We start from the raw sequence: 143,779 nt of genomic DNA, 5'->3' as shown, positions 1-143,779 counted from the left end.
TCAGTCAGGTCTTAAAACTTGCCTGCTATTTTTATGTAATTTTGTTTGTTTGGTAGCTAATATCAGGTCTTAGTATCAGAGTTGGTTCCCTATCTGCTTGTTGTTTAAATTGCATTCGACTCAAATATCTGTCATTTCTAGCTCCGCTGTATCTCAGAAGTAAAGATTTTGAGCTGGAGAACGAGTATTTCAGGATGAATCTGCCTCTTCCAACACAAAACCCTCTCACACAAAGTTATTTCTTAATTTCCAACAATTCAAGAATATTTATTTGATAAATATACTGTTTTCCTGGACACATCTAAATAGCTGCATTTGCAAATTATGAACAGTCTCACATAAGTGAGCAAGTGCTTATTCTTTGATTGATGCTGTCTCTCTTTGATTAAAGTAAAAGTCAGGTTTTTAAATCAAACTATTCTATTAACTAGCAAGAAAATTTAGCATGAACAAGCATTGGGACAAAAAGGATTAATACAGTTAAATTTTGCCTGTACCACTTTAACCATAAAAGAATTAATGCTGAAAGAACCCTAATGACCTCAGAGTTCAAGGACATTTTGTTTCCAGAGCATAATTATTGTAGCGATGCCAGTCATGGTAATGGATCACTTAGCATTGTATAATTTTTCTTTGAACTACATCCCTCATGTAACGTAAAACAGCGGAAGAGAAAAAGCGTTACCCAGGCTTGCGCTAATGCCTGCTGAACTTGTAGGCTTTGGCAATTAGGACAGATGCGGATGCTTTGTAGAATGCCGAGAAACCGTACAGGACTCAATGCAGAGTAAATAACACCAGCAACAAATAAATAAAAAGACAGGTAGTCACCTAGAGAAAACCAAACCAAACCAAACCAACACCCAACCACACAGAAGAAACAAATGGCACATCTTAAAGTGCAATGGGAAGAAAATTATGACTGGGACAAAGTCCATGCTGTAATGCAGAGGTGCAACTTCTACCTTCTTTGTGGGGAGGCCGGATGCCAACTCTGAATTCTGCTGATGGAAGTAATTATGCCCAGATTATTTTTGTTTGGCCATAATTCTTTATTTACATCTAAGAACAGGTATGACATTTGGCTTTAAATGGGAATAAATGCCTTTTACTAGCAATCCAGCTTTCTGCATTTGAAGCATCTCCCAAGTATATGCAGAAATACAAAGTCTTAGGAAAAAAAATTAGGTATGTTGAATATCTGCATTAATTTTTCCACGCCAGGGAACCGGTATGGAAATCCTGGTCCATGGCACGCTAGTGGCTAGACTGAAAAACACCTGAATCCCACGACAGTACAGTGACAACTAAGCAAGTCTCACACCTCTTCCACATTACAGTTTCATAGCTTGGTTACACTTGCTGGCACAATAGTTCTCAGGGCTGCATTTTCCTTATGTATTTCACTCATGAAAACTCATGAAGCACATAGATTTTTATTTCCAAACTGACGGTATTTGCTATGGAAACAGTAAGATGCAGTAAGCCAGTTACCTGCTTAATGATGTTTTTATGTACTTGCTATTCAGATTTGAGTGAAATATAAGGATCAGCTTAAAACTTAGCGTGCTTGCTCTCAAAGCTTCCTTTTTCCATGCAAAATCAAAACAGAGAAACTTATTTTTACAGTTTATGTACAGCTTAACTATGACTCTACAGAAATGAAAGTCGGGGAAGCACAAGCAACACCCTGAAAGAGCAGATGCCCTGAAGAGAGGTGGATCATTGCCTTCAGTGCAAGAAAAGCACAGCAATATCGATTACTCTGTTACTACTTATTGACACTGTTTCAGCTCAGAAGTAATAACAAAAAGAACTGATACCTCTTAAAATATTATTTGAAATAATTGAATATTAAAATATAATTTGATTTTAATGTGCTATTACAGTGGAAACATGAAGCAAAATAATTGTGGACTTCAATTACAATGCGTAAGAGGGCTGCAAGTACAGGCAGTAGAGCAACAACCAGGAGGTAACAAAGGCTTTGAGAATTTTCAGTATTTTTATTGAAAAAGTGGTACCTGAAAGTCACGCAGTGTTTGTTATGCTACGTGACAACGAACATTAATTTACAAACCATACTCATAAATGCATGCTGCGGAATAAAGTTTAATCCTGCATTAACATTATAGTCCTTCTTTAAAGCTCTCAGAAAACCAAACCGATTTTCGGTGTCACACTGTCACTAGCAGCTGGTTATCTTCGGAAAGCTAAAGATGTAGTTAACAGGGTGGATGCCTTCCGATCCGCTGGTGAACGGCACCCCCAGGTGGATGTTCGCCCGCGCCCTTGGGGCACCCGTGGCTCTGCTGACTTGTCCCCACCCGAGCAGCAGGAAAACTGGAAATCTCACAAGTACGTCGCCTGAAGCCCTTCGAAATACTCAAGTAAAAGACAAACGCGAGATATTATTCTGGAGGGAAACTGCTGACAGCTTGGAAATCGTGCGTTACTCGCAAGGGAGGGCCGTCTAAGCATCCCATTCCCCGCTTTTACACAGCCCCGGCCAGCACCGGGCCGAAGCCAGGCGCGCAGCCGCCCGGCGGAGCGGCCGGCCCTGCCCGCGGCGGCCGCTCTCCACCTCTGCGGAGGCCGCGGGTGCTCAGAAACGCCTGCCGCGGAGGCGAGCGGCTCCCCCTTCGCAGGCAGCGACCGGAGGCCGGGGGGCAGGAGGCGGACGGGGACAGCGGTACATGCGGAGGGGACAGCGGTACATGCGGACGGGGACAGCGGTACATGCGGAGGGTCCCCCTCACGCTCCCCGGACCCTCCCCGTCCCCCCCGAGACCCCGCCCCGCCTAGCGGCAGACGGCGGCCGCGCTCGCGCATGCTCAGAAGCGACGCCGTCACCACCACCCCACCACACCCCCCCCCCGCCTCCCCCCCTCCCCTCTCCGCGCCTCCGGCGCACGGAGCGAGGCTGCGCGTGGCGCCGGGACCCGGAAGCGGCGGAAGCGGTCGCGGTGAGGGGTGCAGCGGCGTTTAGCGGCCGAGCGGGCCCGGGGAGCGCCCGGCGCCGCGCAGGTGCGTGGGGCCGCCCCGCCGGCGCAGCGGGTGGGGACGGGCCTTGGAGGGAGGGGGGGGAACACGCGGCCATTTTATGTCCCGCTTGGCAAGGGCGGGGGGACTCTGGCGGGCGGCCCGGGCGGGGGGCAGGTGCGGGGCCCCCGCTTTGCCCCCGAGCTCGGTGCCGCAGGGCCCCCTCGGTCCGGTCCCCGGGTCCGCGGCGGACCGGCTGGCGCAGGGACAAAGGCACCGCCCGCGGGCTGGGCCGAGGGCAGCGGGGAGCCCGGCCGCGGACTTGACAGCTGGCGGTGACAGGCGCGGGGAGAGGCCGCGCAGGGCGGCCCGGGCGGCCCCGGCAGGCGCGGGCGGGTCTCCGAGCTGGCCCGAGGGCTCGGGCGCCCGGCGGGAAAAGCTGAAGGGTTGGCTCGGCTTTCCGCGTTGGGGTTGAGCGGAAAGGGAGTGCACTGCGGGGTAGTAACGGCAGTGTGTGCCCGTCCCGGGGTGTTCCACGGGCTGTGCGCGTCTGGGAGACGAGCGAAACCAGCCCCCTTTTTAGATCTAATACTAGACAGCGTCGGCTCACTTGCCTAGGGTAGTTATGCCATCGTCTGGAATGGGAAGTGGTGAGATTTTAGTAATTTAATAAGAGGCATGCAGGGTAGATAAAACTACGTGAAGTATGGAAAGCATTAATAAAGAAGGAAGTTATCGTGAAGTGTTAATTTTTATCATAACTCTATTGCAGATTATGAAATTACTGTTACGTATTTTCTCAAGGTCTGGAGCAGAATCAAGTCTTCGGAAGAATTTTTTGCCCGTCACCTATGAAGCTCCTGATTTTGAAGTTGCACTTCTGCAATGAAGAAAAGGAGACGGCTCGCTGCAAGTCTAAACGAAAAGGTTCGTCTTGGCCATGAGAAAGACTCTTCAGAACAGATTCTAGTGGTAGACTGTGCACAAGAAACTGCCCCAAAGTCTGCAGAAGAAGCTCCTGCAGATCAGCTTGAATCTTCCCAAGAACTTTCACCATCATCAGAACAAAGAAAGCTCCTAAGCTCATTGCAGTATAACAAAAATCTACTTAAATACTTAAATGATGATAGACAGAAACATCCATCATTTTGTGATTTACTCATAATTGTAGAAGGAAAAGAATTTAGTGCTCACAAAGTTGTAGTGGCTGTTGGGAGTAGTTATTTTCATGCCTGTTTGAGCAAAAATCCAAGCACCGATGTTGTCACGTTAGATCATGTAACTCATTCTGTCTTTCAGCATTTGCTTGAGTTTCTCTACACCTCTGAGTTTTTTGTATATAAAAATGAAATTCCATTAGTGCTGGAGGCAGCAAAATTTTTAGATATCATCGATGCCGTGAAGTTACTAAATAATGAAAGTGTATCTAACACACAGACTGATGTGACAAGTGATGCACCTACACCAGTAGAAACACTCAGTGAACTGACAGGTAAACTATTAAATAGTCATCAGTGCACTTTTTGTGGTCGAAGCTTCTGTTACAAGAAGTCCTTAGAAAATCATTTGGCTAAAGCCCACAGATCCCTTTCACTGGAAAGAAAACATGGGTTAAAAATGGTTGAGAAGGCCAGCTTTTCCACTAGACGTTCTACAAGAAACCGTAAATGTCCAGCTAAATTTGATAACAGTGACAATGAAAGTGGTGATGCCTCTGACAGCAATTTGGAAAAAGTCAGTTCTGACAAGGAAACATCTGATAGAAGCGAATTTGAAGACAGTGAAAGTGAATGCAATGCTGATGAAGAGGGACAGGAAGAGGAAATGTCAGGTGAAGATTCAGAGTCTGAAGAACAAAGTGAAAAAGAACAGAATGATACTGAAGAGGGTTCTGAGGCAGTTGATTCAGTGGGAAATATTCCTGAAGGCTTAGCTCCAGTCGTCATTCAAAGCAGTAGCAAAAAACTACTGCAGTGTCCCAAGTGTGACAAAAAATTTGATCGAATAGGTAAGAGCAAGTTAGGTTGATCTCTTTCGCTTTTACCATATGGTGGTGCTATCTGTATGGGAAATAAACTGAGCTTTTTCTCTTGTCCTGGAGAGTGAAGATCAGCATTTCTGGATCATCTCACTGATCCAGTATGCTGCTAATGTTTCTAAGTGTATTAAGTTGTTCTGTCTGTGGTGCTAAACAGTTTCAATAAATGAATTGAGTGCATTATTTGAAAAATCTGCAAATACGACATTTATTTCCCTTTCACTGCTCTGGATTCTGGTTGTTAGCATAATCTGTAAAAGCAGCCTTGAAAAAGGAGGGAAATAGAGCAAGATATTAAACGATAAATTGTGCAAAGTCTGAGACTGTACTGTATTTTCTGACAAAATAATTTTAAGTAAAGAAGCTGTCATTGCTGTAGTAAAACAGCACAATTGTCAAAGAGCCTGAAATTCTTCTGTTCTACATGATGCGTAGATGTTAGGACCTAGTCACTCTGACTTCTACCTTGATTTTTCTGCTCTGGAGTTAGCACCGAGTCATACTGTGTCAGCTTAATCTGTTCTGTTAGGATTGTTCATGTTGCAGCCAAATCCAGGAATATAGTTACCTGGGATATCAGAAGAGCAAAAATTCCAGTCCTGGCCCGTGCAATGCTTTCCTGTCCTCCTTTCCCACGTTAAAAGTTAACTACTACTGTACTCCAGAATTTTTGTGTTCTTTCAACTGGAATAAATGTTTAATTATGGTCACGTAAGGTATTGACTTCTTTCAATCATGGGAATTAGGAAAGAAACAGTTTCTCATAGTGCTAGGCTCTTTTTGGTGTTCTTATAATAGATACATTGTGGTTTTCATAATTTTGAAATTTTAGGAGTTTGTGAAAATGGGGTGGGACTGGTGTGTGTGTTAATTCCTACTCACACACGGCATGTTTAACTTGCTGAGGTGAAATGAGTTTTCCGAGGTCACGAATTATGTTGTAGAAGCTATTTAACATTAAAAGTGTGGGACTTACCTGTACTTCTAATGCTGTATCTTAAAGTTAATGTAGGAAATTTTCTGAATTTGAGAGCTTTGTTAATTAATACTGAAAGGCTACTGTGCAGAAATAAATGGCTTGTTAGTATTTGGGGTTGTAATGGTACATTTCAATTTTGCAGACATTGGAATACATTTCTCTTTGCACTTTCATAACTTAGAATTCTAGTTTTGTGCTCAAAAATGCACAGGAAATAGCATTAAAACAAGTGATACATAAAGTATTTATAAGGTTGCATTATAGTAGACAATTGACTTGTTTAAATTTATAAGCTATAGTACTTTTTTTTTCTTTATCTAACTCCTAGAAGTATGATGCATATTCTACAGGGAAGAAGGTTACCTAGTACAAAGTAAAGAGCCTGCTGTTAGCTTGAGGTAGGTAGATCCTAGTGTAGGACGGTATTTTGTCCTTAGAAAAAAACTGGCAAACAGAAGAGGGAATCCGAGCAGTGTGAAAGGAATGAGAGTAGTATTTTTGTTTATGGTAATATCTTGGATCCTGAATATAGATCATTTGCAAGGGTCTGTATTATTAATTTGGTGTGTTGTTATTTGAAAGTACCTTAAAACTACTGGTTTGTTGCAAGGCTGTTCCCCGTTCTGAAGAGGTCCTTGGCAATCAGTGTAATGAAAGAGCAGTGTAACTTTCAGTACTTACGAACAGAGTATGCTGTGGGGTTGAACAAGAGGAACTCGTAACCCTCACACAGATATAACAGTAATACAGACCACTCTAATTATTACTCTTAAAAACAGTTAAGATGCAAGTATATGGAGGAACCTTGGATAAAACACGTGTGTGGCCGCTGTGCAGTTTTCAGTGGCGTAAACCAGCAGAATGACATGTGTGGAAGGTACTTAGATCTTGACCGCATTTGGGAGAGATACTCTAGAACAAAGCCCAAATGGGTATGTTCTGTTACAGTTTATGCTAACAGATTTTTTGTTGTTGTTGTACAGGCAAATATGAAAGCCATACACGTGTACACACGGGTGAGAAGCCTTTCGAGTGCGATATATGTCATCAGCGCTATTCAACCAAGTCCAACCTGACAGTGCACAGAAAGAAACACTCTAGTGACACTGACTTTCATAAAAAGGAACACAAATGTCCTTACTGCAATAAGCTGCATGCAAGCAAAAAGACTTTAGCGAAACACGTGAAGAGGCAAGTATGAGCAAATTTATCTCTCGTTTCTGAAGAATTGGGTTTTTTTCAGTTCAAAAGTGAAGATAAATGTATGCACATAGCGTATTCTGCATTATTTCTATAACTGTTTTTTCAAAGGACATGGGGATTAGCAGTATCAACTAACCTGCCATAAGGAGTGCATAGGGACTGGTTAAATAGCAGTAGCGGTTCAGTGGGAGTTCTGCCATTTTTACTGTAAGTTTTAGAATGCTCAGATTAGCTAGCACACTCAGTCAGAGGGCAACAGTCTTAATAATTACCTGTGTTGCTTTTAATTTGGAGGAAGAATAAAATATCTTCTTTGATTTTGGATGTTGATAATAATAGGTGGATAAACCATTTCCATGCAGATTCTTTTAGGCGAATAATTTGTTTATGACAGGTCTAATTAGACATACCACCTTTTTTCTCTTTCTTTATAAGTATCCATAAAGCATTGTAATTGAAACTGTCCTCTGTCTTACCAGTTGTCATCTGAGATTCTACAGGAGTCTATAGTCAACAGTGCTTTCCAGTTACTTGTGCCTTCAGATTTGTTTAGTTGTCAGTATTCTGCTCTGCTGATTTGGTGGTCAACTTCCGTGACACACAGAGTTTAGAAATGAATATTCAGTATTTGAGTGATCTTCGTCTGAGAAACTTCTTTAAGCTTCTGTTTTTCTCCTAGGTTTCATCCAGAGAATGTACAAGAATTTCTTTCTATCAAGAAGACAAAGAGTGAAGGTTGGAAATGTGATGTAAGTAGTTGTTTGGGTTTTTTTTAATATAGACACTACGTTTTGTGACTTGAATACATGAGTGAAAATATAGTATGTGTTTCTGTGAAATCTCAGTAAGCTTTGTAAGTCGTGGTATAAATTTCCTCTTTATGTGCTGATTTAAAGACTTCATCTGTATGTACAGCTTGTGACTGGGTAGATGATACCAAATACAATTCTAAAATAGTTGAAGACAATATTTTTTAATATGATCAGTTATTACCGTTGTTAAAATACATTAATTTGCAGATGATTAAGCTTGAATATTTGCAGATGATTAAGCTTGAATATTATGAATACTTTAAAAACAGAGTATTTGCTTTGTCATTAATTATGCACGTCAAACACTGACCATAAAGTATACTTTTTTTGGAAGGCTCTCTTAATAGCAAGGAAAATATATGTTAAATATGACACACTTTCTTATCTGCATATGCACATCAACAGAGTTGTTAATTTATACTAAATTTACCTCTAGTTGTAAAATTGTGGAATCCTTTCCTTGATTTTCCCCAGGAGAGGTGCATGTGTGAAACTAGATCTACTGTAAAAAGGAGTTTGTAGAACTTCCATTCTCCCTCTGCCTGCTGCCAAATAACCTTTTAAGGTTTCAGATGTGGGGTTTTGTTGTTTTTTTGAGGGAATCGGTTTGCTTTTTTTTTCAGGCCAGCTGTTTTGTTTGTGCAAACTGCTATATGCCCCTGTATATCTCTAGTATTAGGTGCCATAACATGATTATTAACCTTGCTTTGTTTGTGAGCTTTCACTTACAAACATGTAGTAGAATGTTGGGAGATACCAGCTGTAGGAATTTGTGGTGTTCATTCTGCTGGGGGTGGTATCATGGTTGGAGGTATTACGTGGTTGACCAAAGAGTGTTGCCTTCCAGGTGAAGTTATGTTGTGTGTGTGAACGTACTGCAGATTCTGTTTGTTACTAGATAGGAAACATTTTAATAGTGGGAATCAATCGTGCAACATTGTTGATGCTCATTTCTCAGAAAGTGCTCTTACCAGATGCAGGATTTGATAAACTCCACTTATGGTTTGGTTTGGTTTTGTTTTCTTTTCTTTGAAAATTCTAAGCTGATGTTAAGTAGAAATTTTTAAAAAGTGAGCTGCTACTCTTGTACTCCTCATGCGCATTGAAAATGGACTTGAATGGAAAGCAAGGGTAGAATTTTAGCTTTTATAGCAGTTGGAGAATGAACAGAACCCTTAGGAGCTGTGACTGTTTTCAGGTTGGTTAGTATGTTCTGAGGGCTGAGGTGCCACCGATGTAAGCTGCAGGAGTTCTTCAGGTTGTTGGTTTATGCTGTAGTCCGTGTGTGAACACCAGGATTTGGTGACCATACTTTAATCCTTGAGGAATATAAGCAAATGCACAGAAACAGTAGAGTATTAATAGTAGAGAAAATCAAGAAGGATGTTATACTTTTTACAGGTATGGGATTTTCTTACACTTATATTTAGCATTAACGAGTTTTTAAACTAATAAAGCTGTTGCTTCTGATTTTCTGAGGCTAAGAGAGTGTTATTCAGGTGTGCTCTGAGAAACCGATTGCACAATTTAATGTATGGGGTTAGGTAGTACTAAATTCAGGTATTATAAACAACAGCAACAGTTTTGCAGCGAAATAAGTGAGCACCGTGCTGATTTATGTTAAAGCATGGGACCCTGCTGTTAAATTGCTTAAATGCTTAGTTTAAATGCCTAAATTTGAGCTGTGGCTTCAATTCCATGATTGAATTGAATGTTTACTTAATGACTGACTACTAATAATTTTTGTACGGTTAGATTTTGATTATCTGAAAACAGTGCTAAAAAGCTCTCATAATTTTAACATTGCAGAAGTTCTGTATCTCTAAAATATATTTTGAGTTGTGTTTCTTTGTTGGTATTGGCAATTTCTCTTTAATACATGCTGTCAGAGAATTTCCCAGAGGAAATAAAGGAATGGGTATGACTAGTTCTCCAGTAGCTTATACTATAACAGCTTTTACCACAATTCAACTGAGCTGTTTCAGCATCCAGAACCCAGCCAAAGCTATTTGCTTTTTTCTCTGTTGGGTTATTTTGTGCTGAGTTACTGTGTTGAAACATCCTGGGAAAGGTGTCTGGTAAGTGCTGGAGTCAGTAGAAGTAAGGGAGAGTGGAACATGCAACTGTTTGCAGGAGTGGCTGGTAGTTTGGTTTAGGCTGCCGTGGATCGGCATCCTGATTCATAAGGTGCAATCCACTAGGGTTTATGTAGAACATGGATTTTTTGATGTTGACTGCAAGGCTGTACAGGCTGGGATAGAGTATGCGTTTGAAGAATACATGTTTAATCTTACATTGCTGCAGACAGCATATGAACTAAACTACTAGAGTTTATGAATAGGAAAAAAACCTGGTTATAACTGATGTATCTTTGACAAAGTGCATTATCATTTTAGATTTGCAAGAAATCTTTCACACGAAGACCTCATTTGGAAGAGCATATGATTCTTCACTCTCAGGATAAACCCTTTAAGTGTACCTACTGCGAAGAGCACTTTAAATCCCGATTTGCAAGGCTGAAGCATCAAGAAAAATTCCATCTCGGTATAGAAACCTCCTTCTGACATGTAAACAATAGATTTAAAGTAAAACCTTCCTCCACCATTGTATGTCCTGATCAGTCTGGTTTCCACCCCACCTCCTTTTCCAGTTCTCTTTTCCAGTTTTGTGGGGGATTTTTTTGTTGTTGGTGGTGGTGGTTGGTTTTTTACTTTTCTGTCAGCTGTCTTTTGGAGGCATTGTATTATGCAAAATTGGGGGGGGGGGTTAAGAAGAATTAAGGTTAGTTTGGGTTTAAAACTTCTTTAGTGAAATTGGTTCTCAACTATGTAGTCAGATTCTTCTTGAAGTTTTCCAAAGGCCTTTTTCTTTCCTCCTGAAGTATTCCAAAGACTTTTTTGTTACTGTCAATTGTATTTGCCAGATAGGAACCAGATTAGTGATAGTAATGGGAGTTTGGTTTTTCAAACAGTCTAAATGGGCTTAATTACTTTTGACTGTTAATTCTAAATTTTTGCTTTACAATCATGAAAGTTGCCAAAATACCAAGTGTTAGAAATAACTTATTGGAGCAGAAAGTGCACAAAGTCTAGTTAAAGTATGCCGACTGTACTAAACATTAATCATTTGTTAGACAAAACTAGGATCAGGGTTTTCACAAGTAACCAAGTCTGTGCGTTTTGTTTGGTTTAACTGGCAGTTAATTATACTATGTGTGGCTGTCTCCTTGTAGGGCCTTTTCCTTGTGATATTTGTGGCCGCCAGTTTAATGATACAGGAAATCTGAAACGCCATATAGAATGTACTCATGGAGGAAAGAGAAAATGGACATGTTTCATCTGTGGAAAATCTGTTAGGGAACGGTAAGGAGTTGCGTGACTACTTGAACTTCAGCAGAACAGAAGAACATGTAGCGTGCTTTGTTGGATTCTGAATATGTTTTAGCTTTGAGTTTTTAACCTAAATGAGACCGTTTCAGAGGGCTAGTGTATTAAAAGGAAGCGTCAGAGCCACAGGCAGCATGACGACCTTTTCTGATGACCTCTAAGATTAAGGGTGACAACTGTAGGTAATTAGTTATGAGGCAGAACTAAGTCTTACCTCTAATTCATTTCACTTAGGGTTTCTGTCTTGTGCAAGAACATCTTGCATTTTTTTGGGTAGGTGTTTTCTGCCATAGATATTTTGGTAAATATACTGGTGAGGACAGGAAGATCAGGAACACTGGTGCAAATGACTAGGAAGAAATTGGACTTCTACAAACATGGTTTCATGGAACATGGAATAATACTGTACAACTTTGCTGCTGTTAATTTAGTGCTTTGAAAAGTGGAAGCTGTAGAAGCTGGCTCATAAATTCTAGTATATAGAAAAAGAACATAGAAAAGCTGTAGAAATAAGATTTCCCCTCCCTCCCCATTTCTGTTCTACACATGAGGGGAAAAAAAATGTGAATTTTAGATGGTTGTTAACATAGTTTCAGTGCAGTTGTCTTGCACTGCTCTATAATGCAGATCTTTTAAGTTTTTCACGTGCTGATTTATGTTTGTTTGCTGAAACAATAAGCCTTATAATTTTTTTTTAGTTTGACAGAATACAGCTTCATCTCAATAACCGTGACTAAGATTCTAGTTACGTTCTATAGGGAATATGAAAAGACCTGAGTTTGTGTACTCTAGTATGTTTTTTTGATTTTTAATTTTTTTTCCAATGACTGGCAAAGACCCCTGGAAGTATTGTAAGAGGAAGATTTGTCCCTAGTGGGTTTTGTTGGTGGTATGTACTTTCTAATATTTTGGTCAATGGGGTATGCATGTGTTAAAAGAAAACGTACTAATACAATAATGAAGTAGTAAACAAGCTATAAGGCACAGATAGTCTTTCAATTTTATGAAGCTGAGTTTGAACTGCAAAAAGAATTTCTGTTTAAAAAAAAGCCAATATGTTTACACATGTGTTGTGGTTTAATCCAGCAGGCAACTAAACACCACAGAGCCACTTGCTTATTCCACACCCCGCAGTGGGATGGGGGAGAGAATTGGGGGAAAAAAAAAAAAAAAAGTTAAAATTCGTGGGTTGAGATAAAGACAGTTGAATAGGACAGAAAAGGAAGGGGAAATGGTAATAATAATAAAATAATTACAATGTACAAAACAAGTAATGCACAATGCAATTGCTCACCACCTGCTGACTGATGCCCGGGCAGTTCCCGAGCAGTGGCCCCTGGCCAGCTTTCCCCCTAGTTTATATACGGAGCATGACGCCGTATGGTCTGGGATATCCCTTTGGCCAGTTTGAGTCACCTGTCCTGGCTGTGTCTCCCTCCCAGCTTCTTGTGCCCCCAGCCTACTCACTGGTGGGGTGCTGTGAGAAGCTGAAAAGTCCTTGACTTAATATAAACACTGCTTAGCAACAACTAAAGCATCAGTGTGTTACCAACATTATTCTCACACTAAATACAAAACACAGCACTGTACCAGCAGCTAGGAAGAAAATGAACTCCATCCCAGCTGAAACCAGGACAACACTTCAGTTTTCCTTTACATTATGTAAGGCAGTTGAATATTTAAATGTCATTGCTGTCGTTAGAAAAGATGAAATTTTTGCGTAAAGCATAAAAAATAACTTTGAAAAATAACATTTATAATAAGTAGTGGAAGCAGATTTTCTCTTTTGTTTAGTTCACACTTACCAGCTGTGTATACAGTAAATATTATTTTCAGATTCCTTTGCTTGAGAGGAATTTTCACCTGCGTGCACTTTTGTTTTCACATGGGAAAGGCAATAGTTAAAGTAGGCCTACACATGTGTACGTATGTACGTACGTGTGTATAAATATATATATATTTAAATGAGCTCTGTGGTGAGTTGAGTTAAATTAACATCCATGATGTAGATTTCCTTCAAGTCTGACTTTAAAGCTTTGGCTTAGAGATACATTAGTAGCGAAGAAATTATTACATAGAAAATAGTATCGAAATTGATGTGTTTTCTTGAATGTATGTTGTCCAGACATATGTTGGGATGCTGTTTTGTTTCTTTGCTTATATTCTTTATAGACCCATCTGGTTCAGTAAATAGTAGGTTGCCATACTGCCTTTGAATGTGTGTGTATGTGTTTGTATCTGAATAAATTGATGCAGTTACTTGCATATATTGTGATCCATCAGAATTAAAGCAATTGAGAAACTGATAGTCTGTTTCACTTTGAAGTGGTAGTGACATTGCTTAAAATTAAATTTTCCTGGTTTTCTTAAACAGAACAACTTTGAAAGAACATCTGAGAATTCACAGTGGAGAGAAGCCTCATCTTTGCAGTATTTGTGGGCAGAGTTTTCGTCATGGAAGCTCTTACAGGTACAGATTTTTATTAAATAAGCTGCTGAACTGTTTTGCTTATTTGGTGATACATATACATTCATCTTATCAGCCTAATTCTTTGTAATGTATGTGATTTGATTTATTCCAACTCTGAGAGCATTAATGAATGCTTTAAACATGCTTAAATATTGAAAATATATTAATAATCTGTGAGAAGTAATTTAATTTTTCATACATTAGCAGTTTAAACACAGACAAAATCCCATACAAAGCTTGTATCAAAGTTGACTTTCTTGCACATCTAAAACTTTGGCTTCTTTGTTATTCAAACAGAAAATAAGAGGAGCAAAATATCCTACTAAGTTAACGTCAGATATGAGAGTTTAGCTCTGTTCTCTCTTGCTTTCTAAGAGCTGTTTAAACATACCTAAACTGAAAGTTATTTCCTGATACTTGTGTGAAGCATTAAAGACTGTCTTTTCTGGTATTTTGCATTGAATTAGCAGTACAGATTATATTAAAAAAATCATGGTTTATGGTTATATTTATGACTAAAAATATGCAGGCTTCATCTAAGAGTCCACCATGATGACAAGAGGTACGAATGTGAAGAATGTGGGAAGACATTTATTCGGCATGACCATCTGACAAAACACAAAAAAATACACTCAGGTAGGCATTTTCTTTGAAAATTGACTTCAAAATTACTATCAAAGATCAAATAAAAAATTAATTACAGATTTATTTTTTTTTTCAGTACATGCAATATTTTAGGCCTCATAAAGGTTCCTCGCTGGTTTTGGGGTCTGCTGAAGTAGGGCTAATCTTACATGTTTTCAAGGTTTAAAGGCCAAGTGTTTCCTCCATGTTAACATAGAAAGCCAAGGGACAGTCAAAAACATGTAACAGTGAATTGCTTTAAAAATAATAATTAAAAAAAAAGCAAAAGTTAAAAAGGAGGATTTTTTAATGAGTTCAGATTTCTTTTTTTTAATAGCAATTGTATGAAACATTATTACCACAACACAGAAGAAGCTGTCACAGTCTCTGTCAAAGTTTGTACACTGATCACTTTAATGTAAGAACATCAAAGAGGTGTTTCTGAAGTCTATGCTATGGGGAAGAGGGGAGGAAGGAATGAAGGTGGTGGGAGTCAAACCTGAGAACAGCCGGATGGGGATGATCAGGAGGAAGAAAAAAAAGTATGTTGCACTGAGAGCAGAAAGGTTACCAAATATATAGGGAGACTGAAGATTCACTGGGGACTTTTCCATTTTCAGAACATGAACCAAAGGGAATGTGGCCTTCTAGGAGGCGAAATACTTTCTAGGCAGCATGAAAATACGAAAGTGATCAGAGTCTAAACTTCCTGAGCCTTTGTTTGAAGGACAGCTTCTTTTTTCGTGTTTGAAATCATAATGTCTGCTATAAAATAAAGAAATCTTTTAAAACTCAAGTACAAAAAAGAAAAAAATCCTCTTTTCTACTTTATTTGCTTTTCCCCCTCTAGAAAGTTACATTCTTTGACTGTCCACACTCCTCCTACTTACATGAGAAGAAATATTCTGCCACTTTGTAGAAGATCTCAAGATGACTAAAAAGAATCAAGATACTTTTAAACAGCAGCATAAAAGAAAAAGGTAACTATGTAAATCAGGATAATTAAAAAGATAAATACTGTGTTGTAAATTTAAGTTCTAAAAATTAGTAGCTGAAAATAATTGGTATTTTTAAATAAGCTTCTCTTTTAAAGCCCCTGAATTATTGAAGATACCACATTTCGGGTCATAAAGAGTAGAGTAGCTTCCTAGTCATTCACTTGTACCTCTCATGCAGTGGGTGTTTGGGGAAGTGCCTCTTAACTCATGAACATGAGTGTCTTTGTAGAAGTGACAAATGGTCGGTAATAGTCATATATAACAAGTGGTAAAAATCCTTACTCTGGTAGAACCAACCTGCTTCCTGAATTTTGCTCATTGATAACAGAGAATCCTTCTCTGAGTAAGGTATGGAGGAGCTTGATTGGCTGGACTTTGTGAACATGGATCTACTGCATGTTTTACGGTTACAGCTCTTCGATGCTTAGTAAGTTCCAGAAGGTTTAACCGGAATTTATTGAATTTTGCCCTTGTAGGTGAAAAAGCACATCAGTGTGAGGAATGTGGGAAATGTTTTGGCCGCAGAGATCACCTTACTGTTCATTATAAAAGTGTTCATCTAGGAGAAAAGGTTTGGCAGAAGTAAGTGTGGGGGGTTTGCAGCTGCGTAAATACTTCTGAACTGTAACTGATTTTCTTGGGACTTGCATGTTTGTGCAGAGTTCTAGTAGTCTGTGTGTTCGTCATGCCTGCTGCCTTAGTCTTGAGATATCTTTATTATGGTTTGAAGTGGATGTTGGAAAATTGCCTTCACAATTTAAGCAAGGTGTTTTCTTTGTAGCATAATTAAGTAAATAAAATAATAACATAAAGAAGGGGCAAATTTTAACCTGTGAATTACCTATGTCAGCGTTGTTCTAAATTGATGGTTTGCTGTAATACTGTCTACTAATTGCAGACTAGTTAAGACTGAATTATTAGACTTCGTTTAGGCACTGTGAAAACTGTCCCACACAGGTATTTTAGAAGCCGGTAGCAGATTAGTGGCTCTGAAAGTAGGTAAAAACTTTGAAATCTGAGTTATTTCTATAACTTGAAAATGCAGTAGGGTTTTTAAATTCTTGAACTCCAAAAATGAGCCTTTCAGAGATTTCAAATAAACTGAGACCTAGTTGTTTTTTCAAATGATGTGTTTTAACCGCTTGTACTTACTAGCATTGTGTAGAAGCCATTACAGTGTGTCTGGGTTGAAAGTATAATATATTGTCTGCTTATTCTGTTTGATTTTTCTTAGTAGCCGTTAGTCTAAGCCGTTCCTAGTACTGTATTTATGCCATAATTCTGCCAAAGTTAAACCCTCTTGTGGATGTTGGGCAAAAACTATTTCTTAAGGATATTTTGGGGGTCAGAAAAGAAGTTTTAGTGGCTTTTGCTTTTTGAATGCTAAGTGCCAATCCCAGCAGAGAATAAGGTTGATTACTGAAAAGAATCTAATTGACCTTATTGGTATGCAGATGCCAGGAATTATGAACATAAGTGAGGAAATTTGGAAACTTTGCTACTCAGCTGTTTCTCAGTTAAAGATTTCAGAAAGAACTGTGCACATAGCTTTATTGTTAGTTGGTTAAAAAAAAAAAAGGATCTAACATGAAATGTCTTTTCTTCTTTAAAGATATAAAGCAACATTTCACCAGTGTGAAGTCTGTAAGAAAGTTTTTAAAGGGAAATCAAGTTTGGAAATGCATTTTAGGACACATTCAGGTAAAAATAAAATAAACCCCAACAAAGCTGCAAAACATGTAGGAATGTATTTTTATGCATCAGCATTGATGGAATTATTTAATTCATTGTGGTTGTTGAGCATTCAGGGCAAGAGTAGCAGGAAGCATCAAGACTTTTATTCTTTCTCCTACGTTGGTCATTCCTGAATACTACCTTCTGAATGTATCAGCTGAAATATCGATAATCCTCAACACCGGCTTGTGGTATGCTCTCTACACCTCTTCCTTTAGTTTACTGGTGTATGCTCTTGCCAATTTTACCCAGGCCTTCTGATCATTTTTGTGGTCCAGAGAATACTACTTTTCAAGTGGTAATCTAAACAAGGATTTGAAATCCCTTTGGAAAGGTTTCTGTCCTTATCTGTTTGACTTGTTTTTCCTACCTGGCGTTTAGGAACATCATTCACCTTTCAAAATGTGTGGAAGTACAAATTGAGCTCACTTAATACCAGTATCATAACAGTTTTAAGATTGTTCCTTTTTAATTGGTTTTATTCTGATTATCTTTGTGTGTACCTGACAGAAATCCCGATTATTGAGAATGGTGTGTAAGGAGAAGGGTATGCTAATATAACTTCTGAAGAAACCTCTAATGGCACCTTTGATTCCAAAATTGATGCTAAACTTATGCTCTTTGTTTTCAGTAAAATTGTTTTATACTAGGTCTGTATGCCACAATCCATGTAGGTATTTGTGTATTTATGTGTGACGTGGTGTTACTCAGAATAACTAATCCTCACTCCTCTGTCTTTACAGGTGAGAAACCCTACAAATGTCAAATCTGTAATCAGTCTTTTAGAATTAAGAAGACATTAACAAAGCACATGGTCATTCATTCAGATGCTCGACCTTTTAATTGCCAGCACTGCAATGCAACATTTAAACGAAAAGACAAGCTGAAATACCATATTGATCACGTTCACGGTTCAAAGGCTGCAGAAGAGGCATTGACATCTTCTTCAGAGGAAAAGCTGGTCTCCTTACCGGTGCAGTACACCTCTGATGACAAAGTTTACCAAACTGAGGCTAAACAGTATGTGGAGCAGTCCAAAGCGTATCAATCGGAAGCCAAAACTTTGCTACAGAATGTATCTACAGAAGTATGTGTGCCTGTGACTCTGGTACCAGTTCAGATGTCTGATCCCCAGGCTGATCTAGTACAGCATACTGCTCAGTCACACGGCGTTCTTCCTCCACAGCCTGAGCAGACGGATTATCAGCGAGCAACGGATCTGTCGTTTCTAGAGAAATACACTCTCACTCCACAACCTGCAAATATTGTTCATCCTGTAAGGCCTGAGCAAATGTTGGATCCTAGAGACCAGTCATATCTCGGAACTTTACTGGGGCTAGATACAGCTCCTCCTGTACAGAACATTTCAAACAATGAACATTCATGATCAGACCATAACATTCCACCTATTTTACTAAGCCATTAGCCAACGGAAGGCTGATATGGCAATTGAGATTTATATTTTATATTTTATTTGGACTCATGAGTCTTCTGCATAGTTTTGGAAAAACAGGTTTGTTTACATAATATTTGAACATTTAGGCACATTTTGATGCATACTGAAAGAGTGTTTCTTGTGATTTTAAGAGTTTTTAAAAATCTTATAGATGGTCTTTTAAAAATTATGCTCTGAAATGTCTTTTAAGGATAGTGGCTGAAAAATGTAATACATATCTGGCTATTAACTTAAAAAAATATTTGCCTTTCTGCATCTCACTTTGAGTTAATGTTTTAAGTGTAGTAGAAAGAGTAAGGACTATGTCAAATTCATTAGAAGTTGTAAGGGCAGGCAGGGACATAAAACACAAACTTTGAATTATGTTTCACATAGAAATTAAAATATGATTTTATTTGAACCCTCAGGCATTTGTGGAGGGTTTTAAAGTCTGCTGGACTCTGGAGCCTAGCCAATGGACACAGGAACTAGATTGTTCTGAAAAGTGATTCAGATATGTGATGGAGACACTAAAGAGGGTGTTTGGTGATCCCCCTGAGTATAATTAGGCTGCCTAAATTTGGCCTCTTAATTCTTCCTTGATCTCTAATGTTGAATTATGTGGGAAGATCTAGACAATGTTACTGTCTAATTTTCTACAGTTAGTCCCATATAATTTTAATATATATTTTTTCATGCTTTTTCAATCTTGTTTATCTTCTAAAGTGTGCCCCACACTCTGAGAGAAATGGGAGTATTTGCGAGGTCATTTTAATCTATGAATCTATGGTTTATCCTTGTGAAAGCGTAAGTTATACCAGGGTCCCACATAAACATGCCCATTTGCAGGTTATCTGTGATAGAGGAGAAATTTAAAGGCTATTATTTCCAGAACAGTGCTCAACTTCCATTTAAAAACCCACATAATTAGTAATTATAAATCTCTTGTGAGTTGCTAACGAAATCATTTTGTTTCTCACTTTCCTGTACTGTGTTTATAAAACAAAGTCAAACTCTTGAGAGTATTTTATGTCTTTAATTATTTTTAACTTTTTCTTTACTAGACATAAGGGTTTTTTCCAAAAGAACCGTTTTGAACTACAAGTCTCGTGTAATTCACCATGAAATCTAGTGTAATTTAACCTCATCAAGCTTTCTATTTTAAGCCTACTTTAAAAGTAATTATTCTGTGTTTGTTTGGTGAATGTTATGCCAAAGAAAGTATCTGAAGTAATCTTAGAATCTTCATTATTCCTTACAAGAATTATATATTAAAGCAAAATTTTCGCCAGTTTTCCCTATTCTTAAATTATTACCTTAAAGAAACTTTAAAATGGGAAGCTGGACGTGTGTGTATTATTGTAACTGTTAAATTTATCCAATGACCTGAGCACAAACGATCTGTGGTGAAAAGCTGTTCTGTCATCGCATTGTTATAATCTCTTTAAGTGGCATAGATCATTTTAGACCCTATTCAAATACTTCAGTGTTAGATTCTGTTAATCCCCATCTACTTCAGTGTTGAGCAGTTTGCAGGAGAGGGGCCAGAGCTGCCTGAATGTTCATATTTTGAAGCTTGTACCCTAATGGATTCTTAACCTAAACACACCAAAGATTGCTGTTAGCTGTTAAATAGTGGCAAAGTTATAGAATTTTAAGTGTTATCGATATTTAAATAGGACTTAGCCAAAGAAGCACAATAGAAGTCCTAAACTTTAAAAGTTCAGTTTCTAAAACAGGACTACATATGTTTAACTGTTCTATGTTTGTATCTTTAAAGTAAAATTTAGAGCTGTGCTCTGGGAATGTTCAGACTGACATGCTGTGTAAATATACCTGGTAAGAAGCTGAATACTAGCAAACATACAGCAATAACGAGGCCATTGAATGCCACCTTCTGAAAGGACACTATCAAGTACTACCCTTCCTGCTTTCTAACTCTGCCTTCATCTCCTTTCAAAGTAAAACTGTTTCTGTCATCTTTACACTCTGTGGCTTGAAAATGGCTGGTTTATGTGTAGCTTTCAAGTCGACATGTACGTATCCTATCCATATTACCGCGTGTGGACATGGAACATGATTTCCAGCATTTGTAATTGTACTGTTAAAAACAACCCAGCATCAATTGTGTCAGTGCAGTTCTCAGACTAAAAAGCCTAACTCTTTGTTACTTCTCGTCTTTTCTGTCCTACAGCAGAAAAAAGTATTGCAGGATTTTGACAAAACAGTGGCTTAAAAATAGTTGCTAACTAATTTTTTCTTTCAAAATCCAGTATGTTCGGAAGGCACTCTAGGAAAATATTACAATGGAATTTGGAGCATATTTACTTGATAATGTCCTTTTAAAAATTCTTTCATGACTGTGCCTTTTATATACATTCTGAATAATGGCTTTTTCTGTGGTTCAGTTGATTATTCAGAAAACATTAAGGTCAACATCTTCCAAAGGGCTTCATGTTTTTGGGTGCCCAACAAGACATGGTCTATAAAAGGACTCGTTTTTGAGAAAAACAAGCACTATCTTTGCTGTTTGGGTGACCAGAATTACTAGTCATTCCTGGAAAAACTGACCTACTAGTGCTTTGGCGTTCTTTTGTTTGCAGATAATCCTACTAGTTAGCGGTTTTACCTGCTGGTCAGGCTGGATCATTGCCAGTTGACAGTGAGAGAAAATAGGAAAGCTTATGTGCTAGATACATAGTTTTTATTTTTTTAATATCACGAGCTGTAATTCTTATGGCTTTACATCTATTTAAAATTCATATATGAGCAAAGTAAATTTTCATGGACTGGTACTTCATTTGATAGGTGGAAGTAGCTGATCTCTGCTTGATGGAGGACAGTTCTTCTTGAGGGAGGACAGTTCTTCTTGAGGGAGGACAGTTCTTCTTGAGGGAGGACAGTTCTTGAGAGGACTGGAGCTGAAGGGCAGAGATCTGCGCCTCACAGCTGCGTGGATCGAAACTCCTGGGGTGTCTGGTACCTCCACTTTAATATATATGTGTACTCATCCAAGAGTGTGGGTCCTGTTGATCTGGAGGGCGCTTTTACAACAAAGCCGACGTGTTATCTGGCAGCCATTAACTCAGCTGACCATTTATTGCCAAAGAAGGAAGAAGCAGGTGTCTCTTTAAAATATCTCTAAAGAATGATCGGTGGCACATTGCAAAAAAGTTGGTCTTTTCCGCATGCTGACCTTTGGGGAGAAGAGTGGAGTCCATGTTGGTACTCTAAACGGCTGTGTGGTTCTGAGAACTTACTGCACTCATTCTGTTCAAACATTGGATTCTGTTTTTTTTGCTAAACAAATTTCTGGTTGTTGACTGGGTTACTGTGCTTAATTCTTTAAGTGGATTTTATGTTCAGTTTATTTATTTGTATTGGAATTTCTTCTTTGAGCACTGACACTTTTCCTGCAGAGATATGACTCTTATGGGTTCTTTTTATGGTGAACATCAGTAATTGTGATGGTGATGATACATCTTCTGTAAGACTGTGGTTTCCTTAAAAATATAGCACTGCTTTAGTCTGGATGATAATTTGGGTAGTTATTTTTAAAGATGGGGCATGCCAGAACATAATGGCAAAAGGTTTATTTGGTATCACCAAAGAGCTAAGCCTATTTCCCTAGTAACGAATGTGATGGAGCATCCAGAACTCTGAAGAATGCTTGAAAGGAGTCGCCTCGTAATGTGCTTGATCGAACATAAAATGTGTTGCGGAGTGCTAAGGAATAAATGACCCTCAGGTTTTTAAATTTAAAATAATTCCTGTGTAGAAGTTCATGAATGTAGAATTACAACTGAATTCTGAGAAGGCTGTTGTAGATGAACTGGATTTTCCCCTGAAAACAATAAAAAAGATGTGATATTTTTCTGCCTTAAGCATACATGTGTAAGGGATCCAGATTGCATGTTCTTCATACGACTGAAGCTGAAGGGAAGTAGAGGGCGCTTTTCTGCAGGTCCTGGTGCCCGCTGTCACATGTGATCTTTTGTCATCTCACAGCAGTTTGGTTGTTTCATCGTATGCATTGAAGAATGACAGTGGCAGAACACAACGCAGGGCAGTCACTTTGCTTAAGCCCATGAGGATCTTTTTCATGGTTCATAAGAAATGTTTTTGTTTAAAAGGATTTGATGGATTAAAGGTAACAATGGCAAAGTTTTTTGAATCCCCCATAACTATTTTGATCATGTTTAAATGTTGGCTCTTTTATATGGAAGAATAAGGTGAAATAAACGCAGTATTTTGTCACTGGTATATGAGATAACGTGTTTTAAATGTGATCTGTATAGGTTGATATTTTAGATGGAAGTCTTTAAGTAAAGTTGTCTTTTTAGGGGAAATTCTTTGCTGTAAGGAAAAGTTAGGAAGTGTACTGTAAATGTAGACGTACTCAGTCCTATGTGTAATTTTATTTGTTATGGAAAAGTAAAGTTCTTTTGTCTTAACATTGCTTGCTTCACAGGATTTCTTGCAGGGATGCTTGCGTGAAGTTTTGATTTCTGCCCCCCGCTTTTTTTTTTTTTTTTTAAACAGGGTGGAAACCCAGTAGTCTGTCTGTCTTTCAGTTTTAAAGCTCGTGAAAGATAAACAGATGAGGCAAATTTTTTCACCAAATGTGTGTGTGTGTTATTCTACTTTTTATTTTAAAAAATTTTGTAAATTAAATTTACTTAGAAAAATACTTGGCTCCGCTTGGTTTTGTGGGGGGTTTTTGGGTTGTGGGTTTTTTTTTTTTTTTGATTTTTTGTTTTGTTTTTAAATATGGGAAGAGCTTTTAGCACAGGGGGTTGCAGAAGCCGGGGGGTGTTTTTAGTTCTGAAGCGTAACCGCAGCTCTCCATCCGAGGCTGAGGCTGAGCCTGAGGCCGGGTCCCACGGCCGGGTCCGCGCCGGGAAGCCTCGGCCGCAGCTTCCCGCCACCGCGCGGCGGCGCCTGGGCCTGCCCCGGCGAGGTCGGGCCGTTTAAACAAAACGCCCGGCGCTAATTGGCGGAGGGGCGGCGTGGGGCGGGGCCGCGCGGGATTGGTGGCGGCGCCGGGTTTGAACGGGCGGGCGGCGGCGCGGCGGTTGGCTCGGCGGCGCGGCGAGCTGCGAGCCGGTCTCGCTCCGGGCTTCTGCCCCGGGCATGGCCGCGGGTTTCTTCCCCGCAGCGGCGGTGTGGGAGCCGGGCGCCGCCGCCGCCAGCCCCAGGCGGCGGCGCTGGGCCGTGCGAGGGGGCGAGGAGGAGGCCGCGGCGGTGGCGGCCGAGGCCCCCGCTGTGCTGGTTTTGAGCCACTTCTCCCGTCCGCCGTTCCTCAGCTTCGGCAGCCTGCGCGTCGGCGCCTCCCGGACGCGCCTCCTGGGCATCGACAACCCTAACGCAGAGGACACCGAGGTGGTCGTCGACCGCTTCCCGGCTTCTGCCAGGGGCTTCAGCATTGAGCACCGCCGCTTTTCCGTGCAGGTACGGGGCGAGGTGGGGGGTGCGGGGCCCGCGAAACTGCGGCAGGGGAGCGGGGGTGGGTACGAGCGTGTGACCGGCGGGGGGACCCCGGAACGGGCCGCTCCCGCCCGAGCCGCTCGCTCTGCGGCGGCAGAGGAAGCCCCTGCGCCGGTGCGAGGGGTGTTACCGGTTCGCGGCGGGATCCCGCCCCGCGAGACGTCCCGCGTCACCCGGCCGCGCGTCGCTGCGGTGCTGGGGGGCCGGTACCCCGGCAGCTGCGCCCCGCTGTGGGGGGCGGCCCTGGGTGCTGGGTTCGTGCCTGGCGGTTCGCGTTAAGGGGGCAGGGCTGGAGCTTTAGGGGGCCGGATTAGATCTCTCGGGGCCTGGGGGCTGTCGCTGGCCACGACGGCAGCAAATCCTGGCTCAACAGAGTGTGTTTTTGCATTAAGGTGCAAAAAAAAAAGGGTAATTAATTGCTCTCTGGGAATGCGGTTTTAAAGACTGAGGCAGAAGAATAAGAAGTGTTTAAAAGCGGCCTCAAAAAGTTGGAGGCCGCTCTGTTTAGTTAAGGAAAAAGGCTGAGGGAGCTTGTTGCAGAGAGGATACTAATTCGCTGTTCCACCTGTTAACTAATAATACACCAGAGAGTAAAGCAGGCTTAATCGAGGAATAAATCTTTACGATTCCGAAGGAAATTAACTGTGGTTAATCCCATCAGTGCCGATTTTTAAAGTGACAATTTAGACGAACACGTATCTATGGTCATCTAGCTTCTCCAGGGCCATTGTGAGAAGAAGAAACTCACTAGAGATCTCTTGCAACAGCATGCTTATAAAAGCAGGCTGGAGTCTCACTGTGAAGTATTTGAATTAACAAGCTGCTGTAGTAATTAGTGAACACTAACCATTGTTGAGTGGCTTTACTGTATCTGTATAAGCACGTATTGAATTTGTATGTTTTCATTAAATGGGTCTGCCTGAGGAGGTGGAACTCCTAATTCAAACGCTCAAGAGTTTGGTCATTTTCGCACTCTCTTTGGTTTTGTCTGAGGTACAACAGTCTTTGGTCTGTGTTGATATCAGCAGAGCACCGAAATGATTCAGTAGAGGTCACTGCACATGAAGAAGCTTTACGTAGGTCATGCACAGCTTCACGCCTTCCTTGTGCGTTTGTAGTGTCTTTGTTTTTATTCAATGAACTTCTGTGTCAGATCTTATCTTTGCAGGTCATTTAACTAAAAATAGGCAACATTTTTGATAGAGGTTGCTTAAATTTACATGTCAGAGGGGAAAATCAACATTTAAACATTTAACAACTCTTTATCATGTCATGTTGTCATGTCATGAATATTTCTGTATACCGCTTCTCATTCAGTTTGATTACTTTATCTCTGATGTTACATAAGTGTACTTGAGCGCTAGATACTAAACATTGCTTTTTCTCCAATAGTCAGGACAAAGAATCTTTGTTGCTGTAACATGGACACCAGTAGAAGAGGGAAAAGTCAGAGAACTGGTAACATTTATTATTAATGGCATTGTAAAGCATCAAGCTGTGCTCCTGGGTGTTGCTGAGCAGCCTCTGAAGAAAAAGGTAAGTGTGTGTTCATTATGTGTCTTCTATTATTTTGGCATAGCTGACACAGATACTGATTTTTATCAGTAGGGAATTCAGTGAAGGACAATTAAAAATGGATAATTGATGCTGTCTGTGGGAATTCCCAGATACTGGTGCATTATAGCTTGGAGAATAAAACTGAAACGTGACCAAAAAAGCTGTTTTCAAGCCTGAAAATAACTTATGGTGAATTTTGGACTAAGTATTCTTTTTATAGTATTTTTAGACTTTGAATGAATACACTATAATGTTCACTTTTACACATAGTCAGCATACTAACTTTTATTTATGGTTCCTTTTCAGAAGAGTCTTTGGAATACTATAAAAAAGAAAAACTCTTCAGAAACATCTGCTTCAATAAAAGTTAAAAAAAGTACCTTGAAAGTTAAAAATGTTAATAAAACCTTTCAAGTTTCCCAGAAGGTGGATAGACTTAGAAGCCCACTTCAGCCATGTGAGAATCAGAACGCGATGCAAAATAGTGCGTCCCCAGGAAATGACTCTCTTGTTGGCTCAGAAAATAAATTACCAATATCTCCTATTGCACCAGTGCTGGAGGAACTTCGTAATACCCCACTTGCAATGAGAAGATCTACTACGTTCTCAGATATTGCTGTTGCTGCCACTGTAAATGAATTACTGCCTGAAATAGACAGCTGTAGTGTCAAGACGTTTGTTAGCAAGCACAATGACTTAAAATCTGAAAGTGCATACAGTTCTACTGGGTTATCAGAACTGCCAGTTTCAAACAATGAAGTAGTTCTTAATTGTACACTCTCACCAGTTTGCACTCCAGAACACTCAGCACCTGTGCCTGTTTTAAGTACAAGGAGGATTTTAAGTCCAGATTCTTTTGTAAATGACAGTTATCAAGTGGATATAGAGGAAACAGAGCAGTTTGTTCCAATCCTGTCACCTGATCAGTTTGTGAAAGACAGCTTGGCGGATAAGCAAGCAAAGACTCCTAAACTTGAGGCTGCTTTAATATCTGCTGCAGAGACTTATGTTGTAAAGAAATTCCTGCCCTCAAAATGGAAAAAAAATGGAGATGTAGAGACAAAAACACATGTTCGTATAGAACACAGCTTAAATGAAGTCTTTGAGATGCATAATGTAGAATCACAGGTGCTTCATTATGACAAACCTGAAGAAAATCACTTCCCATTTCCTTCTACAGAGGAACTTCAGACTTGCAATTCTTCTTGGAGAGAGCAACCAAAAAAGCGTCCAGTTCTTTCTGCCACTGTCATCAAAAATAAGCCTGCTGCTACTGAAGAAAAAAGAATGGAAACCCTCCAGCCAAAATCTAAAAAATGCCTTAGTAAAGCGATAGTGGAATGTGCTAATGTGATGCCTGTAGATACAAAAGCAGAAATATCTAAACACCTTCCAGTTATAGGTCCCATTTCAGCTGAAAATAAGCATCACGACAGAGTAAATTCATCTTCTACTGAATCAACTTCTTTATGTCGTAAAAGGAAGAGTGAAATATATATAGAAGACAGTAAAGTTACAGCTCCAGTGCACGTGGAAGAAGTGGAAAGAAAAAGAGCTCTTACATCTACTGTGGACAATAAAACGCATACTAGTATGAGACCATCAGCCTTCAAGCCCACAAACCGAGAGAGAGCAGGGCAGAGAAGGAAAGCTGGTGAGCAGTATTTCCTTCTTTACCACTTTCTGAGAGATGCCTTTGATGATGAAATTTGTACAGCAAACTGAACTGTCAGGAATATTCCATATCTCTGAAATGTGGGCTTTTGCCATTTGTTAGATATCATCTGCTTTTTAAAAATTTGAAAACTAGGTCAGAGTTTCATTTGTGTAATTGGCTTCAAATTTACTTTGTTCTTTTTGTAAACCTTGTTAATGACAGCAACAGGAAAAGTATCTGGCAGTTCTTGAGCAGAGCCCTAGTTGTGTAATTAAAATTTACTAGAAACTTGCTGCACGAGATTTCTGTCATACATACACTTACCATTGTGAATATGTGAGTCCATTGCTGTTGTCATGTGTTTTAAAATATGTAGTTCCCAAGTCTCATTCATGCTGCCTGCTTTTTAATCTTTGTAATTAGCTTGTTGTCAGCCTTCTGTTGATCTTTATGTCTTTATAAATGCTTGAAGATCAAGAGAAGTTGGCTTCTTGTATTTCAATGTATTTTGGGTTTTCTAAATGTTCTGTTCCCAAATACACTTTGGAATAGAGAAAGAATGAAGGTCTGTAACTGAAAGAAGCACTTGATTTGCAGAATCTTCATGCAGTCCCTGCAATAATAATAATTCCCTCCAAAACCAGGAAAAGCTCATCATGGCTTTCAGATCAAAATAACCTACTGTTTTCTTCAGTTCAGATGATCTGGTCTGTGATCTAGATTTGATTTGGGGCTTTCAGTAATGCACTTTGATTTCAGGCTTTTTAGGATAGTTACATAAAAACATAACACACTAACACTGTTACTGTGCAGCAGGAAAAGCTTTGTTATCTACCAGGTTAATTCTATTCATCCATTATTATTTCATTCATCTATACAGAGAGATGGTCTGGGCAAGGAAGCATTCTGTGAGCCCAAAATGATTTGCATTGTCTTAATCCTAGTTGTGAAATACAAAAACGATGACAGCTTTGAGTTATGTTTTTCTTGAAAATTTTTCTTGAGAAATATAGCCTAATTGCATAGGCATTGTCGCTAGGATTCACAAAGATATTTTACTACTAAAAGTTACCCTTGAAATGCCCAGCATTACTTTAATCCACTAAAGATCCAACTTTATTAAAAATTATCAGAAAGTAATTAAAATTTATTAAAGTTCACGAGAGGTTCGAATTACTTCTTCACTTCTCTAGAGGAGAATGTTCCATGAAAAACACTACTTCAGCTAAGCAGGAGGCTGAAACCTGTAATTTATGATCACTATCTTTTTTGTTTCTGAAGTACCACCTTGTCAGGGGGGTATCAGGCAGCAGCTATAGTCCATCTACAAGAGCATACTTTTTTAATCCTTCATTTTGTATCAATGTAACAAAAGGATTATGCTAAAAGTGTGTGTCTTTATATGTTCAGAGTTCAGAAAGCCTAGATCTGCATTTTTTTACTTGTGTTTTATTTAAGTCCTGCTGCTGCTACGTGGTGGATAATACTAGCTAGTGCCTTGATGCCTAAACAGAAGTCAGGCTGCTCTGAAATGACTATCAGTGTAGTCTGCCATCTAGCTGTGGGAAGAGGTGAGTCAGGCCCTAAAAAGTCATACCTCTTACCCTGGGTGCTCATAGAACACACAACTTTCACGTGTTCTAACGAATGGTTTTACCACTTAGCTTAGTGTTTCTAGCCATATGATGATGAATGCAAACAGTACTTTTCCTTGCTATATGGAAGAACTGTGAAATATGGTAGCTCCTACTTACTTTTAACTACTTTTCCCTTATGATTGTAGTCAAACTGCTTTGCTTAACTTTTTCCATGAACAGGAGATTACTAATATTTTGGATGGATTCATGAGGAATTATTCCAGTTCCATGCTTTATAAGTGATATGAATCTTGAGACGTTAACTTTCACTGATGTATTTGTTGTTGATATTTGTGTGTTAATGCTTGTAGGTTCTTCAGTTCAGAAAGCGTCTAGAACTACCAACAGAATTAGTAAACCCATCCCTGGATTGGCTCAGTCTCACCTGACTTTTGTGAAGCCCCTGAAAACAGGTAGGCAAACTTCTGGTATTTAGTAAAGAGTATATGCTGAACTGAATGTCCTGATTGCTGTACTGCTGGTGATTGGTAAGGCTCAACTGGTTAGAGCTGAGTGAAATAGAAGATTGTACCTACAAAGAATCAATATCTAATAGAAAAATGTGTGTAACCTTTCATGATCCATTTTGACTAATCGTAAGAAAATTGATTGCAACACATCACCATTGGAAAGTGAATGTTGCTTCTCTCCAGTTTTGCCTCTACGTGTAAAAGCTATATTACACGCTTTTGGTGTGTTCCCAGCTGACTGATGATTATCAGTGAAATGCCTCTTCCCTATCTGATAACATTTAACGTCAACAACAGAATACCTAAGAAGAGAAAACTTCATACCAAAAGGATACTGATTTTGCAGAGCTGATAATACTAAGTTGATATAATCAGAAAAATGCATCTATAAAATGGTTCTTTTCGGATGTAATCGTAGAATAGTTAATCCAGCTCAACTTCGTTTTGCCCGTTGCAAATGGCCTGGGTTCTAGAAATCTTGTCTTTGTTCTAGTGCTTTAATAACTTAATCCCTGTTTTGTGGCCGAAATTTATTTAATGGTGGCTGATCTGCAAGTCACTGGAGATTCTAACAATCTGCTTTTTTCTGCTACAGTGCTAAATAGAGTGTCAAACATTAATCCTTTCTGATTGCTTATCAAACATTTCAAGAACGGGAGATGCTTACTTTTTTATTGTTATTATTAAGTCATCCCTAGGCACCCAATGCCTTTTGCTGCTAAAAACATGTTTTATGATGAGCGTTGGAAGGAGAAGCAGCAACGAGGTTTCACCTGGTGGTTAAATTTTGTACTGACCCCTGATGACTTTAGTGTGAAAACAAACACTTTGCAAGGTAAGAGTACAAGAATTTTCACTTTGTCTTTTAATATTCTTAAGCACTATATAATGTGCTTTATTAATATTAATAAATAGTGGTACTAGCTTAACACTAACTAGTTCCCACTTGTCACTTTAGTTTGTGTAACGTTGAGCTGTTAAGTAAGAGTAGATTTTTGGGGTTTAAATTTTATGTATCACCTATGTTTCCCTTTTCAGCCTTTGACTTAATGTTGTGATAATCACGAACCAAATACTTGGTAATGTGTTTCAGTGGCGGTTATTCTAGAAAACTTGGAATATGCTAAACCTAAAGCAGTTCTCACATTGGAGACAGTGCTGTCCACCCCAGCAGAATTTTATAGCTATCTAACCCTTTTCAGAGTCATATTCTCCCCTTGTGACAAGTGTGGGTGACACACTTGCCCAGGCCAAACACAGCGTACCACACACCTGGATGGGCAGTATGCTCTGCAACAGGAATTACAGGCTGGAACGTGTGGCTGTGGCACTCCTCTGTGGGTGCTGAGTGGGGAATCCCCACCTGCTGAAAAGTATTACAGCTGTCACTGTGCTAAAGTGATGGTACTTTTTCCTCTATCTTTAGCTTCTATCTAAAAAATTGAAGATGGTACAATCAATCTTAAAACTGAATTCCTAGCACTGCTTGCCTATGAAATAAGCATTGTTATATTAAACATTTGACAAGTATACATGTACTTGACAATATATGTTCAGTGCAACAGCTGATCAGCTTCCTGAGGGATAAAATCATTAGTCAGAAGGAAAATAACAAAATGTGAATTCAGAGAGGGGGAAAAGAAATAAATGAAGTGGGCAAAGCTACCTTTATTTGAGATGTAAATGCATACTTTTTGTGTGCATTTAAACAGTAAATGCAGCTGCTCTTATCTTGGGAGAAGAGAACCATCGTAAACCCAGTGTTCCTAAAGCACCAACGAAAGATGAAGCCTCTCTAAAAGCTTATACGGCTCATCGTAAGCTGAATAAGTTACGACGTGATGCTTGCCGTTTGTTTACCTCTGAAAAAATGGTTAAAGCTATTAGGAAGCTGGAAGTTGAGATTGAAACTAGACGTTTGCTTGTTCGCAGAGACAGACACCTCTGGAAAGATGTAGGTAAGAATACCAAATATTTGCATCCTCCTTTTTCTTGTAAGTAGATAAAGGATCATTCACACACAAGAAAAGTTGATTTAATCTAAAATTGCTTGATAGAAATTTTTGCTATAATATGAAGTGTTTGCTGGTTGTAATGTTTCAAGGTGCTCTCTTGCAGGAGAGAGGCAGAAAGTCCTTAACTGGCTTTTATCTTACAACCCTTTGTGGCTACGTATAGGTCTGGAGGTAAGTGCAGAATTTATGGTTTATAATCAAAGTTTAAAGGACATCTACCAATTCTTTTTTTAGTAAGGGATGGTTCAGGTTTCTTTGTAATTTCTGTTTTAATAATCCAGGTAGGTGCAATTCATTTATAGCTTGTTTATATCTCTTTTAAAGTATTACAACAGACTTGTCTTAAAAAAGCCCTTACCTTATTAAAAAAGGAAAATATTTAATCAAGGAAAGCAGGAGTTAACTCCCTGCCCATAACACAAAAGCAGTTTCCTATAACTTTCACTCTTTACTAAACTGGAGAAAAATGCAGTTAAGGAAGTTCCTGGTTGATTCTTCAGATGCAGATGATCATACATGTTTTGAAATGAGACTGGATATTCTGAAATTTCCTTTGATTTTATGCTTCAGTGACTGATTTGAAGAACTGATGGATTTTTAGAGACTAATTGCCCTTTACTACTTCAAAATTTCAGTAATGTATGTTATTAAAAAATAGTCCTTATAATATTTGAGATAAAATTTAACAATTCTGCTTTTTTTCCTCCTCCTTTCATATTAGACTGTTTATGGAGAACTGATAGCTTTGGAGAGTAATAGCGATGTTATGGGTTTAGCAATATTTATCCTTAATCGCTTGCTTTGGAACCCTGACGTTGCAGCTGAATACAGACATCCCACTGTGCCTCACCTTTACCGAGAAGGTAACTACCACTTCAAAAAATAGCTTGTTTTTGGCACTTAATTTTTGAACTAGCACTTACTGGGTTCTATCTTCTCAGGTCATGAAGAAGCTTTGTCAAAATTCACACTGAAAAAATTGCTGTTGTTGGTTTGCTTTCTGGATTGTGCGAAACAGTCCAGAATGATTGACCATGACCCTTGCCTCTTTTGTAGGGATGCAGAGTTCAAGGTAAGAGAGTTGTGATTTGATGTCTCCCTCCCATATGATTCTAAGATTCAATGTAGGATTTTTGAATTTTTTTTTATCTGACGATGTACTTTTCTTTAACAAGTCTTTGCTGTTCAGCCTTTTGCGTGAACGTTCTCAACACATCATCTGAGTCATGTAAAGGAATTCCCAAGAAAATTTTGAGGTGTTGGTCTTGCAGGAAGGACTCTCGTTATCTTGTTATCTGGCTTCCCTCTCTAAATCTAAGCTTCTGCACTATTAAATATCACTCTAGCATACTGTAGCTGATCATTAACTGCAAGCCAGTTTGGGCTTTTCTGTTTGTGTTGTGGTTTTTGGTTTTTTTTTCCTGTTACTTTGCTGTGGTAAGAAAGACTATGTAAATTCTGTCCTACAAAGGCTTTGATTAACAAATCCGTTATGTTCAAATAAAATCACCTTTTCTTGGGTTTGTACTATGTAAGCAGACAGACAGAGAAAAAAAGTGTTCCTGAATTTGATGATGCTTTCAGTGACATGGGTAGCAAGGTACAATGAAAATTTAAGCTGTGTGAACTGGCTAAAAATGAATTTTTAAAAAAAAATAAAAAAATTATAGTTTTAAGTATTAGGTAAGGAAATATGGAATGAAATTGGGGGACAAGTGATGAAGATTGTATCTGCTTGGTAAATATTGCAGTGTTAAGGTTATCTTCCTTCTTTTTGTTTTTGTTTGTTTGTTGTGTGGGTTTTTTAGGTTTGGGTTTTTTTTTTGATTTCTTTCAGGCTAGCAAAGACCTTCTACTTGCATTTTCTCGGGACTTCCTGAGTGGCGAAGGTGACCTCTCCCGCCATCTTGGTTTCTTAGGACTACCTGTCAGTCATATTCAAACTCCACTTGATGAATTTGATTTTGCTGTAACCAATCTGGCTGTGGACTTACAATGTGGCATTCGTCTTGTGTACGTTGATACGGAATTATTTTGAATTATGTATTTTGTTTGGGTTTTTTTATATAATACTTAATATGAGCTCAGCTAAGGCATTAAACTGTGAAATTCCCTTTGTTAGGAGAACAATGGAACTTCTCACCAAAAACTGGAATCTCTCAAAACAACTGAGAGTTCCTGCAATAAGTCGTCTACAGAAGATGCATAATGTTGACATTGTTCTTAATGTCCTTAAAGAGCGAGGAATTCACTTGAAAGATGAAAGTGGTAAGGCCTAGAAATAGAGGTTTATTCTAAATGCATCAGAGGACTAGTGCACACCTTAATTCCTTGTTTTATTTGATAGGTGCTTCAATTGACTCCAGGGATATTGTGGATAGACACAGAGAACGAACGTTAGCGCTCCTGTGGAAAATTGTCTTTGCATTTCAGGTATTATTCGATTCCTTGGGTTTTTTGTTACTAATTACAAATGAGAGATAATGAAAACACCGATCTTTCAGAAATATTTTTTTTGTCTGTGAAAGCCTCTACCAATTGAATTTTAGATTATGAAATGATCCGCTTTATATCTTCAGTGCCATGCAAACTTTACGTAAATTTGCTAACTGTTCCCTAACAATACAGTTTAGATAATATTAACTGTGCTTTTTCTTGTATAGATTCATACGATTTTTTTTTTAAATTAACTTTTGAGTTTATGCTGTATGCAAATGGAATTGATAATTAAAAGTAAATAATGTTGGTCTCTATGATGGTAAGATCTTCCTGAAAAGGACATTTTGATGTTACACTGATAGACAGTTACAGAGTAAGCTCTGAAGCTATACTCTTCTGCTTTCTTCTGTTTGTCTGAAACATCCAATTTGAAGAAACATCCTTGAAATAAGAATGAAGATTTCTTAGGCATTATTGCAATGGCATTTCAAAGCCACTGGGAAAAAATGATAAAGGAAGCAAAAATAGTTTTCTTAAGACTATTTTAAGAGTTAAATTGAGTTGGATAGTCTTTTGAAAATAAGTATCCAGCTGACAAATCCATTTAGAAGCAACATAAAGAATGAAAGGTAAAATAAGATACAAGTTGCGGTGGAATTTCACTTCTAAGTAGTTCAGGAATATAAGTACAATTGACTATACCTAAAGCAAGAATTTCAAAAACAATAGCCACAGAACTATCAGAGAGCCAAAAGAACATAATAAAAATAAAAGTATTTTCTTAGGTGACTACTGTTACAGTGGTTACCTTCCTCCAGTTAGTTCTTCTGTATGCATATGTCACAGCTGCATTGCTTTTCATTAAAGAAATAATTTCAGTGAGCAGTTGCTTTACCCAAGCTGTGTGGATATACTACTTGTTCTCCAAATCTTACTACACCATCACAACACCAGCTCAAGTCCTCTTGGAATCCCCTAAATGAGGAAGAGTGGTACATGGGACTCGGTAGAAATCATAGAATCATAGAATTGTTTGGGTTGGAAGAGACCTTTAACGGCCTTCTAGTCCAATCGCCCTGCAGCGAGCAGGGACACCTTTAGCTGGATCAGGTTGCTCAGAGTCCTGTTCGACCTGACCTTGAGTGCTTCCAGGGATGGGGCTCTCTGGGCAGCCTGTTCCAGTGTTTCACCATCCTCACTGTAAAAAAAAAAAAATAATTCTTCCTTAGATCTAGCCTAAATCTGACCTCTTAGTTTAAAACCGTTACTCCTTGTGTTATAGCAACAGGCCCTGCTAAGAAAATTGTCCTCATCTTTCTTATAGGCCTCCTTTAAGTACTGTAAGGCTACAGTAAGGTTTGCCTGGAGCCTTCTCTTCACCAGGCTGAACAACCCCAACTCTCTCAGCCTGTCCTCATAGAGGAGGTACACCAGCCCACTCCAGGTGGGTTCTCCGCCAGAGCAGAGTAGAGGGGAAGAATCGCCTGCCTTGACCTGCTGGCCACACTTCTCTTGATGCAGCCCAGGATGCAGTTGGCTTTCTGGGCTGTGAGCGCACATTGTTGGCTCATGTCCAGTTTTTCACCCACCAGCACCCCCAAGTCCTTCTCTGCAGGGCTGCTCTCAATCCACTCATCCCGCAGCCTGTATTGATACTGGGGATTGCCCTGACCCAGGTGCAGGACCTTGCACTTGGCCTTGTTGAACCTCATGAGGTTCACACAGGCCCATTTCCTGAGCTTGTCCACATCCTTCTGGATGGCATCCCATCCCTCAAGTGTGTCAGCTGCACCGCTCAGCTTGGTGTCATCTGCAAAGTTTCTGAGGGTGCACTCAATCCCACTGTCTATGCCATTGATGAAGATATTAAATGGCACTGGTCCCAATATGGACCCCTGAGGGATGCCACTTGTCAGTGATCTCCGTTGGCCTGTTTAGGAGACTGGTTGACAGAGTCCCTTGGGAGACAGTCCTGAAGGGCAAAGGATGTCCAGGAAGGCTGGACATTCTGCAAGAAGAAAATCTTGCAGGAGCAAGCTGTCCCTGTGTGCCGAAAGACCAGACGGTGGAGTTGAAAGAAAGACCGGCCTGGCTGAACAGAGAGCTTTGGCTGGAACTTGGGAAGAAAAAGAGAGTTTATGACTTTATGAAGGGGCAGGCAACTCAGGAGGACTACAGGGATGTTGTGAGGTCATGCAGGGAAAAAATTAGGAGGTCCAAAGCTCAACTAGAACTTAATCTGGTTACTGCCATAAAAGACTATAAAAATGCTTCTATAAATAGATTAGCAACAAAAGGAGGGCTAAGGAGAACCTCCATCCCTTATTGGATGTGGGGGGAAACACACTGACAAAGGGTGAGGAAAAAGATGAGGTACTTCATGCCTTCTTTGCCTCAGTCTTTAGTAGTAAGACCAGTTGTTCTCTGGGTACCCAGCCCCCTGAGCTGGAAGACAGGGAGCAGAATGAGGACCCATAATCCAAAGGGAAATGATTAGTGACCTGGTATACCACTTAGGCACACACAAGTCTATGGGGCTGGATGGGATCCACCCAAGGGTACTGAGAGCTGGCAGAAGTGCTCACCAAGCCACTTTCAATAATTTGCCAGTAGTTCTGGCTAACTGGGAAGGTCTCAGGTGACTGGAAGTTGGCAAACGTGATGCCCATCTACAAGAGGGGCTGGAAGGGAGGATTCGGGAAACTGCAGGCTTGTCAGACTTGGTGCCAAGGAAGGTTAGGGAGCAGATCCTCCTGAGTGCCATCACACAGCATGTACAAGACAACCAGGTGATCAGGCCTAGTCAGCACGGGTTTACAAAAGGCAGGTCCTGCTTGACTAATCTGGCCTCCTTATATGACAAGGTGACCTGCTTAGTGGATGAGGGAAAGGCCGTGGATATTGTCTACCTAGACTTCAGTAAAACCTTTGATACATTTCTGACGGCATTCTCTTGGAGAAACTGGCTGCTTGTGGCTTGGATGGATGTACTCTTCACTGGGTAAAAAAGTGGCTGGCTGGTCAGGCCCAAAGAGTGGTGGTGAATGGAGTTCAATCCAGTTGGTGGGCAGTCATAAGGGGTGTTCCCCAGGGCTCGATATTTGGGCCAGGTCTGTTTCATATCTTTATCAATGATCTGGGTGAGGGGATTGAGTGCATCCTCAGGAAGTTTTCAGACAACACCAAGTTGGGTGGGAATGTCAATCTGCTTGAGGGTTGGAAGGCTCTGCAGAGGGATCTGGACAGGCTGGATCGATGGGCCGAGGCCAATGCTGTGAGGTTCAACAAGGCCAATGCCGGGTCCTGCACTTGGGTCACAACAACCCCATGCAGCGCTACAGGCTTGGGGATGAGTGGCTGGAAAAGTGCCCAGTGGAAAAGGGACCTGGGGGTGCTGGTTGACAGCTGGCTGAACATGAGCCTGCAGTGTGCCCAGGTGGGCCAGCAGCGTCTTGGCCTGTATCAGAAATATTGTGGCCAGCAGGAGTAGGGAGGTGATTGTCCCCCTGTACTCAGCACTGGTGAGGCCGCACCTTGAATGCTATGTGCGGTTTTGGGCCCCTCACTACAAGAAGGACGTTGAGGTGCTGGAGCGTGTCCAGAGAAGGACAGTGAAGCTGGTGAAGGGTCTGGAGAAGAGGTCTGATGAGGAGCGGATGAGGGACCTGGGGCTGTTTAGTCTGGAGAAGAGGAGGCTGAGGGGAGACCTTATCACTCTCTACAACTACCTGAGAGGAGGTTGTAGTGAGGTGGGTGTTGGTCTCTTCTCTCAAGTAACAGGCGATAGGACAAGAGGAAATGGCTTCAAGTTGCGCCAGGGGTGGCTTAGATTGGATATTAGGAAAAATTTCTTTACCAAAAGGGTTATCGAACATTGGAACAGCCTGCCCAGGGAAGTGGTGGAGTCTCCATCCCTGGAGGTATTTAAAAGGTGGGTAGATGTGGCACTTAAGGACATGGTTTAGTGATGGACTTGGCAGTGCGAGGTTAAGGATTGGTCTCGATGACCTTAAAGGTCTTTTCCAGCCTAAATGATTCTATGGTCTAAAGACTCTGCATCCAGCTGCTATAATGCATGACATGTCAGACTGTTCATAAAACCTTTTTTCTTCCTGATAGGTAGATGTTTTCCTTAATGTGGAACAGTTAAAAGAAGAAATTGAGTTTTTAAAGAATGCCCACAAGAAGAAAGCACGATTGGGTGCTCTCAAGACTTTTCCAAATTATTGTAGAATACAAGAAGATAATAGTAGTAACTCCTCACCTCAAAGTTACAGTGAAAATGTGAAGCTGCTGATGGCATGGATTAATGCTGTTTGTGGATTTTACGATATCAAGGTAAATAGTTTTGTGTACATTTCAGCAAATACATCCTTTGCTATCATAAGAATACTTATTCTTTATAGACCAGAATTCTTCAAACTATCAAATATGTAGTAGTAGCCAATTATAATTAGTTTTAAATATCCCTCTGGTCTTTGTTTAATCATACTTGAAATAACCATCTTTCTGTGGGTTTAGCTGCAGCTCTCTTTTTAAACAAATTTCAGCAAAAGGGTCTCCCCTTCCAGTTAGTCTCATGCATAAAAATCCCTTTTAAAAATGGAACATTTTTGCTGGAATATGGGGTGGTTTGAGATTTTCTTAATGAGCATTCATCCTAAAAGTATTTGCGAATAAACTTTTCACCTATAGGAACTGTGACAATTAAACTAATGTTTGGGATAAGGGGAATTCCTCTTCTCAGAGATGTTTGTTTAGAAGGAACATGTTGTTTATTCCTTCAACGAAGAGCAGCCCTGTTCAGAGACTTGTCTCTGGTCAGAATACAGTCATGTCTGCTATTTTTTCTGAAGGGTAAAATGGAGCACTTACGATTGATGCAAATTCAGAAGTTATTTCTATGCTGAGTACCTCGTGTAAAGGTATCTATAGAAGCTTCTTTGGGACTGTTGTGTAGAAAGATTGCTTTCTTTTTGGTTTCTTAAATGTTTCCCTTGGAGATTCACTGTATAGTGATTCACACCTCTTTGGGGTTTCTCACAGTTGTTTGTCACTGTACAGTGAAAGTTCAAAGGAAGCACTAGCTGCATAAATTTTTTTGTTCAAAAAAAAATAATTTGCATTTGGTCACTTTCAAAGGTACAAGATGATAAATTCTATATCCAGTTCATACCAATTAACTGGTAACAAAAATACAAGGAAGTTGTGTCTTACTGTATTTTATTTAACAGGTGGAAAATTTCACAGTGTGTTTCTCAGATGGTAGAGTATTATGCCATTTGATTCATCATTATCATCCATGTTACATGCCTTTGGAAGCTGTATGCCAACGTACAACTCAAACAGTAGAATGCTCAAGAACTTGTACAGTGGGACTAAACTCTTCCTCCTCATCCTCTTCGGAGTCCGATACTTCTCTAAATGTTGTGGAAGGAATGTTTGACCAAAGTGAGTTATTTGATGCACAGAAGTTCATGTTAAATCTATTTCTTCTATGCACAATTTGATTTGACAAATGTTTTCTCTTTGCAAAGCTGTAACTGCCTCAGTCCTATACAAGGAACTCTTGGACAATGAAAGGAAAAACTTCCAGCTCATCAATACTGCAGTTTCTGACCTAGGTGGAATACCAGCAATGATTCATCACTCGGACATGTCAAATACAATTCCTGATGAGAAGGTAAGATGTCTTTAGAGTTGGTGTAAACATGTTCCCCTCTCTTGCAAATGTGTCCTGCTCTCCTGTATAGCCCGTAACTTGCTGTGTTTTGTGTTTTATAGGTTGTTATTACCTACCTATCATTTCTGTGTTCACGGCTTCTGGATCTTCGGCAAGAAACTCGAGCTGCACGATTAATTCAGACTGCTTGGAGGAATTATAGGCTGAAAAGGGAACTGAAACTTTCTCAGGTACTCTTTGCTTGTGCAATGTTCATAACTTCTACTTTCAGAAACACTAAACAAAGATTATAAATTCATTGTTTGAAGTATACAGGTTTATTAGAATAATATTGGCATTTAAGTTAATCAGTACCGTTTGTAGTAGCAAAATATACAGCCTTCTTTGGTGGTGTAATCTACTAAGAACACTTTCGTTGAAGACTATTCTGAGGTAATTATATTTGTTTAAAGGCTAGTGTTCTTTCTTTTGTGTTCTGACTAGAGCATGTAACCCCTTAGCCCTTTTCTCGGTATTTGAAATTTAAAATAGTTGCACTGCTTCCTTAAAACAGAAAGGGAGTAGTTAATTTTTAATTCCTATTAATGTCTGCAGGATGAAAAGACTAATTAAGCTTCTGCATGGATTTACTCAGGATTTGTTCAGGAGGTAAATGTCACCAGTGTTTTGAGGCAAATCTCATGAGTTCTGATATTTTGTTTCCTGCTTTTCTTGTAGTTATACCAGATCTTGTAACGGTTGTAAAACTATGATACTACTAAGGTTGGTAAATGCCACCACTGTGTCTGAGATACATATTAGTTGATGTTGGAACAGTGTTCAAGTGAAATGTTGTAAGAATCTGTGGTGTAGAAGAGGGCAGAAGTTATGTTTATGTAGGCTTTTTCATCTCCAGTTTCTTTATAAAAACTACACAACCTTAAAGATGATGACGAAACATTCCCCTTATAACAATTCTAAAACAATTAGTAGTGAAGATGTTGCAAAACCCCTAAGCATTGCAGGCATTATTTTTATTTAATCTTACAATGTGCACATTTGCCCTATGGCAGTATTGGCTAGTAGCAGGGTTCTAACAAGATGATCAAAATATTGGCACGTTACATTTGTTAACTGCTTTTTGCTTTTACTTTGACGTACATCAGTTTGTTACCATAGTCTCTGGGTTACAATAAAAAAACCAGCACTGGTTGGTATATGCAAACAAAACACTGGGCTAGATGGACATGATCTGGTATGACTATCTTTTGTACTCCTGCATCATTTAAATAAGGCTGGAAAGCGTTCCGGTGTGCTCTGTTATAGCATCACAGAACAGTAGGGGTAGGAAGGGACCTCTGGAGATCATCTGGTCCAACCCCCCTGCTAAAGTAGGTTCACCCAGAGCAGGTTGCACAGGATGGCGTCCAGGCGGGTTTTGAATGTCTCCAGAGCAAGAGAATCTACAACCTCCCTGGGCAGCCTGTTCCAGTGCTCTGTCACCCTTAATGTAAAGAGGTTTTTCCTCATGTAAGTATTAGTAAGGGTATCTCAAATTCTTATGAATGAGAACTAAAATTGAGGCTTAAAAATAGGTTGCTTAGGAATGCTGAAAATTTGAGTACAAAGATGAAGGACTATGAAGGCAGGAGGATGCAGATTTAAGTGATGCCACGCTTCTTACAAAGAACTCGGTGCTGAAATAAATGTTCAATTTCAGAAAAGTTCATTTACTAAAGAAAAGCTGTGTTACCAACATGCCTAATTTTTATGAGATCACTTCAGATAGTTATTCTAATACATCAAAAATTTGAGGGAAAATTCTAGTCCTAACTGTTCAGTGGAAATTTACTCTGTAGGAAAGAGACAGAGCTGCTCGGATAATTCAGAAATCTGCAATAAACTTCTTGTCCCGTCGACGCATCCTGAAGAAAGTGAATGCAGCAGTTCTCATTCAGAAGCACTGGAGAAGTTACTTAGCCAGGATGTTTTTGTTAAATCTGAAAAAGACAAAACTGGAGGAAGCCAGAAGTAATTCTGCCACAGTCATTCAGGTAATACCATCTAAAGCGAGATTACACAGCAAAGAAACTCTCTGAAACTTGTAAGAAAACAGCTTGCTCAGGGTCTTTTGTTCCACTCACAGCGACTGATGTCTTCAGAAAAATGTAATACTGTTATTTTGCCACCCCCACCCCACCCCCCTTGAGATGTTTTGGTAACTGTCTCTCATCAGAGAGAAATAGAGAAATGGTAATGTGCTATTAGATCAACAATTGTTCCTTCTTAGTGAACATTTTGGTATATCATAAACTTTAAAACACTGGGCCTTAATCCAGTCAATATAAGGGCTGATCAGACTGTGTTGTCTTTCCTTTTTGCAGCTGCTGAACATTACTTAAAAGAAACTTTCAAAAAAAAAAAAATTACTCAGTGTTATGACACCTGCAGTGGGCGTGTTCAGAATGCCAGACATTAGTTACCAATTGGTAGCTGGGCAGTTAATTTGGTTTCTCAGGATACTTTCCCCACTATTACCCAAAGCTAAATATTACATTCTTAAGACTGTTTGAAATGGAGATTAAAGAAACACTGATTTATCAATTAATTTAAAAGGGAATCTTTTGTTGCCAGGGCAAATTTAGCTTTTTTCCAGAATTTAAAATGCTTAAAAAAGCGATGATTCAAGTGTTTGGCTTTCTATTTTTTTTTACGCAGTTATCTGGTCTTATTTTCATAGGGATTAAGTAGGAATAAAGAAATCTTAAAAAGGATGAGGTTAGTAGTCCTCAACTTTAGGGCTAACTCAAGATACCATGAAGAAACCACTAAATTTTCTGTGTTTTTTTTTTTTTTTTTCCTGCAGGCTTACTGGAGGAGATACTCTGCTAGGAAAAGATATTTACAGCTAAGATACTATGTTATTTTTGTACAAGCAAGGATAAGGATGGTGAAATGTGTTGCTGCATATAAACGAATTGTTTGGGCTACTGTTACAATTCAGAGTCATCTGCGTGCATCTAAGTTGGCAAAAAAAGATCGACAAAGACTTGAAATCTTGAAGTCTTCAGCACTTACTATTCAGTCTGCATTCAGAAGATGGAGAAAATACAAAATTCAACAGAAAACTAAAGCAACTCTAGTGATTCAGACTTATTTCCGAAAATGGCAATCTTCAAAACTGGCTAAAAGAGAGAGGGCTGCCCTTGTCATACAGTCTTGGTATAGGACGCACAGAGATCTGAAGCGGTATCTACGCACGAAGCAAAGTGTTATCAAGATTCAGGCTTGGTACAGGTGTCAGCTGGCTAGGCGTACTTACCAGGAACACAGGGCAAAAATAGTGACAATCCAGCAGTATTACAGAGCTTATAAACTAGGAAAAAATGAAAGAGAACACTATTTGCAAAAGCGTGCAGCAGCGATAGTTCTCCAAGCTGCTTTTAGAGGCATGAAGTCACGTAAACTATACAGTCAAACAAAAGCAGTTTGTGTTCTTCAATCACTGTGGAGAATGAGGAAAGAGAACCTAAGATTTCTACGACTAAAAAAATCTGTTACTACGTTGCAGTCACATGTGAGAAAATACCAACAAGTGAAAAGATACAAAGAGATTAAGAATGCTGCTTGTGTAATTCAGACTTGGTATAGGGCACATGTTGCTTCTAAAAAGGCAGCTGCTGCTTTCCAAAGGATGCGTCTGGCAGCTATTGTCCTGCAGTCCGCCTACAGAGGAATGGAAGCTAGGAAAGAGGCTCGCGTATTGAGATCTGTGATAAAAATTCAGTCAAATTACCGTGCTTACATTGTCCGGAAGAGCTATAAAAACTTGAAAGATGCAACAGTGAAGATTCAAGCTTTTGTAAAGATGAGGCAAGCACATAAGCATTATTGTGCGTTAAGGGAGACAACGCTTTATGTCCAGCGAAGGTATCGATCTCGTAGATATGCTCTTCAACTTAAAGAAGATTATAGGAAATTGAAGGGAGCTTGCATAAGAATTCAAGCTGTAGTTCGAGGCTATCTTGTCAGGAAACAAATACAAAGGTGGACGGAGACTGCAATATTTCTCCAGGCACGCTACCGAATGAGAAGGGACAGGCAACGTTATTTACGCATCTATAGTGCTGCCATTGTCATTCAAAAACATTATCGTGCATATGAAAAGCAACTGTGTCAGAGGCAGGAGTTCTTGCAAGTTAAAAAAGCAGCTGTGTGCTTACAGGCAGCCTACAGGGGTTACAAAGCACGCAAAAAGCTTAAACTTGGATATGGAGCTGCTATTAAAATTCAGACTGCTTTTAGAGCTCATGCTGCGAGAATGAAATACAAGGCAATGGTTCAGGCCTCCATCGTGATTCAGAGGTGGTACGGAACTTGTAAGACTGCTAACAGGCAAAGACTGAATTTCTTAACAACAAGAGCGGCAGTGCTTTCTTTACAAGCAACTTTTCGTGGCTGGAAGGTACGAAAGCAGATTCAAAGACAATGTGTTGCTGCTACTAAGATACAGACTGCCTTCAGAAAATTCATAGCTCTGAAAAAATTCAGGCTTATGAACCATGCTGTGCTAACTATCCAAAAGCATTACAGAGCCCATGTTATTGGCCAGAAACAACGGCAAGAATACGTTCAGCTGCGTAACTCCGTAGTGTGTCTTCAGGCAATATGGAGAGGGAAAACTGTGAGAAAAGCAATTCAAAAGAAGCATAATCTTGCAATAATTATTCAGTCGTATTACAGAATGCATGTAAATCAACTAAAATATAAGAAATTAAGACAAGCCACTCTAGTGATTCAGAAATACTTTAGAGCTTACTGTATGAAAAAAACCCAACGTGCAATTTACCTAAAAACAAAAGCAGCTGTTTTAGTCTTGCAGTCTGCTTACCGTGGGATGACTGTGAGGAAACAATTGAACAAACTAAACAAAGATGCTACAACTGTACAAGCTGCCTTCAAATGTTACTTGGTCAAAAAGGACTATGAAAGACTTAGATCTGCAGCTATAGTAGTTCAAAGGCATTATCGTGCAATTATTCGTGCTAAACATCAAAAGCAGAAATATTTGTCTTTAAAGAAAGCCACAGTCAACATCCAGGCGATTTATAGAGGTGTAAGAGTTAGACGACAAGTTCACTGCATGCATCAAGCGGCTGTTTGTATCCAAGCCACATTTAAGATGCATCGCATGAACATAAAATATCAGGCAATGAGAATGGCAGTAATTATAATTCAAAGACAATATAGAGCATTTTGTTTGGGCAAAGTACAACGTAAAAAATACTTGGAACTAAAGAAGTCCATCATTATCCTTCAGGCTGCCTGTAGAGGCATGAAGGTCCGACAAGACTTAAAGACTATGCATCAGTCAGCAGCAATAATACAATCTTATTATCGAATGCACAAGCAACAGAGGGAATTCAGAAAATTGTTGCTGGCAACTAGACGGATTCAGCAGTGGTTCCGTGCTTGTAAGGAGCGAAATACACAAGTTTACAACTATATGATTATGAAAAGTGCTGCACTTCGTATCCAGGCTGCCTTTCGTGGTATGAAAACAAGAAGACTTATAAGAACTATGAGTGAGTCAGCTGAGCTTATTCAAAGAAGATTTAGAACTTTTCTCAAAAGAAAACATTTTCTTTCCGTTAAGACAGCTGCTGTTGTAATTCAGAGAAAATACAGAGCCACAAAACTAGCAAAAATTCAACGTCAAAAATATCTCTCTTTCCTTAATGCTGCTGTTATCATACAGTCTGCTTATAGAGGCTTTGTGGTAAGAAAAAAGTTGCAGCAGATGCATCAAGCTGCTACAGTTATTCAAGCAACATTAAGAATGCGCAAAATTTACATTTCTTATCAAGCTGTCAGGCTTGCTTCAGTAATCATACAGCAACGTTATCGTGCTTACAGGGAAGGGAAGCGTGTGAGGGAAATGTACTTAAAACTGTACAATTCTATTTTAGTTCTTCAGGCTGCCTATAGAGGAATGAAAACAAGATGCTTCTTGAAGAAAAGACATGAGGCAGCGCTTACAATACAGAGAAACTACCGAATGTATAGGCAGTACCGCCGTTACAGAAAAGTTCAGTGGGCAGCCCAGCTAATACAGAAGAGATACAGAGCCAATACCCTAAAGAAAATCGCAGTACAGCGTTACTCCTTGTTAAAGAAAGCAACAATTTGTATTCAGAAGGCTTTTCGAGACATGCAGGCAAAAAAACAACATCGAGAAATGCACTGTGCTGCTATTGTTTTTCAGAAAAATTTTAAAGCTCTTAGAGAACGTCAGAGATACGTCTCTCTTAAAGCAGCCACTCTTGTGTTTCAGAGGAGATATAGAGCTTTGATTCTGTCAAGACAGCATACTTTGGAGTATCTTTCTCTTCGCAGAGCAACTATTCGCATACAGGCTGTGTACAGAGGTATCAGGGTGCGGAAGAGTATTGAGCGTATGCATTTAGCTGCCAGTACAATACAGTCAGCCTACAAAATGCACAGGAATAGAAGGACTTATCAAAATATGAGAATTGCAGCTATTGTTATACAGAAATACTATCGATCCTACATTAAAGGAAAGAATCAACGAAAGAAATATCTGACAATGAAGAATTCTGCTGTTGTTATTCAAGCATCATATAGAGGCATGAAGGAACGACAGAAACTGAAAGTCATGCATGTTTCAGCAATTGTAATACAGTCTAGTTATCGCATGTACGTACAACATAGATATTACAAACAGTTGTGCTGGGCTGTCAGAGTGATACAGCAAAGGTTCAGAGCCAAAATGGCAAAAGAAGCTGATATGGAAAACTATGCAAAAATAAAAAAGGCTGTCATTTGCCTTCAGTCCTCTTTTCGTGCTAAAAAAGCCAGGCAGCTGTATAAAACCAGTGTCGCTGCACGGCGTATACAGTCATTCTTACAAATGCGCGTAGAGAGGAGGCGTTTTCTTGAAAAGAAAGCAGCAGCAATAATGATCCAGTCTATGTTTCGATGCCAAAGAACAAGGACTCGCTATAAATTAATTCAGAGTTCGGCAGTTGCTATTCAGAGGTGGTACAGAGCACGTCACAGGGCTCGCTTACAGAAAGCGGAGTATACTGCTCAAAGACAAGCAATCGTAATTATTCAGTCTGCCTTCCGTGGTATGAAAGCAAGAAAAACAGCAAGACAAATACGAGCTGCAAGAAGGATTCAGTCTTTTCTTCAGATGGCTGTGCAGCGTAGAAAATTTATTCAACTTAGAACAGCAGCTGTTACATTACGAGCCTATTACTTAATGCATAAGACTAAATCACAATATAAAAGCTATAAAAAAGCAGCAGTTGTCTTACAACGATGCTACCGATCCCACTTGACTGTGAAATACCAAAGAACAACTTACTTACAAATCCGGAGGAACATTATCATTGTGCAGGCTAGAGTCAGAGGATTCATTGAAAAGAAGAGGTTTCACAAGAGTAAAGAAAGCATAATAAAAATTCAGGTACTTTTGAATGTATAGTAGTAGGGTTTGGGTGGATTTTTTCTTTTTTCTTTTTTTAATGTTACTGCTCTTGCAAGTTACCATTTAAAGGTATGTGTTGAAGTAGAATCAATTTCTGAAATCTGCTGCACGGCGGATGTAAAAAGCTTATGACCACAGTGCACAGAAATGAGTCTCAGTTCAACTCTGTTTTGTTTCTTTGGTGAGGTACTCATCTTAAAAAGTAATATTGCCTTTTTCTTCTTGTTTCTCCTCTAGAATTTCACTCCTCAAATGAGTTCTGATACTTGTGTGTGTGTCTGTGGTTCTTTTAAGAGTATTTTTGTCCTAACTGGCTTTCACCAGTGTAAATATTAGTGGCTTAATGAATGGGGTTTTTGATTGGCATGTGAATGAAAACTGTCTTGATGTGTTGAAAGGAGTGGGCACGTATTGGGTATAAAGTGAAGTAAATGGCAAAAAAGGCATAACTGCTACATTCTTTTGAGACTTGTATTTAGGAAGGCATGAGTAAATCAATCATGTTCATTCTTTTAGGTTTATTAAATGGCCCTAGAGTAATTTGCATGCCTAGTTAACATTTTAAAGAGGAATGTAAGGAGAGAAATTGCATTCTTATTGTACGTTTCAGTTAGTACCTTGAGTGGCACCACATGAAACTTGATGTGAAACTGGATCTGTGATTTCTCAGAGGTACTCCAGGAGGCAGGAAGTATTTCATTTGGTGGGTTTTCCTACCCTTATTGATGCAATAAAAGTGTGGCCAGCAAGAAGTAGTAACTACTCTTCATCTCCTTGTAGCAAGCTAAATATCCAAGCACTGTGAGTTCAAAGAAGCCGAGACTAGTTACTCTGGCATGCTTCTTCAGTTTATTTATTTATTTATTTATTTATTTTGAGGATGAATGAGGAAGGTGTATGTCCTTATGATCTGTATGTAGTGGGAGTATGCTGCTTTTTCTTCCTTCTGGGAAAAGCTTCAAGTGATTTCCTGTGGTGGCCTTAGTTATTTTACCCTAAGGGAAGGATTTGTCTTCAGGATATTGGAATGAAAAGATTTTTCCCCACAAATCAGGCAAGAAAGGGAAATAAATAAACTCTTACAATAATTTCTTAGTTTGCTATTACTACTCTCTTGTTGAAGAGCACATGCTGTTCTTAACAGATAAGAAAACAGGTGTGTCTTCCTCTCCTCTGTGTTTTGGGGCGATGTAGCAGATTCTTAGTTATTTTCTGAATGTTTAACTTACATATCCTGAATAATGTAAGTATGATTACCTTGCTTAAAAGGTAGGAAAAAAGAATTAATTGGGAAGTCGGAAATGTGTTTACTTATATTGTTGTTTTTCTAACAAGCTGGTGAGTACAGCTGTACTTTAAAATATGCAAATATCTACCCTGTCGATGCTATGCAAGATAATGTCTTTTTTTTTTTTTTAAGGCATTTTTCCGTGGATTTATTCAGAGACAGAAATACCTTCGGTGCAAGTTTTCTGCTGTATTAATACAGCAGCACTACAGAGCCCATCAGATGCGAAATATTGAACAACAAAGATACCATCAAATGAAAAGAGCTGCTGTTAGAATTCAGGTAATCCCAGAAGGTGGTTTTCTTAGGGTTTTTTTAATCTCTTTTATATTTGCTTCTTCACGACATACATTTTTTTACAGACATTAGAGAGAGTGGCATTTGTGGTACTTCTCTGAATGCGTTTCACTTGCTTTAGAAAACATCTCCTAGATGTGAGAACCTAGGTATTTGTAACGCTGTAGAGATAGGAATCCTAAAAGCCTTTCATGCTAATGTGACTTCTTTCCTTTTAATTTTGTTTGTTCCGTTAAACAAACAAACAAACAGTTTTGATTTCTTTTTCCTTTTATATATTTAATAGGCGTCATATAGAGGATACAAAGCCAGACAGTGGGTTAACAAAATGAGAGCAGCACAAGTAATTCAAGCCTGGTTTCGAGGCTGCAGAGCACGAAAGGAATATGCATCTGTGGTAAAAGCTATACGTGTTATTCAGAGTCACTTCAAAACAAAACAGCAGCGGACACGGTAATACTGCATTTGATGCAAATTTCTCTACTTTTCAAAGCTTTTATTATATAATTATTTAGTATTGCTTTGCACTCTAACAAGTGCCTATAGATTCTCAAGCTCTGACCCTGCAGCATGTATGTAATGTGCATGAACACAATCCTGTTGATGCAGGTGGAATTATTCTTTTGCACAACATATTTCTTACGTTTAAATATTTTTCTGGACTGAAAGCTACCTCACAAACTTAAATTTTGCATATTAGGCATCTAGAAAGAGTAGGCTTTGGTCTTTTTTTCACTTTTTTTTTTTTTTTACTGGAAGGATGTTGTGGATATTGTTAAAATTCCAGCATAAAACTAATAGATGGAAAGCTATTTCATTATAATGCATAATGGAATACTTAAACTAATTTGTGTTTATTATTTTGCTGTGAGATGGTTTTACCATAAATGCTCTACTAGGTCAGCCTGACAGCCCATCTCATCCAGAACTGTGTCCTCTACCAGCAGCAGTAGAAGATGCTGTTAGGGAGAGTACATTAACCTGATTACTTTCTAAGGTGCTTCCTCAGCATCCATGCTTGTTAGATTGTGGATGTTAAAATTTACATCCTTGTCTATGCAGCCCAGGATGCAGTTGGCTTTCTGGGCTGCGAGTGCACGTTGCTGGGTCATGTGCAGCTTTTCATCCATCAGCACCCCCAAGCCCTGCTCGGCAGGGCTGCTCTCGATCCGCTCATCGCCCAGCCGATATTGATACTGGGGATTGCCCCGACCTGGGTGCAGGACCTTGCACTTGGCCTTGTTGAACCTCATGAGGTTCACATAGGTTTGTTTCTTGAGCTTGTCCAGGTCCCTCTAGATGGCATCCTGTCCCTCAGGCGTGTTGCCGCACCACTCAGTTTGGTGTTGTCTGCAAACTTGGTCCCCATCCTCCTTTGGCAGCAAGTTCTGGAAGTACCTACTGTGGGCAAACAAAAATTATCTTCTATTTTAAACCAGTCTTTCTGCCAACATTGCTAGCTCTCCCCTTCCTTGTTCTAGTGTTTCAAGATTTGGCTGATAACGGCTCTGCTTTCACAATAGCTTAATAATTTTATAAAACGTCACTGTTTTCTTACTTTAAAAATCTAAGTGTTCTCAACTTTTTGAAAAAACCCTAAAATACATTTTCATGTTAGGTTCTTGAAAATTAAGTTCTGTGCACTTACCATTCAAAGAAGATGGAGAGCAACGCTTACTGCACGAATGATTCGACATCAGTTTCTGGCAACTAAGAATGCTGCAGTTAAGATTCAGTTGGCGTATAGACAGTACAGGACTAGAAGACTTTTAAGAAAGGTATGTTTTCCCTTGCACTCCGCTATGTCATGGTGGTTTAAAAAGTTTTCAATGTATTTGATTGATTTTTGTCATCGATATGCAGAAGTATAGAAGAGAAAAAGGGTGGGGCCAGAACAAAGATTGTTCAAATCAAAAGTGTTTAACCTTCAAAATACTGAATTTCCTTTTTACTTTGAGCAGCAAGGTTGGTTCTTGTTTTTGAACAGTTCCAGTTGTTGAATTACCCCTGTCTACACTAAGATAAAATCTAAAATTTTCTCCTGGCTTTATTACTTACAAAGGATTAAGTTAAATTGCCCCTATTTTGACCCCGCTTAAGTAAAGGAAAAGACCTTCCAAATTGTGAAAGTGTGTTATTATAGCAACTAGTAATGCATGATCTTGCTTGTATTTCCTATTTTATTTTGTTTTTTTCTTGTGATGGAAAAAAAAAATCTAGAACTAAACATAAATATATATTGATTGTGACAGGAACGAACAAAAACTTAATTACCAATGCGTTCTTTAAAATCTTTTCCAGAAGCTTCAAGCTGCATGTTTGATCCAAAGAGCATACAGAGGTTTCAAGGCAAGAAGGAAACTTTTTCAACAAAAAGCTGCTGCTCTAATTATCCAGAAACATCTGAGGGCTTGGCAGGAAGGCAAGCTTCAGTTTGTGAAATACAACAAGACTAGAAGAGCTGTCATTAAACTGCAAGCATTTATACGGGGTTATTTAGTCAGAAAAAAGGTTGGTATGCTTCAAATTAAAACTATAGTTGTTGTTTTAGCATTAATTCTTGCTGGCAAGAAAAGGAAAACCTGATCACTTGTTGAACTAAAATCTTGTTGACTACTTTGAGAACTGCGTCGGTCAGAATAGATCTAAATACTGTTTGAGCGTTTTCTGACAATGCTTTAATACTAAAATAGGTTTTAATTGTTTGTTGGTTTTTTTTTGCTTCTGAGATCTTTGTGGCTTACCTTATAACAGATACTTCTGGGCACACACACACTTAGAATGAAACTGTTCTCTGCTACATGTTAATGCTGTTGCTTACGGTCACTTCTCTATGTTATTGTTTCAATTCGAGATCTAGTACTGAAGAAAGGTAGCTTTAGTTCTGAGGTAATGATTTCTGAGGCAGTTTTTCAGCATCTGATAGTATATTGCTGTGTACCATGGTCTTTGCATAAATGATCAGCTACCTCTGAGTATGAAAATTAATGATACTTTTGTTTTCCTTCTATAGATTTCAGAACAGAAGCAAAAGAAGAGACTGCTTTATTTTACAGCAGCTGCATATCATCATATCTCTGCAATTAAAATTCAAAGGGCATATAGGATTCACCTCGTCTTAAAGCTTGCACAAAACCAGATCTCATCTGTTCTTATAATACAGGTTAGTCGAAGGACAAATGATTTTGTGTAACAGTCTAATTTCTTTACTGTCAGCTAAGCTGTAGCACTAAGACATGGTAGTTCTTTCACGTGCAAAAATAAAGCTGAATTATGGAGACTATGATTTATTAAATAATGCTGCTTATACCCAGCTAAGCGTAATAGAGTGGATCTCAGCAGGCTCTGGAAGCTTAAGCACTTTGAAGCTGTGTATGGATGTGAAAATTTGTTTCCTTCAGACCTTCAAGCTTGCTAAAGGAATCTGGGTGCTGTCTTAGCCTATTTCTTTACATCATACTGGAAGTAGGAAAGATCAGGCATGACAACCTGTAAGGCTTGTGAAATGAACAGCATCTTCTTACATGAACAGTCCCTGGTGATACAGTGATTTATTCCGTTGGATGTTTCTAACCTGCCAGTGGTGCCAGAGTCTGTGTTAAATTGCAGCATTTTTAATATAAACATGTTTTACTTATCTAAAAGCAAGATCAAAAATCAGAGCTGTGTTGCAGCACTGCCTAATAGTAAAAATTATCTTCAGGTCTCCAAACTGACCATTAACTTAGTCCCAGTAATGGAAGATCAGCATTGGATAAATGGAGAGTCTGAAACGGGATCCCTGAAACAGCTGTTCTCTAGTCAAGGATGTTATGGCAAACTTTGCCCTACTCGTCCTCCATATATATAAATCTGTTCTCTCCCCTCATAAATTATATTTTTGCCTTAAGGCAGGAGCAAAAGGGCGGAAGAGCCTTCTCTGCTCAAATTTGGCATGCAGTACCCTATCTCCTTTCTCCTTATATAGTGGGGAAGAGACAGAGCAGGGAAATGAGAAAAGTGGAGTGGCGGTTCTCCTTAAAAGCCAGCCAAGAGAAAGAAAACTCCTAGGATGGCGTAATGCTGGGCACAAGTATAAATGGAGAGAGGAGTGGCTGGAGATCAGCCCTGAAGAAAGGGACCTGAGCGCGCTGGTTGACAGCAGGCTTAATAGGTCAGCAGTGTGCCCTGGCAGCCAAGAGGGCAAACCGTGTCCTGGGGTACATTAGACACAGCTTGACCAGCCAGTCAAAAGAGGTGATTATCCTGCTGTGTTTGGCATTGGTGCAGCCTCACCTCGAATACTGAGTGCAGTTCTGGGCCCCACAATTCAAGAAGGATGTTCAGGTCCTTGAATGTGTCCGGAGGAGGGCAACAAAGCTGGTGAAGAGGCTGGAAGGGAAGTCCTATGAGGAGCAGCTGAGGACTCTGGGTTTATCTAGTTTGGAGAAAAGGAGACTGAGGGTTGACCTCATTGCTCTCTACAGCTTGCCGAGGAGGGAAAGTGGAGAGGGAGGCGCTGAGCTCTTCTCCTTGGTGTCCAGCGATAGGACAGGTGAGAATGGTTCAAAGGTGTGCCAGGGGAGGTTTAGACTGGACATGTGGAAGACTTTCTTTACTGAGAGGGTGGTCAAACTTTGGAACAGGCTTCCTAGAGAGAGGTGGTCGATGCCCCAAGCATGTCAGTGTTTAAGGCATTTGGACAATGCCCTTAACATGCTTTATCTTTTGGTCAGCCCTGCAGTGGCCAGGCAGTTGGACTAGGTGGTTGTTGTAGGTCCTTCCAACTGAAAATACTCTATTTCTGTTCTATTCTATCCTGAATGCTTCCCCTCATTTTGCAGTCTTGTGTTTCAGCTATCCCAAGGCCCATCAGAGCTATGTCATGGTGGTTATATGACTGCTAGTGATGTTTATAGTGCCTGTATCTGTAAAAGCTCATGTTAGAATAGTTCTTTGGTTTTTATCAGTGCTTGTTTAGGATGTGCAAATCTTAAATAAAGAGAAAGGTACTTTTCTTTTAAACAGAGATGGTTCCGAGCAAAAATGCAACAAAAGAGATTTCTAAGAGATTATCAAAGAATCATTCAATTACAACGTGTGATTCGAGGCTGGCTAAATCACAGAAATAATGCAGCAACCATAATCCAGCGAAATCTACGAAGATTCCTTGCCTGCAGGCGTAGGAGAAATTTTGCAGTTGGAATAGTTAAATTTCAGGTAAATATTTCTTGTAAGACAACTAGAATTTTTTGTTAAGTTTTTCATTTTTCTCTCATAGGTTTTTGGGGAGAGGAAAGATGTTTGCTTTAGTGAGTTTATCAGTTAAATTGCAAGCTAAGTCAGCTTCAGTTTAGACATCAAAGCTAAATGCAAACAGATCATGAAGTAATATGAAGCAGATACCAGTTGAGGTGACTTATAGGAGAGTGTGTGAGGGGTGTATATGCATGTTTGGTTTTGTCTTTTTTTCTTGAAAATCCAGTATTTGGAAGATTAAACACTGAATGGTAATTACTTAAAAATTAATAACCAAGGTAAAGAACTTTGTTGGACTTATGTAGAATGACTTCGGAATGGTATTGGAACTTTATTGTCTCTTGTTCACAACTTTTTTTTCTCTTTGTGAAATTCCTTTTCTGTAGGCATTGTGGAGAGGATATTTGTGGAGAAAGAGTAATGACACAGCAAAAACTAAAGCTTTAAGACGTAGTTTAGAAAAGGCTAATGAAAAGAGCAGAGAAGAAAACAAATTGTGCAACAGGACTGCAATTGCCATTGAATACCTTCTAAAATACAAACATCTGTCTTATATTCTTGCAGCATTAAAGCACCTTGGTCAGTATTTCATTTTATTACAACTGATAGAATTTCAGGGTGATAGAAACTGGAATTTTTTAGCTGAGAAGAGTTCATAATGATATTTTGGCTTTCTGTATGGTTGTAAAATGTGAACACATTAAAGAATATATTGAGGAGGGGTTTTTCCAAACTAAAATTAGTTTGTTGATTTACGAACAGTATTTAAATGGTTATGTAGAGAAAGTAAATACTACATGATTGCTCCAATTTCCTGGTAGTCCTAGTAATACTATGCCTTACAAAAGTCAATTATATTTACTACCAGTATATGTTCTCTGTAGATATATTTGTCTGCTTACAAAATTAAGTGAATTAATTAGTCTGGAATATTAAAACTATTAATTTAGAAATACTTATTTAAATCAGTAATTGCTGTTTTTACTTCTTTGCACTTCAATTTAAAAATAAGAGAAAACCTTGACTAGCAATTAAATTGCTTGAGCTTCAGAGTTTTCTTTTTTTTTTTTTTTAAATTATCATAGAGGTGGCTACCAGGCTGTCCCCGCTCTGTTGTGAAAATATGGCCCGGAGCAGAGCAATCTTCACTATTTTTGTTCTGATCCGAAGTTGCAACCGGAGTGTTCCGTGCATGGATGTGATCAGATATTCAGTTCAGGTTCTACTGAATGTTTCAAAGGTAACTTTAATATTTCCTTTTGCGGGTTTATAAGCTGTAGACTAATTTATTGTAGCATTTATTAATCCACAAAATTTCTGGATGAATTTGAATCAAGAAAAGTTTTGAATAAAAAAATAGTTTCTGCGTTTCTAACTGTTATTTTGAAACCAATTATCTACTTTGTAATAATTATGCTTTAGTTTTCCTTTTGGCAAAAGAAAATTATTTCATGGGCTTAAAGTAATAAGTTTACTTTTAACTGATTACATTGCAAGGTATTCCAAGTACTGCATGAAACTGTAGAAATGCATAAAATTGTGTAGAAATGCAAAACTGTGGTAGTTAGGATAAGCTATGAAGTTTTTTTTAATGTAGAAATGTATGTTCGAGAAAACAGGCTACTTTTCCAAATTTGTGTCATAGAATGCACAAATTAAATTATTATCGCTTGGATGCCAGACTAGCTACAAATTTGATCTGGGGGAGAATATGGATTTTGCTTTTTCCTGTAATCTAAAAGATATTTTAAAGATTTGTCTATATAACCTCTCTTGTCTTTTTCTTGTATAACAGTATGAAAGAACTACTCAAGCAGTTTATGAAGTAGAAAATTCTATAGACACATTACTAGACTTACTGCAAACGTACAGGGGGAAAGCTGGGGACAAAATTTCAGAGAAAGGAGGAAGCATTTTCACGAAGACCTGTTGTTTGTTGGCCATCCTTTCAAAGGACTCGAAAAGAGCTTCGGTGAGACTTAAATGTTTTAGGTTTAATAATTTGATTTAACATACTTTTCTTGCATGTTTTGGTGATGTTTGTAACTTTTTTTTTGTTTTTCTCTCTCTACCATATCTATTATGGCTGTAATATTAATTATGACTAAACTCTGATTTTTAAAAAAAAAAAAAAAATAAATTCCAAGAAGGTGAAAGCACTCATTATTTTGTGCTTTGTATGCCCTGGTGACCCAGAGCTATTCAATGAGACATTGAGGTTTCTGATTCTGCAATCCTTGCAAGATTATGATACTGCAATCCCTACTTTCCACAGAGTTTTGATGACTTTCTATCAATTGCTTAGCATTAGATATCGTTTAGTTGCCACTTAATTAACTTTTATTCCATTTCTTAAAGTTTGCTGTTGCTTTTCAGATAAAGTCAAGATCCCTATTGTCAGTAACAACTGGCAGTATGATTGTCCCTGACTTTAACAGAGAGGTAGCCTGTTCCTGAAAGAAATTTCCTTCCTTTGTTTGTTGTTCCATCCCTATTGCTGGAATCCCTAATATGGTTATTAGGGTAGTCTGCATTCTATGCTATAAATTCCCTAGCTATTTATCCATCAGATAAAGCACTTAAGTTATCTAGTCACCTCTGACCATTGCCTTGTTCTTCTTTCATTGCTATGAACAGGAGTACAAGCACTGCTTTGTCTCTCTGTACCAATCACTGAGGGCATATGCCAATGACATGTGAAAATTGGTTTTAATGAGAAATTAGTAAAATCTGACTTGTAAGACTTTGAGTTTTCTGAGATCTCAAGTCGCATACCAGTTGTTAAGTATTTTGAAATCATTAGACAATTGACCGATTGCCTTGTTGTAGGTGTGCTGGCTTTAAAATGGTTTCACTGCACTTGTGGGTAGAAGTTCAGCTTAAATTATAAACCTTCAGTTTTCATTGAATAAAAGAGATTTTTTGATTTGTTAAGTTGCTTTCAAACTTGTAGTGTTAACTGGTTACTATTTTCACTTTTTCTCAGGAAATCCGAGGCATGCCAAGAGCTGTTACCTGCATTCAAAGCCTATATAAACTTACAGCTCGTAAACACAAAATGGATGCAGAGAGAACACTTGTGAAGCAAAAAACAAATACTTTCTTAAGTGGAACTTCCTTTGTTCCAGTAACCCCTCTAAGAATAAAAACAGTTTCAAGGTAAGAGCTTAAAAACTAGTCTGCTGCTTTTCCTGTGGCAACATAATATTTTTATGACAAACCACTAATGTTTTCACAGAATTAAACCAGACTGGGTTTTGAGGAAAGATAACATGCAAGAAATTGTGGATCCTCTGCAAGCAATTCTGATGGTGATGGATACGCTTGGTATTTCCTGCTACTGAAATGTAAATGATGTATATGAAGATGTATTTGTACAGCATGTATGTAGTAGATAGCTAAATGATTTTGAAAAAAAGTAAATAAGTGTCACGCTACCTTTGAAAATGTTTTTTTCAAATTGCAAATAACATTTCTGTAACTTTTTGTATTGTATACAGCTTTTGAAATCCTATTTTGTACTACTACCAAATGCAATTGTACAATAAAATCATAAGCCCTGGAAATTTCACTACTGCAGTAACGTATTGTTATTATTCAACTATGAATTTTACAAATATCACTGTATTCCTCACTCTGAATTATTGTAGAATTCTCTTTAAAAAAGTTGTTTCTCTGGGACAGTTATGTTGGCTTGTCTGATCTGGAGAGGTATAGGTAGGAAGGGAGGCATAGTCTGTGGATTTCAAAACTGGCTACTGTTTTTGGGGAGCTGGAGTTTGCTTTCTAGGGATTTTGTTTTGAGGGATTATGTGTGACTGTAGGAAAAAAATAAAGTTATAATGCCTTTTTTTTAACACTACAAGATTATGATGGAACAACGGGGTGTTACAAGGCTGAATCTAGAAATTCTGACCTGATATTATAAGGGTGGGTGACTTGTTTTCTTCCTATCAAATGAGGAGTACATACAAGCATGCATCTTATCTGGCTAAACAGACTGTGTTCATCACAGCATGTCCCTTAAATACTGTTCTTTTGTGCCTTTGAATTGTATTTTCTTAGAGCAAGGCCAAGAAAACAAAGACTGTAAAATTATACCTTCCCACCCCCAAATTTAAAGATGATACCTCCCAAGGGTGGAACATGATGCTAAATCAACTGGTAGTTACTAGTCAGTCAGGTGATGGTGCATTGTAAATGAGGCTCTATTTTTTGTTTGTTCGTTTAAAAAGAGACTCAAAAGGGGCTAGCTTTATACAGCCAAACCCAACAGACAGATAATAGCAGTGGCTATGGTTTTAGTCTGAGAGATACACATCTCTCTCTCTATCCCTATCTATATACAGATAAAATGCAACTGACTGGTTATATGGGGAGGAGGGAGGAATTGTCTATTTCCTCTTATTTCAGCCAAGGTTAACAATCTGATAACAGACTGACCTTTAAACTTGGAACTCGGGAGGTTCTGAGAGCAACAGTGTTCAGTTAGTTTAAATTGTCCCATAAGCTTGTTGCTTGGTTTCACTGTAAAATGATAAATTTTGTCCTCTTTACTGATGTGAAGTGTGGCAAATGGAAGTAGAATTCTGCAAGTTTAATGTTAGGGTATTTGGGGAACTAAAATAAATGAAAATAGTGATTTTGGTGAAACAACTTGTTACAAAATACCATGGACACACCAAGGCATTTGTGAATACCTCTGAAAATCCAGTTAATTATTTACAAAAGTAGTGCTTAGGCAGTTTTCACGGGTGGTGGAAACTGTTGATGGAGACAGTAATGAAGATGAGATCTAAAAGCTGCTTTTTCTTCCTAGTTATGATGTGTTTAGGCAAACTCTTTGCAGAAGGTAAATACATTGAATTCTATTGTTAATCAAAAATGTATGTTGAATCTAGAACATGCAGTCTAGGTAACTTAAGTGCAATGTCTTTTGTATCTTTACCAAGAGTAACCACGGCTTTTTAAATACAATTTTGTTGTGAGGTAGCTGATGATCATGATTCAACTGTTGCTGTAGCTCAGGGCTACAGATTGATATCTGAACTTCAAAGCTGTAATACTGAAAGGTTCAGACTTACTCAGAAAGTTTCTTTTTAAATGTATCTGTGCGGTTTTGAGGCACTTATACAAATTTAATTTTGTACTATTAAAACATTTTATATATTGAAAGTGTCTTGGCGACTGAAGTTTCTTTGGCTTTACCAGAAAACAACAGAATAAAAGTTAACTGGAACCTGCAAAGCTAGTCTGGGGTGGTTCTGCATGTCCTATCCCTGTTTTCATCATTGCTTAAAATTCCTGGGTTTATACAGTTTACATACCACTTGAACAGCAAGTTCACAAAGCTGTGGACTGTATATGAGGGTACACCTCCATTAATTTAAAAGGTGTCCCTTTTTTTGCATTTTGTTTTGTATCTGCTCATGTATATTTAACTCCAGCATTTTTGGGGCAACTATGTCTGTCTTCACTAGAGTTTTGTCCTTATGCAAAGCAGGTGAAATTACACTGATACCCTTTGGAAAGTCAAACAAAAGGTATGTAAGTAGCAACTATTTTAATTATTTAAAAATCTTAATTACTCTCAGGTTGGAGTTTGGGTAGTTTATTTATTTATTTATTTAGATGTGATACGGTGGCTGTGTGAGGAAGGGAAATATTAAAAAAAGAAAAATCTTGGCACTTGCTATTTAAGTTCTAGTGACATTACTGAGTTGAAGGATCAGTATTTTGCTATTTTGGTTCTAACATGTGTAGGGTGAATGCAGCAGTGCCAACTTGCAGGAAAATTTTGCCCAATTATAATGAGATTCATAGGTGGTGCTTCAGTTTTAAAAACTTGATTCTTCAGGTTAGATCGCTCTGTAATACCATGGAGAGAATTTTTGAGACCCAAAAGATAATTTTGTAAGAAATCCAAATGTAAAGCATTGCTGCTTTTTTTTTTAATAACTTAACGTCATATTCAGCACAACTCCTTTTAAAGATTTTCTCCTTTTACTGTTTGTTTTTAATTACAGATTTGCTTGTTCTTTCCATAACCTCCATTTCTGCTTTCATTTCCTGTTGAATCTGTTCTTAAATTTCCTTTCTTCAGCAAGTTTAACTCCTATGTTGCCTCCCGGCAGTTTGTCATACTGTTCTGATAACGTTCGCTGAATTGAGGAGCTATAATCTTGACACTGTTGCCATTGGATTTTAGAGCAGGCAGCAGTATGTTTATGCAGCAAAGGGTGCTCATGCATCTTCTGGGCTAAATAAAGAGTCAAATATTGCATCAGTTTTGCCCAGTTCGCTTTGCGAAGTCTCATTCTACAGCTGATGCTCCTGTGAACCTAAAGAACAAAAGCGGATGTAATTGTAATAGTCCTTAAATTCAGTGAGTCTTACAAGACCCCTCATGCTTGGAAGTATTCAGAATTTCATTCACCTTTGAAAGCCTGAATCAATCCTAATGATATTAAACAAAGAAATGCACAAAAGTTCGTATCTGGGATGAGATTTTTTTTGTGTGATAAATTTATCTTTTTGCAGATAAACCTTGTGATTTGCCACACATAGAAAATGGAAAGATTGCCCAATACTATTATAATTTCAAAAGTTACTATTTCCCTATGCATAAGGGAAAAAAAATTTCCTATTCTTGTACGGTTGGTTATACAACTGAAACTGGAACTCAAGAGGGAAGAATAACTTGTACAGCAACAGGATGGTCTCCAGTGCCACAATGCTACAGTGAGTTAGCTTTATTAATCTCATCATGGCTTCTAGCAGGAAAGCAGGGAACTTTTCTAGCTGGATTCCCTGGAACATACAGTAACAGAAGCTGCCTAACAGGATACAAACTACGTATGTTTATACATGGGATATTCTTACAATACTACATATTTTAAGGGCTTTTGCCATATGTGTTTTTATAAGAACACCAAGAAAGTTGCCCAGTTTCCTTATTTTGGGAAAACTAATACATAGTTTCCCCTCAGAAGTATATCCTCCAAAGCCCCCCTGGCTCCAGATTCCTTGGTTGTTGTGCTCCGTGTTATTACCATTTGTTTGATCTATTGTTTGATGATTGTGGCAGTTTCTTCAATAGGTCAAGAAAACAGGATTAGATCAGGATTGCTGAAAACCCCCTTCTTTTGCTTATCAGAGAACAAAAATATTCTGTTAGTTCTTTTGTTCTAACCAAGCTGTTTCCTTTCATTTAGAAAAATGTAACAAGCCTCTTCTGGAAAATGGCTCTTTTTATGGTACAGAAATGTACTTCAAAATACATGAGAAACTGCAATACAAATGTAATTCAGGCTACCACACTCCAAGTGGTGGCACTGACGACACAGTACAATGTCAGCCAGAAGGATGGTCCTCCCAGCCCAGCTGTACTAAAAAGTTTGGTAGGATTCTGCATTTTTTCTTCCTTTATAATTTGTCTTGTATGTATATAATATTACTGTCCTTGCTGTATCTGTAGGGCCAAACTGCCTATGTCAGGTTATCATTTGAGTGCTCCTAAAGTACGTTCTCAGCTGTACCTCATGGGAAGAAGCTGTCAGATTTCATATGCTGCTGGTTTGGTGAATTTCTATAGATAGAATTACATGCTGAAGGAATCAGTATAGATGAAATCGCATTATTTCAAGTAAATCCATTGCCATCCAAACTTTCTTCCCAAATGATGACTGGAAAACTTGTGTAAACTACTATGTTTTAATTAATTATTTGCAAACATTTTGCCTTGGATGTGACCACTTTTAAGGTATTTCTAAGGAAAATTTTAAAATAATAACTTGAAATGAAAAGAGCAATTATTATTATGCATTTGTTTTATTTATTTAAGAGTCGTGTCAAATACCAAATTTACATCACGGCAGCTACTCCACAGCCCAACAAGAGCTTCGACTGAATGAAACAGTGCTATACAGATGTGATGAGGGATATCGTACCGCACAAGGAAACACTACAGAAGAAGCAGTGTGTCTAACACACGGGTGGTCCCTTACTCCAAACTGCACTAGTATGTAATGGACTGGAAAAGAATTCTCTTTGAAATGTGATTTATTCTACAAATGAACAAAAATTTGCAAAATGGCTTGTTTTATAATCTGGTGGGGGGTGGGGGGTGTGTGTGCTTTCTCAGCTGGTTTTCAGTGCTGTGTGTTTTCTTCCTAGAAATAACTTGCTCCTCTTTGAGTGCAGTAGCACATGGAAGTTTTTATCCTGTGAAGAAAATCTATGAAGAGGGAGATGTAGTTCACTTTTTCTGTGAGGAAAACTATTCTGTCAGTGATTTTGACCTAATTCAATGTTATGATTTTGGATGGTATCCAGACCCTCCAGTGTGTGAAGGTACCTTATTTTTATAGTTGTACTATGTCAAATTCTTAGTGAAAGACTAGCACCTTCTCTCATGAAATGCTTTATGAATACAAAATAAAAATATGCTTTTTGTACCAGTTCACATCCTAAATAGAAATTAAGTATCAGCTGAAGGGCATGGAGCCAAGGTAGCAGGGGGGGAGGATAATTGGAATTAGTTTTCAGTAGACTCTAACAATAGAGCAGATGCTGTCTCTAGCTGTTGTTTCTCTGTACGTTGTATCCTGGAGAAGCAGGAAACAACAGTTACAGGAAAAGTGTAGATGTGACACTTCAGGACATGGTCTAGTGGGCATGGTGGCGCTGGGCTGATGGTTGGACTTGATGATCTTAGAGGTCTTTTCCAACCTTATGATTCTATGAAAGTTGTTCAGCCCCTGAAGCTCAAGCTAAACCCTATTTAGATTACATGAAGGTTTAATCAAGCATGTTTAATCCTGCTTGTGAGGTGGGAACTTGGTTTTTCAGAAGCATTAAAAATAAAATTTGTAACAACCTTTTCCTGAGCTTGAGCGTTCTGATACTTTTCAGAGTTTTACAGCCTCACCAAACTGTATATGTTTTCAACAGAATTAACTAGAAAGGTCATCCTGAGGACAGAAACACACCTTTAACCATCATTGTCACTTCCCTGGTCATTGGGGGATAATGGAGATTCTCGCAAAAGAAACTTTCAAAGAATGAAAGGTCTAGTGAACCAGATGAGATAGAGTATACAGCAGAAAACAGTATTAATCAAGATTTAGGCTAGCTGAGAATTTACAATAATGTTCAACATACCTTAATAGTTGTGGGTCATTGTCTTACCTGGATATTGTCCCCTTTATGAGGATTATTTCTGAGCTTTAGATCTCACTGCTTCATGGTAACAAATTTTCTGCTTTATATACAAGAAATACCAGGCGTCGATGACAGAGGACGGGACAATCAATCATTTTTATTGGCTTAAGCTAAAACCATGGTATTCTTTCCCAATATATTTGTACAGGAATTCTTCCTGCAAAGTATGTTTGCTAAAGCAAATTTAATAATTGTTGTGGGGGGGGTGCTTGAGGTTAAAAAAAAAACATTATATTTAGCCTTTAAAAAATACAAATACGTTAAACACAAAATTAGCGTCTTGTAGTTCTTTTATGGCTAATCTTGTAGATGATTATGTGATTGAGTACAAACATAAAATTAATCTTCCTTTCCTGGAAGATACAGTAGCATTTAAAATGCACTAAAATCTCTCAGTTAAATGGCATGTGTTAGGACCCCAGCCCTGTATTATTCTGATGACACAGCAAGGATTTTTCTTGAGTGAGTGCAGAGAAGGTGGGGTGCTCAGAAGAATGAACACAAGGCCTAAACCTAGTTTTGAGGATACAGTAATTTCAAACTTAATTTGGGGATAGGAAACGGGCTATGATTATTATCTGTACCATTAGAATTAATACATAAGCTGCTTTAAATATTGTATCAATGGAAGGTACGGAAAATCTCTATTTCCTGAAGTCCTTTAATGAACATTTTATTAAGTCTATGTGGAGAAATTACAAATTTGTTTATAGCAGCGCAATAGCATAATACCTCTATTCTATATTTGTTGAATGTAAAATCACTTTTTTTGTTCTGGTCTCCCATTTTGTTATGAAAATAGGAGTAAGAACTTACTTTGGATCAATCAAAAATGTCTGAGAGATATGCTTGCATGAGGTATAGTAAAATTAATTGTGTACATGGTTTTGATTAGGGAGAAAACAGTATGCACTTTTTATTTTCAGATATAAAAAATAAGTGTCCTCCACCACCGCTTCCTCCTTATGCCCATATCATCACAGTTAGAAGAACATATCGCAATGGAGACAAAGTTCATGTACAGTGTCAAAGTACCTTTGAAATAAGAGGATCTGAGGAAATCCAGTGTGAAAAAGGAAAATGGACATCACCCCCTGTTTGCATTGGTTCGTATTTTGTGAAGACTGACAACTGAACAGAAATGATTTTTCAAACAATGCCTTAATTTTCTGGAAAGCCTCAGTTTCCTTAACTGGAAAATCGTTTATGTCCTCCTCTGTTAAAATGCTTGGGAGGTAAAATGCTGCATAATTTGCAGACACTCTGTTGTTCACAGATTAAAAAGACAGGACAAGCTAGGTGAATTCAACTGACACCCGTGTTGTGTAGTTCTCCCCTGGAATATTGATTTTTATTACATCTTACAACACATCAGTGCTGACTGTTTCCGTATTTGAAAATGAGCCATTTCTGGGAAAACCAGTTCTAAGTTTCTGCTGTGTTTATAGGAACTATGGATAAATGGGAATCTGAGGCACCATCACCACCCGAGGCAGATGCAGCAATAAGGGCAAGCAAAACATATCGCAATGAAGACATGAGTAGGTGAACGTTGCTTTTCTATTTAAAAGGGACTTCAGTACTCTCTGATGCTATTATAGGCATGTTACGACTACTCTTACTACTCTTTTGCTATTATGACTACTCTTACTACTCTTTTGCTAGAGTACAGTTCCTTACTCTTGAAAATATTTGCACGTGCTACAATGTGGCAGTCTGAATGAATGAAAGGCCATAGTCCAGCGATACAAGTATTACCTATAAACCTGTTCTGTATTTGTAATTTTATTCCATACATTAGCATTTACCTTCAGTCATTTTGTACCCCTTCTGTTAATGTTTTCTGAACATGCAAATTCATGAGTCTTTTGCTGATCCTTTGACTAATAGTTCCAGTGAGGTTTCTTTTGTTTATTTTGAACCATACATGGGCTAAGCAATTCAAACAACAAATAAAGACTGTCTCATCACAAAAATAAAAAATAAAAAAAATCTATATTGAGTGTAAACCAGCAACAGTAAAGAGTAGACATAGATGAGGACTGTAGCTGGAAATAGAATGCCTGTCTGCAATTCAGTAAGGCAAATGCAGAGTTTCTGAAAACAAAATTATATTGGTTTATATTTTATTTATATGTAAATTTTTTTGCTCAGACTATTATTATTCTGATACTTTTGCCAGTGTTAACATTGTTTTAAAAATCTAATTACCGCTCTCCCTACCTTATGTTAGAAATGCAGAAAGACTGTACCTCTCCACCTGTGATTAAAAATGGTGTTGTTCTTGGTCCAGTATTGAAAAGTTACCAAAATGGTTCCTCAGTAGAATACAGTTGTCAGCATTACCATTTTATGGATGGACCTAGTACTGTTTACTGTAAAGAAGGAAACTGGACAGAACAACCAACTTGCTTAGGTAAGTCTTGTGTGAGAAAGAAAGTTTTGTCGTATGAAATACAGAAAGGTAAAGCTGGAAAGAATCTCTAGATAATCCTTTCATGACCACCTTTTCTCTTTCTTTTTAGTTAATAAATATTCCAGAAACATGAGGCTGGACCAAATCAAATATACCTAGGCTGTTCCTGCTAGGTGTCCTCTGGCCTGTTCTTAACAAACACCCAATTAAATACATGCCTCTGTTTTCCTGAGTGAGCTATTCTAGAACATACCTATCCCTTTTACCTGGGAGGATTCTCTAACTTCTTTCTTCCATACTCTCCATTCAGTGAATTTCTTCCTGTCCTTCAATAGGCGTTTAGAAGGAACGACCGCAGCCATTGCTAAAATGGCTTTTAGATATGATTATCGAGGAATACAATGACTTCTTGGACTTTCATTTTAAAATCTCCAGCCTTTGGTTTTATTATGTGGTTTTATATCTATCATTTCATTCTGGACTTTTTCATTTTTTCGTGTTGCTTTTATGTATGCTGTTCAAAACAATGCATAGAACTTCCATTAGGAATTTACCAATACTAGCAGGAATACTACTGATGATGATCTACAAGAGTTGTTTATCTTTCCTTCCTCCCTAAATATAAATAATTCTATTTTATTAGCATCTTTTATTAAATTGTCTTACTCTAGGTTTGTAATCTCTGTGAAAATGCAAATAACCCATTCAGGTTTAATTACTTACTTCTAAATTAATAAAACGTACTTCAGCTGGATTGAAAGGTCCAGATCAGCATTCTTGAATCTGAATACTCAAATTTAACAAACCCTGTGAAGTAATGAAAACTCATTTCCTATGAGCATTATTTGTCTCCTAAGCATCCAAATAACCGCATCAACTTCTACATGTTTTCCGAGACTTCTTTTCAACCCTCACCTAATCAGATCAGAAAGAACACATACTGTAGTTAGTTTCAGGAAAATATCCATACTAATTTGTTGTTATGGTGCTGTCATCAGAATGCGTAATAACTCATTTCTCCTTGCCTTTCCCTCAGCGAAGCATTAATAAGCGCCTCTATCAGGCAATGATTCTTGTGGAACTTGTGGAAATGTGTTTTTGTATTTGTCCCTCTGTCAGGCTTTACAGAAGTTGAACAGTGGTTTCAACAGTCAAATGAGGTTAACTGTCAAATGGAAAGCTAAACTACCTGATGTGATCCTGGCACTAAATTTTAAGAAACCTGTCAGCAATCAAAGCAATAGTGGCCTTGAATAACTAGAAAAAGCCCAAAGAAAAACACAGAACTTCCAAGTTCTTGTCGTCTTCTTGGTGAACCCAGGCTGCCATATGTTTACAAATACTTGTGGAAACCAGATTTTGTCAGAAGTGTGTTTTCTGTAATTTACTGTTCCCAGTTTAGGCTTTTTTTCTTTTTTTTTGCATGTTATTTCTGTTACTTCAGCCCATTTCTTTACATTTGCATTATTCTTTTTATGCATCTGTAGTTCTTTTTCTTGCAAGATTCAAAAACATTTTAGAACTATTGATTCAGATTCTCTTTCTTAACTCCTACAAAAGGAGCTAAGAAATCACTTAAGGTTGCTTTTTATTGAAGTACCCTTTTATTTCCTAGAACCATGCACTCTTAATGTAACTGATATGAACAGCAACAACATAGACTTGAAATGGAGACAGGAAGTATTAATATTCCTACATGGTGATCTCATAGAATTTGAATGTAAACAGGGATACAATTTTCTCCAGACTACCACTCCATCTCCTGGGAGGACACAGTGTAACCAGGGCAGACTGAAATATCCAAAATGCATTAAGAAAGGTAAAACAATACTACTTTTTTTTTTTTTTTTTTTTTTTTTTTTTTTTTTTTAATTGACTGTCGTGGTTTAAGCCTACCCCGCCGGCAACAAAAGCATCCTGCAGCCCCTCGCTCACCCCTACCCCGTCCCCTGAGGGATGGGGAGGAGACAATGCAACCAAAAAGGCTCGAGGGTCGAGACAGAGGACAGCGAGGGCTCACTCACCAGTTAGGGTCACAAGCAAAAGACAGACTCAACTTGGGGATAACAACACACATTTAATACAAAACAACCACCACCATCAAGGAAAACGAGAGATACAACCAGGTCTTAAATACCACACACCTTCCCCCCGCTCCGGCCTTCCCGGGCTCAGCTCTGCTCCCCCTTCCCCCCCCAGCAGCACAGGGGGGTAGGGAATAGGGGTCACAGCCCGTCCGGCACAAGGGCTCTCCGCGGCTGCTTCCCCCTCAGGCAGAGGGGCCCTCGCAGCCCTCCCCTGCCCCACCGCGGGGTCCCTCTCCCGGCAGCCATTCCTCCTCCAACCGCCCCAACGCGAGTCCTTCCCGCGGGGCCGCAGCTCCCCAGAACCCCCCAGCGCGGGGCCCTCCCGGGGCTGCCGCCCTCCCACCGACGGGCGGCTCCAGCGCGGCCGCAGTCGCGGCTGCTCCGGGCCCGGTCCCTGCCCTTCCGGCCCGGGGCCCTCCGCGGGCTGCAGGGCGGCCTCTGGGCCACCGCTGGGCTCCCGGGGCTGCAGGGGCTCAGCCGCCACCCCACCGCGGGCCGCGGGGGAACCCCTGCTCCGGCACAGCTCCCCCTCTCCTGCCTCACCGACCGGGGTGTCCCCATGGCTGTCTCTGTCCAATCCCCCCTCGCTCACCAACACAAACAGAAGCAAAGAGGCAATCAACGGCTTCTTTCACTCTTGAATAGTTATTGGCAGAGGCGCCATTGCCCTGGCCTTGCCCAGAGGCGGGTCCGAAATTGGAGCCGGAGGAGCTTCTCGACGCCCCTTACCGGAGCTACCTCTGTAGCCCTCTCCCCTACTACCAAAACCCTGCCAGACACCAAACCACCACATTGACTTTCTAACTAATCAATATCAGACCTATTTAGAAACAATTTGCTTTGGTAGTGTGGGCCTAGAATCTGTTGTAAATAACAGATGTTCAGGATTCAACAATACACAGCTATCTTCACACAAGGTACGTTGTTAAATATATCTAGGCACAGGAAAACAAAACACCTTCCTTTGATAGGGAAGGCTGTAGAAAGGAGGAAGGAGCTCTCCTCCAAGGCAAGGGAACTCAAAGCTGTAGAAAGAAGCAGCAAACAGTTAAATGTACACGAGGGATTTCTTATGTTTAGAATTAAGCAGGAGATTGCATTCTGATCTGAGACATAATGAAACAGTAAGAACATACACTGCATGAGAGTTGATAGTTATCTAGTATTGACAGGCTTTTAAAGCTGCCGATCTATTAGTTTCTTAAGCTGAATGTTTTTCAAATGTTTTTAATGTTACTCCAGATCCTACAGAAAAATGTGACTCTCCACCTTCTATTGCGAATGGAGCTCTTACTTTCCCACCCCTGACCCAGTATGACAGTGGTTCTTCAGTTCAGTATAGTTGCTCTGACTACCATTTTTTGCAAGGATCTGAGAGAATCTACTGTTCTGAAGGAGAGTGGACTTCACCACCAGTTTGTATAGGTAGATAAGCACTTATTTCTCTCTATAATTCATAGAATTGTGGAATACTTGGGGTTGGAAGGGACCTTTAAAGGCCATCTAGTCCAACCCCCCTGCAGTGAGCAGACACGCCTTTAGCTGGATCAGGTTGCTCAGAGCCCCGTCCAACCTGACCTTGAATGTCTCCAGAGATGGGGCTTCTACCACCTCTCTGGGCAGCCTGTGCCAGTGTTTCACCACCCTCACTGTAAAAAATTCTTCCTTATATCTAGTGCAAATCTACCCTCTTTTAGTTTAAAAACATTACTCTTTGTCCTGTTGCAACATGCCATGATAAAAAGATTGGCCCCATCTTTCCTGTAGGCCCCCTTTAATTTATTAACACTGATCAAGTCTCTTTTGTTTAGAGCCATGCACTCTGTCAAAAGATGAAATGGAGAAAAATAATGTGCTGCTGCAAGGGTTCTATGAGAATCAAGTTTACTTTTACCACGGGGATTATGTTGGATTTTACTGTAAACAGAACCATTTTGGAGCAGAATCTGGTACAACTTTATTTGAAGTGCAGTGTAAGAGAGGACAACTGATGTATCCAAGGTGTGTTGAAAGAGGAAAATAAGTATGGACCTCAGGAAAGCCTATAGGAAAGGTATGTACATGTTCTTTATTTAGTATTAACAGCTGAATTAAGGTGGCCTCATATTTTCAAGATCACTACAGTCAGCTTTGAGAAATGAGGGCCAGTGGCATTGTTGCGTCTGAGCTGAAGGGGGAGGTAAGTGAAAATCCTTTGTAGTGTAAGAACTGGGAATGCAGCAGAAGGATGCAATATTGGCATACGCATGGAAAACGTAGGATGAAGGGGTTTTGTAAGGCTTACAGCAATCAACTTGAGGATGCATCTCAGTCTGGAGGACTTGAGCAAAGCGTCACAATGAGAAGATGCTGAGCAAGTAGTGCCCTTTGTGAGGATATTGATGATTTTGATAGAACAAGTGCTTTTGTTACTACAGACTATATCTAAACTGAGATTTAATATCATGCCCTTCAAATGGATGTTAAACTCTAATTTTACAGTGAGAAAGAAGACGTCTATTTTGTACATCTTAACAGCATCCATGTCTCCTTCCACAGGTAAGCAGCCTCTAAAGGACAAGGCTTGAGGGACAAGAAGAAAAAGCAAGTATCCCCCCAAAAATACTGTGTTTAAGGGACCTATGAAGCCATGTAAAACACAAAAATATGCAAATTCTACTGACTATTTAATTATTATTATTAAAAAAAAAAAGTCGAGCATATTTGTTTCACTAATTGAGAGCATTTATGTTATTAAACAGTCTAGTGCAACTACTTCTTATGATTTCTTATGACGTTTAAACATTGGTACTTTTGGGGTACTGCCTGTGAACATGTGACTGAAGATATGAAGAAAATTAAGGAATATGGACAATATTTGCCTTGCATCCATTTTGGTGTGTTTAAATAAAAAAAGTCACTGTAACTGTTTCTTCTGTATTTTATGTCTAAACTCCCATCTTTCGGTGATATCATTGCGTGTATGCTGTTCTGTACGGCTTTCCAAGGCTTTTGTGCATGCTACATGAATAAATAAAACCAAAAAGAAATTAAAGCATTCAAGAAATAGACAAATTCTGCTTAATCATAAACCCAGTCAACCATTTGGTGGGAAAAAAAGGTTGATAAACATAACATTTTACATGCTATATACAATAGCATTCCAAAATGCTTTCAAAAGATTAACAAGTTATTGCTTTGTAGAGTGGTGTTTAAAAATGAAGACAAATAACAATGAGATTGAGCAAATTAATATAATGAACTTTTGATGTGTGACTTGTAGATCTGAATTAGATGTTCACTATGGCTTTTATTTCTAGGTCATGTTATGAAAAACAATTGTAATGTGACCTGGTGAGTCTTTCCTCAGTGAAGAAATAATGAAAGAACTTGGTTAAATGAAATGATTGGTGATAAGGTTTTAACCAGTAAATTTTGGTGTATTGAGTGTTGTTACCTTAATAGCTGCCATCTAGGCTTGCTATGCATCCAGAAACTACTGTGCTGAGGCCCATATACATAGAAATTCATCTCAGTCTCTGAGTTTTTACATTCTAATCATTCCTGTGTCTATGAAAGATAGAAGAGAAAAATTTATTTCCCTTGAACATGAGGGGTGTTTACATGATGGACTAAATCTGTAAGCAAAATCTTGCAAGGCAACTAGTATCAGTAACATCACAGAAGGTCAATGTTACCTAGGTATCATCAGAAAAAACAAATTTGAATACAGATGTAACAAAACTGGGATGAATGGGGAAAAAGTAATTTGGGCAGGTTGTTTATTTGGAAGGAGACCAGGGTGGAGAAAGGAAAGCACAAACATGGTGAAAAGAGGACCAAAAAAGCAAGGAAAAGGGTAACAAGGTATGCACATGTTATTGAGCCTCTCCAGGGATACCAGTCATGCAGCTCTGTGCTTGATCACCTTAGCTTAGGTCAGACCAAAACCCTAAATCCATAGTCTTGGCCATACCACACAGATCAAACCTGTTTCTGTGGTCTGGAAGTCCCATTCGGGCCAGGGAGGGAGGGCACATTCTCTAGCTAGCAGGGAGAAACACCTGAGACAAACGGATGGAGCATCCACACATCACTGTTCCAAGCCTGATGGCATCAGCATCTTCCCAATTTCTTCCTAACACCAGCTTGTGCTAGTGTATTGAATTCTCCTGTTCTGGATTTTTTTGCAGCATGTTCAGGCCAGCATCCAGCTATTTTCCTTGGTCATTTTTTTTTCAGGGTTTTTGCATTAATTATTTGAAAACAAACTTGTTGCTTGGAATTTGAAATCTCGGGTATTTCAAACAGAAATGTCATTTCTGTTAATTAGCACAGCAGAATTAAGCGAAAGAAAATGAGAGCTACAGCTTGGATTTCAAAATCTGAAAAAGCTCAGAAATATCCATGTGAAATCTTGAAAAACAAAGGTTTACAACATGAACGTTAACGAAACCAACTGAACACAGAATTCTAACAGAAGTTAATGAAGACACAGGAAGTGATCAAGTTGCTTTTTGAAGGGTAAGGAAACTTTGTTAATGACTCCTTTCTGCTACCTTAACTTGCCCAGAATATATTCATGCAAATGTGGCTAAGCAGTGTGGGAAGACATAGATGGGCTGCATGCACTGCTGGTGTATCAGAGAAGCCGCCGCAGGCACACAGCTCAGGCATGCTGTTGTCCTAGTGCGGGTGGGATGCTGAAAACACATCTGTCGAAACACGTGCTTAGTGTATATGGAAAATATAGTGCAAATGAGACTCGGTGACTTATAAGCCCAGGAGTGTTTCTGACCTCCTAATTGTATGTGGAAGCAAGGAAAGAATTTTTATCTTTGACATCATTTGCTTAGACTTACAAAACTGTAGTGCTAGAAAAAAACAGTAGTGCTAGAAACTTTTAAAATAACCGTCAACGTATCCCAATTTAACCCTTCAACAGTCCTGAACTTTTGCTGGCTTTCTGCATGGTTAGGTATAAAGTGCAGAATAAGAATCAGGTTGCTCAGGACGCTGTCTGGCTGAGTTACCAGTATCTCCAAGGAGATATTCTCTAACCTTTCTGGGCAACCTGTTCCAACATATGTCTGCCCTTACGGTGAATCTTTTTTCCTAATATCTGACTGGAACTTTTGCGGTAGCTTTGTGTCTGTTGTCTTTCATCCTGTCACTGTGTATCTCTGAGAAGAGTATGGCTCCATCTTCTTTGTGCTCTTCCATTATGAAGTCAAAACCAGAAACAAGTTCTCCTCCCAACCTCCTCTTCTTAAGAAAAGTTGAGAAAAGAAAGGGGTATTTTGGTTGTGTGAGACACGATAAAAATAATAATTTTATGGTTTTGTTGGTGTCTTTCCTTGTGTAGCAGAGCCTTCGAATAACATCAGAATGGCAATAGATCTCAGCTTTGTCATTTCACGGTAATAGTGCTGGCTTGGGAGTAGGTAGATGATATGACATTTCAGCAACAAATTTGGCTTGTGCAAATTTTTTCAAGATCAGCCTTTTATTTGTTGTCACAGTCATAGAATGGTTTGGGTTGGAATGGACCTTTGAAGACCATCTAGTTCCAAACCCCCTGCCGTGGGCAGGGACACCTTCCACCAGACCAGGTTGCTCAAAGCCCCATCCAACCTGGCCTTGAACACTGTCAGGGAGGGGCAGCCACAGCTTCTCTGGGCAACCTGTTCCACTGTCTCATCATCCTCATAGTAAAAAATTTCTTCCTTATATCTGACCTAAATCCACCCTCTTTCAGTTAAAAATCGTTGTCCTGTCATGACAGAGAGGCTTTTCCTCTTGCATAACAGCCTTGTGTTTGTGTATTTTTTGAAAACATCAGTCAAAAAGGCATTCAGATTTATTTATAGATTGTAATTTCTGTTTTCCAGTGAAGTTCTCGCCTCTGTGGTGCATAATTGAGGAAGCTGTCTTTTATCTGGATGTCAACTCACAGATCAGGGCACTTTCTCTAGCAGTCAAGGTTTTGAGTGCTGCGTGTGCTGAGTTGGACTGGCATGTTTTAATGAAGGTGAACCTGTTTCCCAGTGAAGTTTCAACAACTTATATTGGCTTTACAATGTTTCATGTATACTGAAGCTGATGGGCCTGTTGCCCAGACCTGTTGCCTTTGAGGAGCTCTGAATGAAGCATATGAATATTTGGTAAATGTGAAAAGACCCTCCTCTCTAAAGAGCAGAATTGGGGAAAAATGGAGGGAAAAGGATTAGAAGTCAGTCTGCAGAACTTTTGTTGGGAGTAGAATTCAGAGCAGTTTCCTATGTTTTAATAATGGTAATTTACTTTCTGAAGTTCTGATGTGAAATCACTGAGTTTAAAGTCAGTCAGGTGTCACGGGCCTCCAATAAAATACCTGGTATCTGAAGGGGAAGGTACTTGTCTTGGGGAATTTTGGGTTGAGTGGATAGAAGAGAAGTACCACACCACTTAGTGGCATATAATTTCGGGGTTTTTTTCTAAGCAGCAGGTTCGGTAGAGCAGGAGGACGGTAATTTCTACAGTAAGCTTTCTGCTGTATGGTACCTACAAATCAAAGGCTCTGCTCTTCTGGTCCATGATAACCGACACCATGGTCCCAGGAGAACGGGCCACTCAGTCCAACCAGTTATAGGTGTGTTAATATTGGACATTTGTCACTGAGATTTTTGTAGACTTACATTAGAAAAAAAGCCTTTCTGCAAGGTGCTTTGAGGTGTTGCTAGTTGTATGAAGTGGCATATCAATGATGATGAAATTTATTTAGTGTATATAATAATAGCAATATCTGTTGGTCCTCAGATGGATGTCATCATTCAGCAAACAAAACAGTGCCGTGTGTGTTTCTGAAGGAACAAAAAACAATTCAAAGTTCATTGCTATGTTAGTTAATCCTGGATTTCACAATATTCCCTAGCAGTGAGTACATTGGAACAAAAAATTTGTAACCTTCCCAGAAAGAAGACGGTGTAAGAATCTCTGTAGAAAATAATCTTGAAAATAATCTTAGTGTTGTCACATGAGGGTGGAGCTCAGTTCAGTTAACGTTGTCCTGGTGGTGTAGCCCAATAAATATGATTTTTGGCACTGCTAATAAACAAACCCAGGCTCTTCATTGACTTGAAAATGCAGGATCTCTGGGCTTGCCCAGGTTTGTCTCGAACTGATTTTAGCTTGTTTAGCTGTGATAGCAGTGGTTTAGCAATTCCCCATTGCCTGCCCAAATGTGTTTTAGTTTAGCTCTAGTTCGTAGAATCATAGAATACTTAGGGTTGGAAGGGAACTTTAAAGCTCATCTAGTCCAACCCCCCTGCAATGAGCAGGGACATCCTTAGCTGGATCAGGTTGCTCAGAGCCCCGTCCAACCTGACCTTGAATGTCTTCAGAGATGGGGCTTCTACCACCTCTCTGGGCAGCCTGTGCCAGTGTTTCACCACCCTCACTGTAAAAAATTTCTTCCTTATATGTAATCTGAATCTAACCTCTTTTATAGTCTAAAGCCATTACTCCTTGTCCTACTGCAGCAGGCCCTGCTAAAAAGATTGACCCCATCTTTCCCATAGGCCCCTTTTAAGTACTGGAAGGCCGCTATAAGGTCTCCCCAGAGCCTTCTCCTCTCCAGGCTGAATAACCCCAACTCTCTCAGCCTTTCCTGAAAAAAGGAGGTGCTCCAGCCTCCTGATCATCTTCGTGACCTCCTCTGGACCCACTTGAGCACATTGGTGTCTTTCTTGTGCTGGAGGCCCCAGAGCTGGACACAGCTCTGCAGGTGGGGTCTCACCAGAGCAGAGCAGAGGGGGAGAATCCCCTCCCACAACCTGCTGGCCACACTTCTTTTGATGCAGCCCAGGATACGGTTGGCTTTCTGGGCTGCGAATGCACATTGCTGGGTCATATTTGTTTTTTCATCCACCAGCACCCCCAAGTCCTTCTCGGCAGGGCTGCTCTCTATCACATCATCCCCCAGCTTGTATTCATTACAAGGATCATCCTGGTCCAGGTGCAGGACCTTGCACTTGGCCTTGTTAAACCTCATGAGGTTCACATGGGCCCATTTCATCTGTAACTCCAGACTAAAATGTGGTATAGGAAAGGAGAATGTGGGATGACAGGATGATGACAAGAGGTCAAACACTCAAAACAAACCACAGTGGTCAGCAGCAGCCCCAGCAGAAGTGTAGCTTGGTTTTGTCCAGGTAAACCCAACTTTAGAGAACAGATACACTGAATAACTGGGATCCAAAAAAGTGGGCTGTATGAAGAAAATACATTTACGTAAACTCAAGGAGACCTCAGTGCTTAGGAGGAAGGGAGCCCTGAAACTTGCATAGAACTCTTCCCAACAAAAACTTTGGTACACTAATGATTCACTGTGTCATTCCCCTCCTGTCTTGCTAGCCTCCTTGAGAACGACTGATGCTGTCAACCAGAGGAGAAAGGGCAGGATGAATGTAACACTTGAGGAAGCGGTTAGGTACTAGAACAGATTTTCTGTAAAATACGTTTTTAAAAAAGATTTACATTACTGAGGCTTTCTTGCATTAATTTGGATGATGAATGTTATTGGAATTATTGGAATTTATTGGAATAGGACTAACCATAACTTAGTGTTTTTATTCGGCTGTTAAAATCTTAAGCAAACTGATAATAAATTATGGGCTCCACATATAAGTGTTTTGGACCATAATAAAATTTTAAGTTATAACACTTGAAAAGCCGAGCGCACCACATTTTGTGTTACAAACACACCATGATGTGTTGGTTATGGGTTCCATAATGCTTCTGTGTCCAGTTCAGTCTGAAAAGTTTTGTGAAAAAAGTACTGAAGCCGTTTTGCAACAATTGCATAACTTGTGTGTAGAGATTGACTGCTGTGTTGCAAGAAAATTAGGGGAGGAGATTGCAAGGACAGCCTCGGGAATTGTGGGAGTGAATACAAGTACATGCAATTTGAAGTGCAGAAAGTAGCAAGTCTGTTGCAGAGGACATCTTTACTTTCTAAAGCTTGGAAATGACACTGCTGAGCCACAGCATAGTGTTTCTGCTATGGATGGGCTGTACAACATGTAAAGGTAAGTTATTAAATGGAAATCTGTGCTTTTAACCAACGTAGCTGGTCACAATCAAGAAAAATGAACTGGGGAAAAAAAAGTAATTAAACGATAGCACTTAGTTTTTACAGAATTCCTTTCAGAAATTTGGAACGAGAGTGCTAATTTAGAACTATATATTTGAGAACATTCGCTTTGTATTTTCTTGTATGAGCTTGCTGCTTTGCCTTGTGCCTGAACTTAATGGCTCTTATAAAGTTCCTAACTTGTTACAAGCTGGAACTCACTCAAAATACATTAATTCATATAAATTCCTTTGTATTTCTATTTAGCTACTATCATTCTGAATACACACAATTAAAAATGCAGGATACCCATTTGATTTTAAGACATTATACAATTCTTAAAAAATACAGGTACTTTGTTATTTCAGTAAGGTGCCTGAAGATGCTCTTCACTGAACATAGACCTTTATTAACATGACAACCTTTATGCTCCATGATTAATCTATTTAAATCTATTCGTCATATCAAGATCCTTCTCCCCATTCTGCCTTTAAGAGTGCTTCTTGTATATACCTTACTTTTAAATATATACATACACACTATACTTTCAAAAAATGATCCAACTTCTTTCATTTTAAAATGGTGGAACTAATTTTAGGAATCTGGGACAAATGGATTTATTTGTAGAATTAAAGAAAATTGAGAAGTGTGACTGCATGTGTAAAATATTTTTTTGAGTATAATGCTGGAAAACAGAAAGTGTACTCTCAGAAACTCAGTTTACTCACATTTTTGATTAAAATGTTTTTAGTTTAGTATCTTTTCAATGCAAAGACTGTGAAGATAGTAAAGACAATGACAATTTCTTAGAGCAAGGAGGTAGCACTGTTTCTTAGCACAGCATGTTCCCAGATGGAGAGATTTAGGCCATCAGGACATTATTTGACTGCTGCATAATGCCATTATTTGCAGCTGTCGGTACTGTCCTTTGTCTGTCTGTTAACAAGAACTTGTACACGGTTTCTGCTGGAATAGCATAGAAACACCCACCCATCATTGACTTTGAAGAAATTGCTAGTAGGGATAAATCAGTATAAAAAGCAAATGGCACCATGCAGCCAAATAACAAGAATCTGTGCACAGCTTCTGCAGGAGCAGCCTGTGAAGACCCACCTCTCATTGACTTTGGAGAAATTGTTAGTGGGCATAAATCAAGATATGAGGAAAGCGACAGCGTGCAGTACAGGTGTAATCCTGGATACACTTTATCAGGATCAGAATGGGTAATATGCCATGAAAATGTCTGGGTACCTAGCCCACCACAGTGTTTGGGTAAGTGTAACTTGTATTGCTGGTTGACTTTGTACTGGTAGATAATTTAATCATTCTTAAAGTAGGAGTTTCAGAATTAGATTTACATTTCTTGCTTGATTACCAGGTCTGTAATGGACCAAAATTAATCCCTGGATTGAGTACTTCTTAGCTTCTGGACCTTGGGCTTTAGTGTCCCAAACCCATTTACACTTGATTGTGTTTTTTTATTGTGAGAAATTTGGAGCTGTTTGGAAGGTTGCAAGCAGATAAACATTTTGTCTGTACTTCCAAGAACTTGTGCAACAAGGCACAAGTATTGCAATGGCGTCAGCCTCTTTCCCCCAGTCACCACATTTGCTAAGACATCGTTTCTTGTAGTTTCCTAACTGTTCCTCATATGGGGGGAGAAGCGCTGTTGTGGTAAGCTGCTTTTCTGTCCTCAATTTCCTCCTTAGAGTACTTTGTCAGGAGTCTTATAAAATTCATTTTTAATCCTAGGTGATGGGAACACAACAAAGATAAAATTAGACTTACTCCCACCAATTTTGTTAATAAATTATTTCAAGGACTACAGTCTCCTGAAATCAGCAGCTCTTGAGATCACCACTGCTGTTTGCAAAGTCTATCAAGTTGCTTTTATACACGTGAATAAGAATATGCTTGGATGTTGTGCCATATCATTGATAAACTAATTAAAATTAAACATCCTGAAGTAATTGTGATAGAGATCGGGTGTTTATGTTGGTCTGTATTTTACTTTTTAAAATCACTGCTGCATGAGAACCAAGCTGGTTTTGCACTGTCTTTGCTGAGGAGGTGCTTTGCATGCGAAAAGCCACCAAAGAGTCATGCTTTGCCATTTTTATTTTTTCTTGTTTCGCCTAGCACCATGTAAAGTTACAAAAGACCAACTGAAAGCCCAAAACCTGCTTCTCTCCAATGGACAAAGACAGACGCTTCTGATTCAAAGTGGTCAATGGCACAAATTTATGTGCATGACAGGATTTCAACTCACAGCCTTTCCTATTAAGCAGTGTTTTAATGGGCATATCGAGCTTCCTTCATGTATCAATGGTAAGTATGCACCATATTTGAATAATTTTGATCTGCCAAATACATCATGTGTCTGACTTTGCAGTTGTTCATGTCGATGAACTGCAACTCCCTGTACTATCAGAGATGGTTTCTTCAATGAGTAGTTGGTTTTCCCACCACAAATACACTTGCTGATGGTAAGGGTATGTGTAGATCTAGTACAGAGGGGAAGTCACCAAAATTAAAGATGCATGATGTGGGACAATGTCTCCCTTCCTGTTCACTTAAACCAAAAGAAAAATTTGCAATTCAGATGCACAGTACATCTGATAAATTGTAGATACCTGTATTTGAGGAGAAAAATAAGTCCTGCAGTTACCTGTTTCTCTGCATTTCTTGTGGAAGTACTCTTTCATGCTCAGCTAGGATGTAGATGTCTGAGTTGATAAGTTGAATACAGTTGCCCCCTGAGGTTAGGAAATTGTTTCAGTCATAATTTCTTCATAAAAGATGTTTTATGAAGACTTTTTACCCTGGCTTATATTACTAGAACTCAACAGGAGATGTATCTGCCTGGTGCAAGAGTGCAGTATGCATGTGAAAGCAATTTTCAAATTGTGGGTGTAAAATAGGTTTGTAAATTTGCTCATCGGGAAGAAATCCTTGGAGAGTTATGAATGAGCCCAGCATAGGCGATGTTGAGGGAGAGATACAAGTTAACGTGTCTTCAGGTCTTCCGTGTCCAGTAGTTGAGATGCTGTGTCACCATCGCCAAGACTCTGCTACTTGTAATCATAGGACTAACCACTCAGTAAAATACCGCTCGACATCTCACCCTGTATGAACATTTGACTTCATAGAAGTTTTCTTGACCTACTGAACTGACCTGTGCTTTTTGTCTGAGTGTCCTGATGAGTCTTACTCTGGTTTGAGCAGACTGAGCACCTGGTTGCTAGTCGTTATATCCATTCCTTAAATTTCCAGACTACAAGTTCGGATCAACCAGTTCCAACCAAAGAGGAACAACTAAAAAATTACCCCTATTTCACTGATGGAATTTCAGCAAGATTGGAAATTACAAAAGTATCTTTCAAATTAAAATCCTGACTTAAGTCTGTAAGCTGTTTTTCAAGAGTTCTTCTGAAATAGTAAGATAGTGTTGTAGGAAGAACAATCTGAAGTTGACATGGCCATATCGAAAGGAGTTCTAGCAAATGTGAAGTAGTCCAGTTTCACAAGGATAAGTGTGTAAGCTGAAAATTACAATGTAATTGTAGTGCTGTATTATACATGAAACTGAAATCGATAGTACTTTCCACACAGCCATTATGTCAAGAATTGTGTACAACATGGATTTGAATTTCACTGACCCTAAGAATCATGGACATGAAGTGATGTATAAACAGAGACCAAAGTAAAATGGTATGCATGAATCCTACCACTGTCCATGACCCTTAGACTAGGATGAAGACAGCAATTTGTTTAACGTCATCAGAACTGTAATTGCACAACAACATTGTCCATGGTGTTCAAACTTCCCATGAGAAACTGTCTGACAATCTCTACAAATTAATACATTTACAATGCTGAAACTCCCTCTTTCTGACTCCCAAATGCCTTCTGAGCAGCTAAGATGACAAATCCATAATTTCTGAGGCTAGTCCTGTTTGATATCAGCCCTCTGGGTCATGGATTTTACTTTAGTTTCATTCAACTACAGCACTTAAAGACTATATTTAAATCTCAAAACCCCACACAAAGAAATGTGCATGTTGTGTCCCAGTTGAAATAAGTTTGATGTAAATTTTTGGGAAATCAATCAAGTGCCTTGAATTGACTTCAAGAAATTGCCAAACACTTGAAACTGGAAAAAAAATGTTGGCAACATTGTAGGATGTGATGTTACCACCCAGCTTCCTGGGACCTCGTCCAGAAAGAGTCCTTTAGAAATAAAGCGTAGTCAATCTCAGTGCCCACTCAGTTCTTGACCTTTCTGCTTCAAGACTGCTAATGATACTAATTAGTATGCGTTGCCTACAGTTCAGCAAAATACTGCTTGTGAGAAGTGGCAAACCAAACCTTCTTCCAGACACTGGTATACTGGGCTGATACTTGGGCCATATTCAAATAGTGGTTCCGTATCCTACTTGACTTATCACTGAACCCGGATGATTCAGGTGACACATGCATACAGCTGATTCGCCCACCTTCACTCCACAGCAGGACCAACCTGTAGTTACCTTATAGTCATCCCCCCCAGCCCTGAGCGTGTTGGTGGTGTTTTCTGAATTGGAAGTAGAATACAAAAAAACCCAACAGAAGACAGACTCTGGTTTATAAGTAATACGCGTGCCTGGCGTCTCCAAGCGTGAAGATATCATAAACTTTTTAGAATAGCATTCTTACCCTTTCTCAGTTGTTGAAACACTTCCAGTGTCAGTGCAAGACCCTAATCTTAATCACACAACCTTTGAATGATCGGTTCCTAGTTAAGTATAGTTATTTCTCCATTTAGGGCTGGCCAGCAAACCTGCCCTTGGTTGGGATAGCGTTCATAAACCAACCCAGGAGAGCTGTGAGTGAGCCCAGCATAGATCATGTTGATCTCCAGCTGTGGAGTGACCTTCTGGAAAAGATTAGTCAAATTCAGTTTGATCACCTCTAGCTCTTGCTCCAACCATTCTCTTTGCAATTGAGTTTTAATCTTCTAATTAGCATGACATCAGTAGTAGCTGTCACTCTCCTCTTACAGAAACCTGTTTCTCAGAGTGGGAGAGAAATGTAAGCTTTTCTTTGCCATAAGAAACCTCTTTTTTAACAATCTGATGCAGTTAGCGTCAGTATCCTGTGAAAATAACAACTTATGCAAGAAATATAAACATATTCTTCAAATTAACATCCAGTTTTTCTCTTTTTATTTAGAAATTGTATGCTCTCCTCCAAGAGTTCCCAATGGGAACTTTAGCCCTCTGGAAGACAGCTACTCAGTAGGTGCTGTAATCACAGTCCAGTGTAATCCCGGGTATCATTTTAAAGCACTGACTGGCAAAAGCACGGCTGAATGCACCAACAATGGCTGGGTGCCTGATCCAAGCTGTGTCCGTAAGTAACTCTCCTGAATGAAGGCTCAAGGTGTAGAGTTGTTGGAAATATCCCAGTGGAAATGCTTACAGAAAAACTTAGGAAGCCTGTGAAATGAGAGTTGCTTATTCTTGGAGTTTCTTGGTAATGTAAAGCTTAATTTCATGCTTTGGAAAAAACAGCTATAAAAACAATGGTGTAATCTACAGTTATGTTACGTTTATAAACACGGGTATTCTCTATTACTGTGTGTGGTGGGTTGACCCTGGCCAAAATGCCAGGTGCCCACCAAAGCCACTCTATCACTCCCCCTCCTTAACTGGACAGGAGAGAGGAGAGAAAGAAAAATAACAACAGGCTTGTGGGGTTGAGATAAGGATAGGGAGATCACTCAGCATTTACTGTCACGGGCAAAACAGACTCAACTGAAAGGAAATGTAATTTATTACCAATTAACTCAGAGAGGAGTAATGAGAAATAAAACCAAATCTTAAAACACCTTCCCCCCACCCATCACTCCTTTCCTGGACGTAACTTTGATCCCGATTTTCCTCCCTCCTCCCCCTCAGTGGCACAGGGGGAAAACAGGGAATGGGGGTTGGGGTCAGTTCATCACACTGTTGTTTTCTGCCACTCCTTCCTCCTCAGGGGGAGGACTCCTCACACATTTCCCCTGCTCCAATGTGGGGTCCCCCTCACGGGAGAAAGTCCTCCATGACTTCTCCAACGTGAGTCTTCCCACAGGTTCAGTCCTTCATGAACTGCTCCTATGTGGGTCTCCTCCATGGTGTACAGTCCTTCAGGAACCGACTTCTCCAGCGTGAGCCCCCCCTCACGGGGTTTCTAGCAGCAAACCTGCTCCAGCGTGGGCTTCTCTCTCTCCACGGGCCACAGGTCCTGCCAGGAGCCTGCTCCGGTGCAGGCTTCCCATGGGGTCACAGCTTCCTTCAGGTATCCACCTACTCCGGCGTGGGGGCCCTCCACGGGGTGTAGGCAGTCATCTGCTCCACCACCCATGGGCTGCAGGGGGACAGCCTGCCTCACCATGGTCTTCACCACAGGCTGCAGGGGAATCGCTGCTCCGGCGCCTGCAGCATCTCCTCCCCCTCCTTCTGCACTGACCTTGGTGTCTGCGGGATGTTTCTCTCACACATTCTCACTCCTCTCACTCGCAGCAATTACTGCTGCGCAACAACTTTTTCACTCTTTTAAATACGTTATCACAGAGGCAAAAAACGCTGTCACTGATGGGCTCGGCCTTGGCCAGCGGCGGGTCCGTCTTAAAGCTGGCTGGTATTGGCTGTATCTGACATAAGGGAAACTTCTAGCAGCTTCGTACAGAAGCCACCCCTGTAACCCCCCCGCTACCAAAACCTTGCCATGCAGATCCGTTACACTGTGTTTGTGAAAGTATGTGTTAAAGTGTGCTATAGTCAGCTCCCTGTCGGGAAGGTTTGTGATCCACTTGAGGAGTAGCATGCTGGTCAAGAGAGGAGGAGGTTTTCTCCCTGCTTTCCTCCATGTCTCTCAGAGTAGTGCCAGTGTACTGTCTGGTAGTATTTGTGGCCGGGCCTCCACTGCAATTAAACTCTTGTGGCTTTCTCTCTGATTCGGAATTTTCTTCCAGGGAAAAGTAGGAAATGTGGCCCGCCTCCAGTTATTGAAAACGGAGACCTTCTAACCTTCCCCATGCAAGAATATCCACAACATACAACTCTGGAATACAAATGCCCAAATCTCTATGTCATGGAAGGATCTCGGTATATCACCTGTACTAATGGGCAGTGGTCAAGCCCTCCAGTTTGCCTAGGTAGGTTGAAGCACGTGCTGTGTGGCCAAAGGCTGTGTGACTGCTCCTGTTGTCTTTTTCTCAGGTCCAGAGGGCCTCTGTCGTGCAGCAGCACTTGTGCTGGGGGTGCAGTGCTGGCAGGGCAGCACAGCAACGAGTCCTTCTTTTGTCCAGAGGGAGTTTCTGCTTGAAGTTGGCTTGTGTAGTCCCCTCTGCGGCCTGCTGTCTCTCGCCAGCACAATGGGTTCAGGAGGGGGGCAGTTTGGCTGAACCCCGCTGTGCGAGTGGATCTCCATCACTGTGCAGGGCTCCCGAGGTGGGGGACACTGGTGCGGTCAGCAGGCTGCGAGGGGGAAGGGTGGGTCTGGGTGCATGGCAGTGCTGGGGAAGTCCGGGGCTGCGTCCGTGACGCGGCGATGAGGAAACTCATTTAGAGAAGTGCCGAGCCAGAAGGGAAGGAGGGATCCAAAAAAAGACACGGGGAAGTTCATCGGTGCCTGGTGACTTCCCCACCCAAGCTTTGATCTTGCTCTGTGTGACTGTCAGAGTGAAAAGGCTTCTCCATAGCTCTGCGTGGGTCCCAGCCACGGTCTTTTTTCCCTTTAGCTTGGATGTGAATGTCTTTCCTCTTGCAAGTAACAGGGGGTCAGAGCATTTTTTGATGTGAAGAGCTTCTGTAGGTTGTAGGAGAAAAAAAGTTACCTGTGGCACGTCTGTATGAAGTGACGACGCTCTTCTCTTGCCTTTTTCAAGCGGCCTGTACAGCATCTGAAGAAGACATGGGCAGAAACAATATTGAGCTGAAATGGGTTGCAAAAACCAAGCTGTATTCCAGATCGGATGACTTTATTGAATTTCAGTGTAAACGAGGCTACATGGAGGACCCAGCATCTCCCCCCTTCAGAGTACAGTGTGTGGAGGGGACGTTTGAATATCCACACTGCAAGCCAGGAAGTAAGTCATGTCCACTTTGGCCACAGCTTAGGTGCTGTGTTGTTGCATTTTTAGCGCTGAAGTGGAAGGGAAAGCCTTTAGCTTTCCTGGGGAAGCAGCTGGGGAGGAGCCACGGTGTGGGAGCATCCTGTAAGCTGCAAGGGGTGAGGGTCTGTGCCCCCACGGAGCTGTTGACCGATGTACCTGAGCTGGCAAGACTGCTGGGGAAAGGGCCCTCAGGGACCCTGAGCTGGTACCAACAGTTTCAGAGCATCAGTTGTCCCGTGTGATGTCTACAGAAAAATAACAAAAGTATTTTTTGCAGAGAACTGCACCGTGCTTGGGTCAACTATGGAGAGGAACAATATTAGACTACGGTCATCAAGCCGTACGAGCACTGGGACCTATAGCACCGGGGATTATATTTTATTTGAATGCAAGTGGTGGTACCACCAAGATTCACACCCTGAGAAATTTAGAGCTACGTGCATGGATGGAGAGATTGAGTATCCTAGGTGTGCATGTAAGTGCTCGGTGCCGAGGACATGGGAGGGCTGTAGGAGGCAGCTTTGCTGAAACTGCCTCTCCACTGCTCTGAGGAACCGCTGCGGTGTGTCAGGCTTGGTCTTCACGCCTTTTCCCTGTTTCTCTCTTCACGCTGCAGGATGTTTGGCTAAACGGAAATGGCATGAAGCGGCCCAGCTGTGGAAATGAAAGATCCCTCAACCAACCAAGTGATTTGAGCTCCATTGTTCCTGGCGTTTCCCATTTTGATGTGCTTTGTTTGCGGCTTAGCCAACGTTCTGTCTTCGAATTTGTTGTTGTTGTTCTTTTTGTTCTTGGATGGTTTTATTCACATCTTAGCCATTTTTTGTAAATATATTTGCATTTTGTAAATGTGTTTACATTTTATCCATCCGAACGTGCTTGCGTTTTATCTATTCTATATTGATCTCACTGTTATTTTTATTAACCTTTGTGTCCTGAAATAGGCTGGCTTTGGTGGCATACTGAGACAGGAATTAAAGCCCGCAGGTAGTTTGATCATCTGCAAGTAGAGTGTGTTTGGCCTTGTGTGCTCCTAGCTGCTTCTCTGTGCCCTTGCCTGGAAACTCCCCTGGGGTCACGGCAGAGATGAGTGTCATGACCTCCTGAGCAGGAAGAGCACGTGAGTGGAGCCTCCTTTAAATGAGTCAAGGAAGTCCCTAGACAACTCAGACCCAGCTGTTGTGGGGGACTTGAGCCTCACTGACATTTGCTGGAGGGGCGAGATGTTGGGATGGGGCTTTCTGAATGGAGGAAGGGATGACTTCTTGGTCAAAGTCCTGGAATGTTTTTGTTGTTACCACTGACTGGTAATTAATTACCTGTAAACTAGGGAAGAAGTGGACCACACCGTCTAAATGTGAATGTACAGCCTTTGATTTGCTTTCACTCTAGAGACTCTATTTCATTTTATAATATAATAAAAAGGGCATTTGGAAATCCTGATCAGACAATAGTTTTGTGGTTGAATTGCACTTAGTGTAGATGCTGCAAACAATTTTTTTAGACTGTTCAGAAGACTGAGACAGAATATGTTTTAGTTCATTCACAAAAGAACTCTTGTAACATTTACACAATCATTATGCAATGCTTGTCTGAGAAAGGGACTCTGACCAGTCGAGTGCTTGAGACGATACTGAGGTATGCAAATGACAGGCTGCACCTTTCTGTCCCTGAGTACAAGCATTCACTGAATCACAGTTTGGACCTCTAGAGGTCATCAGCCTTCCTCCTCAGGCCGAGTGACCTGGAGCAGGCTGTCCAGGACCATGCCAAGAGAGCTTTTGAGTATCTTGAGGGATGGAGACTCCACAGCCTCTCTGGGCCACCTGTGCCAGTGCTCGATCACCCCCACAGTGAAAAAGTATTTCCTGAAATTCAGAAGGATTCTCCTGTGTTTCGGCTGGGCACCACTGAAAAGAGCCTGTCTCTATCTTCTCTGCACCCTCCATTCAGGTATTTATATATATCATATATACATTTATGTTTGGGTGTATATACATTAAATGCTTGGACACAGAATTCTCCCTGTTGTTATTTGTCGGTTTTAGATAGTTTCTCCCTCTCCGTCCCTCGCATTTTTCTCTCTCCTCCATGTTTCTCTTTCCCCCCTCTGTTTCTCTCCACTGCCAGGTCTGTCCTACAGATGTTCATGTGAGTTTTTCCACGAGATATTTTTTCCCCCACGCGTTTTCCCATGTGAGTTTACCCTCGCTCCACGTGCGTTTATTCCTTGTGAGCTTTTCCCCACATGAGTTTTTCCCCACACGCTTTTATTCCGCACAAGTTTTTCCCACATAAGTTTCTTCCACATGAGTTGTTTTTTTTCCCCACAGGAGTTGTTTTTCCTGATGCAAGTTTTTTCCCACATGCCAGAAAAAGGCTTTCCAACACAGCTTTATGTTAAAATTTAAAAAATAAAATAAAATAAAAATGCTTTGAATCAATTTGCATACAACCAGTGAATAGACAGTCAACATCCCCCCCCCCCTTCCCCCCATCCTTCCCAATCCTGCCTGCTTTATGCAGCTAACTAGATCAACTTCCTGTTGCTGCAGCTACTGTTCAACTTAAGGGTTATATCTTTAAGTAATTCTTTTAATTAATATTCTTTGACAGATGAACTGTGATTCTGAGGCCTGAAATTCAGGAATTGTTAATACCTTTCAGGAACAGATTTAAAAAATTCATCTTTGTGACCCACATAACCTAAATATAGCTTAAGCATCATGACAGCTAAATGAAGAAAAAAACCCAAACTTTGAAACAGAATATACTAATCTGGTAATAGCAAATATCATACCTGAAGATGGGCCTGCAGCAGCCTGTGGAGCACATTTTTGAAGGGAATTGGCTTCTTGCATATGAGGATATTGAAGGAAGGGCCCCCTCAGTGAAAAGTGCTGAACTTCCCAAAGCTTCTACCTGTTTGGCATTGCTGTTTGCATTCGTATCATATCCGGTAGAGTGCATTTGAATAGCAAAGTCTTCTCATCACTTCCTTGTCATTTTTCCACAGATGCTGTTGGTTAATACACCCCAATGAATGTACCTTCAAATCTACTCCTCTATAAGCAGGTGAAATAGGAATTTAAACCACAGATCCCAGTTGTTGAATTACTTCATGCAGCATAAAAAGGATGTTAGTACTGATGAATTGTCCACTACAGTTAGCTAAAATATTTTCACTGATTTTTTTGTAACTGAAATTTTCCTGATTTGTATACCTTTCTCTTCTGTCTATATTCCTGATAATACAGTTCACTTTATGTTACTAGCTGGGACTTTTGCTCCTTACAATCACGTGGAGTTAGCTTTTTTTTTTTTTCAGCTCTCTTCCTAAAATTTTTTGGCATGAGCTTGGCCTTTTTACTTCAATTAGTATCATGAGCATGATGATTTTACACTTACACAGCATGCAAGTAGTTTGAAAATTGTGAAGTGTATTGTTCTGAAGTATCAAGTTATATATTTTCTGTAGATTGTTAGTTTTAATTTTTAAATGTAGAAAGTTACATTCCAAACAATGTAACTGCTTCTGATGTGGAGAAAATTTAATAGCTAGCAAAATGCCATGCCAAGTCAGCTTTTGTTTTGTCTGAGAAAATCATCTTGTTTCGATGTCTTTGCTGTTATTATTTAATACAGCATAGTTTTCAGCTTAAAAATTATCTACTTTTGGATTTTGTACAAAATTTCTATTAATTTTTACTTTCAAAATAGTTTTGCTATATTATAAAAGAGGTCTGCATATTTTTAAGTTCATTTGTGTGGCCAAATGAGTATAAAAAAGAAGTCTAGCCTATGTAATGAAAGGTTCAAGTCTTTAGAAAGATTTCTTACTAGAGAAGGATTCAAGGCTCTATAATCAAATGAAAGAATAAGCAGAGAAAAAAAGTTCTTCAGTCAAGGTAGTTGCTGAATTTCCAATGATACAGCAGGTAAAGGAAAGTAGATTCAAAGTAACTGTTACTAGACGGAAAACATTTTTCATACACTTCAGTCAAAATCCTCTGGACTCCTGCAGAGGACTTCACCGTTCAAAACGGAGTGGTAATCAAATACCCCTGTACATGAGAAGCCTGGGAGCAGAATCCGTGAAAGGTTTTGTGCAGCAGGTATATAGAAACCTAAGAGGAATATGCATTAGAATAGAGTAAATATTGTGAGGGGGGTAAGATGATAAGATTGGGTCCGGGAGGAGTGCAGACAAAACCTGATGAATAGTCTGTTTTACCTAGTACAGACTGGATAGCAGTTCTGCTCTGGCTACTTCATTGTGGAGTTCTAGTTTAATTCTTCAAGTATCATGGCTATGAATCCTGTTTACTTCAGATGCATTCAAGGAACCTGAGTTTGTATTCCCTGCTGATGGATTGCTGTTAGGTGTGGAGAAGGGAACGTGACTCTAGAATTTCACTCCAAAGTTAGGTGGTAAAATCGCTGGATAGTGAAAGAACAAGGAAACAAACTTGAATTATAACTTCATCTTTGCTTATTCAGCTTTGCATTCAGAATTATTATTTATTGATTTAGTAAATCTGCAATCAAAATCTATAGCCACACCCTTCAAAGCTCTGTTTGCTGGGAAAATAAAAAAGGAAAAGAAAAAGTATTTGGTCAGCGTACTTTCTCTTAGTTTCATTATCTCGGTACAGAACAGGATGGAAATACATGGGATGGAAACACATGGGTAAAGAAAAGAGGCATAGAGTTTATCTTAGCTTTTGGAGTAGTGTTTCCTTTTGTAGTGAAGGCTGAGCTCTGGCGCTTAACTCTAGTTTGAGATTGGTGTATAACTGATTTCCCTAAAGCAATCTCTGAAGATAGACTACATTCAGTGAAGTGGTATTTAAAATGTTACCATAGTATACGCCTTCTGGACAGGAGCTAGAGATGTCTGCCAACTGCTTAGGCATGAATATACGTCTTAGCGAATCTGTCTTAACAGCACTTGCTGGATGACTGGGGGCTTTGTTTTTGCTTATTATCCACGTCCAGGGTTGCTAGCAAGGGACTAAAGGATTACAGGAGCTACAGTAATGGTGGATTGTCATGAAGAAGGCTGGTATTATCTTTATTAAGCACCTTACAAAGAGGGAGAAGATTTTCACCCATTCTGGCTGGATCTTCAGAGAGATGTATGAACCACTCAAAGAAAAAAAATAGTGTGTAATTCCAGCAAGCAGCGGCACATCTCTCTGTCCTCTCATCACCTGAAAATCTTTGCTCCCAAATCTGACAAAGACTACACTGTGGGGTTTTTCTTTTTTGACAAACATATCTCTTACGATCAACATTTTCTTGTAGGTAAATTATGAAATCTGTGAACTGAAAGAGATGAGCAGTTATTGACAGTTTAGTATTCATGCTCTGATACAGTAGAGACATGTGGCATTTTGCTCCTCTCTCTCTGTCATGTTACTCTTATTTTTTCCTTGGTTCAATTTTGTCAATATGTAAGTTATAAGAAAAATGCATCTATGATCCTAACCTTCAAATCCTGGCAGTTGAACAAAATAATAATAATATACGGAGGTTCTTTTAATTTTCCTTCTGGTTCTGAGACTTACCATTTGTACTTTCTGTCGGTCTCTCCAGGACCACTAGAAGCAGAAAATCACTTGTAAGTCGATGACTTACTGCGGGAGTGGTAGTAATTCGAACTGAGAGTGACAGAGTAATGATAACTGCAGGTGTACTAAAAGAGTAGCAAGTGTGAGTAAGGTAAATAAAGTAAGCTTAAGACATTACTGTCCATCGATTAAGAGCTTAACTGAAGCACAAAAAAACTCGAGGCAATTTTTACCAAAGAATAGCCAACAATTTTTAACAGTATGATTAAAAAAAAAATCTAACTTTCAAACAGCACTTTAAAAACCTATATTAAAGATCTGATTTATTTTTAATTTGCTATCTGCAAATTTATGTTTATTTTAATTATATTTGACATTTTGTTTAGCATTTCTTGCTGTTCAGCACACTGGAGTCTTGGTTGGTGGCTTGTGGTTTTTTTGGATGGTTTAACATTGAGACAACACCACCCCCACCCCCACCCTCCCACCACCCCCTCCCCAATATTTATGACAGCATAAGTAGTATGAAGAGTAACTTTTTTGAAATTAACACTTATAGGTTCGCCTGCTGATAAAAGGTTTGGTTTTATTTTCTTCTCACAAATTTATTGCTATTTATTGCAGTTTTACCCAAAACTCTTGAAGTGTATCAGATTGCCTCCTCATTTCTTACATTTCTTGTGTGGCAAAATCCTCAAAGATCCTAAATATCTGCTTGCAGTCTTTTAAACACTAGATGAAAGGCAACATCAGAAAATAAATAGTTTTAAAGTTTGCTAGTTTGTGTGGGATTCATATGAGTTTAATAAACCCATAATGCTGTACTTTCAAGTAGGTGTAGCTCTTGTTTTAAAATATAAATAAAAACTAAAAGCAGAATGTTGAATAACTTTTCACCCCAAAACTCCTGTAATCGTGTGGCTACTGTGATTTGGAGGTTTATTTAAAGAAAAAAAAAAGGAGGGGGGGGGGCGGGGGAACAGGAAGACTTGATGTCTTTGTGAAACAGCAGAAGCCCCAAAATGCCAAATAGATGTGCTAAGTCACACACAGTTTTAATATCACTGTGATAAGTAACTTGTATTAGAACTTGGCTGTGCTTAATTGCTGGATTGCAAAATTAGGGGTAAAACCATGGTTTGTCTTGCTGTTGGTCTATTATGGGTATCAGCTACCCAATTCCCTCCCCCCCCCCCCTTCATTTAGCCATGGCTTGTGACTAGATATACAGAAATGAGAAAACTTCAGTTCTGTGGAGATTTTATCACTTACCTAGGAAAAAAAAATCTACCTGTACTATTTCAAATTACCTCCTTTGGGCTAGAAAAAATTTCAGAAGAGCAAGGAAGCAGAGACTTACTGACTTTATCTGCAAATAATTTTTCTGTAATTGTTTTCACTTTAGGCCAATATTAAGTGACAGAGGGATTTCATTTTACTGATAACAGTATAGAGAAGAATATACATTTATATACCTGGATGAGTTCCCCCTGCGCTCCCCTTCTTTAGGCTAACCACCCTTCTTCAGGCTGTCCCTTCTTTAGGCTAGACAGTCTCAGTTCTCTCAGCCTTTCTTCATGTGAGAGATGCTCCAGTCTCTTAATTATCTTAACGGTGCTTTGTTGAACTCTCTCCATGACTCTGTATCTCTTTTGTACTGGGGAGCCCAGAACTGGACACACAGCACTCCAGGTGTGGTCCTACCAGTGCTCAGTAGAGGTGATGGATCATCTTCCTCGACCTACTGGCAACATTCCTCTTGATGCAGCCCAGGACACCATTCACTTTATTTGCCAGAAGGGCATGTTATTAGAATTTATAACTATTTATAACTGGAATTGATAGTGGATAGTTCAATGAAATTCAATTATTTTTTATTTCAGCCATAGGTCAAAATATGTCTGAATCCTTTCAGTTATAATATGTAGTGCAGCCATCTGCGGCATCATTACAGAATCTAGAAAGAAAAGGTACTTTTTTTTTTCCTGGAGAAACAAGGTGTTATCAATTCCAGCAAGGTCTGAACCTTTCCAGGTCACAGAGAATAATTTGTAGGCATGGAAATGGGTCACAGCCACCAGAATGTAAAGATAATTTACCTTCTAGTTCTATAAACAGCCTATGAAGAATCTAGTTTTATTTACTGAAAAAAATATACATTTTCTGCAAACGCTAACGCATCTAATAACATTTAGTGCACTAAAACACACTGTGCCTTTTCAGCTTTTCTTGCAAACGCATCTGAAAATACGCTCTCACTTTGTGATTTAGAGCTATCAGCACTCCTTGTATGTAAACATCCTGGAAATATACTCCCACCTCTCTGCCTTTCTACACTCACAATGGTATGTCAAAGATGAATGATATTAAATGTGGATATGGCACATGAGTCTAGCAAACAGCCCCACCGCTTTTAAAGGGAGTTCTGGGTAGGCAGCGGGTCACAGCCTTGAGGTGTCTGCCCCATCATCATGCTCAGAAATTTCACTTGCTTCCTACTGAATTTAAAGTAAGAACTGTAGTCCCCTCTTTTCTGGTCTTAGGTGTCTATGAAAGTGTTTCTACCTCAAAACTAAAGGAGAAAAAGAATAGAAATATTTAGGATTCCAGTTCTGATCAGAAAAGAACTAAGTAAACACTTTTTTTCAATATGTGAATTAAATGCAACTAAATCAAACTAAAAGTAACGATGTCTGCAACCGAGTGTGAACAACAGTGACATCTGCAGCACTATATAGCATCCATCTGTACACATCAACATTATTGCAGTGATACTGGAAATATACCTGCATATTTCAGACATACTTGAAACATGCTGATAAACATGTAATTTATGTGCTCTGGTCCTGGATAAAATAATCAAGTCAAGGTGACTGCAAAGCAAAGAGCTCCTTGCTGGCATCAGTGAGCCTGTCAGATGGCCAAGAATATAACAATCAAGAAAGGATCAAATCCTCCATCAAATTATCAGATGGAAATATTACCTCTAAAAATCCAAAAGCCTTTCCTCATTTATCATGGTTATAAAAAAATTACAGCCACTATTTGGGTATAAATTTGAGATTATTTGAGTGATGCTGATTTTCTTGAAAATAGATATACTTCTACCATCTGAGAAATGGGGTCTGCCACCTGTTTTTGATAATGGGAATAAATATCACTATCTTGTACTTGAATGAATATACACCAGCTTCAATAGTGGAATATCAGAGAGAATCATATGGATACCTATATTTCTGTGAAAACGAGGAAAATAGTAGTCAGATAAAATACTGACCAAAGGAGAGACTTACTAGTTAGGTTGTTGAGGATGTGTGTTCTATAAAATAAGATGCAAAGAGAAATACAAATACAATGGAACTAGAAAGATACAAAAAAGATATTTACATTTTTACCATAAAGCACCTTTCTGTTGCGGCCCCCAAACCTCAACAAGCCACCCAAGGGAAAAGGTATATAATTTTACATGAAGAGTTACCTCGGTAACATGATCACTATTTTTACTGAGCAAGCATGCCAAGAGGGAAAGAGCTTCACAAGTTGTTTGTTGCTTCAGAAGACAAATAATAAAGATTTCTAAAAAAACTCACCGCATTATTGGCAATAAATAAATATTAAACTCATGCTGTCTTTTTTAATTAAGCCATTAATATCTCATTCTGTTATCATGCTACTTAATTCATTAAGATATAATCAAAAGTGATTACATTTTGCCTGTTTTTCTAAGAAGGAAGGAATTCTATTATGCACTAATGTAAAAATACTGGGAGACAGAAATTGCTTGGATTATGATTTGGTAATCTAATTCTTAATTCTAATACCACAGAAGAAGAGATAACTTAAATAGCCCTTTTTTTTTTATTTTACCTCTGTTGATTTGACATGCATCCTCATTAGATACAGAGAGAAACAACACTCAGCTAGAGCAAATTTCAAAGAATGCAAATGCTTTTGTATACTATGAGGCCAAGGGTGCTTTCCCTATGAAAATTACATCCCCAGCTCTGCATCGCCAAGGGCAGTGCCACAGCAAAATGGCTGCTGTAGATCTCAATCAGCGGGGCCAAGCATCTGAGGTCCTTTACCTGCCCTCCCCCTCACCCCCCAGCTTCCTCTGAATGTATGCGTAACGCTGGATGTTTGTCCGTCAGCAGAGGACAGGATGGGGTGAATTACAGAAATGAAGACAATATCTTGTTGATGAACATTGAGGCACAGAAAGCACCGAGTACTTCAGCTCCATGTGGGGCTGCTGTCACAAAATCACCTACCCCATTTAATGACAGGCCGCATTTTTCTCTTCTATTGTTTTAATGCTAGTGTAGTAATAGAATACCTTCTTGTGACTCTTGGTGTCCCTTGCAAGTGAGCTTCAGCTTTCGCAACACTATCCATACATGCCAAGTCACTGCTATGGACAGTTCACTGTGTAGCCTTGTTGCGTTAAGAGTAAGGGTGTGACGTTTGCCTGTCAGAGTCCTCTCAGGGACTTTCACTGAAGCAGTTTCGCAAAGTTGCAAATACAGGTAATTTATTAGAGCGACAGATATTACAGGTGCGGAATTGCCGTTGATAAAGGCGCTTACTGCAACAGCGCTAATGTACTATAATAATGCTGGCCCAGTTCTCCCGGGTATTCTTCGCCAGGGCAAAGGCGCAATTCTTACCAAGAAGGCGTCCCTATCTTGGGTGGAGGAAGAGGAGCACAGCCTGCTAACCTTCTCTTCTCGATCTTCAGTCCCTTTCTCCCAACTTTTACCCCTTATTCTCCTCTTTTTATTCTCTAATTCTCCGTTTCCCTTCCCACGGGTTACGTATAGCATGATTTAGGCAAAGAGTTGAGTGACAGTCATATACGTATAGAATTAGGCAGGGGTGTTAACTGTAATATTAATTTCCTAGATAATTAAGCAAAAGTTTCACTCCAGGGCAGCGTAGCCTTCAGTTTTGTGCTGAAACAGTCTTTCTGCACTCTTTAGCCGAAACAGAGCCGTCTTGCCTCCGCAAGGCTCCCTCTGTCAGCTGTTACTTCCCCTTGCAAGGTTTCTAGTAGGGAGAAGCAGATATCAGCACGCTTATCCTTTTGCTGTTTTTTGCCAGATGAGCAAGCTGCTCAGCTCTCATCCTTGCTCTGTCCAGGGCATAATGACCTTACAAGCCTAGCATTTCTCCACAAGCCTGTTTTTGCCTCAGTCTCCTGTACATTGATTTATTTTCTGCTTCAGAGATCTATGTGAAGTCCCTGATTAGTGCAGCCAGATTCCTGGTAAGCAATTTTTTCATTCTGAGCACCAGAATTTAATATTTTGTGCTTGGCAGATTCTGTCCACGAGGACCTGTAAGATTTTCTGGACACCTCTATGAATCTCAAGCAATCCCACCTAGTAGTTTCCTAAATAAGCCAAAATCTGCTCTCCTCAGGCATATGATTTGTACTCTGCTACTTGCATTCACCCACCCAGGACCCTGACCAAGAAGCCATCCCCGCCTCCATCCAGAAATCCTCATTACTTGCATCCCAACATCTTGCCCCTCCAGCAAATGTCAGTGAGGCTCAAGTCCCCCACAACAGCTGGGTCTGAGTTGTCTAGGGACTTCCTTGACTCATTTAAAGGAGGCTTCATTCACGTGCTCTTCCTGCTCAGGAGGTCACGACACTCATCTCTGCCGTGACCCCAGGGGAGTTTCCAGGCAAGGGCACAGAGAAGCAGCTAGGAGCACACAAGGCCAAACACACTCTACTTGCAGATGATCAAACTACCTGCGGGCTTTAATTCCTGTCTCAGTATGCCACCAAAGCCAGCCTATTTCAGGACACAAAGGTTAATAAAAATAACAGTGAGATCAATATAGAATAGATAAAACGCAAGCACGTTCGGATGGATAAAATGTAAACACATTTACAAAATGTAAATATATTTACAAAAAATGGCTAAGATGTGAATAAAACCATCCAAGAACAAAAAGAACAACAACAACAAATTCGAAGACAGAACGTTGGCTAAGCCGCAAACAAAGCACATCAAAATGGGAAACGCCAGGAACAATGGAGCTCAAATCACTTGGTTGGTTGAGGGATCTTTCATTTCCACAGCTGGGCCGCTTCATGCCATTTCCGTTTAGCCAAACATCCTGCAGCGTGAAGAGAGAAACAGGGAAAAGGCGTGAAGACCAAGCCTGACACACCGCAGCGGTTCCTCAGAGCAGTGGAGAGGCAGTTTCAGCAAAGCTGCCTCCTACAGCCCTCCCATGTCCTCGGCACCGAGCACTTACATGCACACCTAGGATACTCAATCTCTCCATCCATGCACATAGCTCTAAATTTCTCAGGGTGTGAATCTTGGTGGTACCACCACTTGCATTCAAATAAAATATAATCCCCGGTGCTATAGGTCCCAGTGCTCGTACGGCTTGATGACTGTAGTCTAATATTGTTCCTCTCCATAGTTGACCCAAGCACGGTGCAGTTCTCTGCAAAAAATACTTTTGTTATTTTTCTGTAGACATCACACGGGACAACTGATGCTCTGAAACTGTTGGTACCAGCTCAGGGTCCCTGAGGGCCCTTTCCCCAGCAGTCTTGCCAGCTCAGGTACATCGGTCAACAGCTCCGTGGGGGCACAGACCCTCACCCCTTGCAGCTTACAGGATGCTCCCACACCGTGGCTCCTCCCCAGCTGCTTCCCCAGGAGAGCTAAAGGCTTTCCCTTCCACTTCAGCACTAAAAATGCAACAACACAGCACCTAAGCTGTGGCCAAAGTGGACATGACTTACTTCCTGGCTTGCAGTGTGGATATTCAAACGTCCCCTCCACACACTGTACTCTGAAGGGGGGAGATGCTGGGTCCTCCATGTAGCCTCGTTTACACTGAAATTCAATAAAGTCACCCGATCTGGAATACAGCTTGGTTTTTGCAACCCATTTCAGCTCAATATTGTTTCTGCCCATGTCTTCTTCAGATGCTGTACAGGCCACTTGAAAAAGGCAAGAGAAGAGCGTCGTCACTTCATACAGACGTGCCACAGGTAACTTTTTTTCTCCTACAACCTACAGAAGCTCTTCACATCAAAAAATGCTCTGACCCCCTGTTACTTGCAACAGGAAAGACATTCACATCCAAGCTAAAGGGAAAAAAGACCGTGGCTGGGACCCACGCAGAGCTATGGAGAAGCCTTTTCACTCTGACAGTCACACAGAGCAAGGTCAAAGCTTGGGTGGGGAAGTCACCAGGCACCGATGAACTTCCCCGTGTCTTTTTTGGGATCCCTCCTTCCCTTCTGGCTCGGCACTTCTCTAAATGAGTTTCTTCATCGCCGCGTCACGGATGCAGCCCCGGACTTCCCCAGCACTGCCATGCACCCAGACCCACCCTTCCCCCTCGCAGCCTGCTGACCGCACCAGTGTCCCCCACCTCGGGAGCCCTGCACAGTGATGGAGATCCACTCGCACAGCGGGGTTCAGCCAAACTGCCCCCCTCCTGAACCCATTGTGCTGGCGAGAGACAGCAGGCCGCAGAGGGGACTACACAAGCCAACTTCAAGCAGAAACTCCCTCTGGACAAAAGAAGGACTCGTTGCTGTGCTGCCCTGCCAGCACTGCACCCCCAGCACAAGTGCTGCTGCACGACAGAGGCCCTCTGGACCTGAGAAAAAGACAACAGGAGCAGTCACACAGCCTTTGGCCACACAGCACGTGCTTCAACCTACCTAGGCAAACTGGAGGGCTTGACCACTGCCCATCAGTACAGGTGATATACCGAGATCCTTCCAGGACATAGAGATTTGGGCATTTGTATTCCAGAGTTGTATGTTGTGGATATTCTTGCATGGAAAAGGAAAGAAGGTCTCCATTTTCAATAACTGGAGGAGGGCCACATTTCCCACTTTTCCCTGGAAGAAATTTCTGAATCAGAGAGAAAGCCACGAGAGTTTAATTGCAGTGGAGGCCCGGCCACAAATACTACCAGATGGTACACTGGCACTACTCTGAGAGACATGGAGGAAAGCAGGGAGAAAACCAAATACCTGGCAGGTGAGAAAGAGCATTATTGTCTCTTTTCTCCATGGCTGGGACTCACAACTTCCATTTCACCCCATTTGTCCATGGTTGGAGCACTTGCAGCTGTCTGCAGAACCTCCTCTAATCCTGCACAGTGGCGTAGCGTTTGATTCTTTCCAAAGGGCCTGACATCCACCTCCTCCCTGTACTGCCTGAGCAGGGAGAAGAGTGCATCCGACTGCAGACAGTAACCACTGTCACTGAACTGCCCTGCTGTAATCACTAACGCGATAGCCCGTGGGCTCTGGGTGGCCACTTATGGCCACTGGGGAGCTCACATGTGCCAATCCTTAAGCACTGATGCCTCATAGAGTTTTATACCTATTCAAGCACCACTCTGCTGCCAAGCCTGGCCTTCCAACGGACCTTGCATTGGGGAATATTCAGGGAAGACCCACATCCCTTGGTACCAGCAATGAACCTCTTTGCACTTGGCATTGTGTTCTGGAGCTACAATACGGAGCCTGGTCTCAATTCATCTGCTCTTTCTGTACCCCTTTCAGCTCCCAGCTGGGTCGTTTTGAGTCAAATGCTGCTGCATTGGTTCATGTGCTGAATCTTTCTGTGTGTTTAACGAAAACAAATGGAATTATTCCCTGTGCTCATGAAGTCCCAGGAGGCACCAGCACAGTATATGGGTGTTTGCTCGCACATCGAATTCTGCCCTCAGTTGATTTAACAGTTGATTTGACTCCATGGCATTCAGTATAGCAATGCATTGTCTGCACTATCTGGATGTCAATTAGTAGGGAAGCCCTTCTTCAGAAAGGCTCTCCAACATTGACAGCAAAATTTCTCATTCTCTTCTCATCAGGCAGGTAGAAACAGTAGATTCTAAGAAGTCCAAGGGCTGTGCCTCAGAATTAGACCTGGCCAGCAACTGCGCTTGGCCTCAGGGTGCTTTTCCATACGTGTCCCTCTCAAGTGAAGCCATGTGGGTCACTCAGCTGGTAAGCTCATCTGAATTGACACCCGCGAAAATGGATTTGTCCTGAGTGTGCCACATATGTTGCATTTGAACACAGTAATGAGATCGAAATTTGGAGAAGTAAATGCCACTGAGTCAGCTTTGTGACAGTCTCACTGACAGGTGACAGTATGAAGAGAGAGAGAGAAATCACCTTTGCACTTTGGCAGCTTTGTCCAGGTGCCATTCCGACATGCTATGGTGGAAGCCCCAGTCATCTCATAACCTTGCCAGCATTGGTAGTGAGCACTCTCCCCAGGCAAATACCTTGACTTTTTAACACCTTGAACTTTACCACCAGCAATTTCTGGAGGAGGTTCACACGTCACATCTGAAAAGAGACACTGCTGCAGTCACATTTTGCAGTCATTGAGGTGTTCCCCTATACAAGTGACAGTTAAAGGAATCAACCTTTTTACAATTTCTGTCAAGATTTTCTGCCTCAAGTGTGTCACAGCTCCAAGGAGGGAGTGTGCAAGGAGAAAGCAATGCGATATGATAGTGGCATCAGAACACTCTGGGAATCCCAGGGTCAATGAGAACTTCTAGAAAAAGCCAGTTGCTGTAGCTATACCTTATGGCACAAGAAGCCACATCAGCCTTCCTGCATCTCATGTCCCAGAGAGCCCTGGCACTCCTGGAAGTCACAGGGGTAGCAGCCAAGCCAGCACTCTGCTGAACCACAGAGCTCTGGAGGACCGGCAGCGCTGGAGGGACTTGTCAGCCTGCACTGCTCAAGGACACGAAAGTGCAGTCAGCTCCACAGAGCTGTTTGAAAGCCCAGTAGTGCTTGTTTACCCTGCAGCCACAGATTTGGGCAGGGGACAGGAGCACAGCTCCTGACAGTTCCTTGTCTCAGGAATGCTTCCACAGCCTTAGAAGATCTCACATGGTCCAGGTCCAAGTCTGCTAGGATCTGCATTGGCCAGAGTGGAGCCCTTGGAGAAGAACAGCTGTTTCTCTCCCCTATTGCTTCTTCCATTCAGATACGCCCTGACAGCTTTGAACACAACAGAGGAGCCATTATCTGCCTTCCTATGAAGTTTGGTGGAATGGCGGACTCGGGGGAAATACCAGTATCATACAGCAGAATGACAGAGCAGCACGTTTCGGGCCCTGCTTCTTCAAGACATTTTTGCTGTTGATGAAAATAGCCCCAGTATTTCTAGAAGCATCCAGTTAAATTAAATTGCAGTGCAAGGAAGCAATATCAAGTACAAAGTTGAGGAACACAAAGAAAACAGAAGCGAAAAAGGTAAAGTCTTTAGAGTGCGTAGGTAAAGAAACAGTCCCCTCTGTGCTAACAGGCAAGAGGAAAGCACAGATTCCTACCTCTGCAAGTCGGTGCTTGTGACCATTCTCCATTTGTGCAAGTGGCATAATTTCCACCCGTCATTTGAAAATTGCTTTCACATTCATACTGCACTTCGGCACCCGGCAGATACCTCTCCTGTTGAGCGCTTGTAATATGAGCATGGGGAATTTCAGGTGCGGCTCCACAGCTAACATCTGAAAAGATGTGCACTTAAGACCAGTAGGGCAGCAATGTGACAATCACAGAACATTGCATTCCAGAGCACCATTGCTCCTGATAAGCAAAAAAGTAATGCAGATAATTTTCTACAGGTAGAAAAGGAAGATATTATGGTCCTTATTCTGCAGAGCTTCATCACGCAATATTATTTTTGCCTAGAGCAACTAAAAAGAGAAAAGGAGTTGCAGAGATCAGCCGAATGTCCAGATTGGTTCTGTACAGCACCGTGTGCCAAAGGGCTGGAGAGTGAAGTGATTGTTTTACTATTTGAGGGCAACTTCCAGCAGCAGACATTCCTCCACAACCATCTGCCTCCTTGATTTCAGCAGAGAGCTAAGTGTCAGCTACTAGCTTAAGCCCATAGGGGAAATGATTTCTTTGCTGATCTCCCCTGCTTGTTGTTTCTCAGGAGCCAGAAAAATAGGTGTTGTAGCAGCACATTCAAAGCAAGTCACCTGTTGGCTCTGTTGGCCTGACTCATTTGCATGCCTGACTTGACATTATTTTAACTCACAACATGAAAGACTGAGAAGGATCACAGATGACTTAGAAGTAGAACCTATACCTTCACAGAAGGGTGGTGCTGTCCAGTTTCCTTTTCTACAAATAATTTCAGGGGGACCAACAAGCAGGAACCCCGCATCACACTGGTAGCGAATTGTTTCACCAGGCTCATAAGTTTCCTTCATTCTGCCTTCAAATTGAGAGTTGGAAACTTTTGGAATACTTCCACATGGCATTTCTGAAAAGATACAGAAAGATGATGCTTGTGCTAAGGTGATACGTGAAGAATGAGTGTACTGTTTCGACCACACAGATGCTTTGGAGAGCTTTTTCTAGCATCAGCATAGTCATCTGCTGACAGTTTATTTTATATAAAAGGTAGCATACGGAAGAGTAAATAAGTCATTCCCCCAAACAGGCATGGACTTCAGTCACTGGAATACTTAGATCTTGTTTATAACCCTGGCAGAAAAGTTTAATAAAGGCTTCTGTGCCTTACTGCACCAAAGTGGATCCCATCACTGACGTACCACAGCAACACCTAGTCACTAGTGGGCTCTGTAGAAAACAGATCCTTGAATTATGAGGATCTGGCACAGATACAAACTGAACAAAGATCACAAGACTACAAAGGAATATTTAAAAACTAAACTGCGTTCAAAAAGTCAGTCTTGCATCCGGTCAAGATTGCTCCAAAGACACCCTTGAGGGATGATAAGATTCCACAGCAAAATATGGAGCTACTGGCTCTTACTAGTCAACCCCAACACACTTCAAAAAAACTATTTTCTTATATTACCCAAGCATGTAGGAGTGGAAGTCCAGTTTCCCATAGAACAAGTTATCTCTGATGGTCCATCTAACGTGTATCCAGAATGAGAAACATACTTAAATCTAGCACCAGTCAGATAAATTATTTTCCCTTCTTTTTTAATTTCCAAGTGTTGATTTTCCAGCCTGGGAACATCAGCGCATTCTACGGGTTGTGGTGGCAAACATGGTCTTTCTAAAAAATACAGAAACCACAGAAAATAACAATGAAAGACAATTAATATTGCGATGACATATGCCATCTAAAAGTGAAAAGGAAAAATATACAATCATACAAATATAAATTAAATGCATGCCTTGAAAGGAAGATGAAGAAATATCTAAGATACACAAACCAAATCTTCTCTCTTTCCATCCTACATGGGGTTTCTCACTTTTCCTTTGAACCAAATTAAAGCCATTTTCCAGTTCATACCAAGGAGATGCAGTTACAGTTTGGCATCAAGAGCATAGGCAGAGAAACAGAAGAGATGTTATCTTGTTTTGGGGTACAGAAAGTGAGTTTCTACAATGTTAGCTATGAAATTTTTCCACCATTAATAAAGTTGCACCAATAGCCTGACAGGTTTTGTGACGATGTGACAAAAATGAAAATAAGAACAGAATTTAGGAGGTATTATAATGTATTTCCTGATACATACAATGGATTAGACTCTATGAAGCCTCCTGAGTCAGGCCTGTCCCAATGCTTTCTTCTCCTATACTACTGATGAGTGAGTGAAGCTGCATTTTATATGCCTTTTAGTTATTAGTAAACTAGGTTTTATTAGTTGACACATCAAGTTGAAAGCATGTGTTTGCACCAAATTCCACAAAAAACCCCATCTAATTACAAAATTCCTGTTGAGGGACTGGGAATTTTATTTCAGTAACAGTTGTTTTCTGAACAGCTGATGGATTTTTTTGGTTATTCTTCTCTATGTCTGCCACTTATCAGCAGAAATGGAGATGCACAGGCAAGGCAAAAGAAGAGAGACCACATGGCATCAGAATTTTGCAAAATACAGACATGGTTGGCATGTTGTGCATATCAGTCACCAGCTGGCGCTTCATTTGTCCTCTCCTCAGCTATCTCCTATTAATTTCTGAAAACACTTTATTCCGTCTCTTAATGATCTTCTGCTTACAAGATATCACCTGCCTTGGTAATATTTTAACAATTGGATTACAGATTCCTCAGCATTTCTTACAACAGATGGCCTGAGTTACACGCCATATCGTTTATACTCCTAGTACAGGAAGAATCCACAAAAAGAAAAGCAGAAAAATCAAGGCCGAATAAAAATGAAAAAACCCAAAGATTGCTACTACTGCAACTAAATAATAAATAATACTGATTTTTTTTCACCAGGATACTGTTAAAGGCCCCCCAGTCAAAACTGAGATTTCACTCTGCAATGTACAAAACAAACAAACACACATACAGCTTTTGAGGGACTACTTGAAAGTTTTATATGCCATCTTAGATAGGTCTGTGTAAATAAAAGAACTTACTGTCCAGCAGTTGGCTAACTGCACTTTTTTTAGCACCTTATGTTTTATTGCTTTTCTGTGGTTACTTGTTCACGATAATCTTAACATAAATAATACCATTCTCCTGCTAATGATGACTGCAAATGCATAAGACAGAAATTCATAATAAAATCAACAGAAAAATATAATTCACTACTGACCCACACAATGAGGCGGTGACTGCCATTTCCCTTCTATACATTTTATTTCATTCACACCGATGAGCTGGAAACCCTTTAGACAGGAAAAAGCTATTTTACTCCCATTCTTGTATTTTCTTCCAACTGTTATCTGTTGAGCACCAGGCAGCTGAGGTGGAGGTGGGCATGTACTCTCCTCAGCTAAGGACACATACACATGTTATAATATAATATAAAGTGCAACAGTTCATCACAGGTTACAACACAAACAGCCAAGAAAACACTGCCATTAAATAATACCATGATCATTTTGTTCTGCTTCAGAAACACCAGAGCTGCCTTCAGGTGCTCATATGCTTTCAAACTCCCAGAAAAGACAGTCACAGTTGCCTACACCAATCTAAGCTGGAGCTTCTTGTAGTCCCTCCTTTCCTTTACACACAGCTGCACACTCTTGTGTGCTTCCCCTATTCCTCTCTCTATGGTGAACTACTTTAGGAAAAATTGGACCAACTTCTGGGGTTCCTGTTTTATTTTGTGGTTGTTTCTTTCTTCAGACTTAGCTGCTAACAAAGACATAAACTTCAATTTTGCCACTCAAGGAACGAAGGGCTGCTCCTGCCAAAGGAAAGAAAAAGGGAGGAAAGGAGGTAGATGTACAGAGGAGGAGACCTCCAGATCTTGTTTTTGACAGGGAATGCTCCCTCGAGTCATTGCCACTCTGTGCACTTCTACCATTTCCATGCATCATTTCCCAAAAATCTGGCATAATCAAAGTAGGCAAGGAGGTGACGATCATTTTACAATCATATCATGCCTTCTACAGGCAATATCGTGCCCTCACAACAACCCCATGCAGCGCTACAGGCTTGGGGATGAGCAGCTGGAAAGGTGCCCAGCGGAAAAGGACCTGGGGGTGCTGGTCGACAGCCGGCTGAACATGAGCCAGCAGTGTGCCCAGGTGGCCAAGAAAGCCAACAGCATCCTGGCCTGTATCAGCAATGGTGTGGCCAGCAGGAGTAGGAAAGTGATCATACCCCTGTACTCAGCACTGGTGAGGCCGCACCTCGAATGCTGTGTGCGGTTTTGGGCCCCTCACTACAAGAAGGACATTGAGGTGCTGGAGCGTGTCCAGAGAAGGGCAATGAAGCTGGTGAAGGGTCTGGAGAACAGGTCTGATGAGGAGCAGATGAGGGATCTGGGGCTGTTTAGTCTGGAAAAGAAGAGGCTGAGGGGAGACCTTATCACTCTCTACACCTACCTGAAAGGAGGTTGTAGGGAGGTGGGGCTCAGTCTTTTCTCCCAGATAACTAGTGATAGGATGAGAGGAAACAGCCTCAAGTTGTGCCAGGGGAGGTTTAGATTAGACGTTAGGAAAAATTTCTTTACTGAAAGAGTGGTCAAACATTGGAACAGGCTGCCCAGGGAAATGGTGGAGTCACCATCCCTGGAGGTGTTCAAAAAACAGGTAGATGTAGCACTTCTAGACATGGTTTAGTGGGCATGGTGGTGTTGGGTTGATGGTTGGACTTGATGATCCTGAAGGTCTTTCCAAACTAATGATTCTATGATTCTATAAAGGCAGTCCTGCAGGCATCCAGCCTTTGGTGTGTATTACATAAGGGCAGGCTCCTCTAGGGGTATGCTTTGGAATTGGCCAACTCAGCTTTTTTCTTGTTGTTTCAGAAGGAAGCAATTGAAAAACAGAAAGGGAAGCTAGAAGAAAAATCAGGAATAGAAAATCTTTGAATGTTCACAGGAAATAACGGAACTCTGGCTTGAGCCTGAGCTGTGTGCTACTCTCATGTGCATCATGGTAAAGCACTTTGGAAGAGCTGAGATTAAATTTATCATTGCCTCTTTTCTCACATCGAAAGTGACAACGACAACTGTTCCAGTTGAGATTAGACTGGAGATTATTAAATCTACCTGACTTAAATAGTATGTCTCTAAACCTAGTTAACTATTCAAATGATTCCCATAATTATTCATGACCATCCTTTAGCACATTCTCCAGTAAGCATATATATAAGCATGTCAGCATTTCTATTTCAGACTAGTGACACAGCAATGCTAAGAATCTTTAATAATGAGCATTTATCATTCCTACATAAGAAGAAGAAATTGTATGCAAATCTAAACACATACCTGTACATTCAATCTCTGGGGACCATTTTCCAGACACACAAGTTGCCTTTTTAGTACTTTTGTCAGCTGATCTGCACTTATAAAGTATAACGCCAAGGACCCCAGTCCTCTTTCTCTGCACAAGCTCAATATCCATTGGAAGTACACACTTAGGAGATGGATCTGAAAAAAATCAACAGAAAGCTAAAAAATAGATTTAGTTCAGTTAATATGTACATACACATTTGCCAATGAAGAGTTCATCCATTTCCTAATGCATGTCCATGTGAAAGGGTTTTTTTACTTACTGTAGTTTGAAGTAACTCCTAAGATTCCTAGGTTACAGAAACAGAATGATTTTTTTGTTCCAGCTATCTAAAGCAGAGACTTTTCCCAATTGCTTCACAAAGCAACTATTTTTACATTAACAGGACACCTTTTGCTGAGTGCAGGAAATAACATAAAAACTAAGCATTCCTTTCTTCCCTGAAACGCTATAAAGGTAGCAGATGAGCAAGAAAGAAACATTCTTTTGCTTGTAGAAACAGAAGCATAAAGTAGTACTCCACACCAAATATGTATCAGGTATCAATCTCCTGTGGAAGTGGATCTAAGTCATAACCAGGTCTTGTGTCCCTGACTGGTGATTCTGAGAGTCAGAACACAAGCTGCTTGTGAAAGTGAAGCAGGCTGTGTTTTGTGCCAGATTCAGTCCTCAATGTAATTGTAAATAAAGGTACAGTGTACTTTTATTTATTTATTTATTTATCAGTGATTACTGATGAATATAAAATCACTTCTGAAGAAAAGGGGAACCAAGAATTGAATAGATCATAAACTGTACTCTGTTAAAGATAAGTGAAGTGCTGGGGTAAATCATCCCAGACAAAATGCCTTCTTGTCCAGTATTATTTTTTTCTTAAATTACTGACTCAAATGCAAATATTTATCTTTTTCTTAGGAAAAAAGGTTTATGTCTTTTAAAAAGACACTGCTTTCATTCAATTTATGCTCTGCAAAACTAAATGGGAAGATGAGAAAAAGACAAAATTACTGATCAGAAATGAAAAGGACTAACCAACATAAAAAAGGTGAGGATGGGCTAAGTCCAGCGCACTGTGGCTATTAATATTATTTTTAATTCCCAGTAGGATTTTAAAAAAGCAAAGGTATATACAGAGACATAAAACAACCAGTGATTAATGCAACAGGCACGCTACTTTATTGTGGGTATGTCCCAAGGCTTCTGAAGGGAGGAACACTGGAAACACCTCCCAATGTACCAGGGAGGAACACTGGAAAATGGATGGGTAGAAAGAACCATAGACCACAAAGATGTACCCCCATACTTGATTCTACCCACTGTGCAAGTGTCCATTTCCTTTGCCAAACCTACTGAGAGTGCTTACAAAGTTGTAGGTGCAGAGTCTTTCCAGGATGAAGGACACGTTCACATTTAAAAGAGGAGCAAATAAAAAAAAAAACACCTTAGTTGAGATGCATGAAATTATAGTATCTCTGGCTACATATTGATTGCTGAAGTCTTTGAAATTTGGAATAGAACTACGTTACACTCACATATGAAATATTATGGAAATATTATGGAAATAGATTACCGGCACAATGAGGTAAAGGCTTCCATTGCCCATTAAGACATCTTATTTTCATCTGCTTAGAATTGCCAGAGATTTGTTTACATCCACAAATTACTTCATCACCATGCAAAAACTGGGCCTGGTCTTCCTGATGAAGAACAACATTTGGAATAGAGGAAGGTGATCCACATGGCATTTTGTCTTCTGTTGAAAAGAGCAGAAGTATTCCACAATAATATTGGAGTCATACAAGAAGAGCTGAAAGAACTTGAATAAAAATAACTATATTTGCATTTGGTGAGCCAAACCTACTCCCATCAATTATAACAACTAAACTTCAACATGGCTGGAGCATGTATATCTTTTAGTCAGTTGATTAAATCCCTCTCCTGTCTTTTCCCTTACTTTTCCACCACTGTGCTAACTGTTCCACAAACAGTTTCAGCTGACATGAATTTCCCAAACATTTTTCTCTGGTACATAAACCCTAAAGTGTAAGAAAACCTTCAATTAATACAACTCACCTGGACCGCTGAGTGCGATCAGTCCAACTCACCTGGATCCCTGATTCTGCTCAGTCAAAATGATAGTTGATGATATGCCTACACATTTGTAATGTGCACTTTCAGTTGGCAGTATTACGAGAACTGAAAACTATTGTAAAACCACTTAGAGGGTTGTCATGCTGTCACCTCAGTGTGATAACTGCAGCTCCTGCTTTGGGCTCTCACTGTTGCACTGGTACCGACGGCAAAGGGTAATGGCTTGCACAGATGAGTGCAGCGTGTGAGCAGTTTTTTTGAAGGAAGAAAAAGGCATGTAGGAGGAACATGGGCATATGGCCTGCTTGTAAAGTGGGAGAGGGAAGACCCACGATAAAGTCAAATACGAATTTAAACAACCCTGCACTCAAGTTTGGAGCACTCTCCTTTCAAGCCTGTGCACTGAAACTATTCTCACTGGATCAAGGACCGAAAAGATGCAAGCTCCACGCTGTACATTTTAAAACTGTCAGTGTTGCTCATGGAAGATATGTCAGAATGTAATTGTATAGGGACAGAGTAAACCAGTCCACAAAACCCCCACCATTTATTGGTTCTGCTGTTACATCATCCTGTTCCATAATGAGCACCCTGAATTCTTTTCTGATTTACAAATTTTCAGCTTGAATATTTCATTCTACTCTAATTCTCAGACACTGTCTTAATAAACAAATCATAGTTTTGCACAAGCATTTTCTAACTCCTGTCATTCATACTCTCAGGTTTGAGGTATGCTACCTAATGACATGCACAGAAAGCAAGTGCTTTTGCTTGGGCAGGAGACTTGACTGTAGAACTATTCACCATTTCAATAGCAGGACTATAAAAAACTGTGGTACATGGCTGGCTCTAGCATACGGAAGACAGCAACGTACATAATGCATTCATAGTCATCGTGTTTGTAGCCCTGTTCCCCAGTAACATACAGTATTGCCATTGCTAGAAAGAGGCCACAGAGTTTGTACTGAGCTTGCAAGACCTCAGGTTGGAGGATTATCAGGCTTACTTGGTCAGAACCTGTCCTGACCTGCCTGGAGGTTTGTGCTTACTTATTTTCGATGTAACAGCAATTTTTCCACTGATGAAGCAATAGCCAAATTATTTTACTTTTGGTTACCAATGTATGGCACAACCATAGCTTTATATACATAGAAGTAGCAAGTCTTTAGTCTCTGTAGAGTGAGTAATTATGACTCTAACATAATGATGCAGGTGAATACAGGGCTGGTATGATAATAGTCCTTGAGAAGTGGGGGACCAAGGCTGGGTGTCACAGAGTAGAGGTGTGGGATGGTAAGAGACAGGGCATAGCCTGGCACCCAGAGGCTATGAATAGCACACAAAAGTCCAGCTTAGGCATGGAGGTGATCAAAACTGGGTTTAGGGGTAATATAAAGAACAAAGAACAAGTACCTAACATATTTAAAACCCACTTAACGGATCTAATTCAGAACTTGTAGACCAGTGAAAAAAGGGCAAGGCACAAAAGCGTGCTAGCAAACCTAAAAATTATCCCAAGAAATCCTGTAAGGAGGAAGAGGAAATCATCAGCATCAACATCATATTCCTCCCAGTGAATGATTAAGATACTGGTCATGTGCTGTAACTTCCCTCTGAAACACACCGGGCTGAAGCCATTGACATTGGGACGCAAAGGGGTGGTAGAAGGGTGAATGTAAAACCAGAAAAAGGGGTAAATAAGAGAAAGTGTGTGTGTAACAATTGTAATTATGTTGTATTATTTAGATATTTATTCTTTATATATTATGTATTTATTTGTATGAAGTTTAACAAGGCCAAGTGCTGGGTCCTGCACTTGGGTCGCAACAACCCCATGCAGCACTACAGGCTTGGGGATGAGTGGCTGGAAAGCTGCCCAGCAGAAAAGGACCTGGGGGTGCTGGTCGACAGCCGGCTGAACATGAGCCAGCAGTGTGCCCAGGTGGCCAAGAAGGCCAACAGCATCCTGGCCTGTATCAGCAATGGTGTGGCCAGCAGGAGTAGGAAGGTGATCATACCCCTGTACTTGGCACTGGTGAGGCCGCACCTCGAATGCTGTGTGCGGTTTTGGGCCCCTCACTACAAGAAGGACATTGAGGTGCTGGAGCGTGTCCAGAGAAGGGCAATGAAGCTGGTGAAGGGTCTGGAGAACAGGTCTGATGAGGAGCAGATGAGGGATCTGGGGCTGTTTAGTCTGGAAAAGAAGAGGCTGAGGGGAGACCTTATCACTCTCTACACCTACCTGAAAGGAGGTTTTAGGGAGGTGGGGCTCAGTCTTTTCTCCCAGATAACTAGTGATAGGATGAGAGGAAACAGCCTCAAGTTGTGCCAGGGGAGGTTTAGATTAGAAGTTAGGAAAAATTTCTTTACTGAAAGAGTGGTCAAACATTGGAACAGGCTGCCCAGGGAAATGGTGGAGTCACCATCCCTGGAGGTGTTCAAAAAATGTGTTGATGCAGAGTTTCTAGATATGGTTTAGTGGGCATGGTGGTGTTGGGTTGACGGTTGGACTTGATGATCTTAAAGGTGTCTTTCCAAAATAATGATTCTATGTTTCTGTTTTCTTTCTATAATAATTCGATCTGGACTCACAAAAAGCCCTTGATTGTACTGTTATGATTTCAATTCTACTACTAATAAAGTTTTGGCTTTACATATAGTGTGTGTTTACTTTTCCTCCATAACTTGATTTTGAACATAACATATTATACCTGCAAAGATTTCATTTTAAATGTGAAAATATCTGTGAGTACTAGTCTACAGTAAATTACAGAGTTCTCACAAGTAAAAGTTATGCAGATTACCAATGCAAGAGGGAGGAGGAGACCACTGTCCATCAACACATTCTATTTCCTTTGATCCAACCAATTTTAATTCATCGTTGCATGCATACTGCATTCTGTCCCCATGCCGATACTGTTCCACAGAGTCCCCAGCAATAGTTCCATTGGTAATCGCAGGAGGAGGTCCACAGCCACTGGCGCCCACTGAAATCAAGAGATCAAATCTGTGCTCTGAACTCAGTACTTTTAGCACAGTTACATGTTAAAAGTGCAACATAAAATAAACTCATTTTGTTGTTTAAAGTTAAGAAAAATCAGTAGAACAGGTTAAACATGTCATTGGTTTACGCCTTTGAATATCTGGATTCATGTTGGGCTGGAGATCACAAACAGACAGGCGTGACCCTGCCTTACTCTAATCTCTTACTTCCATGCACTGTCAATTGCATGCTAGGATAAAAGAAGTGGTTGATAAAATCAAGCCAGTTTTAAGAGAGAAAAAGTGTTACATGGATGACAACTTCAGTATTCTTTTTTTTTTTTTTTTTAAATGGTGAAGATTCTGCAAGTAATAATAATCTATGTCATAAAAATCACCCAGCAAGTGATTATGTACTGTGTATTAAAGGAATTCCCTTCTAAGGGAGTGAATGAAACTCCTGTTAAGGGAGCTTAAAATGTTCCTCAGCTAAAAGGCCAACTATATGAAATATCCTTGTTTTTAAATGCAAAGGAGAGTGAGCAAAAAGAAGGATGAGAGCATGAAAGACATCAAGGAAATTCACTGAGTGGGAAGAAAGGCAGATGAGAAATATGAGATCCCTTCATCTTCTCAGGCTTCCTCATGAAAGTGCATAGCACCAGCAAAAGAAATTCTTTTAGATGCCGGTAAGTTGTGCTCTGTCTTAAAAAGGATGAGAAGAATAGGGGCATATATCTTCCCTTCTGCATGATTTTGTTCATCCTACTGGACAAAGCTGAGAAATTTCACAAGGAAAACCCTTCACTGAGTTTCTTTTGCTTGGGTCCAGCTCTGTGTCCTCTCCAGAACAGTTTTTTTCTTCAATATCATGTGATCAAAGAAAGGAACATAGGGTACAAAAGCTGATATCAACATTAGGCAGTGGCAAAACTTGGGACATTTAGAATGCAGTAAGAGAGGACTTTACCCAAATTAATCCCCCCTGGATGCCATATTGCATATTATTTTTGCCTTTTTGAATAATAAATAATTGTTCATACATTACAGTCAACAACCTGAGTGAAACTTTGCACAAGCCGTTCACCAGCTCACTTTCAGTTATTGCAGAACTCCAACTGGCATAACTAAAGCTAACAGAAAGTTCAACATTGAAAGCTCAATTGTTCAGAACCTGTCACATGAAATAGCAAAACACTGTGAAATGATCCAAACAGGACCAGTGCCTGCCCTTTTAGAGACAAAGGTGGGATAATTGCTGTTGGGAGCAAGACCAACTTATAGAAGGTGTCTGCAGAAGTCTTCATGAACCCAGGCATTTTAATCTATTTCCTACAACAATAAAGTTAACAGAATAATTACCTTTACACACTGGTGGTGATGGAAACCATCCAAAGTAATAGCACTGAGTAGAGGCAGGTCCCACTCTTAGGTAATTATTTGCACAGGTAAATTTCACAACATCTCCATTGCGGTATTTACCCTTCTTGGGAGAAAAATCTCCATTGGGCAATGTCAGCATTTCACACTCTATTGCTGCAAAGACAAAATAGTTCAACATAGCGCGTACATCCTACAAAAAGTACATGAAATGCTACAGATCAGAACAAAACCAAAGAAAGTCTTAAAGAAAAAAGCTTCACAAAGTGTACACAGACTTACACTGATTAGCAAACCCAACGATATTCACTCACCAAGACACTGGGGTGTTGGACTCCATTCACCATTTGTGCCACACCTTGCGGTACCAGTTGGAGTATTATTTGCAGTTTGATAACCCTCCAAACATGCATACTCAATTGTATCTTCAGGCATGAACATGGTTTTATTTGCATGGTAATTCAAAACGTCCAAATTAGGTGTTTCACATGATTCTGTAGAATAAAACAGAGCTAGTGCATTTTGTGACCCAGAAACACTGCTCTTTGGAAGGAGTTTCTGTAGGTGCTTTAGTGTGTGCTAGTCTACTGAACTACTCACTGTAATTTGAAACACTACAAATTCTGCATTGCCAGAATATCAATGTAGAATACCATATGTAGCACATTCACATATCTATTGCATTAACCTTCAGAAATACGTGTCTAGAAGCAATATCTAGCATAAATATTTCTTCTTTAGATTCACTTTCTTTCCTTCTACTGCATAGTATTATTATTATTGGTGTCATAGCAAACAGACTGTACTCCTGTTCCTCATGGTCATTTGTGAGGGTCTCAGAAAAAAAAGCAAAATCCTAGGTAAAGGCAGTCTGAAATAAAATGACAAGGAAAAATGTCAGCTAAAGTGGGTCACTATTACGAGCATCAGTATTACAACACTGGAAGATTAAGTCTCTTCTTTTATTACCCTACAGCCCTGTTTGGGAGAGGAAGGAACTTCTAAGAGGGGAAAGGCAACAACAGTATGGAGGCATTTTCAGGAAAAACCACTCTGATGTTTTTCACAAATGTGCTTTTTAACACCAGGGCAGACATATGCACAGTGCTTTTTAAGCATAGCGAGAACATCTTTCCAAATAATGAATCCCATTTTTCTTTAGTTTGGTCAAATTTATAGAAAGTTCTTGGCAGAATCCCTTGCTTCACAGGCATTGCTTCATAAATCTTCCCTCACATGTATGAAAGGCGGGAGAAATGGCAGTAAATTTGGGCATATGCACCTTGTATCAGGTAAGAATCACTGCAGAGATCAATAATTACCATGTATTTTGTGCTACAGAGGTCCAAAAAGACAGCTCACCTAAAAGACAGTAGATATTTTCCTACCTTACCTCCTTCATGCTTTCTCTATTTATTGGAGCCCCAGAAAGGTTAATCTCTGGAGGATCCACCCTCTATTTGAGTCTCCCTCTGCCCAGTAAGAGAACTCTGCCAATCTAGACGACAAAAATCTGAGTACATAGGATATCATGTCTGCACCAGTGACAATGATAGGGAGCTCTGAAGCCTTCATGCTACTCACTGATGCACTTTGGAGATGCAGTCCAGCCATTTTCTTGGCACTGTATCCTTCCTGTTTCATGTCCTTCTGGAGTTACAAAGCCAGTATGACAATTGTAGGTGACCGTCTCCTGTAAATTAAATATTTCCTTTTGCGAGGTGAAATAACCATGGGCAAAATGGATCTTCTGGCATTTTTCTGAAAAAGACAGAAAGAATTTCTTGCAAGTAAAACTCTGTTAAACTACATGCTTATAAGACACAGAAGAAGGAGGGTAAATGAAGCAGCAGTAGGATTTAGAACATTTTTAAGAGCACATGAGTCATTGCATCTGCATTGAGACCTTTTCCTGGGGGACCACTGGAATGTGAAAAGTCAAAGTTCACAGTTACCAACTCATGCAGCACAAACAGGGGGGTTTGACCTGCAGCAATCCTGAAAGCTTCCAAAATTGTATGTCCACATCTGGTCTTCACTAGAAATGAAATTTTTGTTGGGCATGTAAAGCACTGTGCATGCATAAAGAGTACCTTCTGTCCGTATTGCAATGGGGGGCACGCCAGAGATCACCATGGTGTGCAGGTACCACCTCAGTTCTACCAAAGAGAAACCATTCAGAGTGCAAATAATGGAGGACTAAAGTAAATTTGTACCAAAGGACCCCTTCTTACACATTAAAACACCAGTGCAGACAGACCCAATGTGGTAACTAATTTCATATCACTTGGAATACATTGTTTAAGCCAGTTAAAGTGGATGAGAATCAGTTGTCATGACTGGATGTTATGGTCTTGTATTCTGAAAGAAAACTTCCATAGTGTGCTAAATTCTTTACTAATAAGTCATTCTGTGAAGGAGTTTCTCCATTTTAAGAAAACACTACAACAAATAGCAATATTTGCTCATCAGAGAGTCAAGTAAATAAAGATATGACACACAAAAAAAAAGACTTTGAGGAACACTAGAGGATGTATTTGAATGTTGGGAGTGTTAATGATACTTTAGCGCAAGAGATTCAAAATTTTAAATTTCACACTAAAATTTTTGGTGTTTATGCCAGTGATGCCCACAATTGTCTAACACTAGGAATCATAAATTTTTATTTTGCTTGCTCATTGCTATGTTGAAATCTCAGTGGGCAGCAGTCCACAACATTCTAGGGTCGGTGTCTCAGGGTGAAGTCGTTTCCCCAAAAATATTTTTACAGTCCAAGAAAAGTTAGGTTCAGTTATTTCTTTTGTCCGTATGAAATCATTATCTAAAGTTTTTATAGTTCCTGTGAGACATGCTAGCAATCTCAGGCTTGGTGCAAGTCAGCAACAAAAGCGGGAACTTCCTATTCCTCCCCCTTTCTACTCTGATGCCAACTGGGAAGGAAGCAAGAGAAACAAGGATCAGTGGCATAGCAAGACGCTGAAAAGAGACAAATTACAGATGGGTTGCGCAAGGGGAAGGATCACTTTTTATTATATTCCTGTACAGCTATGTTATAATAAGGTTTCACTATTGAAGACAAAGGGACTATGGCTCCCATCCCAGAGCTTAGATTCTAGGAGATCTGAATGAGCCACGTGCGCAGGTGTTTGTATAGCAACTGACCTCAGCAGCATACAGGGACATGGGAGCTGCATGAGACAGTAGAGAGAACGACAGCATTGTGTTTCAGTTGTAAAGCACCTAGGTGACAAAGGATTAATGTAGGTGATTTGATCATGGATTTATTGGTTTTAGCTAGAAAACTCAACAAAATACAAGCACACTCACTTTTACGGATACATCTTGGAGGAGGTGACCAGTCATCCTTTGTGCATGTGACTTCCCCATCTTTATGTTCAGTACGATAGTCATCATTGCAGACGTATCTAACTCTTTCACCTTCCTTGTAAAAATTCTTCCGGATACGTGAGAAATAACCATTTTCCACTTGTCTGATCTGACATATTTCTAAGGAAGGAAGGTAAGTACATTTAACCACAGCAACGTGGATAGCAAGAACTGAGGTAAATTAACTCTTAGGAAGACAGTTACTAAAACATGGGCCTCCAAGCACCTTTCTGTAGCCTTTTATCCCAAAAAGACATTTGGCTTTAAACCTGATTGAAAGCACGTGTTTCACTCCCCTAAGATCAACAAATCACGTGAACAGGAGTGCAAGTCACCACATAAAGCTCTAAGAAGTGGTCTAGAAAGCAATATTACTTATCTAGTGGTCATAAGCAAGTCTGGCTAACTCTGGTGCATCTAGCGTCATGTACACCAGCTCTGGTTTGGTCTGTTATGTCTCTAAAATGTTGATGTCCACGCTGAGTGATTTTCAGCACTTGCCTCCAGGAGATTTTATCACCTGTGTGCAAATGTATCAGCCTCTCAAACCAACTCTAGAGATTTTAGCAACAGTTAAGCACACTGGCTCTACAGCATCCTGTGCCCTCAAGAGCCCAGACACAAGGAAGATGGCTGAAGGAATGATACAGCTGTGTTACTTGAGTAACTGGTCCTTTCTTCCTGGCAGGACTCCACTCATTTCCTGCATGGAGCACCACTCCACTGAGGACAACATGGAAAGATCAGCCTTTTGTAATCCACTTCCAAGCCCTACCAGTAGGTAGGAACTTTACTGTGACTTAAAAGGTGTGCTAGCAGGGGAGGAGGTCTCAGCTCACTGCTTTCCATCTGTTTTCTAGGGTTCAGTCCTTAATTCAGTGTATCTTTTGCTGATGCCACGCTCATTCTCCACTTATTGCAAGAGTGTGCCACCTTCTCATCTCCAAACGTTACCCAAAGGAACCAGGCAAGGGATCTCAGAGAGGAACCTCTAGACACAGTGTCCAAGTCATGGAAGGAAGGATATATTTACACATAGTAGAAACTCTCTGTGCGTGCAGAGGAATGCAAGATGCATGCATGTGACCCAGAAGCTGGCAAAGACAAACATTTCTGATGTGTTTCTTAATCTCATGCATAGTTTCAGGAGTAAAGAAACTCCATAATCCAAAAGCATCGCGTCAGCCTTACTCACTTCAGAGTGTCACTTAGCAGCTGACAGTTTGAGCTCTGCAGATTGGGTGATAGTCTGGGTGCAGTTGCAAGGGTCAGCGAAAGCAGTTCTAATTTAATAAACTGTTCTTTTTTTCTGTTTTGCACTCCATTGGCACATTTTTTGCTGGACAGACCTTTGATAACTGTAACAGTATTGAGCATATAGTGAAAATGTACTTACTGAGGCATTTTGGCTCTGGAGACCAGCCCCTTTCAGAACAGGTAATTCGAACCCAGTAGTCTCCACTTGGTGTTGAATAACCATTACTGCAGTGGTAATCAACATACTGCCCAAGCCTCGCTGGAAAGTAATAGTATCTGCCGTACTCCAGACTTCCACTTAACTTGCCATTTTTTATAGCTGGGTATTCACATGGTTTCTCTTGAAACAGAATTTAACAGCAACAGTATCAACACATGCACGACAAAAAGCTCAGGACACAATTGATTCAGATTCAGCTTCACCATCTGCAAGTTTTCTGAAAGTGACGAATCAGGACCGCACACCTTGGCAGATCCTACAGAGTGCAGGAACAATCACACTCTGCTTCGGGTGTCTTTGTCAGTGCTTATACCTACTATGTTGCTTCCCTCCGATTCCACTGCAACCAACAGAAATCCAGTCAATATCCTCAGTGGCCTCCAAAGGCTGACCAAGTGGAAGCATTTATTCTACAGTGAGATGACACTGTCTTTGTAGAGTGTCTTGACTAAACTGACTATACTGACCATGATGGGAGCCCAGAAAGCTAGCTCTGATGTAGACACTGACCTGTGGACTCTTAAAATTGAAATGACTCCTGTCAACACATTAATTTGTAACTTTTCAGATCCTGCACCAAAAGCTCTTCCTAGCTCTTCTCATTTTTATTTTCAAACTGTACTGTTTGTCGTTTGTTCTCTCAGTTTCTCAAAAGAATGGACCCTTTTCTCAGGGACAAATCAAGGACAGGAGGAGATGATTCCCAAAAGATTTCATTTAAGTTTACCCAGGGTGTCCTAATTGGCCATAGCAGGTGTGCTCCCCCTCAAGTGCTATGACCCAGAGTCTACATGCTGGGGCAGGGGAGATCACCCAACGGACAGAGCATTCAATAACGAGTGAAGTGGTCTCAGAATGATACCTGGATTTTTAGAACCCACACATAGATAGAGAAAAGATTAATACAGATACCAGCTGCACTTTTCAGTTCAAATCATCTTGTCCAAAGGCTCATTTACAAGACTGATTTCATTAGGGTTTCTCTCACATTGTTTTCTAAGTTTTTCTTTTATTCTTAGTGACCAAATCAGTGATCAAAGAGTGCTAGATTAGGAAATTAATTGCTTATTTATTTGTTTGTTTGTTAATAATGTGCCTGCTAGGCAAAACTCTCACTGCAGTTATGGGAAGTTTAAGCCAAGAAAGAACTCATCAACAATCATCAATATCTTCTTCTGTTATTTGACAAATTACAATAGGTAGAAAACAACTGTGATTGTTCATAATACACCAACATACAAAACTGCAAGTAAAAATCTAAAGCTGTGATAACTACAGTGAAAGACGCCTTACCACCATTACCTATGTTTTGTTTTGTTTTGGATACTTTAACCCCCACTATGTCCTCCTCTCTTGACCGGCATGCTACTCCTCAAGTGGATCACAAACCTTCCCGACAGGGAGCTGACTATATCACACTTTAATACATACTTTCACAAACACAGTAATAGAGAATACCCGTGTTTATAAACGTAACGTAACTGTAGATTACACCATTGTTTTTATAGCTGTTTTTTCCAAAGCATGAAATTAAGCTTTACATTACCAAGAAACTCCAAGAATAAGCAACTCTCATTTCACAGGCTTCCTAAGTTTTTCTGTAAGCATTTCCACTGGGATATTTCCAACAACTCTACACCTTGAGCCTTCATTCAGGAGAGTTACTTACGGACACAGCTTGGATCAGGCACCCAGCCATTGTTGGTGCATTCAGCCGTGCTTTTGCCAGTCAGTGCTTTAAAATGATACCCGGGATTACACTGGACTGTGATTACAGCACCTACTGAGTAGCTGTCTTCCAGAGGGCTAAAGTTCCCATTGGGAACTCTTGGAGGAGAGCATACAATTTCTAAATAAAAAGAGAAAAACTGGATGTTAATTTGAAGAATATGTTTATATTTCTTGCATAAGTTGTTATTTTCACAGGATACTGACGCTAACTGCATCAGATTGTTAAAAAAGAGGTTTCTTATGGCAAAGAAAAGCTTACATTTCTCTCCCACTCTGAGAAACAGGTTTCTGTAAGAGGAGAGTGACAGCTACTACTGATGTCATGCTAATTAGAAGATTAAAACTCAATTGCAAAGAGAATGGTTGGAGCAAGAGCTAGAGGTGATCAAACTGAATTTGACTAATTTTTTCCAGAAGGTCACTCCACAGCTGGAGATCAACATGATCTATGCTGGGCTCACTCACAGCTCTCCTGGGTTGGTTTATGAACGCTATCCCAACCAAGGGCAGGTTTGCTGGCCAGCCCTAAATGGAGAAATAACTATACTTAACTAGGAACCGATCATTCAAAGGTTGTGTGATTAAGATTAGGGTCTTGCACTGACACTGGAAGTATTTCAACAACTGAGAAAGGATAAGAATGCTATTCTAAAAAGTTTATGATATCTTCACGCTTGGAGACGCCAGGCACGCGTATTACTTATAAACCAGAGTCTGTCTTCTGTTGGGTTTTTTTATATTTTACTTCCAATTCAGAAAACACCACCAACACGCTCAGGGCTGGGGGGGATGACTATAAGGTAACTACAGGTTGGTCCTGCTGTGGAGTGAAGGTGGGCGAATCAGCTGTATGCATGTGTCACCTGAATCATCCGGGTTCAGTGATAAGTCAAGTAGGATACGGAACCACTATTTGAATATGGCCCAAGTATCAGCCCAGTATACCAGTGTCTGGAAGAAGGTTTGGTTTGCCACTTCTCACAAGCAGTATTTTGCTGAACTGTAGGCAACGCATACTAATTAGTATCATTAGCAGTCTTGAAGCAGAAAGGTCAAGAACTGAGTGGGCACTGAGATTGACTACGCTTTATTTCTAAAGGACTCTTTCTGGACGAGGTCCCAGGAAGCTGGGTGGTAACATCACATCCTACAATGTTGCCAACATTTTTTTTCCAGTTTCAAGTGTTTGGCAATTTCTTGAAGTCAATTCAAGGCACTTGATTGATTTCCCAAAAATTTACATCAAACTTATTTCAACTGGGACACAACATGCACATTTCTTTGTGTGGGGTTTTGAGATTTAAATATAGTCTTTAAGTGCTGTAGTTGAATGAAACTAAAGTAAAATCCATGACCCAGAGGGCTGATATCAAACAGGACTAGCCTCAGAAATTATGGATTTGTCATCTTAGCTGCTCAGAAGGCCTTTGGGAGTCAGAAAGAGGGAGTTTCAGCATTGTAAATGTATTAATTTGTAGAGATTGTCAGACAGTTTCTCATGGGAAGTTTGAACACCATGGACAATGTTGTTGTGCAATTACAGTTCTGATGACGTTAAACAAATTGCTGTCTTCATCCTAGTCTAAGGGTCATGGACAGTGGTAGGATTCATGCATACCATTTTAATTTGGTCTCTGTTTATACATCACTTCATGTCCATGATTCTTAGGGTCAGTGAAATTCAAATCCATGTTGTACACAATTCTTGACATAATGGCTGTGTGGAAAGTACTATCGATTTCAGTTTCATGTATAATACAGCACTACAATTACATTGTAATTTTCAGCTTACACACTTATCCTTGTGAAACTGGACTACTTCACATTTGCTAGAACTCCTTTCGATATGGCCATGTCAACTTCAGATTGTTCTTCCTACAACATTATCTTACTATTTCAGAAGAACTCTTGAAAAACAGCTTACAGACTTAAGTCAGGATTTTAATTTGAAAGATACTTTTGTAATTTCCAATCTTGCTGAAATTCCATCAGTGAAATAGGGGTAATTTTTTAGTTGTTCCTCTTTGGTTGGAACTGGTTGATCCGAACTTGTAGTCTGGAAATTTAAGGAATGGATATAACGACTAGCAACCAGGTGCTCAGTCTGCTCAAACCAGAGTAAGACTCATCAGGACACTCAGACAAAAAGCACAGGTCAGTTCAGTAGGTCAAGAAAACTTCTATGAAGTCAAATGTTCATACAGGGTGAGATGTCGAGTGGTATTTTACTGAGTGGTTAGTCCTATGATTACAAGTAGCAGAGTCTTGGCGATGGTGACACAGCATCTCAACTACTGGACACACAAGACCTGAAGACACGTTAACATGTATCTCTCCCTCAAAGAACTGCTTGTGATTCTTAAGTAAGTCATCAAGCTAAGACTATGATCTTTCTCCAATTTTATTCCTACTGCTGCAGCTCATACCATATCAAAAAAATATTTCTCTACCCAGTCTTCCAACATACAGCACAGTCACTGACTTTTAACAATTATGTTCTTGCTAAACACACCTAAAAAATGAAGACAATACGACTTCAAAAACCATACCACTTCTCTAAGAAGTTGGTTTCAAATGTTAATTTTTCCCATGCCATTAAAAATTTAATATTCCTGCTGTAGTTTAAATTTCTCTGGTATTAAAACTTCTTTTTCCTGCTTGCTTAAATATTCTTTCTGTGTGTGATTTTTCCATTCCTTAGATAAAACATTTTCATTGTACTTTGTAGAAGGTAAAGAGATTCAGCTTTATCCTTCCTATTTGTCCAAATTACAATTTTTTTCTAACCCAATAAATCTTTTTCCTCTCTTCTCCCCACTAATTCAGAATCGTATAAAAAAAGAATAACAACAGCTAATAACGCTGCATGAAGTATTGCAGCATCAATCTCATTTATGCAGTATACTGGAGCAATTGTTGCTTCATGGACCTATTTAACTGTACTCGAGTAACAAAAGACTGAATTAACTGTTTGTGCTACTGCTCTCCACAGAAAACTCTTATCCAGGTGTTTGGTCCCTTTAACACTTAATCCTTTCAGATCTTCATGGGATGTTGGTCAGACATGGATTGATTTCTTTTGTTATGAATAAACTAACTTTTGTCATAACTAATCTCTGAAATTAATTTCAAACACAACAAATGTACAAAATAACTTTAGGCAAGGCTAACCAATGCAATGTGGTGTTGGATTCCATCCTGATTCAGTACATTTTACAGCTGCTCTTTCACCATATTTGTATCCTTTATCACAGGCAAAGTGTAGTTGTTCAAATTCCTTGTAAGACCTCTTTGAAGAATGTACATATCCATTCAGAATTTCTGGCACATCACAGATGATCTCTGAAATTGAGAAAGACAAAATCCATATATTTTTGTTTATTTTTATTTGCCAAGAATAAATGCCTACTGGAATAAAATTTAGGTTTGTGTTTTGGTTTTTTTTTTTCCATTTGACTTCACAACATTTGCATTTGGAAACTTTTTGAAACTTATTTGAGAGCTCTTCAATGATCTGATTGTGGGTGCTAGGTAGAAAGTGTGGTGTAGCACAGCACCAATAGCAAATTGGTTCACAAGATAGATTTCAGGGCTTTGCTTTGGATTTTAATGAATCTCAGAATCAGTATATAAGGCAGGGGACATTCTAAAATAAGCAAACAGGCTAGCTGAAATTTAGGATTTTCCATTTTTCAGATAATTTAATTTCCTTGTAATTTCCAGCAAACCTAAAGCTCTCTCATAGCCAGTAGACGATAGGTTAAATCACAGCATCAACAGGAAAAAAGAATTAAACTATAGGGAAAACTGACACTTAAATGCTTATTTACAAAAGAACCTCAGCATTCCCAGCTCCTTGCCAAACCCAGTAAAACCACTGAGATTGTGTAGTTCCCCAAAACTGCACTGATAAAGCCAGAAATTATTCAAGGCCAAAGAGTTCTCTTGGATTCCTTTGCTTGATTTAGTTTGTATTTAGGATAAAATATAGCTCAATGGAACTGTAATTGTTTAATAAAATTCACTGTATTCTGCAAATGTTACAAGGACATGTTTTTAATCCCACTTTATGCTGTTCAAATTACGATAAATGGAGGTTTCAAAGCAGCAAAATGCAGTGCTGAAATTGTGAACAAATCATATGTCTATCTGACATCCTGACACATGTACTCTGCTCTTCTAAAAGCATGCTTCCCAATCAGATAACATATAAATAATCAAAGAAACTTGATGGGCTGAATATTTAATAGTGATTGCTACCATAAGCTTCATTGTTACATACCAACAATCCAATCCCATATAACCTCTATTTGCAAAATAGAAGGAATGACCCCATCCACCAGCAAAAGCCATGGGTGGAGTAGGGTGGGGTCGACTGGCTGAAAAGTATTTTTTCAGAAAAAGACTTGGAAGTCTTGATGGACAAGTTGAACAGGGGCCAGCAACATGCCTTTGCAGCAAACAAAGAAAACAGCATCCTGGGCTCCATTAGGAAGGGTGTTGCCAGCAGGCCAAAAGAGGTGATCCTTCCCCTCTACTCAGCCCTAGTGAGACCACATCTGGAATGCTGTGCCCAGGTCTGAGCTCCCCAAGATAGAAAAGACGTGGACATTCTGGAGCAGATCCAGTGAAGGGACATGATGATAATTAAGGAATTGGAAAAACTGACAGATAAAAACAGACTTAAGAGAGTCTAGAGAAAAGATGGCTTGTCGGGGAGGGAGGATCTTATTTGTATGTATAAATTCCTGACTGTGATGGGGCAGTCGGAAGTAAAGATGACGGAGCTAGACCCTTCTCCTTGGCACCCAGTGACAAGTTGAGAAGCAATGGGCACAAATTGAAATACAGGAACTTAAACACTTAAACATCAGAAAAAACATTTTTACTTAAGAGTGGTCAAACACTGGAATGGGTTCCCCAGAGAGTCTGTGGAGTCTCCATCCTTGGAGATGTTCAAAAGCCAACTGGACATGGTTTTGAGCTATTTGCCCTAGCTGACTGCTTTGAGGGACTTTCAAAGGCCCCTTTCAACCTCACCTATTCTGTGATTCTGTTGTTCTGTAAAAACTAAACACAAATTAAACTTATATCTTGTCAAAACACATTAGTCTGAAGAAAGAAAAATCCATCATGATTTCTCTGCATTTTATATACCCTAAGAACACGAGTGAATTAAAATCATACTTTTTAAACTTGGTTTACATAGATTCAAAATTGTTTGTATTACTTCGGTTAAATCAACACTGAAGTGACTGAATCTTATGTAGACATACCAAAGCTAGTTTCAAAGAGATTGACTGCAGCCTGGCAAAACATACAGCTTGTAGTGAAAATGTAGAACAAACATATGGTCTATTATGACTATATTAGCATCCAATATTCTCTGATTTCTCTTTCTTCATGGAATCATAGAATGGTTTGGGTTGGAAGGGACCTTGAAGATCATCTAGTCCAACCCCCCTGCTGTGGGCAGGGACCCCTTCTACTAGCCCTTGAACTCTGCCAGGGAGGGGGCAGCCACAGCTTCTCTGGGCAACCTGTTCCAGTGTCTCAACACCCTCACAGTGAAGAATTTCTTCCTAATATCTAATCTAAATCTACCCTCTTTCAGTTTGCAATCGTTACCCCTTGTCCTATTACTACACTCCCTTTCCTGTAGGCTTCCTTTAAGTACTGGAAGGCCACTATAAGGTCTCTCTGGAGCCTTCTCTTCTCCAGGCTGAATAACCCCAACTCTCTCAGCCTTTCCTGACAGGGGAGGTGCTCCAGCCCCCTGATCATCTTTGTGGCCTCCTCTGGACCCACCTGAGCAGGTCCATGTCTGTCTTGTCTTGGGGGCCCAGAGCTGGACACAGCACTGCAGGTGGGGTCTCACCAGAGCAGAGGGACAGAATCCCCTCCCTCGACCTGCTGGCCACACTTCTCTTGATGCAGCCCAGGATGCAGTTGGCTTTCTGGGCTGCGAGCGCATGTTGCTGGGTCACGTTCAGTTTTTCACCTACCAGCACCCCCAAGCCCTTCTCCCCAGGGCTGCTCTCGATCCACTCATCCCCCAGCCTGTATTTGTGCTTGGGATTGCCTCGACCCAGATGTAGATTCTTATCCTACTTCTGCACTTATGCAATGGAGATTGTTTACGGACAAACTGTGCTTAATTGGTATGGACTAAAGGGAAAGATTTGTAGTTTCCTATGTGGTAACCAGTCCTCAGAAGTCTGTGACAATAAAGCTTCGTAATTACAGATAATAAATACTGTCCTTTTTACCTTGGCACTGAGGCACATCACTATTCCAGTTTCCATCAGAAGAGCACATTATCTCTTTTGATCCAACAAGCTTGTATTTTGCATTACATTCAAAATTCACAACCTGGCCAAAAGAATATGCTTGGTCTAGCTCAAATGCACCACTCATAATTATTCTTCCGTTTTTTGGTGCTTGCACAGGTAAACACTTTGCCACTGAATAATAAAACAAAACAAAAGGAAAGGAAAAAAACGTCAATTTTGAGATCTATTCTGTAAAATAAACACACAAAAAATACAGAAAACTCACTGTAATTTCCTTACAGATTTTAAAAATACACACTTGTTATCTATACAGACAACATTTGCAATAGATATGTTAAAAAACCATAAGTAAAAAGACAGACTGACAGGATGAAGCTTGTAGACTGGCTCTCATCATCCTCTTCTCTGCCTTTGAAGGACAAAGACAGAGGACCCACTGAACTAGATGACCTCCTGAGGTCTTGCCCAATCTAAATTATCCTATGATCCTATCAATTCTATGGATGGTTAGATGAGCCTTGACTGACACATAGGGCCATTAAACTTTGTCAAAATAGGTTAATTTACTTTAGAGCTATGCCAAACTGAATTTTCTATAGACAAATATCTGGAAAAGTGCTGTGTGAGAGAGTGACTACAACAGTTCAGTTACTAACTAAAAATCCTAGTTAAGGATATCAGAACAATTACATTACTAAAGTAAATAAACACAATGCCAGCCACGAATTTAGACCTCTTGTATCTCCTAACTTTGTAACTGCAGAAAAAGGGAAGAATTAACATATGTCATCAGATATTTCTTATTAAGGGGGGAATGACTATCTAAGCTCATTCTTAAATGTTCACATAGGTATCACTAAGCATGTAGAAAGGTGGCTGGTGTTTCGCCTACCGTAGCTCCCACTTCTTTCTGACAACATTCTGCATCTTATAAGCCATCTGCCTTTTCTATGAGCTCATATTCTATCTTCTAAAAGTTCCTCACAATTGGGACACTATACAAATACTTTCTTTCATAGGCAATCATGTTTCGTCTTAATGAAAACTCCTCAATCAAGAAAGAAAAATCTTATGAGGACTTTGAAATTGCAGTATCTTGGTAACATATGACAAAAATGTTGGAAACCATTGCTCTATACCGTGCAGACGGAGACCTGTTACCTAAAATTGAGGACACTCAAAATCCAGTAAATTACAGGTGAAATATCTGAGACCAAGGAAATGTCAAAACACAAACTCTAAACAAGAGAAAGACACCTACGTTCACTTGTGATTCTTTACTTAGAGACCCTTTCCTGATGCTTAACCTAAAGAGAAATTTCACTGTTGCACACATATGTTAAAATAATACCAGTTAAAAATTATCTTTGGGAAGAAAGGAAGCTTATTTTCATAATCATACAGGTTTGAAACTGGTGAAGAGGTTTCCAAAATCAGGGAAGTGTCATCTCAGCCATCCAGTCTATTAAGTCTTCAGGTCTGACTCTTGCTCTCATTCTTACTTACTGAAGTTCTTTCACAGTATGCTAATAGGGAGAAAAACTTAAAACAAAACCTTAATGGCTAGGATATTCCAAGGGTGGAGGAGGAAACTAGCTAAATCCACACATGCTTTAACATACATTTGAAATGCCTCATCCCAGTTGTCTTTTGTAACCCTGTTTTGCAGATATCTACTCTATCAAGGGTTTTAGGTGAGGCAGATGTCTAAGCTAGCCTGGGGGCGACAAAACTCTATTTTGTGAATGCTTTTAACAAAAGCTTGAGTGCTAATGGCTGAGCAGTCATTGTAAGAGTTTCACTGCTGCATAACTTGAATTTAAACATGGGAATTAGCAGTAGTAGAGAAATCACAGACTGGTTTCAGATAGTATCAGACAGATAAAAAGACAATTTGATAAAGAATTAAATGTCAAACTCCATTTACCTTCACAGTGAGGGATGTCATTGCTCCATCCTTCTGCCTGACACTCACGGTAATTTCTTTGGCTGAGCATCCGGTATCTTACCGAATAAAGAGTAAATAATGCTAAAATACAGTCTCATTATGTGACAGAAACAGTAGTGCTGCTGTTTTTGAAGCAAAGAAAGTAGGTTTCGTATGTTCTAGCACAGACTAACCAAAATGTGACAAAACCAAGTAGTTTGGCCTGCATCTTCCCTATTGTGTTTCTTTTAATTGCATATGGCAAAAAATAAGAAAAAAATCAGAAAGTAATCAGTAAGATGACTTCTTCATTACAGAGATAGCAAGCTTTGGCTACATGACAAATAACATAGGGGTAATTTACACAATCAATAGCAAGCAGAGTAAAACTCCTGTATGACTGAAAGCCATGTGACAGCATCAAAATATGACTTAATCCAAACCGTATGTATCTCATGCTTTGATGAGCTAGTATTATCTTAGGTTTGAAGGCAACATGGCCACAACGCCTTGGCTTCTGCTTTGTCTGAAATGTAGTCAGAGAAAGTACAGCTTGTCTGAAATGACAGCGAAGAACTGTCTGAACTTAAGGGATTAAGGAGAATATTAATTTTGGAACTCTTTTTTGTGGAACTCAGATTCCAGCAATACAAAGACTGAAAAAGCATGGATAAACCACTGTATCATGCTTATACCTGATTTGCATTTCAAGAGGAAAGAATCCAGTCATAGGCATACTTAACTAAGCACAACACTATGTATCTGCCTTTCTGCAGTTTTCATTGAAGAAGATGAATAGAGGAGGAAGAGAGAATAATTTCTTCCAAGCAGTCAGTGAAGACAAGGTAGCGAGTCTACCAGAAATGTCTTCCATCAAATATTTTTTACTTCATAATGCACAAAAATTATTTGAGCAGGACTGATGAGTAGTGGTTCTGAATAGGAAACTGTTGTGTGGCCTAATGACTTTGCTGGCATAACTGTATCATGACTGCCTGCTGGGAGCACAGATTCCAGCATACAATGCTGCATTTCCATCTGAACTAGAGCTGGCTGGTGGTCATGAGGCAGCTTTACAGATGGATCACTTTTTTTGTTTTCTACTCAGGTAGCCATGATTTCAAGTTAGTTACAGCCTTACATATTTTAGTAACGTTGAATGACATCTTCAGGTGCATGAGTTCAATTAACTCAATAGCACTAGACATGAGAAAGAGTTATCTTTAGTATTATTCTAATTGCAGAAAATCAGATTAAACAATGACCAAGCATTAAATATTAGTAAGTTTCAGCTGCATTACAGACAACAAATCTATAACTGACACTTCTTTTAATATTAAAACCTTTTGTTAACTCACATATATTGGATTAAATAAGTATTACCCATCGTTACATCTGTACTCAACTCTGGCACCAAATACAAATTCACTTCCGCTGGTAAGTTCAAAGGAACCAAATTCAGTATCTCCAGGATGTCCACAGGGCTTATCTGGCAAAAAAGAAGAATAACAACAAGAAAAAAAATTACTTACACCATACAGAGGAATGTGAAAGTGTGAAAGAGGGCACTTTTCTTGTAACTAGAGTGAGTACGGGCCTTTCAAAAATTCAAAACCGCTCAGCATTAGCTTGATTAATGCCCACTTTTTTAATCAATATCTTCAAAGAGAACATATTAGAGTAAGGATCTGCTGATTTTTTAAAAAAATATTAAATAACGAATTAGTAGGTTTTATTTCTTTAAAAAGGCTCAGCTCATCTTAAGTTTTACGACAAATTTAATGGCAGGATGTAACTTCAGCTTTTTTTACAACTTGTGACATAAACTGCTCCAAAGCTGCCACTACAGAATCCATTCATGATTGAAAGTGAAATGTCTTCAATGTGATGGGCATTGTGTTGAGTAAAAAGGGATGATCTAAGACCACAGGAGTCTTTTCATCCTGAGTCCTTTCTGCTCAAAGTTCCCCATAGGACTTTCTTGTGGTCTGGCCCTAATTATTTGCCCTGGATTCCCAAAAGTATTGCAAAGATGAAAACACCATACCTCTCACTCATCCACTTTTGGTGTTATAATACGGACTGCAAACTAAACTGCATAGCTACAACCTATTAGGCCTCCTCAGAAGAAACCTTTCCTGGTCCTTGTTGACCTAGGAAATTTAATTTCTTGGTGCATATCAACATCCTTGTTTTGTCCAAGGAAGAGGTGTGTTTCAGAGAAAATGGGCAACCTCATGATCAATTTTGCTGTCTAGTGTGGCCTATCCTGAAAAGGGTATATGATCACTTAACCTGTGGTAGACCATCGCTTTTCTCCTTCCACCTGCACCTTGCCAGTGCCAGTATCTTTCACTGGGTGACAGTATTTACTAAAATATGTCACTAAAAAGCAACACTAAACTTTGTATGATTTGAGAGATCCGTCTTCACGAGTAGTTATACAAAGACGAATAACTGAGAAGGTGGCTAAATAGAAAATGTAAAAGAAATTAGCAACAGCTTTATTAATTCATTTTTACTCATGATTTGTATTCATTCATCTGTTTGAATGACACCTGGGACTTAATTTGGTACTGTCAAACCAAATACTTATATTCTACTATTAAAAATTTTGTATGCTAGATATGTAAGAAAAAACGCTTGTGTGTTCAAAATTTCTTTGTGTTTAAAACTCATTTATTACAGAAAAGGAGTATTGCTGACTAACAATAATAAAATTAAACTATTTCACTAATGAATTCTGTATGAGGGTGTGAGATACTTCTGAACTCTTAACACAGTATACTAGAGATAATAAATAGCAGATCTCATCCTAATGATGAATTTTCCTTCACAGGTTAAAAAAGAAGGCAGGGAAAAATAATTTTGCACTTCCAAGTAATTATAGCTTTCATAGAACTAGCTGAATAAACTGAAAAGAAGAGAATCCTGTCTCTTGACTTGCACTCAGAAGCTAGGTTAGTGCTTTATTCTGCTTAGATTTTAAATTTCATCTGCATTAGACTTTTTCTAAAATTTTGGGAGCTGGCTCCTAATAACTTAATAACTTAACTTAATAACTTAACAACTTAATAACTTAACAACTTGATAACTTAATAACATAAATCAGGTTAATAAGGCTGGCCTAGACTAAGATCATCTCCTGTAAAGAAAAAAATTGTAATCCTTTGATCTGGAGAAAAGGAACTCCCAAAAATGTTTCCTTATGCATAATACTTTTTAGGATGGCATTTTAGAGGACGTAGAAATAAGTAAGTTACAGGTAAAGATACAATGGCAATTTCACACTGACATCACTGGCAAGGATGATGATCTGTCAGGTCAGACGTCTGCACATATTTTGCATAAATACTTACTTCTGCATTCTGCCCCTGGGACTTTTTCCTTCCATGCTCCATCAGCACACTCAACCACAATTCGTCCAAGTTTTATATATCCAGGCCGGCATGTAAATGTTACTTGAGTTCCATGTGGATAGGGAGGTTTGTCCCATATTCCAGTAGGCACTTCTTTAACCCTTCTAGGAGGAGGTTCTTGACAAGCTAAAAATTGCAAATAAAAATATGGGTGACTGAAGCATATGCTACAAATGCCAACATAATTTTATAGCAAATGTAGCAAGAAATCCTAGGGACATTTGTGATCAAACGAGCATGTATTTTCTACTTAATGATCAAAAAATAAGAAACTGCCAAGAATCCATGTTTTGTAGGAATATGAATTTAGAAGGATGAAGAATAGTCAAGCAAGTGACAAGAAACCACACAGGACAGCTTTAATTCATGAAATAGATTTTAGTTGCAAACACTGAGATGAGATTAGCGCCCTGGTTCTAATCACAGACATCTCTTACCTTTCCATCTGCAGGAGCTCCTCCATGCCTGTCCTTCCATTGCCACAGAAAACAACTCTGTACACTCTGTAGTTTCCTTTCAAACTGTTTTCTTCTGTAGCCACCACCATCCTTACTGACATGAAGTATATGTGTCATTTGATCAAGTTCTGTCAAATCTCCCCTCACCTTTACATTGCCTGAATTTTCTCTTCAAGCTGAGATCACCTGATATTCCAAAACTTATTTCCTTCTGTCCGTGAGATTACTTCTTATGACAAGTTACTTATTACATGATGTAATTAATTCTGGGTATTCACTTTGACCTTTGTTAGCTTCAAAGCATTTTGACCTAATTTGGGGGTGGACAGTGTTGTCTGATATTTCTCATTAGCTCAATATTATACAGTCCTTCCCCAAAAAGCTCCTTCCTGGGCCTTCTTCAGTGTCCATGAAATGTACAGCCAAGCCCATACGAATTACAAGAAATGAGCTGGAATTAATTTTATTACGAAGTTCCTCAACAGCATGAGAATGAGAAAAATCAGACTAAAGGGGAAAGAAACAAGTGTTGGGAAGCTGTTAATGAAAGACTAAAAATGATCTTTGTTAAGAAACATTTTTTGTTGTTTATAATAATCGACCTAATTTAGGTGACTAATTCCCTATGCTTGGGTGACTGAAATGCACTTATTTTAAAGGCTGAAGCTTTACTCAGAGTAACAGCGTGTAGGCAGTCTAGCTAATTAGATGCAATGAAGTCCATTTTATACCTGAACATGAAAGGTGAGAATTTATCAAGAATAAATTAAAAAAAAAGGTCTCAGAAATGAAGCCTTGGAAAAGAAACGAAATCTCTGTATAGAATATAAATGGGAGAAGAAATGTCCACCAGGGAAGGAAATTTCTCTGTGAGTAGATTCGTTACTCAGTAGAGAGCTGGCACAAAAGTCCTCTCACCAGTTTAGTTGTAAGGCCACAGTTCTGAGAAAGCAGCAATACACTTGCTGAAGCTTTCCTGTGGCTTGTCCAGGTACTGCCTGAAAGTGGGACTACAGGAAAAATATTTAGGATCTTTCCTCATGTAATGCATGTGGAGTTATGGCTTGCTGAACTAAACTGTGGAGATCACAACCACAGATTAAGCAGCTGTGATTTCTAACACAAAGTGAGGAGACTAAATACTCGTTCTTCCACATAAAAGTGGGGAAAGCGAATTTAACTTTAGTTATACAAAGATATACCCTTGAACACTCGCTGTTTTTATTTAAGTCAGTGGAGTAGCTACCAAATTAGAGGCGTAATTTTAGAAAATTTTTTAAAAGTCAGGAAAAAGATTTATTACAAGCAAAAAATGTATAATTTTAGGTGTTCTGTAGCTATAGCGTTTGAAAATATAAAGAAAAGAATGTTACTTGTGAGATCTAATAACTTTATTTTGGCTGACAAGCTTCGACGATACTGCTGAGGTGCTAAAGGAAGAGTATGCCCACACTTTCACGTTTTTTTCCAAGTACTTTAGTGAGTATGCTCCCTCCTACGAACTACATCGAGTAAAAATTATTGCTTCTGTCCACTAGAGGGTAGTACCCTACAACCAGAAAAGGTACCAGGGACTGCTACTTAGCAAGATAAAGACACATCCACTTTTTAACGTTTTTGCAAAATGCAGGAATAAGCGAAATAACAAGACTCCTCTAGCTACTTCTGTCTTTCAAATGTGTTAAAAATGGTTAGTTTACCCAAAAAAAGTTATTTGTAATGGTGAGAAAAGGAATTTTTCTAATTCTGCATATGTTTCACTAGAGCCTGTTAAAATTATTGCTTTCACTTTGCAAGCTGAGAAAGCACATTCTGAATTCTATGATTTTTAAAAAAAGGCTATTTATTACAGCTTATTATTTATGAGCTTCTCTGCTCTATTCCTCCCTTACTTCTGAGTTCTATTCTACTTTTATAGTCTGTTGTGCAGAATGGGCCCTCTTAACTCCTCCTTGTTTACATTTTTTTAAAAATAAAGCACGAAAGATAATCTCCTGATAGTCTCTTTATGAATTCCAGGACATGCTTATTTCTGGGTTTTATTTCAACTCTCTCTGACTGTTCTTTATCACTCCTGCCTTGATTGTGTTACCATCAAGTGTCACTGTATGTATATATATTTCTGATTACAGCCAATTTTTCTGTTTGTTTGTATGTTTGTTTTGGTTTTTTTTTTTTTTTTAGTGCAGTTTCTTAGTAGCTTGAGAAGATGAAATCTGCTGACAGGTTGTACTTCAAAACTATATTAATTACATCATGCATTCACCATGTGTACTCACCAAAACTGGGAGGGGTTTATTTTTATATTAGAAAGCACGCACTAAATGCATACCTTCAGCTTTTAGTAAGAGACCAGGGGAGCTAGAATTAATCACTTAGTATTTATATGTGACTTTACCTCAGCTAGAAATAGCTTAAGCTGCTTTCTTGGCATCATTCTGCTGGTAGCAACTTCTGTAAAGTCAGGCACAAACTATGAATTCAGGTATAAGCATTTTTCAGCTCTTGTGCAAAAACCCATCTCTTGAACAACTCACACAGACTTTCAATATGAAGCTTGAACTAAGAACCCTCCATGACTCATGGTAATATTTGTCCTGAATAAATCAAATATTGCTACATTCACATTCCTTTGCAATCTCTCTGATCTAAAGAAAGCACTGTGAAAAGGAAGTGCTAACCAAGGCAAACTTTCTTTTCAAATTCTGGGACTTTTCTGTATTTCTCTGCAAACAAATTATATTTTATTAGTTGCTTTGGAGCAGTATTTGTTATATGTATATATAAAAAAGATAATACATTTCATTAATGCTCTGGTTTTTCAATTTTTCAAATAAAATCCATCAGATTGTTTTCATTAATATGGTCTTCATAATCTTAACCTAAAATTAAAAACAACCTGAACCGAACAAAGACACACTAGTTCAAAAACATATAGCACCTTTTCTGCAACAGTCTATGCAAAGTAATCCAGACAGAAAGCAAAGAAATTAAATTACTAAATATACATTAAACAATATAAACACAATACCAAGAACAACAAATTGAACAGAGAAGCGAAAATATCAAAGACTTCTGAAAAGATATCCAGAATACTAGCTACCTCTATGTATGAAAGCAAGCATACCTGTACACATTTATCTCATTTAATGAATAAAAACCAGTCTGTCAGTCAACAGATATTTTGTAAGCTTTTCAGTCAATTTAGTAACCGTTCCTCTTCTTCAAATTATCTCATAGATCATTCCAGAGAGAAAGAAATGTACATTTATTGAATATTTTCTATTTTAATCTACCAGCTGTTTACAGGTTTTAGATGTTGGAATAATTAACAAACATAATTACTAACAAATGAGTTGTCTGGGTCTAGTTTATAGGGATACTATCAAAAAAGTTGTGCAACAGATTAACAGCAGTAGATAGCCAAATAAAAGGTGAAATAATACCTATGACAGGATACTAAGTAATAAAGGTGCTAAATACTGCTAGAAGAAATCTCAATTATTGTTTTCAGAAGTTCATTAAAATAGGTTACAATGCCAACATTTTATTTACATATTGTTTTAGTTACCATCTTCACATACACTTTAAGAAAGGGATTTTGGTGAGGGTTTTTTTACATTAAAACTTACCTCTTTCTGCAGTACAATACATCCAACATAAGAGCAGAGCTGTATAACCCAGGAGTGACATCCTAGAGATTCAGAAACTCAGCAAACACATTTAGTATCGTAGCCTACTTTTGGGGTTTTTTATTACTTTGTGTTATTTCCACTCCTATTTTATTCACTAACTGCTCCAGGGACTGACCTTGCCTTTATACTCTGATTTCAGCAGTCACTTCCCCTAATCCTCTTGCAACACACACGTGTGGTTTTTTTGTTCTTTTTTTTTTTTCCCTCTCCAAACTTTGCTAAATGAATAAATAAATAAATGTCTGGCAATTTTGGTTGACACAGTCCTTCCCTGCGGTCTGCTTGTTTTTACGTCATACCTCACTTTTTTTTCATATAAATCTCTTCCATACTCAGATAAGCTTATTTCTTTTAGTATCCAAAAGAAGCTGTATAAATAAATTATTTTGTGATTCCTTGTTTCTTATATGCTTAGTTAAAAAACAGAAATTCACATTAAATGTGTGTAAAAATGAACTTCTCTACTATATGCCTATCATTCAAGATCTATGTTGAAAACAACTGAAATAAAAAGCAGACAAAAATACAAGTGCCTTTCTAACCCACTGGTTCTTGTATAAGATAAACAACTACCCAGAGCAAAGGAAACGTACTTGATGAAATATTTGATTAAATAAACCTAGGTGATGTTGAAGCACTTGTTTCACTATCACATGAGAAATGATAAGATGGAGATGTGAATGAATTGTAAGATGGATAATGAACTATACAAAGAAAAACAATAAAGATTGTGATAAAAGAACTATATAAGCTAATAGAGGAAGTCCTCATGGATTTATGTAAGAAGCAGTCTTATATTAATAAGACTGCATTTTCATTAAAGGTCTTGGTTTTATAAGAAGTGCAGTCCAGTGGAAATGCAGATCATATGAAGAGAATTATTTGATACTGAGAATTAAGAAAAGAAATGTAAGAGTACAAAGTGCTCTCAGGAGACAGACACAAACCAGCTGCATACCAGTCCCACGTAGTGATGCTATCTGACTGGCATGGAGTATACATAGATTGATCTTGTATATGCTCCCCAAAGACCATATAATATACTCTCAAAATCACTGGCTTAGTTAGGCTGCTGATACAGGCTGAAAAATAGTTTAGAAAAACAGATCTCAAATAAAATCTGAATTCCAAAGCAGTTAAAACTTTTTTTCTCCTCAAAATGCACCCATAATGAATTTTTTTTCTTTTTTCTTTTGTTTAACCTGGGATGTGTTTTCAGTTACCAATTCTAAGGAATAGCTACAACTACAACATAATGGTGTGACAGGAAAAAACCCTGCAGTTCACTTAGTTTAAACCAACTCACAATCAAACTGGGTTATTGATTTATTAGCAGCACACACATTAATAGCACCTACTCACCCATGGTTATACACGCAGTTCCCCTCTCACACATAGCTTCTGTAGGAGATGTGGGTGCTTAATGTGTACCTGTGCTGCACCTTACAACCTGCTAATGCACACACTAGGGAGAAAGCACCACACAAGGTCACATACACGCACCCAGTTGTGAGTCCTGTTGCACTGTCACTGCCTGAGCTAGATGCAGGCTGCTGGCAGACTCAGATGGAAAGGGTGCTCTGCCTGGCCAGACAGAAGTTTTGATGCCAGTGAGTGAACACACAACAGTGTCAAACCCAACTGCTCTGGTTTTGACTGCTTTCTTTGTTCCCACTCTTCTCCCTACTGTTACAAAAGTTTTATTTGTCCCTTACATTTATTTCCAAATTGGCACCTCCCTTGTTTCAAAACTCTTTAACTCTCTGGTTACTGTTTAATCTGGCTGATGATTGTCATTCCCTTTGATGCGATCAGCTGTAGTATATATACACTCTCAGACAGTTTTGGATGCTTGAAGTCACATTCCTATCTTAAGAACTGCTGTGATTCAAGTCATTTTACCGAGGGCCATGTAAGCACCCTTGCAAACAGAAAAACAATATTAGGAATTCTTTGAATATTCTTTCAGCTTCTTCTAACACAAATTAGGTAACAGCATGTGTTCAGGCATGGTTTTGCAGCAATGACAGGAGACATATCACGTCCAATTCTAAAAGTGTTTTGTACCACACTTTTGATTACGTTTGTTTAAGTACCATCTCGTTCTCCTGCCTTCGTGTGCTGTACTCAAAAGCGAAGAAAACTACTTGAAAAGGTGTTTGCAAAAAAAGAAAAAAATATGCTTTCCTATATAAAAGCAGCTGCCAGTATCTCTAGTTTTAAATGAAGTCATCCTACTTGCAGCCAAGTGGAGATTTACTGGAAGGCAATTCAGAGGTTATCATCATTTCCCACCAGCTCACTCTCTCTGCTGCAGTGCTGCTATTCCTCTCGTTCCTCCAGCTTCTTTCCAGGTCACCAGAGATGTCAGAGGACTGTGGTACACCAGCACCATAGGAAGTCCTGAAATGGATGTGTTCCTTTTTGGATGCTATGATGGTTTAGCACATAAGCTTACAAAGATCAGGTCATATTGTGCGCCCTGTGTCTGAAACAGTCTTATAAGGATCGTGCTTGCAGTACAGAGTCATGCTTACTGGGCTATGGAAAATATGCCCTCTACCTACCAAGATTTCAGTTTAATTAGACACATGACAAAAAACCCAAAACCACCTCCATTTTTTTTTAATCCTTTCAGAGGAATTATCAAATTGGGAGTTCCTCACATTTCTCCTTCTGCCCTAGCTTTGCTGCTTTACAGTGACCTTAAACTTCTGTTCTCACTTTGGGCTATTTCAGTCTGTTACTGTTTCTGAATCACTATCAAACCTTTTGTGCCAGCAGAACAGTCTGCTACTGCACAGTCATTTAAAAAATAGGCACCAAGTGGAAAGATAGGAGGACTTCAAGAACATTTTTTCCCTGAAGTTTAAATAATTCCAAACATTGCAGCACAGTAGTCTGTACTGTATCAGACAGTAAAATGAAGAGATATGCAAAATCAAAATGCAAAATACACAATAAAAAGTAAATAGGATCATTAAAAATTTGAAGGTATGTAAGAATAGCAAGATTTGCTTAGAATTAAATACCTCTTTTGGAAAAAACACATGGAGAAGTTTGAAGCTTGTGCTGCTGCTTGTAGAAGATTATGATCACCTTTTTTTTTAAAGTTTCATTAGTAGCAGTAGTATTCCCCCAAAGACTGCGCTTTCTTAAAGGACAAATAAAATTATCATCAGCTATTCCTGTTACTAGTCCAGCAGACAACCCAGCTACCTAGCAAAGAAGTGACACAATCAGTTCTTTCTGCAGACAAACTGCAGAAACTTACTGGACAACAGAATTATTATTTATGCCATGGTAGTACTCAGACTATGCCTGCCTCCCAGACTGTACTATAAGATTCAGAGTGAACCAAAAATGGGCCTCACCTGTAAGAGCCAAGAATCTAGTAAGCCGTAACAAATGTACATTTAAACAAACAAAAAAAGGGACAAAACCAATATGGTCATGTTGACCTAACTCACAGGCAAGTTCTTTTTGAGAAAAGGATGTGAAAGAGGAGAGTGACATTGCAGTGGCCATTCTTTTGCAGCAAGGGAGAAGTAAGAAAATGATGATGCTTTCAAATTATAATGTGTGGGAACAGAGAGTACTAGGGAAAGATGCAAGACAGAAGTAATCATCTGAATAGGAAATGACAGAAAATAATAAGGCAAAGTCCAGGCAGTCCTTGGAATTCAAATGGAAATAAGTAGTTGATCTTCGGTCTAACAGATATGATGTTAGTCACAAAAATGAGGAAGGTAAAAAAGGCTGCCCTTATACAAGCAGAAACTGACACACAAAATCATGAGTCTAAGAAGAAATGTCTGTTAGATTATATGAAATAAATGTGCAAGAACTAGATATTGTGGATGTAAGGATCTAAAATGACAATCTCAAAATATAGTGGGCCCTATAAATATTGCACTGCTCAGCAATACCCCTTTGCTTTCCACCAACCTCAAGAAGCACAAGTATTGTGTAAAGGTAAAACGGAAGGCTATATGAATTAAAGGTCATTTTTCCCTCATGTAACTCAGTAGGAACCCACTTAGGCACCCTGGCCTGAGCTATGTCCATTACAAAGTATTATTATTATACAGGGGTGATATATATTCTTTTTAGACACATATTTTAAAAAGTCAAAGTTACAGTCAATGAGCTTAAATGCTTAAATCCATTAAGGCATCCTCTAGATAACCATTTCACACTGATGTATTTTTAAGTAAGTTCATATACTCCACATAACTGAATAACCGTTCTGTATCAACTGTACGCAAAGAGGGAGAGTCCTCAAAGGACATCTCACCATTTTTTTTGCTATTGGTTTGATTTAGCCTCTCAGATTCATTTGGATTGAAGGATGCTGTGACTCTCCAGTACATCTAACTTTAGTCCTATAAGGCATCTATGTCTTGCACTTCAGATTTGAGATTGCTTTTGGAGTTGATGGTTTGAAAGCCAGTCAAAAAAAAAAAAAAAAAGATACTAACAGATTTCTTAAAAAAAATAAAAATGTTGTTTTCTAACTGAGGAGTACACCTTTTTCAATGCTGTTGTGGTTTAATCCCAGCCAGCAACTAAGCACCATGCAGCTGCTTGCTCACTCCCCCCACACCAGGATAGGGGAGAGAATCCTCCCCTTGCCCCTATTCTGGCTTGGACTCACCCACAGACTGTAGTCCTTCAGTGGTGTGCATGCTCCAAGTGCCGCCCTGTCTATGAGCCACAACCCCTTCTGGCCTATCCCTGCTGCAGCATAGACTTCCACAGCCGCAGCTGCTTTGAGGTGCACTTGTTCCAGAATGGACTTTTCCATGGCCCGCAATGCCTTCAGAGATATACGTGCTCCAGTGGGGTCTTACCCACAGCCACAGTCCCTTCAGAAGTAAATCTGCTCCAGCATGGCCTTACCCATGGCTACAGTTCCTCCAGGGGTGGAGCTGCTCTATTTTGAGCTTATCCATGGCCACACACGTTGAGGTGCTCCAGTATGACCTCATGCACAGCCACTGATGCTTCAAAGTGTACTTGCTGCAGCACGGACTTATCCACAGCTGCAGATACTTCAAAGTGTACCTTCTCCAGCATGGACTTATCCTTGGGCCACAAGCCCTTCAGAGGTATACCTGCTGTGGTACAGACATAACCACAGCTGCAGATGCTTCGAGATGCACCTGCTCTGGTGGGGGCTTATTCGTGGTCACAGACACTTCAGGGTGTCCTGCTCCTGCATGAATGCATCCACATGTCACAGTCCCTTTGACCAGAGTTCACCCTGGAATTCCAGCCTGTCCAGTACAGCAGCCCAGAGACAGCAGCGATGCCCTGGCCATCTGTCAGCCCAGGTGCCTCACCATCGGTGTTATCAAAATGCTCCCAGGCACAACAGAGTAAGATGACATGCAGCACAGCAAGCAGCGAAAGCAAAAAAGCAGCCACTAACAGGCACTAGACACCAATATACAGCGAGGCAAGCAAGCACAGGAGCCTGTGAATTGATAGCTGAACAGCCATAACAGCTATAAATTTGATCTAGCACATTCCAATCAAAAATGTCATTATCTCGAACCCTTCGAGCCCCACACTGGGCACCAAAAAGGACGTTGTTCGTTTAACCCTGGCTGGCAACTAAGCCCCACACAGCTGCTCGATCATTCCCCCGCATCAAGACGGGGAGAGAATCAAAAGAGTAAAAGTGAGAAAACTCATGGGTTGAGACAAAGACAGTTTAACAGGTAAAGCAAAAACCACATGCACAAGCAAAGCAAAACAAGGAATTGACTCACTACTCCCGCATCGGCAGGCAGGTGCTCAGCCATCTCCAGGAAAGCAGGGCTCCACCACATATAACGGTTACTTGGGCAGACAAGCACCATCACTCCAAATGTCCCCCCATTCCTCCTTCTTCCCCCAGCTTTATATGGTGAGCATGACACCGTACGGTCTGGGATATCCCTTTGGTCAGTTGGGGTCAGCTGTCCCAGCCGTGTCCCCTCACAGCTTCTTGTGCACCCCCAGCCTACTCGCTGGTGGGGTGGTGTGAGAGGCAGAAAAGGCCTTGGCTCTGTGCAAGCTCCACTCAGAAATAACGAAAACATCCCTGCATTACCAACACTGTTTCCAGGACAAATCCAAAACACAGTCCCATACTAGCTACCGCGAAGAAAATTAACTCTATCCCAGCCAAAACCAGCACAAAGGCTGAAACTGTTTTCTGAGAGAAAAAATACTTATCAGCAAGGACTCTTATTTTCAGAATTTCATCTAGGTGCATTTTAACAGATAATGTCATAAAGCTCTTTTCTGCAGAAGACTACACCTTGGCAGACTATTTTGGAAATGAAATTGCAGTTAACGTGAATCAAATATTTTTTAAATACAATTTACGAACCTAAACCTCAAATAATTTTGTGAACTGTGAATGCTGAGTCCCTAAATATTCTATTCATCTGGGAAAGCTGCAGAACTGTCTCATGTGCTTTCCAATGTTGTCAGTACTCTAGTCCCCAGGTTTAGTCTTAAACCCAGAACCATACAGACACACTCAAGTGAGAAGTGATCAACTTGCAGAAATGAGAGCTCCAAAAGTTCTCATTAGTGACATAAACATCCAGATACTTCTTAATTGGGGGAGGGGGGGGGATACTCAAAATGAGCTTGAGTTTTATTAATTTATTTTTCAAGCAGTTTTTCAGGCTGGCTAACCCTTTACTAGCACCAACAGACGAATAGCAGTGGAGGGAACAGGAGCAGGAACAGTGCCGGGTAGGACTGTTTCAGCACCACAATGCAGAGAACCATCCACACTTCAAGAGGGTGAAATTCACCAGTTTATCATGGGCGAGATTTTTCTCTAGCTCTTTGCAGTCAGGTTTGGCTTTGAATTACCCGAATAATTGTAGGTATCGATACCAACAGTAAAGAAAGTCCTAGTGAGTGTCAATAATTAAACTGACTAATAATAAAGAAAACCTTACAAGCTTTTTGATGAAAATACCAAAAACAAATCTGGCAATTTACTTTATTGCAGTAGAATGCATAACGCAGATTTAGATAGTGGGGCAGAATACCTTGAGTTAAGAACAGTGTTAATAACCTGTGTATACCTCCATATACACTGCAGCTGTTCAAAAAGTCCAGAAGCCATTTGCATTGTGCCAGCCTGTTTTACCTATAGCCCATCAAAAGTATAAGTAACCTAAAAGGAAACCTAAATACTTCTTTTGTTCTTTCTGTACCTCAGTATGACCCAAGATTTATATCCAATCACTAGCAATAAGCTCAGTAACGCAGTTCTTAACACCCCCCCACCCTCCCCTTTTTCCCAAACTTCATTGGGAAAGTACTGGAGTAAAGTTAAGTTACTCGGAAAGAGTTACCCACCAGTATTTAACCAGTTAAAAAAAAAAAAAAAGGAAAAAAGAGATTCATTAAAATCTATTTTAAGTCCCCAAGTCAGGGCTACAGATGCTTCTGACACTTCTCAGGGCCAGAATCAACCCGAGAGGACAAACGTAAATTTGTTCCTAAATCAGTTCCTAAAGAACCGAGCGTGGCTCACAGCTTTTCTGTAAGACGCAAACACGGCAGAAGGAATGCCCAGCTTGGGCACAGTGACCCCGAGTATAATAGTTCATGTACAACACCATCTGTCTCCAAGTGGATGATTCAGTGTCTCCCCAGCTTGAAGACACATATTTCCCAGGTGTTTTGAGTGGCTCATCAAAATATTAGATTTAGCTAACTAAAATCCCATCTCTGACCAATTTTATATACTTAGAGCTTTTCAGAGTGATCAAGCCTCATATTGTCAGACATATAAAAACACAGCTAATTTTATATTGCAAAGTATTTATATTACTTAGGAGCACAAAATTAAGCTTCTGTATAAATTGCATGACTGTAGCCTCAGTTATGAGTTTGCTTTCTATTACCTCTGCTCAACTGTTTACCAGGTTGTTAGTTTACCAGCCAGCTATTACCACGCTGAAACGCATTTCCATGGTAGTAAAAAATGCAAATGCTTCTACTGCTACTTAGCTCCTCAAGTATGAAAACAAATGTTAAATTAATCAATTAAGGCGGAAAAATTAATGAGGCTGATAGAAGATACAATGGAAACACCACTAATTTCCTGACTGATCTATGATCCATAGACTTCAGAAAAGGACTACAGTCAACCTAACTATTTTACTTTTATAGCAAACTAATACAATGCACAGGCTCCACCCCAAGTGGAGTTTTGGCAAGATGAAAAGATACCCAGGCAAAAAGAGGAAACGATGTTTTCTTAGAAGGGACAGCCTGTTCAACTGGAAAAGCAGTGGAGAAAGGGAAAATTGGCTGCATACAACAAATATTCTAAAGAAGAAAGATTCTGGAGGGGTTTATTTTATTTTATTTTTAATTAAACTTTTAGAGAGATCTGACCTCAGAACACAGCGTAGTAAAACTGGCAAGAATGTGGCAGTAGGGTAATTCATTATTTTATTTGTTTCCCCTATCAGCCAAAGCAAAGAGTGAGTTACCTTTGAACTCTTGCCACATATGTGCCTGTTTTGTTTCATCTAACAAGCCTTTCTGAGAAGCACACTGTAAATGCTGAATGCAGCAAGCTGTGAAAAAGGGTAAGCGTCGTATCCCAGTGACCCCAGTGTTTTACAGGGCCTGGGATACAACATGTCATCTTTCTAAAGAAACAGCAGTCAGAGAAGCTATGCTTAAAGAGCTCTATGCTGAAGGAGCAAGGAAAGATGCATTGTCTGTAACAACAGCAG

The 143,779-nt window shown here is 39.8% G+C and overlaps 5 protein-coding genes across 6 annotated transcripts; 4 read left to right on the top strand and 1 right to left on the bottom strand.

The window, feature by feature from the left end:
• Positions 1-3,790: 3,790 nt before the first annotated feature.
• Positions 3,791-22,922, top strand: ZBTB41 (zinc finger and BTB domain containing 41). Of its 2 annotated transcripts, none has more exons than XR_015183434.1 (10): positions 3,791-4,990; positions 6,983-7,190; positions 7,882-7,951; positions 10,411-10,558; positions 11,247-11,376; positions 13,775-13,870; positions 14,400-14,506; positions 15,969-16,074; positions 17,105-17,417; positions 17,970-18,009. XR_015183434.1 is itself a non-coding variant. In XM_009949604.2 (10 exons), exons 1-10 carry the CDS (start codon positions 3,868-3,870, stop codon positions 18,611-18,613), a joined length of 2,721 nt encoding a protein of 906 aa, XP_009947906.1. In that variant the 5' UTR covers positions 3,791-3,867; the 3' UTR covers positions 18,614-22,922. The 2 variants fall into 2 exon arrangements, 1 of the variants encoding a protein (XP_009947906.1); XM_009949604.2 differs by having other exon boundaries at positions 17,105-17,193; positions 17,970-22,922.
• An 872-nt stretch (positions 22,923-23,794) lies between these two features.
• On the top strand, positions 23,795-57,265 carry ASPM (assembly factor for spindle microtubules). The gene is made up of 29 exons (XM_086462574.1): positions 23,795-24,112; positions 25,541-25,684; positions 26,012-27,359; positions 29,311-29,412; positions 30,158-30,304; positions 31,182-31,427; positions 31,588-31,655; positions 32,206-32,347; positions 32,426-32,556; positions 33,322-33,497; positions 33,607-33,752; positions 33,832-33,917; positions 38,043-38,261; positions 39,158-39,374; positions 39,461-39,606; positions 39,708-39,836; positions 41,445-41,639; positions 42,452-47,077; positions 48,519-48,668; positions 48,970-49,136; positions 50,302-50,461; positions 50,985-51,194; positions 51,697-51,846; positions 53,691-53,882; positions 54,308-54,500; positions 55,007-55,161; positions 55,717-55,893; positions 56,908-57,080; positions 57,160-57,265. Exons 1-29 carry the CDS (start codon positions 23,795-23,797, stop codon positions 57,263-57,265), a joined length of 10,419 nt encoding a protein of 3,472 aa, XP_086318700.1.
• A 1,426-nt stretch (positions 57,266-58,691) lies between these two features.
• On the top strand, positions 58,692-69,669 carry LOC104352849 (coagulation factor XIII B chain). Its single transcript, XM_086463126.1, has 11 exons — positions 58,692-58,773; positions 60,462-60,662; positions 61,136-61,321; positions 61,765-61,941; positions 62,097-62,273; positions 64,070-64,249; positions 64,592-64,684; positions 65,377-65,559; positions 67,175-67,378; positions 68,889-69,071; positions 69,458-69,669. Exons 1-11 carry the CDS (start codon positions 58,692-58,694, stop codon positions 69,667-69,669), a joined length of 1,878 nt encoding a protein of 625 aa, XP_086319252.1.
• A 6,903-nt stretch (positions 69,670-76,572) lies between these two features.
• On the top strand, positions 76,573-86,296 carry LOC147415901 (complement factor H-related protein 3-like). Its single transcript, XM_086463092.1, has 8 exons — positions 76,573-76,693; positions 77,821-78,009; positions 78,877-79,065; positions 81,949-82,128; positions 83,735-83,917; positions 84,650-84,850; positions 85,155-85,352; positions 85,494-86,296. Coding segments are annotated over exons 1-8 (1,203 nt in total). The 5' UTR covers positions 76,573-76,632; the 3' UTR covers positions 85,496-86,296.
• Positions 86,297-96,113: 9,817 nt separating this feature from the next.
• CFH (complement factor H) lies at positions 96,114-135,009 on the bottom strand. Its single transcript, XM_086462573.1, has 24 exons — positions 134,949-135,009; positions 130,799-130,984; positions 128,823-128,928; positions 127,440-127,516; positions 125,489-125,683; positions 122,391-122,561; positions 119,158-119,337; positions 117,408-117,608; positions 115,952-116,131; positions 114,209-114,385; positions 112,939-113,118; positions 112,607-112,780; positions 111,067-111,249; positions 107,742-107,924; positions 106,147-106,308; positions 104,020-104,199; positions 102,315-102,521; positions 101,577-101,753; positions 100,810-100,986; positions 99,632-99,808; positions 98,159-98,341; positions 97,226-97,426; positions 96,724-96,921; positions 96,114-96,582 (listed from the first exon to the last, which is right to left on the bottom strand). Coding segments are annotated over exons 1-24 (3,918 nt in total). The 3' UTR covers positions 96,114-96,580.
• Between the last annotated feature and the right edge of the window lie 8,770 nt (positions 135,010-143,779).

Source organism: Leptosomus discolor, chromosome 3 (genome assembly GCF_034619465.1).
Source record: "Leptosomus discolor isolate bLepDis1 chromosome 3, bLepDis1.hap2, whole genome shotgun sequence".
Lineage (NCBI taxonomy): Eukaryota > Metazoa > Chordata > Aves > Leptosomiformes > Leptosomidae > Leptosomus > Leptosomus discolor.
The sequence above is the reverse complement of the archived record's forward strand: the minus strand, read 5'-3'. Positions and strand labels throughout refer to the sequence as shown.

What these genes read in the sequence shown, in the direction of transcription:
- LOC104352849 (XM_086463126.1), top strand. Translation starts at nt 58,692, where the DNA reads ATGGAGACAGTAATGAAGATGAGATCTAAAAGCTGCTTTTTCTTCCTA. An exon ending in AGGCAAACTCTTTGCAGAAG is followed by an intron (nt 58,774 to 60,461) that starts GTAAATACATTG and finishes ATCTTTTTGCAG; the next exon opens with ATAAACCTTGTGATTTGCCA. An exon ending in ATATCGCAATGAAGACATGA is followed by an intron (nt 64,685 to 65,376) that starts GTAGGTGAACGT and finishes ACCTTATGTTAG; the next exon opens with AAATGCAGAAAGACTGTACC.
- ASPM (XM_086462574.1), top strand. Translation starts at nt 23,795, where the DNA reads ATGGCCGCGGGTTTCTTCCCCGCAGCGGCGGTGTGGGAGCCGGGCGCC. An exon ending in GGCTACGTATAGGTCTGGAG is followed by an intron (nt 31,656 to 32,205) that starts GTAAGTGCAGAA and finishes CTTTCATATTAG; the next exon opens with ACTGTTTATGGAGAACTGAT. An exon ending in GTGGATTTTACGATATCAAG is followed by an intron (nt 38,262 to 39,157) that starts GTAAATAGTTTT and finishes TTTATTTAACAG; the next exon opens with GTGGAAAATTTCACAGTGTG.
- LOC147415901 (XM_086463092.1), top strand. Translation starts at nt 76,633, where the DNA reads ATGACACTGCTGAGCCACAGCATAGTGTTTCTGCTATGGATGGGCTGT. An exon ending in GCCTGATCCAAGCTGTGTCC is followed by an intron (nt 82,129 to 83,734) that starts GTAAGTAACTCT and finishes ATTTTCTTCCAG; the next exon opens with GGAAAAGTAGGAAATGTGGC. An exon ending in AAGCCCTCCAGTTTGCCTAG is followed by an intron (nt 83,918 to 84,649) that starts GTAGGTTGAAGC and finishes GCCTTTTTCAAG; the next exon opens with CGGCCTGTACAGCATCTGAA.
- ZBTB41 (XM_009949604.2), top strand. Translation starts at nt 3,868, where the DNA reads ATGAAGAAAAGGAGACGGCTCGCTGCAAGTCTAAACGAAAAGGTTCGT. An exon ending in GGAGAAAAGGTTTGGCAGAA is followed by an intron (nt 16,075 to 17,104) that starts GTAAGTGTGGGG and finishes TCTTCTTTAAAG; the next exon opens with ATATAAAGCAACATTTCACC. An exon ending in GCATTTTAGGACACATTCAG is followed by an intron (nt 17,194 to 17,969) that starts GTAAAAATAAAA and finishes CTGTCTTTACAG; the next exon opens with GTGAGAAACCCTACAAATGT.
- CFH (XM_086462573.1), bottom strand. Translation starts at nt 135,009, where the DNA reads ATGTCACTCCTGGGTTATACAGCTCTGCTCTTATGTTGGATGTATTGT. An exon ending in TGCATCTCCAAAGTGCATCA is followed by an intron (nt 113,119 to 114,208) that starts GTGAGTAGCATG and finishes TTTATTCTACAG; the next exon opens with AATCATGTGAAACACCTAAT. An exon ending in CCCAGAGATTGAATGTACAG is followed by an intron (nt 104,200 to 106,146) that starts GTATGTGTTTAG and finishes ATGTGTCCTTAG; the next exon opens with CTGAGGAGAGTACATGCCCA.